The sequence below is a fragment of the Scyliorhinus canicula genome, chromosome 5 (genome assembly GCF_902713615.1).
Source record: "Scyliorhinus canicula chromosome 5, sScyCan1.1, whole genome shotgun sequence".
NCBI lineage: Eukaryota > Metazoa > Chordata > Chondrichthyes > Carcharhiniformes > Scyliorhinidae > Scyliorhinus > Scyliorhinus canicula.
Window position 1 is genome coordinate 87988538 of NC_052150.1, and position 144179 is coordinate 88132716.

Sequence of the window (144179 nt, forward strand, 5' to 3'; positions counted from 1 at the left end):
GGCAGTATATGAATTGCAGGACACCGGACGGCAGGCATTGAGGCACGTTGCCTGGTCCTTCTTTGGCACCGGTACGATGGTGGTCTTCTTGAAGCAGGTGGGAACCTCGGAACAGAGTAGGGAGAGGTTGAAGATGTCCGCGAACACACCAGCCATTTGGTCCACACAGGATCTGAGTGCATGACCAGAGACTCCATCAGGACCTATGCTTTCCGAAGGTTAATTTTCAAAAAGGCCGACTTCGGAGGCTGTGACAATAGGTAGTGTGTGTCCAAGGCTGCTGGGGCAGTTAACAGTGGTTTGGTGGTTTCCTGCTCGAAACGAGCAGAGATTACATTGATTTCATTGGGGAGGGATGTGCTGCTGCCAGAGATTCTACTCGGCTTTGCTTTGTAGCCCGTTTGTCATTTAAGTCTTGCCACAACCGACGAGAGTCTTTGCCATTAGTCTGTGACTCCAGCTTAGTCTGGCATTGTCTCTTGGCATCCATGATGGCTTGCAGAGGTTGTACCTGGATTTCATGTATAGATCAGGGTCTCCTGTCTTGAACGCCTCAGACCTGGCCTTCAGTAGGGAGTGAATCTCCCGATCGAATCATGGTTTCCAGTTGGGGAACGTACATACTACTTTCTTTGGCATCCAATCTTCTGCACACTTGCTGATGAAGTCTGTGATGGTGCTGGCATACTCGTGCAGGTTGGCCGCTGAGTTCTTGAATATGGACGTCCACTGACTCCAAGCAGTCGCATAGGAGCTCTTCTGCTGCCTTGGATCAGTATTACACAACCTTCTTAACAGGATTCTCCCGCTTAATTTTCTGATTGTATGCAGGGAGAAGGAGCACCGTCTTATGGTCCGATTTTCCAAAGTGCGGTCGGGGATGGATCGGTAGGCATCCTTGATGTTTGTGTAGCAGTGGTCAAAGTTGTTGGCGCCCCCAATTGTACAGGAGATGTGTTGGTGGAATTTTGAATTCCATGTGTCCTGGGCTGATCCTTGGTTTTCCTCTCCAGAAGAAGGTGTAATCATTGGCATCTTCCCTCAGCTGCCCTTCGCCTGCTCTGCAGGACACTTGCAGGATAGCAAAGTCGATGTTGAAGTGCCTGAGTTCACGGGCAAGAAGGGCAGTTCTCTGTTCCAGTCGATTGTTTTGCTCACTATCCATGAGCATGCATACAAAGTTCCAAAATTCAGGTTAATTTTGCTTTTTTGACTGCAGATAAATAGAATGCAGATGAAGGTCTGACTGGAATCTTCCCCCTATGCCTGATTCTCCGCGATGCCAGTGGGAAAACACACCAGTCCAGAACACATCTGGAACAAAGTGGTGTCCCGAAATTGGGACTTACCTGAACAATGGCTGGGGCATGCTTCCAGGCTTCAGGATGGAGGCCGCTAGCACCTCTGGACCCTGTAACACCACCGCAGTGGGTGGGGGAGCATCTACAGGAGGATCTTTCAGCTACAGTGTCATCGAGGAGGTCCACTTTCTGGCCTCAGTGTTCCCCGGAGGTCCATCTTCTTTCTCCAATGGTGGGTAAGAGATGTTGGATGCCTTTTAAATATGCCACCCAGACATGATGGCTATCATGCCCACCCCACCACGGAATGTGGCGCTGAACCCCTGGCTGCATACTGAATGGGTTTGGCACTGGGAGACATGGCATGGTTTCCCGCCAGCCTCCACAGTGGGAAACACTCCTCTTTCCCACTCCCATCAGAGGATTTAGTCCCAGATGGGAGAATTCCGCCCTATGTGTTCAGACCAAATATCTGTAACCACATGGTCTGTAACAATCATCGTGATTAACTGTCCCAATTGGCTTCAGTCTGGGTTAGCCATTGTGGGGTAAATTTTTCCAGGTCTGCAGATTGGATTAGAAGCTGCAACTGGGGCCAAAGCTGGAAGGCCATGCATTGGGTATGCTAGCTGACACATTCCCACCTTCGAGTGCTATTGCTGGAGGTGAAGTAAAAATGGGAGGGGCTACCAACTTGGTGGTGCCAGATAGCCAGTTCGGCCCATTTAGGGGCTACCAGGATCTTTGCGATGCCATATGAGCTCTCCTGCAGAGGGCAGAGCCCTGCTCCAGTTACATACCAGGGGGCTATCAATGTCTCCTCTCCATCCCCTCAGCACAGACTCAGTGGGATGCAATGGCCACAGCTGTGGCCACAAGCAGTCCTGTGGCAAGGACGGCCATGCAATGTTTTTAACATTTCACGATGTTGCAGAGAACACCTCCATTGTCAAGTGGCCTCGCACATTCCTCAGTAGTGCCCACTTCTCTCGGTTGGGCAAGGTGGCCACACATTGCTGCCCTGTTGAGCATCCTACTGCCCTGGCCTGCCTGACATCCTTAATTGGACCGGGGTCCTGTACATTAATTCTTAATTAGCAACCTCAGGTTGACAATTTGGAACTGAGGCCAACAACGGGGTCATAACCCAACCAGGAACATCCAGCCCTGTTATTTCTGCTTTCACTTTATGTAGCTGTATTCTCACATACATCTGAGGCCATCAAACTGATGAAGTCTACATATTATGACCCCTTTGATCCGTGCTAAAAAGCAGTCACAGAAAGGAAAGGCCATATTCCAGCTGCCTGTCTCTTCTGAGAAAATTCCACAAACACATGGTACTGTGTTACTGCAGGTGCTCACATATTGGTAGTGGGTTTGTTTGAAGAGGTCCCCAAGATGAGAATCAGACCCTCATTATGGGACTGAAGAGAAGGATTTCAACATGTACCGGTCAGTTCAGGTTCAACCATTCCCATCACTGTTTGTCCCTCCACAAGTCTGTCCAAACTCACAGCTACTATACCAGGCTTTATATGTAGTCAGTATCTGATCATGTGTGCAACTGCAAATCTCATGCAAAAGAATGCACACAGCCAACTCTCCAGGTAATCGTTAAGAAAAACTCTGGGCTTTTTCTGATGAAACTGAAAAGAAATGCAGCTGGATTCTCCTTTCCTGGGACTTCCATGGCAGCAAAACTGGTGAAGCACTGTGGTGATATGCATCACTGTAAATACACACGGGGTTAATGTAAATACACGTAGACTAGCTAGACACTAGAGGGAGCATCAGAGACATGACACACAGACAGTCGACCAATAGGTCAGTAAGATAGGACACGACCAATGGGCATTCAAGATACACACAGAGGTGACACCACCACAGGGGGGCATTCCCCAACCCATATAAAAGGACACAGCACACATGATCTTCCTCTTTCCAGTGGAGACACTCAGTGTGTACACAGGGTTGATTTGAAACACATCACACCCACCACGTGGATTGTAGCAGACTGGTTCGTCAGTCTGAGTAGCTATAGCAGGATTAACAGGAGAGTCGAATCCAAGTAGGAGAATCGTTAACAGTTTAATAAATGTGTCAAAGCTATCTCCAAGTCTGAACCTTCCTTTGTCAGAGCGCACATCAAGGTAGCAGCTTATGCTACTTCAAGAGCACAACAAAACATGGTAACAGTGAGTGACTGTTAAATCCATATAGTTACAACTCAGCAAACAGTGACAACCATCAACAGCAGCCAGGCAAGATGATGTTCAAGATTCCGGTTCCACAGCAGCTCAGGTACCAAGGCAATCTCAGTGAAAACTGGTGTTGGTTCAGGCAGAGATTCAAGATCTACCTGGTAACGTCCAACCTAGATGGCGTGGCGGATGCAGAGAAAATAAAGCTTCTACTTACCATCGCGGGTCCAGAAGCAGCTGAAATCTTCCAGACCTTCAAATACTCAAAGGGGCAAAACAAGAGCGACTTCCAGGCAGTCCTGGACAAATTCCAACAATTCTGCGAGGAACATACAAGAAGAAAAGGTAAAAGAAGCGCCAAAACTCATCATGAGGTGAAGGTAGGCTTTCCATAGAAAAAACGGCAGTTCTGATTTGCAGCCATCTTGAAAAAGGAGCTGCACATGCACAGTTGCACGAAGAGCGCACAGAAGGGGAAGGTCCGTTTTCTCACACATGCACAACTGCGAAAAAGGCCCCAAGTAAAGACACAGCGATATGCGCTTGCGCAATCGCTTCCTACGACCTACGTCACACGCATCATGACGTCAGAGGCCCCGGACCACACCCACTTAAAGGGGAAATGTGCCAAAACACGGAAAAAAAGTTTTAAAGCCATAAAACCCGATTCTTTCACCTGGAACGACAGCACAATGGCTGAAATTCGACCAGTAGCTGAAAGTAACCTCTGCAGAACCCTGCAACAAGCAGTTAGCACTACCCAAAGAGATGATACAGTCCTTGAAGACTATGACTCAGATCTTGAATTCTTCTTTGGGCATTGCGAGCCCAATGCCAGCTCTGACACAAAACGTGATGATATGGTCTTGGAAGACAACGACTCAGACGAAGATTGCACCTTGGGAGGTGGCTACCCCAGTACCAAATCCGAACCGCAACTAGGCGTGTTGTACATTGACGACCCCCACGACGCGTTCTTCGGATTGGGGAATCTTCAGCCCAGCATACATGACATCCCGACTCGTGAGTGCAGGATAATGCTGACGCCAAAAGACAGAGAACAGTACAAGCCCACAGAGAGCGGCCTGCTGCCACACAGAGAGTGGTCCATGTACCGCAGAGGGTCCCCGACTCCACACAGAGAGTGGTCCACGCACCACGAAGGGTCCCAGCCTCCACACAGAAAGCGATGAAAGACTCCACAGCGAGCTCATGGACAGACTCCACGATAGAAGCAATGCAAGACTCCAGAGCGCAGTCCTTTCATAAACAAGATGTGCCTCGAGTGACACAAGCCTCCATAACGAGCTCGTGGACAGCCTCCACGATAGAAGCAATGCAAGACTCCAGAGCGCAGTCCTTTCATAAACAAGAAGTGCCTCGAGTGACACAAGCCTCCATAACGAGCTCGTGGACAGCCTCCACGATAGAAGCAATGCAAGACTCCAAAGTGCAGTCCTTGCATGAACAAGGCCATGAGAGTCTAGCAACCTCCTCTGAGCAACCAGCGGCAGACGATGCAAGTCTGCCACGCTCAAGTGAACAACAAGAAGACTATGACAGTCTAGTCTACCACGCTCCAGTGAATAAGAAGAAGACTCTGACAGTCTACCCAGCTCAAGTGCAAAGTCAGAAGACACTGAGGCTCTACCCACTGTATGTGCGACAAGTGACGACAGCATCCCACTTGCCATACAAGATGTGCAATGTGACAGACCTCAGCTAGTGTGTACAGAGGTACTCAACGATCACAGTGAGACTACGTGTGACTCCGGTGACACCACGTTACTTCAAACCTCATCCGCTTGAGCCTCTCCACAAGCAAATGCATTCCTGGATGTTCTGACTCCGGACGTGGAGCATCAAGAAACCTCAGCTGACTCAAGTGAACCTGAAATGACTCAAGACGGGGAGCATCAAGAAATCTCAGCCGACTCCAGTGAACCTGCAATGACTTCAGACGGGGAGAATCGACAAACCAAAACTGACTCAAGTGACACCGACCAGACTCCAGACGGGGAGCATTGACAAACCAAAGCTGATTCAAGTAAGCCGGACATGACTCCAGACGGGGAGCGCCGCAAACTCAGTGACGACACGCTCACGAAAACAGCAGATGCCACAAAGCACGCTGACACCAGTAACTGTGTGACGGACTCGTATTATCCACAGAGTGTGATCCTTGAGCGCAGCGAACACAACAACAAAACCAACCAACACAACAACAACATCAAAGACAATAACAAGAAGCGTACCAGAGGCAACATCGTCGGCAGCAAGCACGACAAAAACAACACCAATGGAACAACGACTGGTACGACATGGTACAACTCTGCCCATGAGGGACACTGTTACTGCTCAGCTCAGTACAATGACATACCATGGCAGGACGATGCATCTTCCCAATTCACGTGTGCTGCACTACCAACAGGCAACCCAGCTTTCAGGACAGATGCCATCAAGAATTGCTACCGTAAGCATCGAAAAAAAAAGAAACAGACTCCAAATCAGTCAATGAAGTGATTTGAATGCTTGAACACCTCCTGATGATCAAACACCAGGACACTGATGGCGTTCACAAGGACATGCTACCATCAACATCATCACCTCACCAACCAAACAAGACACTCAACCATAATAATTAATGAATTTTGGACTCATGCATACGATTTGGACTTATTGTTTAATGATCACTGTTATTATAACTTGTACAGAGCATCATCTTATCTACCTGTTTTTGTTCAATTTTCTTTAACACTGTACAGGAAACACGATAAAGGGGGGATGTGGTGATATGCATCACTGTAAATACACAAGAGGTTAATGTAAATACACGTAGACTAGATAGACACTAGAGGGAGCACCAGAGACATGACACACAGACAGTCAACGAATAGGTCAATAAGATAGAACACGACCAATGGGCATTCAAGATACACACAGAGGTGACACTACCACAGCGGGGCATTACCCCAACCTATATAAAAGGGCACAGCACACATGATCTTCCTCTTTCCAGTGGAGACACTCAGTGTGTACACAGGGTTGATTTGAAATACATCATACCCACCAGCTGGATTGTAGCAGACTGGTTCGTCATTCTGAGTAGCTATAGCAGGATTAACAGGAGAGTCGAATCATAGTAGGAGAATTGTGAACAGTTTAATAAATGTGTTAAAGCTATCTCCAAGTCTGAACCTTCCTTTGTCAGAGTGCACATCAAGGAAGCAGCTAATGCTACGTCAAGAGCATAACAAAACAGGGCAATTGGACTGATTCAGCGCCTGTTGAGGGGCGAGCACCAGTGCCACATGGAACATAATCGATTCCAATGAGAAACGGTGCCGGATTCACGATTGACACTCAGGAGGCTGACAAGCTGCAGTCACATACACACACTTCACTCCCCACACACACAAATCCAGCCAACAAGATGGCAGCGAGGGGAGCAGGGAGCAGCCCCATGATTCACCGATGCTGAGCTGGAGACCCTCCTGGACGCCGTGGAGAAGAGGTGGGACACCCTGTACTCCGGCCCGGGAAGGAGGCTGCCAGCCGCCGCCGTTCGCCGTTCCTGGGCGCATGTGGCAGAGGCGGTCAGCACCACCAACAACACCATCAGGACAGGCCACCAGGGCCATAAAATCTACACTGCCTCCTCAGGGCGGCCAGGGTGAGTAGGAGGCACCGTGCCCCTGGCACCAACCCCCGTACCACACACCTGTAACCACACCTCCCACCCCCACCAGGAGGGTGGCGGAACCCCCACCCTACATCACTTTCCAGCACTCATACCGGCTGCAATGGACGGGTGCCCTGGCCACTGAAGCCATCAGCTACTGACACCCTGGGCGTGGTCGGCGGGCCTGGGAAAGGGCAGTCGCTGGGGTGGAGATCGGCCTCATGCAAGGAAGTGAAACCCCACTGAGTTGCTATTTGCGATTCCCTGTGCCACCTCACACCACCTTCATCCCCATACCACTCTTACGCCTCCACTTTCACCCCCACACCACCCTCACCCCACCATGATCCTCGCACCACACCCACAGCCCCACCACCCCCCTAATCTGCAGTCTAATCATGCATCTTGTCATGTGTCTTGCAGGACCTGCTGGTGATGGGACGTCTCTATCCCGTGTCCTCTGCTCTACGCCACAGTCAGACACCTGGGAGCAGAGCAGCGACAAATACACCGACAGAGGGGACCCATTATGCGAAACCCATGACATCTGGCTCCAGTCCAATGTTAACACCAATTTCCCATCACAGCTGTCTCCAACGCCCCCCACTATCCCAGACACTTTAGAGAAGAGGCTCCCGGGACATTCTCTGGTGCTCACCACACACATGCTATGGCACATTGGGTGGAAGACGGCACTCCCAAGCTGGCGGATGATCAGAGGGCAGGCCGACCCCAGGGACTGGTTGCCGTCCAGGCAGGTTTTGGAGTTTTGGAACATACCGTCCCATCGATTGTGGAGATGCAGTCTCAGAGCCTGGGACTACATAGGGGTTCTGGACGAGCACCCAGCACCTGCAGGAGGAGGAGTCCAACCGTGTGCAGGGGCAGGAGGTGGTGCCGGCCATGTGTCCCACCCAGGCCAATATCGCACAGGTGGCGCCCGTGATGGAAGCCCTGAGGGCGAGGGTTACGGCTATGGATCAGCGTGCCCAAAGTCTGGGGCACTCTGTGTAGGCGGTGGTTGAGGCCCAGGACAGGGCTGCCTTCTCACAGGCAGCCATGTGTCAGAGCCACATGACATTGCAGCAGTGCTCCTGAGCATGGCCCAATCACAGCGGCCTTGGCTGAGAGCCTCGGCGGCATTGCCTAGGCACTGGCCGATATGGCACAGAGGCAGAGGGAGGTGGCCCAGTCCCAGAGGGAGATGGTGCAATAATCACTGGCTGATGTGGCACAGAAGGTGGTGACACAGTCAATTGGTGATGTGGCGCATTGCCAGATGGTGGTAGTCCATTTCCTGTACTCCTTGACCACGGGCATGCAGACCCTGGCCAAGACGGCAGCGAGTTTCCAGGATTGGCAGCGCCAGGTGGCGGGGGGCCTCAGGGGATAGCTCCACTCACACCCCCATCCCATGGAGTCGCACCGGGCACACCGGGGAGGAGTTGGTTATGGGGCCCATGCCGGTGACTTCCACAGGGGAGGTGCCGGAACACCGCAGCACCTCGGCCCTTACTGTCCCAGCCGCATCTGGTGGGCAGAACAGGGTGACACCACACCACCTCGGACACCTGAGCAGCAGCCGGGCCCATCCAGGCCCGATCACCCCAGAAGACACCCGCCAACGGGGATCCAGGTTGCAGGCCGGGAATCACAGCAGTCCGCCTCCACTCCTGCTGTACTATTTGGGGATCTCCCTAGACGTAGCGTTCAGGCCCGCAAGGCCAGAAAGTTAGATACCAGTTAAGCTCGCATGGGAGTAGGGCTTAGTTTAGTAATAGGGGCGAGGGCAACAAATTTGTATATATGTTGTCAAATTAAACACCTGTGCACAATGTTACAACCTGTCGCGCTGCTCTGTCAGATGGGTGTGAGGGATGGGTTGGTCTGGGTTGGTCACAGAGTAGGCACGGGCGGGGAGGTGGGAGGTGAACTGGCGGATGTTGGGGATGGGCTTGGCTCAGGGACCGCTATTCAGCCAGCGCTCACCTCTCCGGTGTCCCACCCCCCACCGTCTCCACCTCCGCCACCCCAGAGATTCAATGGGACCGTGTGATGGAACAGCCAGCTCGCATGCAGGGATCACCCAGCCGGATGGTGAAAAGTGCTACCGTCGGTAGAAGCCAGACATTGTCAAACGATGCAGAGCACCAGAGCTCATCGCAGAGCGGGCTGTCATCATCCTCCATCTCATGGACCAGACCCGCTGTTACTGCCAACCCAGGGCCTGTATCCCCCTTCATGCGGCATATATATATCATGGAGGGGGTAGCAGGTGGGGGAAGAGGGGAGGGGATGGTCGGCTGGGTGGTGTGGGTGGGGTGTATGGGGGTGGGATGCAGTGTCCATGTTCCTGGCCAGTCTCTCTCCCCCCCTCCCCCCCCCCCCCCCCCCCCCCCACACCTGTCAGTGAACCTGGAGGAGATCAGAGGGTCCTGTGTGCGTTTGCCCTAGTGGCCTCCTGTGGCCTGCCTGGGCCCCATGTCCGCCCAGCCCCGTCACCCCCCGCCACCCCCGCATCCTCCTCGTCAGACGAGGACTGGTGTTCATCCTCCTCCCCAGCACATCGCCGTTCTGCGGGTCGGGTCCATTAAAGATATGCCAACGGCGTTTACTGTACGTACGGAGTGGAACGCATTGACGTTGCTGTCGAGGCACCGGAGAATTGCAATTTGGCATGAAACCAGTGCCTGCCACAATTTCAGTGTCAAAACCAATTCTCTGCCCAATCGCATTTCCTGATTCCGACGTCAGCCGATGGAGAATCCCGCCCATGATCTTTAATTAAAAAGAGTTCCACACACTTCCCCCAACAGATATATATTTTACTGGTTGTCCAATTGGAAAATGAAATGTACAATTAGCTGGAGATTTTTCAAGTGACTGAACTCCAAATGACCATCTTGGGACTGGTTTTCCATTTTCCGGTTGTGATTTGATAAAATGACCTTAGCTGACTGCTTTAAGCATTTGCCGGGCCAACTCTGCCTGAAGCACATTGTTGGAGATAATAGTTTTAGCAGAAGATTGCCCATCGACCACATTGAAGATCAATCCCGAGAAATTACTTCTGATGATATGAATTTACAAATACTTAATGCATTTTCATGACATACCCTTGCTATTTTAATGAACATGCAAACTATTTATTTTAATACATGAAGTTCTAGGCTGTAAATATCACCAATTACAATTTCCAGGCCACAGATTATCCAATATTAAGAGAACAATAAAGGTCATTCTGCAATTCAGTGCTTCCAGCAGGGAGCTCACCTCACAGTGACTAGAGTGAGGTAATGTTTACTTGATGCCAGTAATAGCTGAGGGTAGTTGAAGTGCCTTTTAATGCCTGAGGAGTACAGAGTGGTTGATAACTATTTACTGGAGCTGGGAAAGGTTCTGGGGCATTTGCTTTTTCTGCCTCTTTACCCAGGCAATGCTGGACACGCCTCTGAACCCTGTGGGGTTGCAAGATCGCTCGAGCAGTTTTGCACCCATCCACAATGAGCAGTGATGAAGAAGAGGTTGGGAATTCCCGATGGTCATTCCTTTCTTTGCCATTACAAGCGAGAGGAGTAATAGGAAATGATGGAAGAAATGAGAAGCCAGCAGCGTATGGGGAGGCTGTGACATTCAAGATATTACCGCTTCAATAGGAGAGCTGTGCACCCTACTGGATGCAGACCCATAGCCCGTGACTTGGAAATACAGCTGGATTAAGCACATTTAAGAAATTTGCAGAAAATATATCCAGTTGAATTAACATAGTAGGTCAAAAGCAACTATTTTACAGTAGGCTATATAGCATTATTGCATTTTATTTCATCGTTCTTTGGGGTGTGGGCCACACACAGCATTTATTGTCCATCTGCAGTTGTCGTTGAGAAGATGATGGTAGCGCTTTCTGACTGCAATCTATATGGTGAAGTTACTCCCACAACACCGCTGGAAGTTTCAGAGTCAGCGATATATTTACAACTGTCAGGGTTGGGTGAAATGGAGGGAATCTTGGATGTTATTGTCTTCCCATGTACTGGGGGCCATTGTCCTTCTAGGTGGTGGAGTTTGCGTGTTTGTGAGGAATTGCCTTGTCACATTGCTCCAGCGCATTCTGTAGATAACTCTGCAGCTATGTTATCCTGGTAGTGAATGGTGCAGATACTTAAAGTTCGTCAGATCAAGCAGACTGCTCTATTCCGGATGGCATCAAACTTCTTGGGTGTTACTGCAACTGCAGTTTTACAGGTAAGTGGAGAATATTCCCTCACACATCTGTCTTGTGCCTTGTAAGATGAGGCTTTGGGGAGTCAGAGGAGGAGCCAATCACTGCAGAATACCCAGGGCTGGATTCTCCGTCGGCGGGATGCTCCGTTTTGCCGGCAGTCCAGGGATTTCCCGGCGATGTGGGGCTGCCCCACAGCCGGCGTAATGGAGCATCCCGCCGGCGGGGTGAAACAGAAATGTGGCGGGGCGGAGAATCTAGCCCCAGTCTCTGACCTGCGCTCATTATCATGGCATTTATGTAGCTATTGCCACTATTGAAACCCCTTCTGCCTTTCCATCTATAAGACCATAAGAAATAGGAACAGGTGTGGCTATTCAGCCCTCAATTTAATAAGATGATGGCTGATTTAACACTCACTAAGCCCACTTTCCTGCCTTATCTCGGTAACCCTTAATTATGCTACTAATAAAAAAAACCTATCGATCTCAGCCTTGAAAATGTGCACGTACTCGGTCTCCGCCTCTCCTTCTTCTGTGCTCCTTTGGAATTCTATAAAATGCTGAATTTAAAAGTCTAATTATGACAATGAAACCATTGTCGTAGAAGCATTTCTGGTTCACTAATGTCCTTTAGGGAAGGAAATCTGCCATCCGTATCTGGTCTGGCCTACATGTGACTCCAGACACACAGCAATGTGGTTGACTCCTAAATGGCCGAGCAAGCCACTCATTGAAGAGTAATTGCTGCCCCAGCTAGCAATGGCCATATTCCATGAATTTAAAAGAAGTCAGATGTAGACTAAAGCTCCTTCTACCCTGGTCCAACCATCAGCTACAACCTGAGCCTGAGATGAAGAACAGTATACTGAACTGTACATTACAGTTGCTATCTCCAACTCTAGCTAAATTGGAGCCAAATTGGTGAGCAGTGTTCCGTGAGCCCATGCCTTATGGTAGAAACAATTGAACTATTCGCATAGAAGATTCAGAACCAGTTCATCAGATATGAAAGTCCACCCAGTTTGCCTCCTAAGGAGGTAATGAAATGCACTAGTAGAAATATTGATTGTCTGAGAAATAAATACGTTTAAATGGTGACTAATTAATTAAGTAGCAAAGATCAATATGTACCAGTGATTAGAAGGTAGTAATCCAATCAATGGGATCCAATGACATCATAAACTGCACGGACAAGAATTAGAACACTTTCTATTCATTACTTGAACCTTGATGTTAGATTACTGCCTGCAAATCGCTTTGGATTGTCTGTTATATTAATAACATAATGTGTTAATTTCCAGTGGGGTTTATTTATTTAGAGTTCAGTTTCTCAGGCTGCAGTAATTGTCAGTTCAGCTATCAACTGCAAGTGTTGAGTGTCAATGGTGCAAAATGGTAATTGTACTGTCGCAAGTTTATCAAGAAATGGTTCACAACTGACTTCAGAAATACTCTGTAGCTGGGCGATGTTATACAGAAGATAATAGATACCTAGGATTGATAAACAGGGTGGGGTTTTCCAAATTGGTTCTGACTGAGTTGACGCTGGACTTCTGCCTGATTTTCTGACCCTGCTATAATTTGGCCCCAATTTTCCTGGATTGGCACTCATTCCGTTTGCAGGGCAGGCTCCTCACAAGATCCGGCCTAGCAAGAGGTAGCTGTTCCTGACAAAATCCAGACAATATTTGTAGGGCATAAAAATGAGCTGAGGAATCCTGAAGATTTTGACAACATTTTACTCAGTCGAAGACAAGCGGCGAGATTCTCTGTTCCTGAGACTGAGTGTTAATGCCGAGGTGGAATTCGTGGACTTTCACGACAGCAAAACTGGCGCCAAGTCTGGATCGATTCAGCAACTGTGGAGTGGCTAGCACCAGCGCCACGTGCGGGATTCACCAGGTCCATGATTGACACTCAGGAGGCTGACAAGCTGCTGCCGCATATACTCATTGCAATCCCCACGCACACTATTCCAGCCAACAAGATGGCACTGGTTGTGCTGGAGCAGGCCAATACAGCTGGTGGGTCAGCAGGGGCCAGAGGGCATCTAGGGGGGGTGGCCTGGGGGGAAACCTATAAGACCCGTGGCCCTAGGTTCACAATGAGCTGTCAACGGAGTGCGCAGCTCCATGACTGCCTTTCTAGCTGAGGCAATGGTGTTCCATGTCCGTCCACCCTTACTGCATAGCCCACATCCGGTCACCCCCCGATACTCCCCCCAGCCCTGGCAGAAGCCCCCCTGGCCAGCGGCACAACTGTCAGCAAACTATGGTGATGTTGGACACTTTCCGTACCCTCTCTCTCTTCCTCAGCAGCCGGCCACGCCGGTTTCATGATTTTTAAAAGTACAAGTGAACCACGCCATCGGGAACTCGGCCCATCGGAGACGGAGAACTGGGGAGGCCCCGGAGGATACCGGGTCAGCCCCGCTAATGATATGCAAACGGTGTTCACTGTATGTGCATTCTGGACCACATTGACGCTGCTGCCAAGATGACGGAGAATAGCAATTTGGCGTCAAATCGGCACCCACCGTGATTTTGGTGTCGGAACCTATTCTCTACCCAATCGTGTTTCGCGATTGTCAGCCAACGGAGGATCCTACCCTACGTGTTGACACCGGCGCAGGACTCATGGAATTCCATGACTGCAAAGCTGGTGCCGCACCTGGACCGATTTAACTATTATTGAGGGGTTAGCACCAGCACCATGTGGAACACAATCTAATGAGAAACGGTGCCGGATTCACCGGACTCGCGGTTGACACTCAGGGGGCTGACAAACTGCAGCTGCATTTACACACTCCACTTCTCACACACACCACCGCAGTCAACAAGTTGGCAGCGAGAAGAGCGGCACCTCATTTTACAGCTGCCAAGCTGGAGATCCTCCTGGGCACAGTGGAGGAGAAGCAGGTGACCCTTTTCCCCAGCCCAGGAAGGAGGCTGCCAGCCTCCACCAGTCGCCATGCCTGGGCGCAGGTGGCAGAGGCAGTCAGCGCTGTGAGCAACAGTGTCCGGACCGGCTAGCAATGCCGAAAAAAACTACACAACCTCCTCAGGGCGGTCAGGGTCTGTAGGCAACACTACGCCCCAGCTCTGTCCCGTGTCCCACACACCCATAATGCGAGCTCCCACCCAACCAGAGGGTGGTGAACCCTCACACTGCACCACATGCCAGCACACTTGCCGGCCGTCATGGCCGGGTGCCCTAGCCACTGAAATCACCAGATATTCACCCCCTGGGTGGCATGCATCGGACTGTGATGGGCGGGTCCATCTGGTGCCCCCGTTCCCCAGCCAGTGCCACAGCCAGAGCCCCCATGAGCCGAGCAGTGACAAGGAGAGCAGCTTGGATGGCAGCCCTCAACCCGAGACCCAGGACACCCTGGAACTCGAGTCCGATGTTGACACGGATTTCCTGTCACATCTGTCTCCAACACCCTCCGCCATCCCAGAGACACTCATCTCGGTTGGACACTTCAGTGAAGAGACTCCTGGACACTATCTGGTGCGCCCCACAAAGCTGATCCAGTACAACATGTGGAGGTAGGAATTCCCGAGGTTGTGGATGGTCGGAGGGCGGGCTGATGCCAGGGCCCAGCTGCCGTCCAGACAGGTTTTGGGCTTCTGGAACGGACAGTCACATCGATCACGGAGATGCAGTCATAGAGTCAGGGACTATATGAGGGGTTGTAGGCGAGCATCCAGTACCTGCAGGTGCAGATGGAGGAGTCCAACTGCATGCAGGAACAGGAGGTGGTACCAACCATGCGTGCCACCCAAGCCAACACCGCATGGATAGCATCCGCGGTGGAGGCATTGAGGCCGACGGTTTTGGCTACGGATCAGCATGTCCAAGGCCTGAGGAATTCAGTGCAGGCACTGGCCGAGGCCCAGGACAGGGTTTCCACCTCACAGAGCCACCTGGGAATTGCAGCAGTGCTTCTGAGCATGGCCCAGTCACAGCGGGCCATGGCTGAGAACGTCGGTGGCATTGCCCAGGCACTAGCCAACATGGCACAGACACAGAGGGAGGTGGCCCAGTATCAGAGGGAGATGGCGCAGTCACTGGCTGATGTGACACAGACCCAGAAGGTGGTGACACAGTCGCAGTGTGATGTGGCGCAGTCCCAGACGGGGATGGTCCACTCTCTGTGCTCCATGGTCTCAAGCATGCAGGCCCTGGTTGTGACCAGAGCGGGCCTCCATGACTGGCAGCACCAGGTGACAGGGATGCCACAGGGGATAGCTCCGCTCACACCCCCATCCTATGGAGCAGCCCAGTGGCCACCAGCACCCCGGGGGAGGAGGAGGGGATCGGGCCAGTGCTGTTGAATCCTGCAGGGGGGTGCCGGAACACCAAAGCACCTCGGACTACCCCCCTTCTGTTCCTGGCGCATCTGGTGGGCAGCAAGCAGAACAGGGCAGCACCATGCCACTTGAGACACCTGAGCAGCAGCCAGGCCCATCCAGGCCCAGTCCGCCCAGATCAAGGACGCCAATGGAGACCTCGGTCGTAGGGCAGGAATCATAGCTGGCTGTCTCCACTCCTGCTGTACGGTCTGAGGACCACCAAGATATATTGTTAGGGCCCGTAAGGCCAGAAGGTTTGACACCAATAAAGTTGGCATGGGTGCAGGGCACAGCTTAGTGATAGGGGCTAGGTATGTTGTCACGTTAAACACCTGTTAATACTGTTACAACCTTCCTCGGTGCTCTGTCAGATGGATGTGCGGTGTGGGCTGGTCTGGGCTAGCCAGAGAGGGGATCTGGGGGGAGGAACAGGGAGGACATTGTGGGTGGGTTGGGCTCCCTCCTCTCCCAGACCATCCCCACCACCGCCACCGTCACCCCGGACGTCCGATGGGACCATGTGATGGATTGGGCATCTCGCATGCAGGGGCCACCCAGGTGGACAGTGGAAAGTGCTACCGTGGGCAGGAGTCAGACATTGTCAAATGATATGGAGCACCAGAGCTCATCACAGTGTGGGTTGTCATCATCCTCTATCCCATGGACCAGACCCGTTGTTAATGCTAACCCAGGGACCGTACCCTGTAGTGTAGGGTCCTCTGGCCCTGGCACATGTCGCTGCTGCCAGGAATACTGTTGGCTCACATTGCCCTTGCCAGCGGTAAGCTCCGCGGGCCCCATCCCCCGCCCACTGTCGGGGCTACAGTGGGCGTTACCCTTGAGTGGGCTGCGTGATGCCCTGCCGGCGGGTAGGGGTCACCCCGGCCACACGGCCCGTCCCCTCAGCAGCCACCACACCGGTTTCATGATTTTTAAAAGCACAAGTGAACTGCGCCATCGGGAACTCGGCCCATCGTAGGCGGAGAATCACGGAGGCCCCAGAGAATACCGGGTCGGGCCCGCTAATGATATGCAAATGGTATTTATTGTACGTGCGAACCGGACCGCATTGACGCCTCTGTCTAGGTGATGGGGAATTGCGATTTGGCGATAATCGGCATCCGCTGCGATTTTGGCGTCGGAACCGATTCTCCGCCCAATTACGTTTCCTAATTTTGGCGTCAGCTAACGGAGAATCCCGCCCAATTTGTTCAACAGTTGAAGGATCAGACAAAATTGGGGGTCATTGCTATAATCTATTCCTCCATGAAGGCGAGTCTTCCTGCCATAAGCACAGGCAATACTGTGACTAGGTTTCCCCTGGTGATCCCAGCTCAGTTGGCTGGACGACTGGTTCGTGATGCGGAGAAACACCAACAGTGAGGGTTCAATTACCGTAGCAGCTGAGGTTGTTTTTCTCAACCTTTCCCCTCCCCCAAGGTGTGATGACCCTCAGATTAAATCACCAGCGGTCAGCTCTCCCTCAAATAAGATGAGAGCAGCCTGTGGTCCTCAGGGACTATGGTAAATTAATTTCCCAAAAGAGTAGCTGATGGGAGGGGAATGATCTGGACATGCAAGGCTCGGACCGGCCTCATAACGAAAGTTCTGAACTCTACTTCCAGCCAGGACACCCTCAAAATTCCAAGGGACGGCATGTGGCGCAGTGGTTAGCACTGCAGCCTAAGGCGCTGAGGACATGGGTTTGAATCCCGGCCCAGGGTCACTGTCCGTGTGGAGTTTGCACATTCCCCCCCCCCCATGTCTGCGTGGGTTTTACCTCCACAACCTAAAGACGTGCAGGTTAGGTGGACTGCCATGCTAAAGTGTCCTCCCTAAACTTACCTTGCTGCTGGAGGCCTCCTTCGGGTAAAGATGGCTGGCATCCGTACTTCAGTTGGATTTTCATCCTCGCAGCAGGCCAGCCTCTACTATCCACCAGGAGCAACAGAATAGGCTGACCAATGGGATCCAAACTCACAATCCCCACCAAGGGTTTTATTTTCTTTATTCTTGATGGAACCATCAATTCAGCGAACACGTGTAGTTGGATCTGAACAGAGGCTTTAATACACTTACAACAGAGCCAGCCTATTCGTCGTTGAACTTCAGATGAACTGCAGGCTGGCTCTAAGGCACTGATCTTTATACATCGGTCCCAGGGGGAGGAGTCCTGGGCGGAGCCAAGGGAGGAGCCCAGTACAAATTCTCGCATACTCCCAGAGCGACTCCCCCTGGTGGTCGGATAGTGCAACTGCACTTACAATGGTGGATAGTGAACATATATACACGGAGTTATATTGGCAACTATATACAGCATTGATCTTACAACGGGTAGATAACGAACATATATACATGGAGTGATATTGGCAACTATATATAGTGTGAATCACATTCACCACAATTCTTTCCTGGGATGTGAGCATCGCTGGGCTGGACCATCATTTGTTGCCCATCCCTAATTGCCCTTGAACTGAAGGCTTGCTAACCATTTCAGAGGGTAGTTAAGAATCAACCACTATTAAAAATTGCTTCAGTGGAAGCCAAAGATGTAAGTATTTTCCCAATTTTTCTCTTTATTTTTGGTACATCAAAACACATGTGGACTACCCCTGCACCGGACTCCCCCACTCCCCCCACCCTCCCACCAATTATTTTGACCACAAGAACCTCTTGAGCCCTTTCCCAGATAGTTACTTGTGTCGGGGTTGGACTCGGTCAGTCTCTCGCAGTGTCTTGCCCGATGACAATCCGTTCCCACCTGTCACTTCCTGCTGGTTTCAGGTTTTATGCTGATTGTGCCAGGCGTTAATTCCTTCTGGACCTCCTGCTCGAAAGCTGGAATAAATACAAAACTACAACAAATATAAGTAGGTGACAGTCATATGGCCCCTTGACCCTACTCCACTGTTCGATACAATCATGACTGATCGGGGGCTTCAACTACACTTTCCCATCTTCTCCTCATACCCTTCGATTCCCTGAGGGAAAGTTCAACAATACAGCATCCACAACCTTTGAGGTACAAAATCCCAAAGATTTACAACCCTTTGAATGAAATAATTTCTCCTCCTCTCAGTCCTAAACGATACAGCCCTTATTCTGAGACTGTGGCCCGTGTTTAGATTCCTTAACTAGCGGAAACAATCTCTCAGCATCCACTCTATAAAGCCACTTCAGAGTTTTGCATGTGTCAATGAGATTGCCCCTCATTCTTCTGAATTCCAGAGAATATAGGCCCAATTTACTCAGCCTCTCTTCATGGGACAATCCTTCATCACCAAGCTAGTGAACCTTTGCTGTATCCCATCCAATATCTCACCCTAATTAAGGAGTCAAGAACTGCACACAGATGTCGTCTCACTAATAATTGTACAATTGTAGCAAGACTTCTTTATTCCAACCCCTTTGCAATAAAAGCCAACATGCCACTTGTCTTCCTAATTGCTTCTGAATCTGCATGCTGACTTTCTGTGTTCTTTTACCAGCACACCCAAGTATCACGGACGCGATTCTCCGCTCTCCATGCTGGGTGGGAGAATTGCAGGAGGGCCGGGCGACTCACAACAAGCCCCCCTGGCGCCCCCCGCGATTCCCCCCCCCCCCCCCCCCCCCCCCCCCCGCTAGGAAGAATCGCCGCTCGCCGTTTATCACGGCGACCGGCGATCCGAGCAGCCTGCCGTTCGCGACCGGTTCACAACGGCGGAAATCACACCTGGTCGCTGCCGTCGTGAACATGGCGCCAAACACTGGTTTGACGCTTGTGGGGGGCGGAGAGGGGAGTGAGCACCACGGCCGTGCTCGGGAGGGGACTGGCCCACGATCGGTGCCCACCGATCGTCGGGCCAGCGTCTCAAAGGGACGCACTCTTTCCCCTCCGCCGCCCCGCAAGATCAAGCCGCCACGTCTTGCGGGGCGGCAGAGGGGAAGACGGCAACTGCGCATGCGCGGGTTGGCGCCGGCCAACTTGCGCATGCGCGGCTGACGTTATTAGGTGCGCTGGCCGCGTCATTCTTGGCGTGCCGGACCTTGACGCCAGCGACAAGGCCCGGCGGCCGAGAATAACGGAGCGCCGGGCCTAGCCCCCCGGGTGGGGGTGAATAAGGTGAGAGGAGCGGCCTCCGAGGCCGTCGTGAAACTCGGCCGATTTCACAACAGCCTTCTCGATTTTCCACGGGAGCGGAGAATTCCGCCCCACACCTTTCAAAAAAAATGCTGCTTTTCTATTCTTAAAACCAAAGTGAATAACTTCACAGTTCCCCACATGACATTCCAAATACAGAAGTCTGAAGTCATGCACATCCCAACATAGGAATAATAATAGCTTATTGGCACAAGTAGGCTTCAATGAGGTTACTGTGAAAAGCCCCTAGTTGCCACATTCCAGCGCCTGTTCAGGGAGGCCGGTACAGGAATTGAACCCGCGCTGCTGGCCTTGTTCTGCATTACAAGCCAGCTGTTTAGCCCACTGTGCTAAACCAGCCCCTAAACAGCTTCTTCCCCACAGCTACTAGGCTCCTCAATGACTCTCCCTCGGACTGATCTGTTCCCTGTAAGGACACTATTCACGACGCCCTATGCTGCTCTTGCTCATGTATTTGCTTTGTTTGGCCCCTTGCTCCGCACTGTAACCAATCACTGTTTGTCGATGTACCATTTGTCAATGTACTGTCGATTATTCTTTTTTTGTCTACTATGTACGTACTGTGTGCGTTCCCTTGGCCGCAGAAAAATACATGTGACAATAAATCAAATCAAATTTATAATTTATAAATTTCACACTTCTCAAAAAAATATGCTGCCTTTCTATTTTTAAGTCCAAAATAAATAACTTCACAGTTCCCCACATGAGATTCCAAATGCCATCTTGTTGCCCACTTGCTTCATCTTTCTGCAGCCTCTCTGTGTCCTCCCCAATTTGCTGCCTGCCTCGGTTCCCTCCTACACACCTGCTGTTCCGGTTTAAAATAGGGGCTTCAGAGTAGAACCCATGCCTGGCATTTCATTGCAAGCTTCCAATCTAATATTATAAATGATCTTCCTACTATATAACATCTGCACTTACGTTTAAGCTAACAAAGAGTAGAACATAGAACATAGAACAGTACAGCACAGAACAGGCCCTTCGGCCCTCGATGTTGTGCCGAGCAATGATCACCCTACCCAAACCCACATATCCACCCTATACCCGTAACCCATCAAACCCCCCCCCCCCAAAACCTTACTTTTTAGGACACTACGGGCAATTTAGCATAGCCAATCCACCTAACCCGCACATCTTTGGACTGTGGGAGGAAACCGGAGCACCCGGAGGAAACCCACGCACACACGGGGAGGACGTGCAGACTCCGCACAGACAGTGACCCAGCCGGGAATCGAACCTGGGACCCTGGAGCTGTAAAGCATTTATGCTAACCACCATGCTACCGTGCTGCCCCAGATGGGCCAAGTTATCTGGATGAGCTAGCCATGTGGACAAACCCATCAGCTTTTGTGAACTGCCGAAAATATTTGTTGGCAAACAAGAGGCCATTGTCTAAAATTAAGGGATCTGGAATGCCATGTATGGTCAAAATTAGTATCCAGGGTGATACTATGTAGATATTTAACCTCAATCCATCTGGAGGAATAGTCAACAGTATGATGAATATATTTCCTTGGAGCTCTAAAAGATCCATTCCATTCAGAGATGTTCCCATGGTGCGGGCAAAATGAGGATAGCAACAGTAGTTTTCTTTGTTCCTGGCAGTAGATTGCAGATGATGCATTTTGAAATAATTTCTTCTGATGATTGAGCATTGCTTTAGGATGAGATTATTTGCAATGTATTCTGGTCAGCTTTTTATGTAGTATTTCCGAATTTGAGTATCTGCTTTCCGTACCCTTTTAATTTAATTTAGCCTGTGTTATTGATGGTAGAACAATTGTGGTCAATGAAGTATAGGACTCCACATCTTCGACAAAATTTATGTCCTCTTGTTCGGGCTCATCTCTCCTGTTCTCATGCTCAAGTCTGTCCATTATTTTCTTGCCTGATACAAGTTGTCCTTACTGGTAAATTTAGAGTACCCAATTATTTGTTTCCAATTAGGGGGCAATTTAGCAGGACCAATCCACCTAACCTGCATATCTGGGTTGTGGGGGTCAAACCCACACAGACACAGGGAGAATGTACAAACTCCAGACGGACAGTGACCCGGGGCTTCAGAGTAGAACCCATGCCTGGCATTTCATTGCAAGCTTCCAATCTAATATTATAAATGATCTTCCTACTATATAACATCTGCACTTACGTTTAAGCTAACAAAGAGTAAATAAACGAAACAGACTGCAGAATACAGGCTTGATAAGTAGTGTCATTTACCACATCAAAATAACACTTCAAGGATGTGTCTGATCCCCTGCAAGATCAATTAAGGATGTGCAGTAATTGCTGGCCTTGCCAGTGACACCCATGTCTTTTGAATGAATAACAAATAATACAAAAGCAAATAAATTATGCTAAACCTTTGTGAGACACTAAGCAGGCTGTAGTTGGGGTATTGTGTCCAATTCTGAACAACACACTTCAGCATGGATCACCTCTCCCATCCCAGGTCTTACTTGAGAGCAGCTAATGGGGAAGCAGCCACTGCAACTTCATCCTCTTGGAACTGGTGAGTTGCTTCTTGATTCCCAATCGGCATCTGCAGCTCACAACCAATAGGTTAAGGAGGCAGAAGACCCAATTTCAGGTGAGCCTTGGGTCTTCAGTTACTGTTCTGTGCTCGCAGAGTGCCAACTATTTTGGACCCAAAAATGAAAAAAATTTAACCCAGAGGATTTTAACGTAAGTAACAAAAGAATATTACTTCATAGTTCTGAAAGCAGCTGCCAGGGGAATAACACTCAGAACTAATTTATTTCAAACACAATGCTTTATTTAACTTCCTTTGTTTTCCTCTCAAAAATAATGATGGCAATGCAAAAAGAAAGGAAAAGAATCAGCCACATTCAATTCTCGAGCATGATACACTGAGCATGGACTTTGTAGAAAAATGGACACACAAGGTCAAAATATAGATACAGACAAGGAAGATTCTCTGGTCCCCCTCAGCTTACCTATTCAAAAAGTAAACAACCATATTCACCTCACAGCATCAAACTACTACATGGACAACTCTGAGTGTATTCAAGGTGTTGATCATTCCTAAATACACCTTTCACCAGCTTCAATCTACAATCTCTTTGCCCTATTCTCATAGCACAGCTTGAAACAATGCTCCAGAACTGCCTTTTCAGTTCTGATTAATATCTTTTACATAAAGTTCCTTCATCACACTTCAAATTACAAAGAGAAGCAACAGAACAAAGGACAAGAAGAGCTTGGGGTTTGCACAGGATTACCACGGAAACAGAGGAGACTGGGAAGGATCTGATGAAACAAAAATCAAATAAATAATACATTGCCTTCTATTAATTGTAAATTTCTAAATTGATTTTTTTCCAATGTTTTAGCCACGCTCTAAAGATTAATCAGTGCAATGTTTTCTTTCTGCACAAGGTCAGTGTAGATTACGATTTTTGGACGCAATTCAGTGGACATCAATCAACGTCGGCGTTCTGGCGCATTTGGCGGACTGTTTCTCAGCGGCTGCAGTGCCGAGATTCAACCCGTTTCTCACCGACATTTTGTCAATGTTTTGGGCCTCAGGGAGTTTCTCCCTGTCGAGGCCGCACTTTGGCAGTTTTCCTGCACTGTGGGATCGGCTACTTGCAGATCGGGGCACCATTGTGACCGGCTGCCCCGATCATTACACCTCCCCCCACCCCCTCCCCCCACCTTCATGCCCCCCCCCAAGCATTCTGGACCACCGTTTTCACCACCAATCTTTCATGACCCCTGGAACACCCCGTCACCGCTCCCCCCCTAATGAACAAGGCCTGAGCCTGACTCCTGGCAGTGCCAACCTGGGAACCTTGGCACTGCCAGCCAGGCACCCTGGCAGTGCTACCCTGACAGTGCCACGGTGGCATTGCCAGAGTGCCTGCCTGGCACTGCCTGGGTGCTAGGCTGGCAGTGCCAAGGTGCCTGGGTATTACCCTGCCCTGTCTCCGACCACTTAGAGTCTCTAATTGGCCTGCAAGACCTCCAAGGTGCCATCATGTCTGGTCCACGTTTTTGTGGAAAGCTGTGCGAAACAGCTCCTGATTGAGGTCTCTCAGGAGCACCCATTGACTCCCGGGCGCCGGGTGAAAGCGGCATCCGGGTATTTAACTGAGTCTAACGGCTCATTTTAAAATGCTGATCTGGATCACGCCCAGTCTGGGCAAGATCCAGATCATGCCAGGTGGAGCAAGGCGGTGACTCGCAACCGGCCCGGCACAAAGGCCGATTAGGGGCTCTTGAGAGACTCACCCATTGTGCCAGACCCCACGCCAGGAGCAACACGGTGGTTAAATCGCGCCCTTTATCTTTTTGATTTGAGTGCTTCATCCTTACTACAATAATGCTGGTTTTCCAACCGTGGTCATATTGATATGGTATTAATATTCAAAATATGATCTACATATTGTAGTTACCAGAGAAATAAAGAATCAGAAAGCATGAAGAAGGCCATTTGACCACATAAGGCTGATGATGTGACTCTCTCTACTCAATTACTGATCCCTCCCCTTCAAACCTTCCATTATCACCCCCTGCCTCAAACTAATATCCCATCTCCAAACCCCCTTTTACCTTCAAAGTCCTTAAATGTGTTGTCACTTCCCAAATCAGTGCCTATCTTTCCTGGAATTCCATATTTAAATCTCTCTCATCAGGTTTCTGCCCCTGCCACAGTATCAAAGCAGCTTTTATTAAAGTCACAAATGACATCTATGTGCCGGTAAGCATGGTAAACCATCCCTCATCATCCTTCTTAACTTGTCTACAGCCTTTCATACAGGGAACCACGCCTCTTTCCTCCATTGCCTCTTCCCTGTCACCCAGCTGGACAGCATTGCACTCACTTGGTTCCATTCTTATTTAGCCAATCGTAGTCAGAAATTCACTTGCGATGTCTTCTCTTCCCACTCCCAGCCGTCTGTTATTTTTGCTGTACCTTTTGTTCTCTCCTATTTCTCATCTAGGTACTGCACCTTGGTGATGCCATCCAAAAACACAATATCAGTTTCATATGGACGCTGACAATTCCCAACTCCACGTCACCACCATCTTTCTCAACACCTTCACTGACTCTAAATCATCAGACTGCATGTCAGACATCCAGAGCGGGTTTCACCGACCCCCGATGGGTCGGAGAATCCCCGGGGGGCGGCGTGAATTCTGCCCCACCGCTCCGACGCCGGCTGCCATATTCTCCGGCGCTGGTTTTCGGGCTGGGGCGGTGATCACACCATGCCAGTCAGGGGCCATTGGCAGCGCCCCCCCCCCCCCCTTCCCGGTAATTTTCCAGGCTCTGATGGGCCAAGCGGCCGTCCGTTTCTGGCCAGCCCCGCCGGCGTGGATTGGACATGGTCCCACTCCGTGGAACCTGGCAGGTAAATTGGTTGGTGCGGCCCTCGGGGGGGGGGGGGGGGGGGGGGGGGGGGGGGGGGCACAGGGGGGTTCCGACCTGGGGGGGGGGCTGGCCCACGATCGGGGCTCACCGATCTGCAGGTGGGTCTGTGCCATGGGGGCACTTCTTCCTTCCGCACCGGCCCCTGTAGGGCTCCGCCATGTCCGGCGCAGAGAAGACACCCCTTTACGCATGCGTCAGAATACGCTGGCCGGTCTGCGCATGCGCTGAACCACACCGGTGGTTCTGCGCATGCGCTAACTCGCGCAGTCCTTTCGGTGCCGGCTGGAGCACTGCCATCTCCTCTGCCGCCGGCCTAACCCCCGGACGTGCGGAGAATTCCGCAACTTCCGGTCAGCCCAATGCTGGAGTGGTTCATGCCATTTTTTACGCCGGCGTCGGGCCATCGCACCGATTTGGGAGAATCCCTCCTCCAATGCTGGATGAGCAGTAATTTCCTCTAATTAAATATTGTGAAGGCCAAAACCATTGCGTTCATCCAAGCCACAAAATTTTTCCCTTGCCACTGATGCCATCCCTTTTCATTGTAACTGCCAGAGACTGAACCAGAACTTTTGCGCCCTTGCTGTCATACTTGGACTCAAGATAAACTTCCAAACACATATCTCTGCCTTCGCTGAGAGATCTTATTTTCAGCCCCATAACATGGTCCATCTCTACCCAACCTCAGGTTACCTGCTGCCGAAACTCTAATCCTCTGATACCTCTCGGCTTAATTATTCTAACATCCTCCTAGTCACCTCCCATATTCTACCTTCTGTAAACTGAGGTCATTCAAAGCTCTGATTCCTATTTGCCCATCACCCTTGTGCCCACTAACCGTAACAACTCCTATCAGGTCATCACAGCCAGGCAGCTCAGTGCAATGGTACTTGCATTGATCTGCTGAAGCACCTCTGCCCAATGGTGCTTTTCAATCGTGTCACTGATGTCCTACTGTTGACTTGTCATGAACAGCATGAGTGGTTCTGCCAACTTGGCAATCATGTTCAAATCCAGATTTACATTTAGCAATTTCAGACGAGCAGTCGCTTATATCAGGCAAGTGCTCTGAACATTATGTCCGTGTTGCACTGATTAATGCCATTGCTCAGATTTCTTGGCCACTATCTTTACAGAAAAGTAATTGGCAAACTACGTTTGATTGCTTGCCAAAAACACAATCGTGTTAATCAAGAGAATAAATTATTTCCTGGCTTGTAAGTAACATTACCAAGGCCAAAATTATACATAGCTATTCTACTTTTTCAGATATCAGGGCGCTCTTTGGCCTAAATCTTCCAGGCCCACCTGCCATGGTAATCGTCGCAGGCAGGACAGTAATTATGACGAACAAGCCAAAGTCCGTTGACCTCGAGTGGAAATGTTCGGCCCCAGGGTGGGCAGGACCAGAAAAATCCACTCATATTGGTTATACAAGTGAATAAGGAGGAAATAATAGGAAATAACATAATTTGATTTTAAAAAGAACAATCGTATTCTAGATTTAGACATCCACAATCTATTGAACTTTCTGCCTTTTGCAATAGGTAATAACTTTAAGCTTTGCATTCCAAATAAATCCAAACATGTCCATGGCGTGGTCTTTAATGTGAACATAACCTTTTAAAACTTTTTTTTCCCCCACACACTGTAGTATCTAAGTGGTATAATCCATGTATCATGCCTCAATGCATCTCAATTGTTCGATGGCATAAACCGCAAAACAAAAGCTTACTTTTGGACAGAAAAGTCGTATAAATCCCATGACCAACAGTATGGATTTTCTATATGGAAATCCAGCTAAGTATGAATGAAATCTTGATTGTTCTTTGGAAATAAGCAAAGAACATTGGGCTAGATTCTCCTTTTGGGGGACCATGTCCCAACGCTGGTGTGAAAACTGTGGTGTTTTACACCAGGAAAACTGGTGCAAAACGGCCACTGATTCCATGCTCCGGGGATGCTAACAGCCTGGCAGTGTAGAGCTCCCAGATCTAGCTGCTGATACGGCCTGGAGCATTGTCAGGTCCTTGGCCGCGCATGGCGGCGCCTGCAGCGGCCGCGCCGTGATTCATGGCAGACGCAGCCCGCGGACCCAGATCGCAAAAATAGTCCCCCCATTCGGTTGCTCGTGGCCCTCATAGTGCCCCCAGCCCCGAATTAAGCCTCTCCTGCCCGTGGATCGGCCCTCCCCCGACTGTAGTGGCCCTGGACTGAGTCCGCAGCCGCCATGCTGAGTTCACGCGGGTGAGACCACAGGTGTCCCAAGCCGTCGGGAACTTGACCAGTCAAGGACCTAGCATTGCGGGGAAGGCCTCAGGCAATGGCTCAATTAGAACATAGAACATAGAACAGGCCCTTCGGCCCTCGATGTTGTGCCGAGCAATGATCACCCTACTCAAGTCAACGTATCCACCCTATACCCATAACCCAACAACCCCCCCCCCACAAACCTTCTTTTTTAGGACACTAAGGGCAATTTAGCATATCCAATCCACCTAACCCGCACATCTTTGGACTGTGGGAGGAAACCGGAGCACCCGGAGGAAACCCACGCACACACGGGGAGGACGTGCAGACTCCGCACAGACAGTGACCCAGCCGGGAATCGAACCTGGGACCCTGGAGCTGTGAAGCATTAATGCTAACCACCATGCTACCGTGCTGCCCGCTTCCGTGGATACAGCGTGCAGGGTACTCCTAGAGTACGCCTCTTTTCAGGGGGTGGAGCATCGCGAAAGTGGCGCTGCCCCCGATTGTGGCAGCATCTGGGATTCTCCGCCCCCAAACGTAATTTAGGCGTCGGGGATCGGAGAATACAGCCCATTGCCTTTAAATGACCATTCACGAGACTGGTCCCATCTGCAGGAAAATAGGAAAGCAAATGTTCAGGCCAAAACCAAGGAACACTGTGCGATAAAAGGTTTGGCATGAAGGGTTGTGCCGCTAGCACACAGAATCATGGCTTGAATTTGCAGGGAGAAAATGTTTCACTAGTCTGACCGCTTTTCTCTTTTCAGAAATACGCGACTTGACTTGCACGACGGGTACCAGATTTTGATGTAAAAATAATGATGGAGCTCTTGCCACTCTTGTTTTTATGGTACAGCAAGTTCATGTGATGGGTTAAATGCAAATATCCAAATGTTGCATTCCAAGTTGCACCCCAGCTTTGTGAAAACACGTTGAATGCTGTGAAGCTGCTGTATTTCCTTGGTAGTACAAACTGAACCCAGCACAGGTATTTAGTTAAAATCAAAACACTGTGTCTGCTGGAAATCTGAGATAAAAACCAAAATTCCGGAACAACTCAGCAGGTCTGTCAGCACCTATCAAGTGAGAAAAAGAGTTCACATTTCCAAACTATGAGATCTTTCTACAGAACCTCAGAATCACCAGGTTCCTACAGGTATTTAGGGCTTGTTATTAGGGAGACATCAGGACTATTTTAATGACATGGCAATTGCTAATCAATTGGTAATCAATCTTTCTGACACCAAAAATTAAATGGGCTGGATTTTCCGATTTTCAGGCTATGACGCTGGCGTGGAAAAGGTGCCATTTTATGACTGAAATATTGGCACAAAGCAGCCACCGATCCGCCATTTGGTGGGGGGGGGGGGGGGCTAGTAGGCAGGCAGCGTACAGCACCCGGCTCTAGCTGCCGATACGACACATGGCGCCTGCCGCGTGCGGACCCGGCTTGCAAAATAGTGCCCCGTTGTTCATCGGCTCGCGACCCCCAGCCCCCCCCCCCCACCCAATAGTGCCCCCAGCCCCTGCCAAAGTCCCCTGTGCCCGCGAATCGGCTCTCCCCTGACTGTGGTGATGCTGGACTGAGTCCACAGCCGCTATGCCGATTTCCCGACAAATGATAGCACACGCGACCGACGCTATCGGGAACTCAGCCGGTGGGAAGGTGCATCGGGGGAAGGGCCTCAAACAACGTCCTGAGGTCGTCGAAACGGCGTGCGGCACTTTGGAGGGGGCAGAGCATCGCAAAAGCGGTGCTGCTCCCAATTTCGTCGGAAACATTGATTCTCCAGCCAATCACCGAACACGATTTCGCCATCGGCGACAAGAGAATCCCATTTCTTGCTGTCCGGCAGCAGGAGTCTCTCTATGAAGCAGTCCTCCTCCTTAAACTCAGGAACCTGGAATGGAGGATGTGCCATGCAACCGTAGACTACATTTGTTCATGGACTTCCAAGATGCCTGCTTCTTTTGCGGCCTTGTTCAGCCCGTGGACCATAAATAGGTCTGGGCAGTGGGCGATAGACGGGGTGTGAGGACCCAACTATCTGCCCCTCTACCACAGCTACATTCGCAGCCTGGTGTTTCTGGAGAGGGAGCATGCGGTGTCCATGTGTACCATCGAGGCCTTCCAAGCCCGGTGGCCACCGCAGAGTCTGGGGTGCTTTATCGACCCTTTTGATCACATTTTAGTTTGATGTTCTAAGTTTAATTTGCTCTTTGGATGTGTTCAAGGCAGTATCACTTTAAGGAGCTTGCCCTTTTAAATTATCCATCAGCTTATTTAATTTAGTTTAATTGCTTGCCATCAAAATAGTTGGAGTCTCATTCTTCAGCTTGTGAACTAATTTCGGAGATTTAAAAAAATAAGAATGTAAATAAAAATAAATTCTTATTTTCCCTTGGTTCTTCTCTCTCTGTCTCTTTCTCTCCCTCACTCTACCCAACCTTATTTTTCCTTCTACATTGCTACATTACATTTTTCTTAGTGAAGCAAAGAGGAGACTTTCAACTCTAAAATTAAGAGGGTGGGATTCTGTGATCGTCGCGTTTCTCGACAGCGTCAACACGGCATCAGGATCAGCAATTCTGTCCCCTACAGGGGGCCAGCACGGCACTGGAGCGGACCTCAGCGCTCCAGCTGCTGATCCTGGGGTGAATTGGGCGCCGCGGAGTCCGTGCATGCGCAGTGGCACTGGCGCCAATGCGCGCATGCGCAGTGGTTCCCTTCTCCGCACCAACCGCCCCGACGCAACATGGCGCAGGAGAGAGACTGGCCCGCGGATCGGTGAGCCCCCGATCGCAGGCCAAACCACATCGAAGGCCCCCTCCCGGGTTCCGAATCCCGTCACCCCCCCCCCCCACACAGGCCGCCCCCAAATGCATCCACGCCGAGGACCCGCCGGCTGAGAGCAGGTGTGAACGGTGCCGGCGGGACTCGCGTTTTTTACGACGGCCCACCTTGGGCCGAGAATCAGCGGGGGGGAGCTGCGTAGAGAGGCCCCTGATCGGCACCACGCCAACCACGCTCTGCAGAGAATCAAATCCCGCTGTCGTGGTGGCGTGGCGCGATTAGCACCGGTCGCGGGAATCCCGCCCTGTATGTTTTAATTGGAAGGGATGTTAAAAGAAAATTTCAATTCAAACCCAAACTAAACCTGTCTCATACCCATCTACTTTCAACTTTAATGGAGGTGGGTGGGTTGGCGGGCAAACAACCTACTGTGAGAAATCTGGGGCAGGATTCTCTCACCCCGGGGCCGGCCCGGAGAATCCCCTTGACCGGCGCGAATCACGCCACACTGCCCCGACGCAGGCAGGCGATTCTCCACAGAGAATCAGTACCGGCGTGGTTAGCGCACTGCCAGTCAGGGGCCGTTCTACGCAGCCCCACCCCTGCCGATTCTCAGCCCGGGATGGACCAAGTGGCCGTCGTAAAATCGCCGAGTCCCACCGGCGTCGTCCACACCTGCTCTGAGCCGGCGGGAACTCGGCGTGGAAGGGTCGTGGGGGCGGCCTGTTGGGGGGAAAGGGGGGTCCGACCCGGGGGGGGGGGGGCCTCCGATATGGCCTGGCCCGCGATTGAGGGCCACCAATCTGCGGGCCGTCCTCTCTGGTTGGGGGCCTCCTTTCTTCCGCGCCGGCCCCTGTAGTCCTGCGCCATGTTGCGTCGGGGCCGGCGTGTTGAAGGAAGCCACTGAGCGTGCGCGCATTGGCGCTGGTGCCACTGCGCATTCACGGATCCCGCGGTGCCCAGTTCGCACCGGGATCTACATCTGGAGCGGCGTGGTAGCACTGTAGCACAAGTGAATAGCACTGTGGCTTCACAGCGTCAGGGTCCAGGTTCAATTCCCTGCTGGGTCACTGTCTGTGCAGAGGCTGCACGTTCTCTCCGTGTCTGCGTGGGTTTCCTCTGGGTGCTCCGGTTTCCTCCCACAGTCCAAAGACGTGCAGGTTAGGTGGATTGGTCATGATAAATTGGCCTTAGTGACCAAAAAGGTTAGGACGGGTTATTGAGTTACGGGGATAGGGTGGAAGTGAGGGCTTAAGTGGGTTGGTGCAGATGGGCCAAATGGCCTCCTTCTGCACTCTATGTTCTATGCTCTATGTTCAGTGCCATGCTGGCCCTTTGTAGGGGCCAGAATTGCTGATCCTGAGGCCGTGTTGACGCCGTTGCGTTTCCCGACAGCGTTTCCAAAGGCGTCAACACGGCCTCAGGATCACAGAATCCCCACCCCCCTCCCCCGTTGCTGATTCCAAAATTTTAATGAAGCCACATGCCTCATATTTCAGCACCATTTTAAATCTGATTCTTTCCTCAGGAAAACATGCAACTAAAGGGAGGCAAGGGCATCTTCATGGAGAGGTAAGGCTCTTTCCAGCACTATGTGTGGACCAAGAAGAACAGAGGTGCTCCTTCTCAGGCCACCTACCTCCATCTCTGTGGTTAGCACTGCTGCCTCATAGTGCAAGAGTCCCGGATTCGATCTTGACCTTGGGTGGCTGTCTGTTTGGAGTTTGTACATTCTCCCTGTGTGCTTGGGTTACCTCTGGGAGATCTGGTGTCCTCCCATAGTCCAAAGATGTCCAGGTCAGGTGGATTGGCCATGCTAAATTGCCCCTTAGCGTGTAAAAGATTAGGTGGGGTTACGGAGATAGGGCGGGTACATGGACCTAGGTAGGGTGCTCTTTCAGAGGTTTGGTGCAGACTCGATTGACTGAATGGACTCCTTCTGCGCTGTAGTGGTTCTATGATTCTATTTCATCAACATTCCGATTCGATCACCCACCACAATCATAAACCACCACCCTGTTATATCTTTGAGTCTGCGGCAAAGAGACGAGGTATGGAGGTGACTGAATTTGTACAAACACGAGGAGAGGTTGTATTATGGATGTTGCTGATACAATCTAAGATGGATGAACTGAAGGCACTTAAACACTCACTGCTGACATTAGTACAGATCACGTGACGCTTCACCAGCAGGGATGTATCCACTGATACATAAAGCCCCTCTCCTTTACTTCTTCAGTACAATGACAACTACTTAACATTTATCCAATGGTCTCCGCTTATACATAATGTCTATACACATAGATACAACACAATAAGACTCTCAGGTAAACCTTTATTCCTTTTAGGTTGAATTCGATGTTTTGGAACCTGGCTACTCAAGACCTTGGACGTGTCCTCTATTCGTTCAGTCGGGAATTTCCTGGGAAATTACTCCAGTGTCCATCTCTGCAGGTATTGGGAAGTCTTTAGAAACAAAATCTGGACTTGTCTCTGTGTTTGGTCTTTGTTCCAAAGTATCGCTGTCTGCATTTTGTAAGGGAAATACATCTTGAGATGTTTCTGCGATTTTCCTTCATGAAGCTAGTAGTTGGTCAGTGTGACATCACCAAATCTTTCATCATCTGTCTACATGGTCTACATATTGGGCTTGTCTTTGTCAGGATTACAGCCGGTGCCCATTTCCCTTCTGGTTGGCACTCACTCTCCTTCATTGAATACCCTTTTGAGAGTTTTGTTACCTCCCAGCAATCTGTGCTTGTTGTTGCTGTTTGACAATTTCTGAAGTATCAGGTGGGATCAACAAATCAAACTACGTTCGCAGTTTCCTCCTGAATTGCAACATTGCTGGTGAACTCTGTGTTGCTGCGTGTACAGTGTTCCACGAAGACATTAAGAATTTGTTTACTCTTCTTGCCAATGCACCTTGGTCCTTCGATGGCTTGTTGGCAAGTTTCAATGATGAAACAAAATGTTTGACCAGCCCATTTGATGCCGGTTGGTAGAGTTGACTGTATGTACTGTATGCTGTACCCTCTTCAATAGTCCTTGAACTCCTTCGAAGAGAACTGAGTATCATTGTCACTTAGACCTGCTTCGGGGTACCAAATTTTGCAAATATTGCGTTTAGCTTCTCAATGGTTTGTTCTGTTGTTGTAGATTTCATGATAACAACTTCTGGCCATTTAGAGTGTGCATCATTAGGAACACGTAACCCTCCACTGGGCCATCATAGTCTATGTGTATTCTCTGCCATGGCTGTGTTGGCCATTCCCGCAGATGTAATGGTTGCAGTGATAGAACATAGAACAAGAGTGTTTCTTAGTTTTGCACAGGACTGACATTGCCCCACTCTCTCTTTGATTTGAGCATCTGATCCTGGCCACCAAAAATAACTGCATGCCAGTTCCTTCATCACTACCATACCAGGATGTCCCTCATGCAGTTTGTCAAGGACATTACTACACAAGTACATTGGTATAATCACTCGGACTCCCCATAATAAAACTCCATTCTGAACTGTCAACTCAAGTCTTCATGTGATGTAGGGTTTGAAGTCTGGATTTTAACGATGAACATCTGACATCGTTCCTTTTTTAACCATGTTTATCACCTTCCCCATCACTGGATCGGTTCTTGTGTATCTCTGAATTTGAGATGAAGTCACAGGTACATTATCCACAAGTGAGAAATAGAGGGGCTGGATTCTCCGACTTTCATGTTATGTCCTGATTCCGACGTGGGACCGACAATTCGGCGCAAAACGGCCACCGATCCTCCATTTGGCTGGGGGCTAGCATGCTGGCAGCGTAGAGCACCCGGCTTGAGCTGCCGATACGGCCGGAGAATTGTCGGCTCCGTGGTCGCAATGCACACGGAGCGGCCTGCAACATGGCACCAGCCTTGCGCGGACCTGGCCTGCCAAATAGTGCCTCCCCTTTGGCCAGCTCGCGAGCCCCGGACAACCCCCCAACATTGCTCCCAGCCCCTGCCAAAGCCCCCCTGCTGGTGGATCAGCCCTCCTCCAACTGTGGCGGCGCTGGACTGAGTCCGCAACCGCCACGCTGAGTTCCTGCCAAATAATAGCATGGGAGGACCACGCCGTCGGGAACTCAGCTGGTCAGGGGCGGAGCATCGAGAGGATGGCCTCAGGCAATGCCTGAAGCCGTCGATACGGCGCGCGGCGTACTCCGAGAGTACATTCATTAGGGCCAATGGTCATTTAAATTCATAGCCCCTCAGTTGTGAAAAATTTATTCGCTCTCAGTTGCGTTGGTTTGGTGAGAAGGAAACATTTGCATTCTTTGTTTTCACGGTGGCTCGGAGAAGGAGCAAAAATATTGTTATGTTAAGTGATTTATTTTACCCCTTTTGTTGGCTATTCATCAAGTAAGATTGATGCCCATTACAGGGACATCTTCAATGAGGGTCAGCCTTTCGGCAGGCCTGAGTGTGAATACATGATGGTGAGAGGCACTGGGAAAGAAGATTAACCAATTCACTTTAAAGAGGAAGGCAAAGCTGGCTACTGTTCATGACAGAACAGTTGTTGCGGACTGTCAAGATCCTTCAGGGGGTGGAAACATCACATGAATTTTCCAAGCTACACTTCTCCTGCCTGAAGTGTTATTGCTACTGCCAGCTGCTCTGAATCTGAAGGCAGGTTTATGTGTCTGAAGATTTATGATCAGTAATAAAACTCTTGAAAAAAGTTAATCACTATTGTTAAGTGGTGGAAATCTTAATAGTGGCGGCAGTTTAGGACAGAAGCATGCGGTTATCTCAGAGTGATGATTTCCTGATGGCTGTAGAGATGAGAGAAAGCACTAATCAAATTATTGTACTGGGGTAGGCTTGATTCCGTAAGGAGGCCATGCCTTCTTACTGAACTGCATACACAGCGGCTGTAAGATCAAAATAACTATCACCACAGAAGATAATATTATCTGAGGCAAACTCATTCCTGTCTCCAAAGTTTCAGTGATCACCTCCAAGACTGAAGCTTTTGAAATAGCTCCTAATCTTTTGATTGGGAGTTATTTTACTTACTATTTAATCTTACAATCCCAGGTTCAATTCCCGGCTTGGGCCACTGTCTATGCGGAGTCTGCATGTTCTCTCCGTGTCTGCGTGGGTTTCCTCCGGGTGCTCTGGTTTCCTCCCACAAATCCCAAAAGATGTGCTGTTAGGTAATTTGGACATTCTGAATTCTCCCTCTGTGTACTCAAACAGGTGCTGGAATGTGGCAACTAGGGGCTTTTTGCAGTAACTTCATTGCAGTGTTAATGTAAGCCAACTTGTGACAATAAAGATTATTAAAATAAATCTAAAATGGACCTAAAGTTTCCCTCAACCCACCTGTCCCCTACCCCACATTTCCCATAGCAGTGCATAACTGATTGCTAAATGATCCAAGAGTTTCATATCTATTTATTCAATTGCAAGCTGATTTCAGTATCTGTTCACTTCTTGTGTGGAGAACCTTCAAATATTAGTTCTAAACCCGCTTCCTTGGTTTAATTTGACTATGTGTCAAAAAGACATGGTAGAAAAAGCCAACAATGAAGCTAGTGGGATACAAATCATTTTTCCCCACTCAGTTGACACTTAGTCAAAAAAAAAGAAAAAATTTGGCCCAGTGCATTTGCCTCAATCATTCCCTTGTGATAAAGTCGTCCATGCTCCAATAACCCTCTGTGCACAGAAATATCTTCTAACCTCTCCTCATTGACTTAGTGATGGTTTTAAAAATATGAGTGTCACTATATTTAGCTTCAGTATCTCCAGATTGGAGAAAAAAAACAACCAAACATCTCCTATGTGTGCATTGAAATGAAACGTGTTCAGTTGCAATGACCCCCTCAGGCAATAGCCCACTAACTTTCACCAGGCTTTCCCATCTTACTTAGCAGCCCGCAGCTAAAAAACATTCTAATTAGCAGGGGCAAATACCAAAATCAGAAGCAATTAACTTTGTTTCGCATAAGACAATGAATAATCAAATAATTCCATATTCCTACTTTGCACTGCTATTTCTGATCTGCACATTGTTATGATTTCCATAAATCAAAATACAGAATAAGAGAATTGGTATGCCCCGAATAATGTAAGTTTGAAATATACATCTGTTTTTTCTGACTCTTCATGGAAAGTTAACGGCAGTATTGACACACAGAGAAGTGCATTGATGCATTTCACATCATAAATGGAGGAGGTGGCATAATGGTATTGTCACTGGACTAGCAACCCAGAGTAATGCTCTGGGGACCCAGGTTCAAATCCTGCAGATGGTGGAATTTGAATTTGATAAAAATCTGGAATTAGAAGCCTAATGACAACCGTGAAACTATTGTTGATTGTCATAAAAGCCCATCCGCTTCGCTAATGTCCCTTTGAGGAAATGTACAATATAGGTTAATCCAAGTAGGGTGTTAAAAGTGCAGGGGCTTCCTTTTTGGTGGGTGAGGGATCGGGTGGGGTTGGTGAATGGAGGATATCCATTTCATTTTGCTGCATGTTAGACAAACTATGAAGGAGATGGCAAGGGTGCAGGGAGCAGATAGAACAGCTCTGCCTTCTTAGCCCCAGAAGTCACGTTGGAGAAGATTGTTCCATTGCTATTTTGGCACTGAGAGACCCCCCTCCCCAAAAGGTATTTTGTAATTAGTCCATGACAAGAGGCAGTGCAACAGGTCAACAGCGTGTTGACTGTCGGAATATAGTTCAATGCTCTGAAAATATTTGTCAGAAGTGTTTGCTGATATTTACAGTGTTCTGGTATGGCATAATCTACCCTTTCACCTCCAAACAGATGACATAGAATGTTTCCTTATCTTTAGAGGCCTGTCACATTACGACAAGGCAATACGCATGCCAAGGCTTTCATAGTCCCAGGAATTCTTTCACTGAAGGTCTGTAAAGATTCCACCATCACCTGCTTGCAGGCTACATTTTCTCACGTTCTTGTTTTCAGAGGTACATTGATAGAAACCTGAACAACAGTGAAGCTCATAATTTCAGGAAAAGGGGGTCCATGACAGGCTGGCATCTGGCATCTGGAACAGCCATATCTTGAAATGGAGGCATCATGCCAGCCGGGCCTTTGGAAAGAGACGTGCAGGTGGCCAACCTTTTCTCCCAGCACTGTTTCCCCTCAAATACAAAAAAATTGCTAGGTGTCAAGGTCCACCTTTACCATCCTGACAAGTTATTGGCATATTAAGGGTTATCATTTAGTTTACCACAGAAGCAAAAATGGCACACGGAAAGCCCACATTGGTGAAACATAGAGAATAGAAGTAGGAGGAGCCCATTTGGCCCTTTGAGCCTGCTCCGCCATTCAATTTGGTCGTGGCTGAACCCATCGAGTTCAATACCTTGATCCATCCTCCCCTCCTCCATATCTCTTGATCCCTTTAGTCCCAAGAGCTATATCTAAATCCATCTTGAAATTATACAATGTTTTGGCCTCAACTACTTTTTGTGGGAGTAAATTCCACAGATTCACACTCTGTGGGTGAAGAAATTACTCCTCACCTCAGTCCTAAAAGGTTTACCCCTTATCCTTAAACTATGACCAGTTCTTGTTAGAAGTTTGAAAGTTTCCATGAGATCCCCTCTCGCTCGTGAATATAACAATGAATATAATCCTAACCAATTTAATTTCTCCTCATATGACAGTCCCACTATCCCAAGAATCAGCCTGGTAAACCTTCGCTGCACTCTCTCCATATCTAGAACATCCTTCCTCAGCTAAGGACACCAAAGCTGCACACACTACTCCAGGTGTGGCCTCACCAATACCCTATATAATTGTAGTGAAACGTCTCTATTCCTGTACTCAAAACCACTCGCTATGAAAGCCAACATACCATTTGCCTTCTTTACTGCCTGCTTACTTTCAGAGACTGATGCACGAGGACACAAAGGTCTCGCTGAGTATCCATCTCTCTCAATTTACACCCATCAAAATAATAATCCGCCTATTTTTGCTACTGTAGCGGATAACCTCACATATATCCACATTATACTGCATCTGCCATGCAAGTGCCCACTCGTCCAGTCTGTTCAAATCCCGCTGAAGCATTTCTGCATCCTCCTCACAGCTCACCTTCTCACCCACATCTGTACCATATACGGAGATCATACATTTAGTTTCCGCGTCCAAATCATTAATATATAATGTGAACAGCTGGGGTCCTAGAGCCCTGTGGTACCTCACTAGTCACTGCCTGCCAATTCGAAAGGATCCATTTATTCCAACTTTTTACTTCCTGTTTGCTAACCAGCTTTTTATCCATCTCAAGATACTGCCTGTAATCCCATGTGCTTTAACTTTACATAGTAATCTGCTATGTCAGACCTTGTCAAAAGCCTTCTGAAAGTCTAAATAAACCACATCCACCGATTCTCCCTCTCACCTCTACTAGTTACTAGTTACATCTTCAAAGAGTTCTGGATGATTTATCAAGCATGATTTTCCTTTCGTAAATACATGCTTTCCAAACGCTGTGCTATGAAATCCTTCACAATGGACTCCGTACTACCGACATTAGGCTCACTGGTCTATAGTTCCCTGTTTTCTCTCTACCTCCCTTTTTGAGTAGCCGGGTTACATCCGCTACCCTCCAATCAGTAAAAACTATTCCAGAGTCCAAAGATTTTGGAAAATGGCCAACAATGGATCTACTATTTCCAGGGCCACTTCCTTAAGTACCCTGGGATGAAGATTATCAGGCCCTGGAGATTGAAAAGTGATTTTTTTTTGCCAGGCATTGGGCTCCAGAACAACTAGATAAGCTCAGCGTGGGAAGTAGGAGTGGAAGGCATGTAATAGATGGCCCCGCCTCCCCCATTCCTCCACCCTGCCCCCACCCCAACCCTTGGGGGCCGCAACTCCTGCCATTAGCCATTCCTTGGAGTTGTCCCTACATGGCATGGCCAGGCAATGGAGGTCATTTTAAATTACAAAAATACTGACCTCTTCTTCAGAGGCTGCTTCCATGTTGGAGGTGCCCTGACTCATCTTCCATTTTAAATCAACAGCAACAACCTCAGGCTGATTGAAAAGCAAGCCCGCTCCCTGTTATTGATTGGCCTGACCCTTAAAAAATCCCTGTGGGCCATGTGGGTTGGGACTCAGAACAGAATCAATAGCCGAGAATTTAAATCCATGGCCTTTTGTGACCAGGCCTAATCCCAATCCCAGAAACTACCAGAGTTCTGCCTGTGACCGGGTCAAATCCCAGTCTGATTTTTGTAAACCATACCTGAAATTAGTTGCACTCCTCAATTGCCTCTTGTTTTAGTCCTTGTACTCACTCTGTCAATAGATGCAATGCAAAGCATCACGCCGCTATCTTGAAAAACGATATTTATAAAAGGATCCTCAAGATCATTTGATTTTCCTATTTGAGGAGTTGAAATGGTAAAAATTCATTCATAGAATCTCTACTAAGCAGAAGAAGGCCATTCGGCCCATCGAGTTTACATCAACCCTGCGAAAGGCCACGCAAACTAAGCCCAAACCCCCTGTAACCCCACCTAACCTTTTGGACACTTAGGGGCAATTTAGCATGGCCAATCCACCACATTTTTGGGCTGTGGGAGGAAACCAGAGCACCCGGAGGAAACCTACAGACACGGGGAGAATGTGCAAACTTCACACAGACAGTCACCTGAGGTCGGAATCGAATACAGGTCCCTGGCGCTGTAAGGCAGCAGTGCTAACCACTGTGCCACAGAGCTGTCCAAATTCGCTAGAATCTCGTTTTTACTTTTTAACCGAAAAAGACTTTCCCTCCTCAACACCATTTAAATGGATACAATTTTATCTTGGAAATATAAAAATTCATGGAGAGGCAGAGTCATAAGTGTATATATGTTTTGTAACCCAGGTGACCAAAATGCATGAACTGGGACTGCTGAGATACAATGACAGTCTTTAACGAAATGGAAGAGTGAGTAATGCACAATAGCAAGTGATTTCACCACTGAGATTTGGTTTCCATTCAAAATAACCATAACATATACTAAAAGCTTCAAATAGTCTCTTTTATGTTCAAGACAGTAATGTTAAAACTTGGCCAAATGAATGATGAATTATATTTACTGTAGAAAGTCTTCTCCGACAAGTGGGATCAATTTTAACAGTTACTGCTGGACAGGAATTGGCGGCAGGGGAAGAGGGGACTGTGAATCAGCGGCACATATTTCCATTCCACCATGAAACAGGAGGGCGACCCATTGCGCACTCCACCTCTATGGGTTTCATCGCTGGCACAGTTAATATTGACCCCAGATTTTATGTATCATTTGAAAGGTCATTTGTCAAACTTAACTTAGCAAAATGGGAATAGAAATGACTGTCAGTGATTTTTATTGTGCAAATGTTTAAAGTGCTCACAGCAAATTGTACATTCCACTGTTTTAACAGAGACAACAGCATGATTATTTTAAATGGGTTGAAATGACCGAGAGAAATTAAATATGGATACATTAAGCAGTCAAACAATAACAATTTGCAAAATTTCCCCCGACAGTTACCATAGTCAAAGATTTGTTCATCAGAAACAGATTTATTCAAACAAAACATATCTGTGAATGGATTTTCCCAATTTTTTAAATTGCAAAGTGTACACGTACAACACTATTGCTGACTAAAGATGTGGGCACCCGCCACTGGAAAATCAATCCACCATCCTCTACAATATTTTCACATTGAAGATCAAAATGTTTGCTCCATTGTCACAAATGCTGCACCTATTTGCCGGCAAGGTATTTCATCATGTGTTATATTTTGAAACCATTTTATTTCCTGAAGATCATATGAACGTTAATAGGTCTGCAAAGCATCAAAAAGATTGTTGCTTAGAAGTTTCGCCAGGCAAACGAAAAACTCTGCAGGAGGTTTAAAAAGAGATTCTTGAATTGTATGTTTGATTATGTTGTAAAGCAAAATAAAAATATTTTGATCCTCTTTGCACACAATGACTCGTGGTTGAAAATGCAATATCCACAAATTTGGGCAGGTTAACTCTATGAACTTATGATATTAATCACTGTAGATTAACTACCGAGGGGCAATGTTTTGATTAATGAAAATGGGTAGACCTCAGGTCTTTCATCATTCCTGCAGTCATAGTTACAATACGTCAGGGATTTTTCACACCCACAGCTTCTATTTTCATTTATTGATTGAATTCCAGATCGTCAATCATTTTGCAAAAATAATACTGGCCCTGATTGACTGTGTTTATTTTCAATATTGAAGAAACCTCACGAATTACAGTTAATTCAACACATTTGATTAGATTACTGCTAATATTGAGAGCCAACTCAAGGTCTCCAGATAAATGGTTAAAGAATCTCTACAACCAGATTAACATTTTATTTTCTCAGTCTTTTTTTCCCCCAACCAATTCATCACCATCCATAACGCATTTGCAGGAAACAACAGTTTCAGTCAGATGAAAGACAAAGGGGTTTACTTAATTATTTTCACTAAATTTCTCTCAGTATTGTGGCACTCAGGCGTGTTCTGCAGGTCGGTCTCTCCTGAAGAATCTTCTCTTCTGCAGCTTTGCAGACAATGAATAAGTTATCATGACAGCATTAATATTGGTCATTAATTTCATCTAAGAGTTCAGCTTGAATATTTTAGTTTCTTTTTCGATGGAACAAAGGAAGATACCTAACACCAATAAAAGGTTATTCTACCTTCATTAAATGACTTGCAACTTACTTCCCTCAATTAGCATACACTTTGGGCTCAAAATACCTCTTTTATAGAATCATAGACTACCTACAGTGCAGAAGGAGACCATTCAGCCCATCAAGTTTACACCAACCTGCTGTCCACTCCCTCGCCCTAGCGCTATGACCCCACTGATGGATCGCTGTGTCTATTCGGAACCCTGGATATCCGTTATCCCTTCTCAGTTCCCAAATAACAGAGGTCAAGTCTGTGCTTTTTGGCAAAGTCCACTTGAACTTTATTTATCAGCTGTGCCACTGGTAAACTTATTTTCAATACAACATTTAGGAAGTTCTGACTAACCCTGCAGCAAGCTAGTCAGATTGATTGTCTTTAGCGATTACAGTGGTTGCGTTTTCATTTGATTGCAGATTGTGGTAATTCTTCAAATCATAATACACAGTATAAAATAACTAATTGATTTAAACAAAAGAAAGACGATGATTAGCGAAAGTAAGCAGCAAAGACATAGGTTTCAGAAAAATAGATAGAAAGATTCCGGAAGGAGTTTTTCCATCCCGGTAAGTGATTCTTAAGGAGATTATTATCTTAAGGTCTAGCCTTCTTTTTACTTCTGATTGGCTTTAACTAATTTATAATTCACTCAATTTGGCCAAACTGTCTGTCTATCAATTTTAAGAAATATATGCATTTGAATATCTTGGTTCCACTTTCCCATACCATTGCTTGCCAATTTTACAAATTATCCACACCTGCATCTACCATTAATTAGAAAAACACAGTTTTCACTAAGAAATTATATCTCTAGACTGGCTGTTTCCATAGAAACGGGACTACTTGGACTGGACAGCCACCCAGTTTTCTTACCATACAATGGGGCCTTTTAGCTAGTTGACGTCAATGACCTCGCAGTCTCAAGCGGCTTGCAAAATGTGAAACCTTAAGAAAGAAATTAGAGAGTATTATCTGGATTAACCCTCAGTGGATTCCCAGCTATTTGTTGCACTGAAGTAATGCTTAATATGATTATAGTTAATTATTCTTAATGCATTCTCAATTAAACCTCTATCATCTCCCCTTACTCTCATGGTTATAGCTGATTAGGAAAGTCAATTTCTATCACCCACATAACCTTTTGAACACCAAGGAACAATTTAGTCAATCCACCTAACTTTCTTTTTATTTGTTCATGGGATGTGGGTGTTGCTGACTGGACCAGCATTTATTGCCCATTCGGGGGGCATTTAAGAGTCAACCACATTGCTGTGGCCGGGAGTCACCTGTAGACCGGACCAGGTAATGATGGCAGATTTCCTTCCTTACAGGACATGAGTGAACCAGATGGGTTTTTATGGCAATCAACAAAGGTTTCATGGTCATCATTAGACCTTTAATTCCAGATTTTCATTGAATTCAAATTCCATCATCTGCCCTAGTGGGATTCAAATCCAGGTCCCCAGAGCATTGCCCTGGGTGTCAAGGTTACTAGTCCAGTGACAATGCCACTACGCCACTGCGTCCCCACTGCACATCTTTGGACTGTGAGAGGAAAACATGCAAACACGGGGAGAATGTGCAAACTCCACACAGTCACCCAAAGTTGGAATTGAATTCGGGTCCCTGACGCCGTGAGGCATTAGTGCTAATCACCATGCTGCCCAACAAAAATATAAGATGATCCTGTTCTTTTTTCACCAAAAAAGAGGTCTTTTAACAAAGTTGCAAAGAAAAGGAATAGTTCTGACAATGAGCGTTGTCAGCAGATGAGAAAGCCAAACAAGGACAAATTTAACACAGCCTCCATTTTCCAGTGTAACATCAGCACTGGACCACTGAATGAGGTTTTGCAATTGACCTCTGTTGAACTGTGCTGGAGGACATATTGGTTCAAACAACTGTTAGTTGTCCAAGTTGTCCAAGTGCTCACGTGATGCAGATTGGGTTCTACATTGTTTGTCGTACAAATGGGCAGTTCCTGCGCTGTGATGTTCCATCAAATTGCACCAGGCATTGAGTGGCTAGCCAACGGTCATTAAACAGACTGTGAAGGCCACAAAATATAAGGCACACGAATGTTCGTTTTTTTGAAATTTTGAGGCCCAGGAGAAATGGAAGTTTGACTTCCAGGCCCATAAAAATGTCCAGACCTATACCTGACCATTTGCAGCTCTCCCAAAGTTAAACTTCTATACTGCTTCTGCTACCCTCTCCACCCATCACCTCCTGCAACCAACCTGCTGGCCAGCTCAGTGTAAGAGCCAACTGATTTCCCATCCTCCCTAATGGCTGAGCTGCAGTAAATTGTTCCCATTCAGCACCCCCCAGCTCACTGGCAGCATTAATATTAGAACTGGAACCAAATTTGTTTCAAGCCTCAGGCTGTCCACAGCCTTCATGCAAATGAGAATGACTCCTCATCGGACCCTATCTCCTATGAGTGGGCACCATCACAGGACCTACAGCAATGAAACAATATAAATATGTGCATCTTGATGTGCCCACTGAAACAGTTAGCCATGAGTTCACCTGGTGATACACATCACAAATAAGCATGAGCCAAGACTGGTGGTATTGACAGGTGTGAGGATCTGGTTAGTGGCAGCACAATGTTCTGGAGGCTTTACACAGCTGGACAAAGATGCTGAACCTGTGGGGCATTCAGTGAGAATGGAAGGTGCATCAACAACCTTCCCAGGTACTGACATTCATGCCATGCACACTGTCTACAACAATGGAGAGGATGAAGGAGTTCAACTCAGTCAGAGGATTCGCGAGGCATATCGGCAAGGGTGACAAACTCCGCTGCCCAGGCATCCTGGTGGGCTCAGTCCACATTGAAATGGATGTATTGTGCCAACTGAGCATATATCTGTGATGGCTCTGATGCACCTGTGCACTGATCCCTGAGAGATCCCGGATGATGTGTTTGGCGGGTTGGTTTGACGTTGACTGCAACTGGATGCAGGGAAGTTAGAAACAAACGTCTAACACCGGAGATGATCCAACACGGTTATATTTAAACTATGAACGGGTGTACATGTTCAGCTGTGGGTTGACACTCTACTAATCCTACTGATGACCTCTTACTGGCTCGACCAGACTTAGTAGCTACCACATGGCAATAATGTCCACTGACTTGTGCACAGCCCATCCCCTGGACACCACCCACCTGCCTTCCACGAATGTCACCAGTTACAGACACCCTATAGACTCGCCTCCATGCGTCTCACCGTGTCCTTTATTCCTGGGACAAAGTGGCCCATAATCGCAGGGAGCACAGGAGAACTGGATAGAGCATCCCAGACTTCAGGTCACAGTCCCCTGTGGAGCAGTCTCCTGCTGGAGTTAGCCAGGGAGTTCCATGAGAGGCCTATCTGCGAGGTGGAAGTCGGCACATGGCAACCAAGTGAAGTCCCAATGCAAAATGATGTCCCTATAGCAAGTGAGGCATCCCTCTCCCACAGACCACTCTCTTCCCAAGATCTCACCAGGAGTCTTGTCCTTTATCTTGCAGGATCACCATCAGACCAGGCCGGACCCTCTGGGCTACCTCACCCCCAACCATATGCCCAGCACACCCCGGAGGACCAATCCGAGGAAGACACCGATATCTCATCACTGCTGTTACCTGCACCCTCCACCATCTCAACTCGGTGTCAACTTGGTGGGACATTTTAGTGAACAGGCTCCTGCTTCACCTTATGATACAAATAATACAAATGTTCAGCAGATACCGGAGTATGTCCACAGTCTTTCTCAGAACCAAATTCCATGTCTAGAGACCAAGGTGTGCCGGCATCCCAGGTTGCAATGTCAGCTGCTGGGTGCTCCATCCTCATCTTCCTCCTCCTGCTCCACCTCTTTGTATAGCCCAGCCAATGATTGAGTAATCAGCTGCTTCAGCCTCCTCTACTTCTAATGCCTTCTGCTCTACTGTACTCAACAGATCACTATTATTATCGACACCCAGATTTAACTAAGTTATCGGGAGAAGACAGGAATGTGGGATTTGAGGCTTATAATCAGATCAGCCATGATCTTATTGAATGTTGGAGCAGACCTACGGGGACGCGGGCCTACTCCTACTTCTAATTCGTATGTCCATAACTTAGCATCTAAAGCACATTTTTAACATACTGATGGCTTGTTCTTTGATACATCTGGTAGTTATATGGCTCTGGTTGGAGTAATCCTGCACCTCCTTGTCACACGTATAACAAGCCAAGGTTGAAGGGAATATCGCTATGGGCCAGCTGTTCAATCTGCTTCCTTGAATTAATGTTGGATTGCCGCAGTATGAATGCATCATGCCAGCTGCCAGGAAGTCTGTTACACACCTGCGTGAACCTCTTCTTGTGCTTGAAATGCTAGCCATACATTGATGGACGATAAACCTTGCAATTTGTACAAGTTCCTGCTTGATGTGGTGGTGCTCAGATTGTCATTTAGATAGTTGATGGCACCCTTCACCCTTGGGAATCCAGCTGGACAGGTCAATCTGAATGCATGTTCGTTTTGGCTGTTGTCATCAATGGACAACACAGTAGCACAAGTGGATAGCACTGTGGCTTCACAGTGCCAGGGTCCCAGGTTCAATTCCCCACTGGGTCACTGTCTGTGTGGAGTTTGCACGTTCACCCCGTGTCTGTGTGGGTTTCCTCCGGGTGCTCCGGTTTCCTCCCACAGTCCAAAGACATGCAGGTTAGGTGGATTGGCCATGATAAATTGCCCTTAGTGACCAAAAAGGTTAGGCGGGGTTATTGGGTTACGGGGATAGGCTGGAAGTGAGGGCTTAAGTGGGTCGGTGCAGACTCGATGGGCCGAATGGCCTCCTTCTGCACTGTATGTTCTATGTTCAATGGGGAACCTTGCATAGCTCCCAGTTCTGACAAACAATTAAGCATTTAAGAGCATTGGGTTAAAGGCTTCTTGAGAGGTCTCCAGTAGGAAACAGGAAGGAATCAAAGAAATTGAGGGCTGCGATGCACTGGTAATATGCATCCACCAGGACAACACAAGTCTTCCAAGAGGCTGCAGATGTCTGCCACTGTCTTTAGTGTCAACCTCAACTTGTTGAAGCACGGCTGTGCTTCTGCCTGTAAACCTTAGGTTGCTACTGCTGCAAATGCAGCCCCTCCTCTACACCTCCCTCCCGTGTACATCCCTCCTGTGCAAATGCTGATCCCAGCACAGTAAGTCATCACTTCTGGGATTAGTGAATGGTTTTGTCTTCCTCTCTTTTGTTTGCTGTCAAATACATGCAATGCAGTCGGCCCATCCTGATTTTGTCAATTTGAAAGGCTCAGAGGTTGAAAACAAGAATTCTGCGCCAAATGGTTTGCCAGAGGGAACTAAGACAGCAGTTGTAACAAGGTAGTATTTAATTACAAGGGCAACCACCAGTTGAAATACTCACCTGAACTTGACTTCATCTCACCTCAATTCCCGAGTTTCCCGAGGCCCAGAAAATCATTGCTGGAAATGTTAAATTTAGAGAAAAGTTCAGCTCAATTTGTATAAACCTCATAAACATCTCCTAAGGATGTTAATTTCATCAATGATTAGTTGACCATCTGCCATAATTAAATCCCCAACTTGAGAGAGCAGGGACGGAATTCTCCGACCTCCCGCCGGATCGGAGAATTGCCGCTACGCCGTGCGAATCGCGCGACGCCACTCCGACGCCGGGATGCCATTCTCCGATGCGTGGCAAAACGGGTGCCCACGCATGGCGCCTGGTCGCAAGGAGAATCGCCGAAAATGATTCTCCGGGCCAGATGGGCCAAAGTCCCGTTCTAACATGGTATAAAGCAGCGTCAGCCAGTCATGCTGGCTGACACTGCGGGAGGAGGTGGGTGACGGCGTGGAGCGGGCCCCGGGGGAGGTGGGGGGGGGGGGGGGGGTGGTTGACGCCGTTGGGGGTGGGGAGCCCGGGAGGGGGAGTGGCACGGCCCTGTCTGTGGGCGGTGTGAGGGATGCTTCCGGGGGTGGCCCGCACATCCGGGGTGGGGGCTCACATCTGGGGGTGTTGGGGAAGGGGCCCACACATCCGGGGTTGGGGGTGGGGAGTGGCCCACATATCCGGGGGGGGTTGGGGGGGCACACATCTGTGGATGTTGGGGGAGGGGGCCCTCACATCTGGGGTGGGGGTGGGGGTGGAGGGTAGCCCAGGCATCCTGGGGTGGGTGTGGGGGGGGGGGGGGGGGGGGGGGCACACATCCGGTGGTGTTGAGGGGGGGGGCCACACATCCGGGGGTGGGGGTGAGGGTGGTGAAGGAGCGGTGGGGGCGACAAGGCTGCGGGCGGTCACGGCCAGACCCCATGATGCGGACACGCGGCTGTCCACCCAACCCGTTCGCTTCATGGTGCAGGTGGCCCGGCCGTCCTGACGTGTGCCAGACACCCGCGCCCCCCCCACCAAACTGGCAACACCCACCAGCGGGTATGTCCAGGGCGGCACACACGGGAGCACCCCGGTGCGGGCACTGCCACCAGACGGTGGCCCTGGCAGTGGCAGAGGAGACAGCCAACAGGTCTTTGGGCACCGAGGGGGCAGGGGTGAGGCTCGTGCTGGCAACCGGGCCGGCCATGTAGCCCATGGCACCTGGTTGTGGAGGGGTGTATACCAATGATGAAACCCTGTCTACTCCCACCCCCTACAGATTGTACAATGTTTTGCCATCTTCCAGCGTTGTTGGCCGCTATGGCGGGGGCTGCTGCCCTGCATGAGGCCCAGTGGCAGCTGGAGCACAGGCGTGACAGAGAGGTGGCAGAGCCTGTTGTAAAGCAGTGGGCTGCAGTGGGGCACGTGCAAGCCGCCCAGGCCGCAGGGCCACACGCCCGAGAGGAGCAGGAGGAGCCGTGCGGGAGCCACAGCAGGAGGATGACGAAGAGGAGGAGGAGGGTGTGCCACGGCCACAGAGGCATCCGATGCGCCAGTGTGTACCGGCCCCGCATGTCCTTCGAGGACCTCCCGGACAGGGCGTGCAGGAGGAGACTTTGGCTGAACCGGGAGGCCGCCGCCCACATCTGCCACCTGATGGCACACCTGGCACCACGTGGGACTGGGGATGGACATGCCCACCTGGTGGCCGTCAAGGTGACGGTCACCCTCAACTTCTTCGCAACGGGGTCGTTCCAGGCACTGAGTGGGGACCTGTCCGGCATCTCCCAGACATCACTGCACAGGTGCATCCGGGCCATCACCGACACGCAGTATGACATCGCCCTGTGCACTGTCCCCACCCAGATGCCCACGCAGCGGGTTTCGCCGCTGTTGTCCGGATACCCATGGCGCAGGGAGCGATCGATGGAGTGCACATCGCCATGTGGCCCACGTCGGAGGAAAGGGTCATGTGCATAAACAGGAAGGGTACATATTCAATAAAGGTGCAGGTGGTCTGTGACCACAGGATGACGATCCTGCACGAATGCGCCAGGTACCCTGGCAGTGTGCATGACTCCGTCATACTCTCCCAATCGTTCATCCCCGCCATGTTTGAGGGACAAACCTCTCCCCCCCCACCCTCACCCCGCCTGCGGGGCTGCATGTCCTGTATGTTCGTCCCCTCCGTGGTGGTGTCGTGTTGTGTTCTTTCATGTCTGTCTGTCCCCTGTGTGCTGGTCTCCTGTGTTGTCGTGCCGTGCCTGTCCGTACCCTGTGTTCTGTGTCATTGTGTCGTGCCTGTCCGTACCCTGTGTTCTGTGTCATTGTGTCGTGCCTGTCCGTACCCTGTGTTCTGTGTCATTGTGTCGTGCCTGTCCGTACCCTGTGTTCTGTGTCATTGTGTCGTGCCTGTCCGTACCCTGTGTTCTGTGTCATTGTGTCGTGCCTGTCCGTACCCTGTGTCATTGTGTCGTGCCTGTCCGTACCCTGTGTCCAGTGGTGTCGTGTCGTGTCTGTCTGTCCCCTGTATGCTGGTGTCCTGGGTCGTGGTGTCGTCACTGGACTGGGCCGGGGGGCTCTTGTTGGAGCTGCCTGCCCGTCGCAGTTAGAGTCCCTGTGGGCTGACCGCCCAGGCGCTGTCCGGGGACGGTGTCTGCCAGATACCCCCGGTTGGTCTGCGTCGGCTGGCCGTCCAGGTGCTGGATGTGGGCGGTGTCTGCCAGGTGCTCCGGGTCGGACGCCGCGTGGCCCTGCCACACACAATACACCATCATGGTTAGGCGGGTGGAGGGGGGTGTGGGTGGCAGTACGAGGTGAGGGAGAGTGCTGAGGGGAAACGGCTGGGGGTAGCGTGCTGAGGGAGAAGGGCTGAGGGAGACTGCTGAGGGGAGAGGGCTGAGGGGAAAGGGCTGAGGGGAGAGTGCTGGGGGGAGAGGGCTAAGGGGAGAGTGCTGGGGGAGAGGGCTGAGGGGAGAGGGGTGTGGGGAGAGGGCTGAGGGGAAAGGGCTGAGGGGGAGAGGGCTGAGGGGAAAGGGCTGGGTGGAGAGGGCTGAGGGGAGAGTGCTGGGGGAGAGTGCTGAGGGGAGAGGGCTGAGGGGGGAGAGGGCTGAGGGGAGAGGGCTGAGGGGAAAGGGCTGAGGGGAAAGGGCTGAGGGGAGCGTGCTGGGGAGAGAGTGCTGGGGGGAGAGGGCTGAGGGGAGAGTGCTGGGGGAGAGTGCTGGGGGGAAAGGGCTGAGGGGAGAGTGCTGAGGGCAGAGGGCTGAGGGGAAAGGGCTGAGGGGAGAGGGCTGGGGGAAAGGGCTGAGGAGAGAGGGCTGCGGGGAGAGTGCTGAGGGGAGAGTGCTGGGGGGAGAGTGCTGAGGGGAGAGGGGTGTGGGGAGAGGGCTGGGGGAAAGGGCTGAGGGGAGAGTGCTGGGGGGAGAGGGCTGGGGGGAAAGGGCTGGGGGAGAGGGCTGGGGGAGAGGGCTGGGGGGAGAGGGCTGGGGGAGAGTGCTGGGGAGAGTGCTGGGGGGAGAGGCCTGGGGGGAGAGGGCTGAGGGGAGAGTGCTGGGGGAGAGGGCTGGGGGGAGAGGGCTGGGGGGAGAGGGCTGGGGGAAAGGGCTGAGGGGAGAGGGCTGAGGGGAGAGGGCTGGGGAGAGAGGGCTGAGGGAAGAGGGCTGAGGGGAGAGGGCTGAGGGGGAGAGGGCTGAGGGGAGAGGGCTGAGGGGAGAGGGCTCAGGGGAGAGGGCTGAGGGGAGAGTGCTGGGGTGAGAGTGCTGGGGGGAGAGGTTTGAGGGGAAAGGGGCCAGGCAGGGGGGATTTCACTTGGTGGAATACCCCCGATCTCGACATGAGCAATCTCCCGGTGTTCGGGTGCACCGGCTATGGCCAGTGCCCTCTGCACGTGCATGGTGAAGGGCCGCAAGTCAGGTTCACCCCCTCCGGTTCGGGCACGCTCTTGTTGGCTATGGCCGCTCTTCTCCTGGGGGGGCGGGGGGGGGGGGGGGGGGGGGGGGGGGGAATGACAGCATTGTTAGGCAGTCCACTGCATGCAGTTGGATCTATGTTGGCATGGGTGCACAGGGCATTCGGCCAACACGGCTTGCATGGGTGGCTGCAGCTATGCGGGTCACGGCTGTGGTTGCACCGTTCCCCTGGGGAGGAGGTGGGTGTTACACATGTGGGGGGTAGGGGGGTTAGTGCCACGGGCACCTTGCTGGGTACTCACCCTGGCTGCCCTCAGTAGGTTGTAGCGCTTTTTGCAGCACTGCTCGCCAGTCCTGGGTGTCAATGCGATGGCACTCACGGCCGCACCCACCTTTCTCCCCAGATGCCAGGCCACATTGGGTGGGACCCTCTGGCCTGGTCGAGGGTACAGATGCCCTCTCGTTGCCTCGACGGCGTCCAGAAGCGTCTCTAGGTCATGGGCTGTGAACCGAGGCGCTGCTCAGTGTGGCGCCATGTTGCTCCATCGGCAGCCTGTGCGCTCGCGTCGATTGTGTGGCGCTGCGTCTCCGACACTGCTTCGAGGCCGCAATCCCGTGCTTCCCGCCGCGCCCCTGCTGGCCCACTTGTACGGCGCAGAATGTGGTCCTGGAACGGGCGCCGACCACGGAGTGAAACACTCCCGTTTTGGCGCCGGCGCCGACACTCTGCCGTCGGAGTGGAGAATCGCGCCGGTTTCTTGCTGAAATCGAAACACACGACTGTTAAACCTGCAAGTGGACATGTTGAAGCTAGGCTGTGGTCCTGATTGACAATTTATTACGTCTATCTCCAAATCAGCCTTACCTAGGGGTTATCATTTCTCCTCAACACACACATGGAAAGGTGGTCTGTTCTCGGATTAACGCAAGGCACTTCTTTAGCCGATACATAGCAATCCTGAGAAGAGTCCTAGTTTTATTTTCATGAATGAAGCTGGACCGGGGAGAAGCTGTGTACACGAGAGAGCATTTTGTTGGCAGTGATCATGATTTCATTCGATTTAGCCTAGTTAGAGAAAGGGACAAAAATAGATCAAGTGTAAAAGTTCTCAATTGGGAAAAGGCCAACTTTACTAAGCTGAGATGTGGGGCTGGATTCTCCGCCCCGCTGCGCCACATTTCAGTTTCACCCCGCCGGCAGGATGCTCCGTTACGCCGGCTGATCAATGGGGTTTCCCATTGTGGGGCAGCCCCACGCCGTCAGTGCCCCCAGGGCTGCCGGCAAAATGGAGCATCCCACCGGCGGAGAATCCAGCCATGGTTTGTCAAAACTGGACTTAAAACAGCTCCTTGGAGGTGAAAGCAGTGGGAATTATCACTGAATCACAGTTTGTTACAGTGCAGAAGGAAGCCATTCAGCCTATCATGTTTGCACCGGCTCTCCAAATGAGCATTATCACTTAGTGCCATTTGTGGTGATGTGCATCACCATATATACACAAGGGGTTAATGTAAATACAGTACAACTAAGTAAACACTAGAGGGAGCTCCGGAGATGTCAAGATATGCAAACATGCAGCTAATGAACACTTAGAATAGGACACAACCAATGGGCAGTCAAGACACCCAGAGTGACACTACCACAAGGGGGCATTACACAACCCATATATAAGGACAGGGCACACATGCTCTGTCTCTTTCCACAGGCAACACTTAGAGAGTAGGACAGGGGCAGATCGGAAGCATCACACCCACCACGTGGCTTAGAGCAGACTGGTTTCGATAGACTGAGTTACTACAGTTAGATTAGCAGGAGAGTCAAACTCATTTAAGAACTGTGTTAATAGTTCAATAAACATATTGAACTCATTACGAGGTCTGGACCTTCCTTTGTCAAAGCATACATCAAGGAAGCAGCTTACGCTACACGAAGAAGCATAACACAACACCATTCTCCTCCCTTTACCCTGACTCCTGCATATTGTTTCTATTCATATAATCATCTAATGCCCTCTTGAATGCCCAAGTTGAACCTGCCTCCATCACACTTCCAGGCAGTGCATTCCAGACCCAAACATCTTGTTGTATAAAAACGTTTTTTCTCACATTGTATTTTCTTTGTTTGCAAATCACTTTAAATCTGTGCCCTCTCATTTTTGATCCTTTAATGAGCAGGACGTTTCTCCCTATCAAATCTGTTTTGAACATCTCTCAGGATTTTGAACATCACAATTAAATATTCTTTTCGCCTTCTCCTCTCCAAGGAAAATAGTCCCAATTTCTCCAATGTATCTTCCTAACTGAAGTTTCTCATCCCTGGAACAATTATTGTAATCCTCTTCTGCACTCTCTTTAATGCACTCACGTCCTTCCTAAAGTGCGTCATCCAGAACTCCTCTCTCCACCTGTCTTTCCACCTTTAATGATCTATGCACATATATACAAAGGTCCTTTTGATCCTGTACAACTTTCAGAGTTGTACCCCTTATTTGACATTGTCTCTCCATGTTCTTCCTAACAAAATGAATCACCTCATCCTTCTCTGCATTGAACTTGATCTGCCACCTATTTACCCATTCCACCAACTTGTCTCTATTCCTTTTCAACAAAGGATAGAGGAGATTGAGAACTATTGGGCGGGCGTGATCCATCAGCTCCCTGCGCATGGAAACCAGCTCACCGCGGTGCAGCGTGACCAATGAAAGCCAGGAGACCCCGCTCCTGCGATCTACTCAGCTCAAAATGCTTTGTGAGATCCAACGGGACCAGCAAAACTTCGCACTGTGATTCCTGCCCACAATGGGTAGGATCACCTTTTGGCAAATCTGCATATTAGAGCGAGGCAGTAAGCTGTACTCTACTGTTCAGATTCCCGAGGTACCTGAGGTTTTGGAAGTCACCCCCTTTGCCTCAGAGACATCGGCCATCTGGGTACCCTGGCAGTACAAGATTGGCACCCTGGCAGTGCCGCCTGAGTGCCAGCCTGGCACTGCCAAGGTACCCGGTGGCATTGCCAGCTGGCATAGGCTCTCCCACGGTGCCAGGTTGGCACCGCCAAGGTGCTAAGCTGGCACTTTTTTGCGCATGCGCGAATGGGCTGAGGATGTGTTCGGGATGGGAGTGGAGGTTGGGGATTGTTTTGGGGGCCTTGGAGATCAGGATGTCATTGAAAAATGGCTTCCTGATCTCCCACTACAATGGAGAATACTGGCAATTGGAGCGAGTTGCGTTGAATGGCCATGTGTTTCTCATCACTGCCAGTGCAGGAAAACACGCGGCTAAACGCACTTGCTTGGGGACTTTGTTCCCTTTTGGGAGAATCGTGTCCATTGCATAAATATAAAAGGTGGGTCTCCCAATTCTAGATACCCATGGATGTTAAAGACAATGCAGAATAGAATGAGGCAAAAAAAGGGAATGTAATGTCAGATAGTGAAAACTTTATGCAGAAAGCATAAAGTATAGAAAATGCAGAGTGAAATTAAAAAGGAAATTAGAATAGCAAAGAGAGATCATGAAAAAATATTGACAAGTAAATTCAAGGAAAACCCAAAGATGTTTATAAATACTTAAAGGGTAAGAGGATAAAGGGAAAGAGGATCTTAAGAAGAAAGTGGGGCCAATTATAGATTAAAATAGGTACTGGGGCAATTTTCCAGATCCGTTGAACCTGGCACAAAACTTGCTATGTTGGGAAAATACCAGGAGAGCCATGAAATGGGATTTACACCGGGACCACCAGTGCGCGATGTTCCCGGGCCCTTCCGGCAGAGGTGATCTGCTTCATACCCTCACGGTGCATGAACCAGATTAGCATATTTTTTAAATGGGCAGAATCGGCTTGAAGCCGGATTCTCCCAATTCTTGCAATTCTCCCAGCCATCGGTGCAACACGAAGAAGGCAGCAATCGCTGCTGGTTTCAACAAATGGAGAACATTTGTGATGAATATGCCAAGGGGCTCGGAGGTCATTGTAGTCTGGGTGGTTGGGTCATGGCAGGGCAGTGCCCAGGGTGCAATGCCAAAATGCGGAGCATGAAGGAAACAAGGCATGTGCAACCCCATAGCAGAGTGCCTGTCACTTAAAAGGGGGTGGTGGTGGCAGAAGTTAACAAGGATGGGGGGAGGCGATGGGTGGATGGGTCACCCTCATGTCGGCTGGGTGGGGGAGGGGGGGGGGTGACCTGAAAATTTACTGATGTGGGTGGGGGTTAACGTTGCTACTCTGTGCTCACGGGTCAGGGATGTTACCCTTGTCTGCGGGATTCGCAATGTCCATGGAGGCTATGTAGAGGGCCTGTCATTTTACTTTTAGAGCAGGGAATCCCTGGTCCTGCAGGCAGCGGACCCCGCCCGCAGGTTTACCAGCAAAGTGGGGTGGCTTCAATTCTATTGACAGCGGTGCGAGCAGAAAACCTGTCACCAGGGAATGGTGCGTCGCCTCTCGCCGCTGAGCAACATGTGGCTGGGAAGCTAGAGAATCCAGCCCTATAATGTTGTTTAAGAAGTGAGAAAGGGATAGACTTAATAATTCCAGACTGGTCAGTGGTGTACAAATTGAGAAAACATTTTGAGAGCGAGTATAAACAAGTACTTAGAAGGCACGGATTAATCAAGGACAATCAGTATAGATTTGTTAAGGGATAGGTTGCATCTGACTAACTGGGTTGAATTTAGTCATAGAGGTCAACAGCACAGAAAGGCCCTTCAGCCCATCGTGTCTGTGCTGATCAAAAACAACCAACTAACTATTCTAATCTAATTTTTCAGCACATCTAGATACTGCTTAAATGTTAAATGGTGCCTCCACCACCCTTTCAAGTAGCGAGTTCTAAACTCCCACCTCTGACTGAAAAGATTTTTCCTCACATCCCCTCTAAACCTCCTGTCCCTTACCTTAAATCTATGCCCCTTGATCCCTCCATCAAGGGGAAATGTTTTTCCTGTCTACTCTATCTGTGCCCCTCATCATTTTATACATCTCAATTATTTCCCCCCTCAGTCTCCTCTGCTCCAAAGAAAATCTCTCCACTCTATCCATTCCCTTCATAACTAAAGCTCTCCAGCCCAGGCAACATCCTGGTAAATCCCACCTGCACCCTTATTAGTGCTATCACATCCCTCCTATAACGTGGATTCCAGAACTGCATATCTCTCATGTAATCTACAGAGATTTTAGTGACTCTTTTGAAAGGGTTCCACGTGGTAGACTGGTTGGAAAGCTAAGAGTCCGTACGATGCAAGGGGAAGGAGCAAGTTTGATCCAAAATAGGATGAATGGCAGGAAACAGAGTAATGATCAATGTGAGTTTTTGTGACTGGAAGGCCGTTTCTAAGTCTCTTGATTTTCTTATATGTCAGTCATTTAGACTGGCATGATTGTAGGAGTTTGCAAATGATATTTTAAAAATGCCTCTGTGACTGAGGGCGATGAAGCCAACAGTGTGCTGCAGGAAGATATCAATGGATGAGCCAGGTGGGCGCAAAATTGCCAAATAGAATTCAATCCAGAGTCGTGTGAGGCAATGCATTTGGGGAGGCAAACAAGGCAAGGGGATGCACAATAAATAATAGGAGAAGTGGAGAGGAGGAGATGAATCTTGGAGTGCATCGCCAGAGCTCCTGAAGGTAGCAAGGCAGGAGTTACTGTAGTTAAGTAGGCATATAGGATACTTCCCTTTTTTGGCTAAAGCATAGAATACTAGAGCCGGGAGGCACGAGGGTATAATGCACAAGTTAGGCCACAGCTAGAGTACTGCTTACTATTGAGTCACAGCATTACAATAAGGATGCGATCTTAGTAGAGAAAAGACAGAGGAGATTCATGAGGATGCTGCCAGGAATGGAGAATTTTAGCTCTGAGATGACATTGGGTAGATTGTGTTGGTATTCTTTGTAACAGAGGAAGTGGGGGGGGGGGGGGAGTGGGGGAGTGTAATTGAAGTATAAAATTGCAAGCAGCTTAAGTGGAGTGGATGAGATTCATCTATTTCATTTTGCACAGAGGTCAATAACCAAGGTACAAGGAGTTAAAGGTAATTGGTAGAAGAATTAGAAGTGAGTTGAGAATTCTTTTCAGCCAGAAGGGTGCTGGGCTGTAGATCTCATTGCTTGAAAGGAATGAGGAGGCAGAAATCCGTACAACATTTAAAAAATACTTTTATATGCATTTGAAATACCATAATTACCAAGGCTATAGGCCAAGTGCTGGAAAGAGGGGTTAGGCTGAATAGCTCTTTTCTGGCAAGTACAGATGGGCTGAATGTCCTCCTTCTGAGCCATACATTTTCTATGACCAGAATTTTACGTTTCTCAGGCGGGTTCGTGCCTGATCCTGAAGCACTTGAAATAGTGCTGGAAGACATTTGGCACACATCCTAACGCCATCGTGCACTCACGCAATACTTCGGTCGGTGAGTTTGTGTTAGAGTCGGAAGCGTTCCCGCCAACAATCAAGCAGGACGTTTAGTCCATTAAGGGGCCAGTTAAATCCAGTTTTCGTGACCCATGTGCTTTTACAGTTGGCGGGCGAACCGATTGGCCAGACGGCCTTTACGTTTCAGCTTCAACCTCGATCCAGGGTGGGATGAGACTTCAGGGCTGAAATCAAATTTAAGAAGGTATCTGGGGGACTGAGATTTGTGCTTTACTCAGTTGCCTGTACACTCTTTGCAGCATTTCTCTATTGCAGTTTAACTGTGACAGGTCTGCAGCTCTCTGAGACAGCTCCACAGCAGCTGTCCCCCCTGAGGGAGCCCATTAGAAACACCAATCAGCATCCTCCCTTTCTCTCTCTCCCCCCCCCCCCCCCCCCCCCCCCCCCCCCCCATTAATTGGCCAACCAGTGTTTCACATCTGCTTCTGGGACAGCAGAGTGCGTGTGCCCAAGGGGTGAAAATGATGTTGCTGGTGGTTGTGAGACTGTACAACACAACAGTAAGAGGTAATAACCTCAGGAAAGGAGGGATAAAACGGACAGAAAAAGACTCATTTCTTGAAATCATAGATAGAGTCATAGTGGTCTACAGCACAGAAAAGGCCCTTTGGCTCACCGCATCAGAGCCAATCCAAAACAACCACCTAACTATTTTCATCCCATTTTCCAACACTAGGCCCATAGCCTTTTATGTCTTGGCATCGCAAGGACACATCTAAAAACTTGTTAAACGTTATGAGGGTCTCCGTCTCCACCAGCCTTTCAGGCAGAAAATTCCAGACTCCCACCAGCTCATGAGATACTTGAAGATGAACAGTTAAAGTAGGTGTATTAGATCAATCGTAGATTAATATTTTTGTTAAAATAGCAGAAAATGAATTTCATATAAATGCAATCTGCATTTGTGCACTAATATCTTTCAGGGAAACTTCCTAAGAGCTTCCTGAGCCTGGAGCATGTTTTTTTAAATAACAGTATTTTACTTGGGAAAGATCTTGGGGGGGGATTCTCTGATCCTGAGGCTAAGTGTTGACGCCGTTGTAAACGCCATCGCGTTTCTCGACGGCGTCAACATGGCCTCAGGAGCAGCAATTCCGATCCCTACAGGAGGCCAGCACGGCACTGGAGTGACCTACGCCGCTCCAGCTGCCAATACCCGGCATCCAACGGGTGCCACGGGTCTGCGCATGCGCAGTGAGACCGGCGCCAATGCGCACATGCACGGTAGCTTCCTTCTCCGTGCCTGCCCCAACGTAACATAGCGTGGGGCTACAGGGGCTGGCGCGGAATAAAAGAGGCCCCCAGCCCAAGAGGACGGCCCAACGCTTGGTGGGCTCTGATCGCGGGACAGGCCACAATGAAGCCGCCCTGGGGTCGGACCCCCCCCACCCCCAACCAGGCCGCCCTAGATGCATCCACACTGAGGTCCCGCTGAGTGGGAGCAGGTATGGACAGCGGCGGCGGGACCTGGCTTTTTTAGCGTGGCCCATCCTGGGCGGAGAATCGCTGGGGGGGGGGGGCGTAGAGCGGTCCCCGACCAGCGGTCGCCGACCATGCCAGCGCCAATGGTGGCGATTCTCCGCAGAGCGTCGGGGAGGCGTGGTGCGATTTGCGCCGGTCCCGGCGATTCTCCGATGGGCCTCCGGGGTGAGAGAATCCCGCCCCACATTTACACTGATGAATTACAGATCAATTTGTCTGTCACAGTTTTATTTATATTTCCAGTGGTCACAACTCAGGCTATTCAACCACCCCAATTGTGAGGCAAGGGAGCACATTCCATTTGGACTTATTTGTTTTATTGGTTCACGGGACGTGGGCATCGCTGGCTGGGCCAACATTGATTGCCCATCCCTAATTGCCCCTTGCGGGGGGTGGGGGTTGCAGCTAAGAGTCAGCCACTTTGCTGTGGATCTGTAGTCACATGTGGGCCAGGGCAGGTAAGGATGGCAGATTTCCTTCTCTAAAGGATAATTGTGAACCAGGCGGGCTTTTACAACAACCTACAATGGCTTCATGGTCATCATTCCAAATTTTTATCCAATTCAAATTTGAACCCGGGTCCCCAGAGCATATTCCAGCCTATGATAGATATGTTTTCATACTAGTAATTCAGCTTCACCTGAAAAATCAGATAAAATGTAAACAACAAAAAAATTCTATTGCATTCATTTCACAAGTCATAACGACTCATATGACACCTTGCCTTGCCACGGTGTGAATGAAGCTTCTCCAAAAATACAATATCTGTACAATTAAAATTTGTGGTCTGGCATATTCATTACACTTCAAAGATTCACACATGTAAAATTACACTCTCTTCCAGTTGGCTCACATTTGATATTCACAAAATGGTGACAAATTACTGCTAATTGGATGATGATGATTGTCTCTAATATTACTCAGCAGGTAGACAACTTACCAATGAACAAATAGCAAACAGATATAAAAGGTACCAGTAATCTTCCAGCGAAAGGATACCAATTTAAAAAAGAGAGTGAAGCAGGGGAAGAAGAGAAAATGCTTTGACAGCCATTTTATTTTGTTAATAACCTGAGGGCACAGTATAGGGTTTCTAACATAGCAAATATAAAATCATGACAAAACCATTAAACTTAACAATACCATTTTATGTTCTGTGTTTGACTCTCTCCAGTAGAATTTTGCCTTTCCCAACACTTAGGAGCAAGGGACTTGAGATCACCTTTCCCGTGGTTGTAACATCTACTGAGCTTTTTAGTCCAGTTTTTGACTTTAAACTACATGTTCTCATGTGTGTCTGGCTTACAAATGCAATGGTGTATTTCTGAAGACATCATTTATCCTCATGGTTATCCATGAATGAATAAACTCCATTTCCTGCTGGCCTGGACACTAATTGAGGTCCTTAAGTGGGAAATTAGTCCCCACAAGGGCCTCATCCCACCCCCACTGGTGTTCAACCAACAGTGGATGGGGAAGTGGCCATGCAATGAACTGAGCTTCTGGAGGGAGATTTCTCATTCAAAAATACTCAGTACCTGATTGAGAGACCTGACATCAGGGAGGGAGGGGGGCACTGAGAGTCTCCACCCCTGAACTTTCTTCCGACTCCTCTTCTCCCCTAGCCAGCGGCCCACTCCTCGATCTTAGGCCTCTGGTGGATGCATTACTGGCAGCTGCCACTGCTCCTGGTGCAGCTGATGGGTAGTGGAGAATGGATGGCCTCCCTGAATGGACTGGATTTTCACTCTCTGATCTAGTGTCCTAATTCCCAGGGAAGGTTGAAGCTGTCCACTTCAGTGCTTGAAGGGCATTTAATTCCGACGGGCCTTCCCCAGTGGTGTTTCTGCCAGTCACAAAACATTGGCTAGGAATTTTAGGATGGCAAGTTGTCCCTTCACATCCCCACTGATACTGCCTGCCCCGCAATCATTTAACGCTTCAATAAGTGTCAATTGGCTAGAGGTAGGAATTCCCTCCCTCACTCGGGAAATGTCCAGCCTCAAAGAGCTGCCGGCCACTCTGATTGGCTAGTAGCTGTCTACTGCGACTTTAAACAGTCTCCACAGTCCTGAGAGTTCAGGGTCAGGCAAGTGTAGGGATCATCGGACAGAATGGCGAGGCCAGGCCCACAGGGATGGACATAGGGGAGTTGGGTTGTTGGTGGAGAGGCAGGAAATGGCCCTTAAGTGGTCAATAATTGACGACTTAAGGCCTCAAGTGGGGAAAAGGTGGGAGAGCTGGCCTAGACCTTGTCCATCCCACCAAGGTCAGGGTAGGCAGGAGCCCGGTGGGAAGGCTACCAAAGAATTTTATGGCCAACCCTCAGCTAACCAACCAGTGAGGGAACATAAAATTCTGCCCTTTAAATTCCAGCCTATTGTCTATTTGTTTCCATGTGGTTTGTATTCACTGCTTCCATTTACAGTGCTATCTTTTTCTTCCTCTATATTTGAGGCTGTCTTTTTCCCCTTTCTCAAGACTCTCAGTTTAGTAGCATTTATTTCCCATTCTTAATTGCTTTTGAGAAGGTGTTGCTGATTCCACTCCAACCCATTGCAATCAACCAAGTGAAGATACCCTCACAATGATATTGAGAGGGGAGTTTGAGATCTTTGGCCTAATGACAATGAAGGCATGGCAATATATGACCATGTTGCAATGGTATTTGACTTGGGGCTATGGGGATATAGATATAGGTTAAAAGAGTGCGGAAAACCTGGCAAATGGTGTATAATATGGGAAAGTGTGAAATTGTCCACTTTGGCAGGAAACATCAAAAATATAATTTAAATGGTGGGATTGCAGAACTCTGAAATGCAGAGTGGACTGTCCAAGTGCTTGAGTCTCAAAAGGCTAATATGCAGGTGCAGCAAGTAATTAACAGAATGTTATCATTTATTGTGAGGGGAATTGAATACAAAAGTAGGGAGATTATCCTTCAGTTATACAGGGCGTTGATCAGACCACATCTGGCGTACTGTGTGTGGTGTTGGCCTCCTTATTTAAGGAAAGATGTAAATGTGTTAGAAGCAGTTCTAAGAAGGTTTACTTGACCAACGTCAGGAATGAGTGCGTTGCCGAGGAAAGGTTGGACAGGCAAGGCTTATGTCAGCTGGAGTTTAGAAGAGTAAGAGGCAACTTGATTGAAATATATAAAATCCTGAGGTGTTTTGACACGGTCGATGTGGAGAGGGTATTTCTTTTTGTGGAGAAATCTAGTAATAGGGGCCGCAGTTTAAAAATAAGGGGTTACTCATTTATGGTGGAGGTGAGGCAATTTTTTTTCTCTGAGAGCGATGAGTCTTTGGAATTTTCTTTTTCAAAAGGTGGTGGAAGTAGCATCTTTGAATATTTTTATGGCTGAGGTAGATAGATTCTTGATAAGCAAGACAATGAAAGGCTGTTGGGGGTTGGCATAAATTAGGATTGAGGTTACAATCAGATCAGCTATTATCTTATTGAATGGTGGAGCAAGCTCGAGGGGCCAAGTGGCCTACTCCTAATTTGTATATTTGTATGTTCACGTGTAACACAAACTTAGAATTGGTGGCGTTCCTGTGCTTCTGGTTATGTAAGCTTGAAGACCTATGAGTTGAGCTAAAGTTAGCCACTCCCTGCCCAGCTATGTATATAACCATTATGGGAACAGGGATATTTGGGTGGAATCTTCCATTTTGGCAGGTGCCTTGAGCGCTGCCTGAAAAAAAAAATGACACAATACCCATCTGACTCTTAGGATGAAGGCCTACCATATCTTCTCCCATCTGGCATTAGAAAGGACTACAGTGGACCCTCCTCCTGACTGAGGACCTTGGAATATGATGTCCTGTCCTCCTAGAGCTGCTGGCCAATGAGAGGAGGCCATGGCTGCTACCAGAACAACAACCCCTACAGTCAGGGCCGGCTCAAGATACCGGCAACTCGGGCAGTCGCCCGGGGCGCCATGTGCTAGGGGGCGCCATCATGAGACAAAAACCTAACTTGTTTGAAGAGAAAAGGAACCAGAAGAAGGAAAGAGAGAGAGAGAGAGACTAAACAAATTGTCAGTTAAACCCTCACAATCTTAGTTTGGGCTACAATAAGCTGAACAGCCACAAGTGGGCTGAAAGCAAACTTTAGGAGAATAATGCCTCACACTCAGACTGGCTCGGAATTTTTCCTCCTCGGAGCACTGCAGTTTCTGAGCTGCTATTTAGCCCCCTTGCAATGCGCAGCTTAGGTCAGCGAGAGTCAGGTATTTTAGATTAACTGGGTCTAATTGCAAGCTTCCCGAAATTTCATTATACTTCTGGTGCTCTCGAAGTGTTAAGTTTTAAAAAACACACACACACAAGGAAGGCAGATTTTGCCGCCGTAATTAGCATTGGAGGGAGTTTCTGGGCACTCCTTGCCGAGTTAACCTTGATTAAAAAAGATGTGGGTTGTCTGCTGCCAAACCCTTTGCACTTCTCACTAAGTGGCAATGAAGAAGCAGACAATTGGCGTCTGAGGTCCTGAATCTAAAAAGAGGTAGGTCAAGGTTCTTGGCTATTTGTTCTCTTTAATTTTTCTCTTATGAACCAATATCTGGTGTCATGTTTTGCAAGTAAATTCTCACAAGTATTCACTGTTGAAAATTACTGCTGGAGAGGTAATATTGTACCTGGCCAGCTCCTGCTGCGATGTCAGGGGCCAAATTATATTTAAAAATTATACTTGTAAGGGCGCCGAAGTTCAGCTTGCCCGGGGCGCCAGCAACCCTAGGGCCGTTTCTGCCTACAGTCCCAGGATTACTGAGGGACCTAGGAAAAAAAATAAGTTCTGTTGCGGATGAGTATCAAAGGGTTAGAGTCGTGGGGAGAGTGGAATCATGCAGGTCAGCAGCAGGGCAGGGGGGTGGGGGTGGGTGGGAGGGGGTGGTGGCACATAGCGGCCATCTCCTACCTCACTTTCCTGCTCTCAATCATGTACAGGTTAGTGCGGGGGATCAAGGGAACCTCCACCTCTAACTGACATGCAGCCGGTACAGTGGAACTGGTCATGTAAGCCTCATGTTGCCAGCCCCACCTGGAGCTGGGATGATGGCAGGAGAGGTGGGAAGAGGCCATTAATTGGCCACTTAGGGGTTTGAAATGGAAACGGTGCAGGAAGGTCAACTGTGGACCGCTCCACCCATAATTTACTACCAGTAGAGGTGGGAAGGCGTTGGGTATCTGCTTCAACTTCAATCTGCCTAATTTTCAGGTCCTCTCACCTCTTTCCTCGTCTCCTGCAGGGACAAAAGATTTATTCCACTCTTTTTACTTCCGGCGTTCTGTGCTAAACATGTTAATTTGAGCAATAAGGTTACTTGCAGCCACGCAAATTGGGTGGTAGGAGTAGCACAGTGGTTATCACTGTGGCTTCACAGCATCAGGGTCCCAGGTTCGATTTCCGTTTGATTCCCTTGGGTCACTGTCTATGCGGAGTCTGAACATTCTCCCTGTGTCTGCGTGGGTTTCCTCTGGGTGCTCCGGTTTCCTCCCACAAGTCCCGAAAGACGTGCTGTTAGGTCATTTGGACATTCTGAATTCTCCCTCGGTGTACCTGAACAGATGCCAGAGTCTGGCAACTAGGGGCTTTTCACAGCAACTTCATTGCAGTGTTAATGCAAGCGTACTTGTGACAATAATGATTATTATTAGGATGAATACTTGAGCGTAAATCTTGATGCACATCGAATTTCCAACATTTCAGTCGAGTTTACTGCTGGTAGGAGAAGATGTTACAATTCTGATGTGGTCAGGTATCTTTTTTCAATTCAGGTGAAAAATGTTGCTTGCATAAAGAAGTCCTCACTTCCTTTAACCATATTATGAGTGAATTCTCTGGCTTATCCAGTTGTGAAAAAAAAGTTAAGTTATAATAATAATTATAAAATAATGAAATACTGAGATATACCTGTGATTTCTGCTCTGTTGTGATACCTTGCTGGCTGCCTGATAGGAAAATTAAGGAATTTGCACATGAGTTAATCAGGTGGAAAAAAAAGGCATATCAGGTGCAAGAGAACTGCCTCAAAGAAGTTAACTCGCAGATAATTAGCCTGTGCCAAGTATAGCACTGACATGGTAGCACGTGTACACAGATGTATCCCCTCTTATATTACCACAGGATTTCCTGCACGTTGCTCACTGTAAGTATTGGAAGTTATATTATATGTTGTAAAATATATCATTAGAGCGAGTTTGCAGTGACTAAATAACATCCCACAGACTGTGGTCATGGTGGATTAATCCTGTTGACTTCTCTTTATCTTTCTCCAAGGTCGACCACACCATCCTACTCCATCTTCCCATTGTCCAACTCTATGGTACTTCCCTGGTTTGGTTCCATCCAATGAAATGCAAATATCTCAAGCAGAGTCTGCTCTTGCGGGTTCTACACAATTGCCTTCTAAATGCTGCCCCCCCCCCCCCCCCCCCCCCCCCCCCCTCCCGCCACAGGATCCTTCCTTGTCAACCATCTCATCCTTCCCTATATGCTGTCCCTTTGTCATATTATCTGCATCATCTGCAGATATGGGTTAAGCCTACACATCGTTATTGATGACATCCAGCTCTATCTCTCAACTAAGGTTCTTCATCTATCCACTCATTGAGTCTGTCTACTTGTCTGTTAACTTATCTTGAATAAGCAGTAACCACCTCCAACAATGGCTAAAACCATCGCACCGCAAACTCTCCATGTAATCTTGCCACTGACCCCATCGACCTCCTGGCTCATGTCTCATGCCAAACAGACAACTTGCTACCTTGATGTACTGTGGAACCTCAAACAGAACCTCAGAGCCCATTGCCTTTCATTCATAAAGACCAGTGCTTGCACCTGAAGAAACATTGCTCATCGCTGCCCATCAACTACTGAAACCCCGGTACGGATTTCAGACTTTCCTTAAATAATCTCTGAGTACAACTTTAGTAAATGATCCTCTAACATCACAGAGAATGCTCATTCTGGCTGATAACAAATCTAGGAGTGTAACAGTGGGCCCTCTGGACGCTTGGGATCAGATATCATGGGCTATATTTTTACTCCAAAGAAGGGAGGGAATGGGGAGGCCGGATTGAGTTTTGAAATCTTGAAGGATGGTGTTACACCCCTCACGGGGGTCACGGGGTATGGACTATCAGGTTCCTCATAATCTCAGCTGAGTACAAACTTCCCTGACAACAGGGCGGGGCTTAACAAGGAGAGCCTGCGTAGTATAAAAACCCCGACCTAAATGAAGGTCAGGGTGGGAGAACCGTTCGGGGAGTTGAATAGAGAAATTGTGTATGTCATTAAACCCTGTTTTGTATCCTACCTACCGTTTCCTCAAGGTCACTCTGTGTGGATTCCACAGATGGATTTTCCTCAGGCCCTGGCAGAACATGATTGACAAGGTTTTTTTCTCCATTCCTCAGCTGCAGGTGTGAAACCAACATTGTTGATGCAATATTATGCTGGGTGGCGAATTGAGGTTCACCCAGCAATCAACGTGGCTTCTGGTTGGATCTCTGTACAGGCGGGGATAGGTATGCATTGGGTGTCGGGTCCAATGCGGACCTGGCACAAGGGTTTAAAATGAGAAGACGCAGCTCCCTGTTAGCTGCCAGGAGTTTTGGGGGAAGGCTGAGGGCGCTGTGGGTAACATAACTATTTAGAGGAATATCGTGAGCATGAGAAGGTCACGGAAGGTGGAAGGGCAAGTCAAATGGGCTAATTGCCCTTTGTTTTTTAAAATTTTATTGGAGGCATTTTCAAATATAAAATATACAAAGAGGAAGAAACCCAAAAACCAACCGCGGCAGTAGCAAACAGTCAAAACGTCCTTACACCCCCCCCCCCCCCCCCCCAAACCCCCAGTGCCTGCATCCCCCTTTTTAATTTTTAACCCAACCTGAACGGGAAAAGAACCCCCCCTTGTTGACAACTAAATTCTCCTTAAAGAAGTTGATGAAAAGATTCCGCTTCGAGGTGAACACTTCCTCAGCACCCCTAATGGCGAACTTTTGAGTTTGGGTGCCAAATCACTCACCCACACCCCTGCACCCGGCGACTCAGAGTCCCATCCAGCTCCTCCTCCCACTTACGCCTAACCTCCTCCACCGGGGCGCAATCTCTCTCTTCATGTATCTCTGAGACCTTGCCTTCTCTTATTTCTTTCTCAGACAGGGGTTGGTCCTGCAGCACCAGGAGTGGCAATGCCGGAAACAAAGCCTCCTCCTTCCTCATGATGTCAAAGTGAAGTGAAAGTAAAAATCGCTTATTGTCACAAGTAGGCTTCAAATGAAGTTACTGTGAAAAGCCCCTAGTCGCCACATTCCGGCGCCTGTTTGGGGTGGCTGGTACGGGAATTGAACCCGCACCACTGGCCTTGTTCTGCATTACAAGCCAGCTGTTTAGCCCACTGTGCTAAACCAGCCCCTGATGTCCCTAACCTGCAGATACCTGAACCCATTCCTTGTCAGCAACTGATATGTCCCCTCCAGCTCCCCAAATGTCCCCTTAACAAATTAGTCCATGAAGTATTTTATCCCCATCTGCCGCCACCCCTGGAACCTCCCATCCAATCTCACCAGGGCAAACCTATGATTGTCGCAAACCAGCCTTCCATTCTAAAATGCTGCTGACACTGGTTCCACACCCTATATGCTGACATTGCCAACGAGCTCGTGGAATACCCGGCTAGCAAGAACAGAGAGGATTCCAGCAATAGTGCCCTCAAACTGGTACCTTTACACGAGTCCACCTCCACCTGCGTTGTCCACCACTCATTTCCTAACCATTGCAATGTTTGCTACCCAATAATAGTTTTGCAGGTTTGGCAATGCTAACCACCCACATCGATCCCTCTCCAAGAACACCCTCCTAGCCCACTCAAACAAAGCTCAAAATCATCCCATTAACCTACCTAAAAAAGGACTTGGGCACAAAGATCAGGAGTTCTGAAACACAAACAAAACCTTCGTCAACACCATCATCTTTACCATATGTATCCGACCCACCAGTTGTGATAGTCACCACTGACAGTATTATATGTATTACGGTAAGACACATATACTAGAGGTACATGGGTAAATCCCTGCCTGCTGGCTCTGCCCAGTAGGCGGCGTATAAATGTGTGTGCTCGCCGTGCTGTAGCCATTCTGGTAGCAGCTACAGGAGGCACAACATCTTTGCTTAATAAAGCCTCGATTATTCCACTACTTCGTCTTTGTGGTAATTGATAGTGCATCACCAGTGACAATGGCAGCACATCACAACTCTTAAAATCCGACTTCCTTCCCTCCACCACCCGCGCCAAATTCAATTTACGCAGTTGGGACCAACTCAGTGCCACCTGTATCCTAAGGTAACGAAAACTCACCCCCTGCTAACTGAAGTGTCAGCCTCCCCAAACTCCTCCCCTGTCCCCGGGCATTAATTGATAATACCTTGCTTTTCCCCATGTTGAGCTTATACCCTGAAAAGAGACCAAACTCCCCTAAAATCCCCATGGTCCTGTCAAAGCTGCCAACCGGGTCCGAAATATACAGGAGATCATCTTTGTACAAAGAAACTCAGTGCTCCACCCTCCCCTGCGCTCAATGCCCCTCCATCGCCTCAAGACCCTGAGCACGTTGTCAAGGGCTCAATCACCAGGACAAAGAGCAGCGGGGAGAGCAGACAGCCCTGCCTCATCCCCCGGTGCAACCCAAAGTACTCCGAGCTCACCCTGTTTGTCTGAAAATCCAGCTCAGGTGCTTTACGCAACAGCCAAACCCAGTCCACAAATCCCTGCCCAAGCTCAAACCACCCCAGCACCTTGAATAAGTACGCGCATCCACCTGATCGAAAGTTTTCACCGCGTCTATCGCCACAACCACGTCCACTTCTCGGCATTGCTAGGGCATCATAATGACATTCAGTAACCTCTGAATATTCGTTGACAGGGGTGACACAGTAGCACAGTGGTTAGCACAGATTGGGCGGACATAACACACAGCTCCGGGGTCTCAGGTTAAATTCTGACCTCGGGTGACTGCGTGGAGTTTGCAGTTTCTCCCCGTGTCTGCTTGGGTTTCCTCCGGGTGCTCTGGTTTCCTCTCACAGTCCAAAGATATGCCAGTTTGGTGGATTGGCCATGATAAAATGCCCCTTAGGGTGAAATTGCAGGAATAGGGCAAGGGATTGGATCTAGGCGGGATGGTCTTTGAAGGGTCGGTGCAGATTCAATGGGCCGAATGACCTTCTTCTGCCCTGTAAGCATTCTATGATAGCTGTCACCTCTTCACAAATCGCATCTGGTCCTCACCTATCACCCCGACAGACAATCCTCTATCCATGTCGCAGTATCGTCACCAACAGCTTTGCCCCTATATTCAACAGCGAAATCGAGCAGTACGACCCACACTGCTCTGGATCCTTGTCTTTCTTTTCAATGAGCAATATTGAAGCTTGAGGCAACATGAGGGGAGCTTTCCCCTCACCATTGACTCATTATACATCTCAACTAACAGGGGCTCCAACTCCGACCCAAACTTCTTGCAGAATTCGGCTGGAAACGCATCCGGGCCTGTGGCCTTCCCGTTCTGCATCGACTCTGTGCAATCCTGTACCTCCTTCAGCCTGATCGGGGCCTCCCGTCCTTGCACCTTTGCCTCCATCACCCTCGGGAACTCCAGCCGCCTCATATCCTCAACCCCCACCAAAGGCTCCAAGCTTTACAATTTCTGGTAAAAAGACTCAAATTCAAATTCACCTCCTCCGAGTCCATTACTATGGTACCCCCACTATCTCTCATCCTCCCAATTTCCTTTGCCACCATCTACCTCCTCAACTGATGTGCAAGTGTCCTGCGGGCTTTCTCCCCATATTCATATATTGCCCCCCAGGCTGTTCACATTTGTCTTTCCCCACCACCTTTCCCGTGGACATAAGTCCAAACTCCATCTGGAGCTTCTGCCTCTTCCCCAGCTGTGCCTCCTCAGGGGCTGCCAAGTACCTCTGGTCCACCTTCAGAATGGCCTCCACCAATGCCAACCTCTCAGATGGTTCCATGTTCTCCTTGTCCGCCTGGATCGTGACCAACACCGCCCATCACCATCTTCAGCGCCTCCCACAATGTGGAGGCTGAAACCTTCCCCACCTTATTCGGATAGCCAATCGTATCTTTTCACAAACCTCCTTATCCGCCAATAACCCCAGATCCAACCTCCATTACAGACACTGGGGAATCCTCTTTGCCACCTGCCAATCCACCCAATGCGGCACGTGGCCAGGCCACAATCGCTGGATACTCTGATCCAACCACTCCTGCCAAGAGCGCCTTGTCCAGGATAAAGAAGTCAATCTCGGAGTACAGCCAGTGGACGTGCGAAAAATACGAATATTCCTTCGCACTCGGTCTCTTGGCCCTCCCAAGAGCTCCATAAACCCCAACAGCTCCTTTGTCATGGATGACACCTTCAGGGACCTGGGATAGGTCTGGTCCAGCCTTGGATCAGCACTGCATTAAAATTTCCCCCTATAATCAGCTGGTGCGTGTCCAGGTCCAAAACCTTTGCCAAATCCCGCCTCAAAAACTCCACGTCGTCCCAATTTAGGGCATACACATTCACCAGCACCACGAGTCTCCAACCTCCCACTTACCATCACAAATCTACCTACCTACCTGCCCACAGGCCTCTCACCATGCTCCCCACCTCAAAGCTACCCTCTTATTGGTCAACACTGCCTCCCCCCTCGTCTTCATATCCAACCGAGAATGGAATGCTTGCCCCACCCAGCCCTTCCTCAACCACGTCTGGTCTCCCGCCTTCAATTGCATCTGCTGGAGAATCACCACGTCCGCCTTCAAACCCCTTAAATGTGTGAAAATGCGAGACCTCTTTAATCGGCTTGGTCAACCCCCGAACGTTCCACGTAATCAACTGGGTCGGGGAGCTCCGCGCCATCCCCCCCACCCCAATCAGCCATGCCCCTCTTTAACCAGCTCCCCCAGTTCCTCACCATCTGGGAGGCCTGGATAGAGTGGACGTGGAGAGGATGTTTCCACTTGTAAGATAAACTAGAACCAGAGGACACTATCTCAGACTAAAGGGGCGATCCTTTAAAACAGAGATTTTTTTTTTTTAATTTAGAATATCCAATTCATTTTTTCCAATTAAGGGGCAATTTAACGTGGCCAATCCACCTAACCTGCACATCTTTGGGTTGTGGGGGTGAAACCCACGCAGACACAGGGAGAACGTGCAAACTCCTCACAGACAGTGACCCAGGGCCGGGATTCGAACCCGGGTCCTCAGCGCCGTAGGCAGCAATGCTAATCACTGTGCCACCGTGCCGCCCCTTTAAAACAGAGATGAGGAGGAATTTCTTCAGTCAGAGGGTGGTGAATCTGTGGAACTCTTTGCTGCAGAAGGCTCTGGCGGGAAAATCACTGAGTGTCTTTAAGACAGAGATAGATAGGTTCTTGATTAATGAGGGGATCTGGGGTTATGGGGAGAAGGCAGGAGAATGGGGGTGAGAAAATATCAGCCATGATTGAATGGCAGAGGCTGACATCTTGGGGAGGCCATATGACCAAACGACATAGGAGCAGAATTAGGCCACTCGGCCCATTGAGTCTGCTCTGCCATTCAATCATGGCTGATATTTTCTCATCCTCATTCTCCTGCCTTCTCCCCATAACCCCTGATCCCCTTATAAACCAAGAACCTATCTATCTCTGTCTTCAAGGCACTCAGTGATTTGGCCTCCGCAGCCTTCTGCCCTTCACCAATTGCGCCACACCAACTCAATCCATGTCACCATTCCTCTTCCCCCATAAACAAAGAAACAAAAACGGAATCCACTCCATCCCCTCCCCAATACCCACCAAGGATCATCCCCCCCATTGCACTCCTGTTAAATAGCCTACCTGCTGGCAAGGTGATCCCCACTCGAGGCAACTGCCTATCCTCCCCCTTCCCCTCTACCACCCCTCATCTGCAATTCCCCAAAAACAGTTGAACACATTTGTCCAATCCGCACCTAAATACAGTAAATACAACAATCCGCCCGGTATACACACCCATATTCCCCGTACTGGCATCTCCAAAGTTCAGTGTCCTCACTAACCTCCCATCCAATGGTCTCTAATAAAATTACTCGGCATATCAAAATAAAATTCCTGATTCTGTTGCATGACCCACAGACAAGCAGAATACAGCAGCCCAAACTTCACACCTTTCTGGTAGAGGGCCGCCTTGACCCTGTTGAACCCAGCCCGCCGCTTCGTCAACTCCACACCCAAGTCCTGGTAGATACGCACCAGGTACATTCTCGCGTCTCCTACGCCCACCACAAAATCAGTCTGGAATCATAGAATTCATTTACAGTGCAGAAGGAGGCCATTCAGCCCATCGAGTCTGCCCTGGCCCTTGGCAAGAGCACCATAGTTAAGCCCACACCTCCACCCTATCCCTGTAACCCAGTAACCCCACCTAACGTTTTTGGACGTTTTTGGGTAATTTACCATGATCAATCCACCTAACCTGCACATCCTTGGACTCTGGGAGGAAACCGGAGCACCGGGAGGAAACCCACGCAGACAAGGGGAGAACGTGCAGACTCCGCACAGACAGTGACCCAAGCTGGGAATCAAATCTGGGACCCTGGAGCCGTGAAGCAACAGTGCTAACCACTGTGCTACCGTGCCACCCACTTACCAGAAAATGATGCAACTGCACCACCATCGCCCTCGGTTGCTTAAACGTCTTTGGCCTCCTCCTCAATAACCTGAGCGACCGATCTACCTGGGGAGGATGGTCAAAGACCCCCTCCTCCCTCCAATACTTTATAGCCTGTGTTGCCCAATCCCTTTCGGCAACTCCACAATCCGAAGATTCTGCTTCCTGGAAAGATTCTCCAAGATCTTCTACCCTCTCCCTCAGCCGCTTCTGGCCATCCACCACGGGCACCATCTCTACCTCCAACGAGGCCAGCTGGTCCTCATGATCAACCATTGATTTTTCCAACTTCTGGAGCTCCGTACTCTGCACCTCCAGCTTTTATTCCACTCTCAAAAGCCGTTCTGATCAGCTCCTTTACCTTAGCCAGATCCTCCAAGGCCCCATGTCTCTGCTGCTGGAGCTTGGCATTCAAAAGATACACCAATTGCTCGGTAGACCACTGGGCAGTCAACATCACACCAGAGCTTTCTGCCATTTTCCCTCTGTCACACTTGAAAATCCTCCCGGCCAGACTGCAGCCCCTTGCTTGTTACACTCCATGTTTGACAAGCCACAAACCAGCCCCACAGCAAACATCCCCTATATCGGTTATAAGGGACCAAACAATTCCACCGAGCAACTGAATGTGCGACAATTCACTCCTGGACGCCACAGGAAGTCCTAATTGCCTTCAGTTTTATAGATGAGTACCTGTCTGTCCTGCTACAGGAGGTCAGTACCAGGTGCACATCCTGATGCTGTAGCCACCTGGATTGGCTACTTCCCGATTCCAAAATGGATGCCTGCTATGAATGCAGGGAAAACTGGTCAGGCACAGGGAAACAAGCAGATGCAAAGTTTCCTGTGTATTAAGACTTGCAAAAACCCAGACAGAACCGAAATCAGCGACCATCTGCATATTAATGAGCGATCCCCAGGAACAATTGGAAACATTAAAGCAATCGGGACCAAACCAGACTCCCCGGCGCCAGCGAGAGCCAGGACAAAGGAAGGCCAACGGACACATAGGAACCGCCCAGCGATCAGGGAACAGCTCCAGTATTGGAGAAATCGATTAAAATGATTGGGACTTAGTCCAATCAATCGGAACCAGGTACGGGGTCCGCCCAAAAGGGCGCGAAACCCCTGGGGGCTATAAAACAGAGCCCCCAAGTTCAATTCGTCCTTCTTGGCAGGATCTCTCAGCAGCTCGAAACAACTCTTGACCGTGACCCTCAACAACGAGAGACCTGCCTAGCAGCTGCACCAACCAAGTAAGTCTCCAGTCAACGCACGCTATAGATAGGCGCTCCTAGCTACTAGTCCATACCAGCTTGAAGCCTGCAGACTCAGAATCGAATGAAAGGCCATTGTTCCCCTGACCTGGTGGGCCATTTCCAAAGCTAAGTATAGGCCTTTTAGTGTTAGAGATAGTCTAGTAAGTAGAGTTTTATGCATGAGTAGTGGTTGACTGTGTATATAATAAATGTGTTTTAATTTGAAACTTACTAACTGGTGTATTGAGTTATTGATCAGCACTTGGCTTTGAACCTCGTGGTGGTATCATAAAGATACCTGGCGACTCTAGAGCAAGGTTATTAAACAGAGCAAATTAAGGGAAAGCACAATTAGCAACAATGCCCAGGTACGGGAAGAGAGGCCACTTCACATGACTAAGAAGGCCTGGACAAAGGTGACTGCCGGTGTCAGTGGGCAAGACGTTTTCCGCTGAAATTACCTCCAGTGCCGCAAAAGGTTCAAAGATCTTCTGCGGTCGGCATGGGTAAGTGCAGAGATGGCATGGAGCTGTGTGGAGAGGTATAGTCAGGTGTCCATTCCCCCCTGTGCTCTGGGGTCTGAGTGTGTGTGCCAACTGGCACTGAAGCCTGCCCTGCCAAGGCTGGACTGTCAGCCCATTAGGCTGATGTGATTGGAGGAGGGGGAGAGTGGGTTGGGGGGGGGGGTTGTGAGCCAATGAAATGGTCTCCTAAATGCTCATGTTAAGACAGGGGGAGTCCTTTCCTGATGCTAAGTGCCGGCGCCAAGGGAGAGTCTGTGGGTAATTCACGACGGGAAAATCGGCGCAAACCCCTCAACAATACTGTGATAGTGAGGTGCTAGCACTGGCGCCGCTGGAACACCTATGGATCACACGGAAAACGGCTGCAGAATTGGCAGGTCCTGGGCCGCATATGCACAGGCCTGATGGGCAGCACCGTTCGCACCGGAAAACGTGGCGTCAGCTGTGCTGGAACTCCTAACCCACCCCACCCACCCTGACCCCACAGCCAACACTCTGGCCACCCCCCCACACCACTGCCTCCAGCCCTAGCAGCAGCCCCCTGGCCAGCGCCGTCGGAACCTGGCCCATCGGGGGCGGAGCATAACGGGTGGGCCGGCTGATGACATGCCAATGGCCTTGCGACTGCGCGCGGCGCGCGTCCCAATGACACCGAATTGGAGAGGCCATAGCATCGCCAACCGCTGTCAAACTGTCGCCTGCCTGCCCCGAATCCGTCGTCGGAGGCCATTCTCGGCTCAATTGCCGATCCCAATTTCGGCGTCGGGCTACAGAGAATCCCGCCCCATGTTCTTTGTTTGTGCCTTCACTTATACTCCTCTAATCTTCGAAACAATTTAGTGAAAAGACACCACATACAAATTGTTGAGCTTTCATATTGTACAAACTGCAAATGAATGTTTAACACGCCCCCCCCCCCCCCCCCCCCCCCCACCACCACCACCCTCCCGGCCCTTCACCACAGAACCCTCCTCAAAAAAAAATGCCACACTCCTTTGAAATGGACAGCCTCCCAACTGTCTCTGGGCTTTCAATGAATAGGTTTCCTCTTGTAATTCAAGTTGTCCCATTCTCCCCGCCACACACCGAACAGACTAAGATAGATGACCAACTGCCCATGAGTCTTGTCCTTGTCCCTGTCTCCCGAGATAGTTGACTGCCTGACTCCTTCCCAAACAATAGTTCAGCAATAGGCCTGTTAAGAAAACTAGCAACCTCTCTACCCACACTCCTCTCAACCCCATCTTTTGGCCAAAGTTTCAAGAAATTATGTCCTCCTATTTCCAAAATGAACAAGGGCTATCCTGGCTTAATTGAAAGAATTAACCCTCACAAAATAGTTTGAAATCAGTTTGAGCTGCAACATGCAACTAACTGGCTTACCCTAGCTTTGAGAACAGGTTGTCAATTTGTTAGGCTGTGGATTTGTTTCTTCAATGTTAGATTTAAAATACGTATGAGCATTAACCAGGCTGGGGTTCGATTATCTAGCCTATTACTGCCTCCAGTGAGATTCATTGAGAATCACAAAGTGTCTTCATTGTAAAATTGCACCTTATAGGAATGAAATGTGTCTCGGGTGGAGAAAATAATTCGACAGGTGATAAATCAGGCTGCTACTTTGGTATTGCCCGCTTTGTGCTGCCATCTCATATGAATTTCACTCCTTGTCTGCCAAACCCATCATCTCCAGAAAATCAATAGCTTCAAAATATCCTGGAGGGGCAGAGGCTTTCCAACAAAAAAAACACTTGCCAAATCTTTAGCCTTGCTCTTGTGTTCTCCACAGCCCTTCTACTCTAGAGGGAGCTGGGAGCTAGACCTTACCTTCAGGTGGTACTATGCTGGGGATCAACAACAAAATAAGGCAGGAGGGGCATATCTACCCCACCTCAAGTCAAGTATGTGCCCATTAATGGAACAGGTCACTTGTGTAAGACATGGAAGTTCCAGGGCACCACATAGTTGGGTCAGACACTTGACATTATAGATTTCCACTCCATTCAGCCCGTTCTCCTCTTCACCATGCCTAGAAAAATCTAGTCTGATAATTCAGATTGATCGGGGCCCTTAGTAAATTGCCTCGATTTTATCCAAGAAAAAGAGAGAAATAGGTGCAACAGCTAATACTGTTCTTGCATCAGGCGCCCTCTTGTGGTCTGAAAAATAAAGGAGTGTCTTAGAAAATAAACTAATATTAACACAGCTTCATAATATTCTGCTTGTATTAATAAAATGCCAGCACTGCAAACCTATTTCAGCAAAAAAACAGATGAAGATTAGCAACTCAGCAAAGTACTTTCTGTAATAATATCTTCAGAATCCTGCAGAGAATAATTCATGTGTATAATTTTATTTTAGAAGTTATATTGTTACAAAAATCCTTCATTTATGAGGTAGGGTCATGAATTATCTACTCTAGCAATGTATTTAATTTCAGAGCCGCATGTGTATGTGTTACAACCAGTATAAGGTGAAATCACTTTGATGTGAAACGGAACAACTTCCGATCTGTTTTGCATTCCTACAATCCTAACTTCTGTACGAGCAAATAAGATTACAAATAAGGCTATTCTTAATTCCCTCATTTCTGTTATAACGTAGATCTGACTGCTAGCCAGATAAAGCAATTGTTAAGCCAGCCCAATTTTTTAAATTTTGAAGGGGCAGCAGGGTAGCATGGTGGTTAGCATAAATGCTTCACAGCTCCAGGGTCCCAGGTTCGATTCCCAGCTGGGTCACTGTCTGTGTGGAGTCTGCACGTCCTCCCCCTGTGTGCGTGGGTTTCCTCCGGGTGCTCCGGTTTCCTCCCACAGTCCAAAGATGTGCGGGTTAGGTGGATTGGCCATGCTAAATTGCCCGTAGTGTCCTAATAAAAGTAAGGTTAAGGGGGGGGTTGTTGGGTTACGGGTATAGGGTGGATACGTGGGTTTGAGTAGGGTGATCATGGCTCTGCACAACATTGGGGGCCGAAGGGCCTGTTCTGTGCTGTACTGTTCTATGTTCTATGTTCTATGTTCTATGTAAATCAACCCTAAGTGCTTCTGGGAGAATAAAATGTTCCTGGTTTACATCCAAAGTAGGAAAGCCTCAAGCAGAGGACCCACTGGCACTTCTTAAAAGTCAAATAGTCCTGTTTCTAAACCAGCAAACGTCAGTGATAAATCTGAATCTTGCAAATTGGGTTTTCTGTAGAGTCTACAGCGCAGAAGGAGGCCATTTGGCCCATCATGTCTGCATTGGCCCCTTGGAAAGAGCACCCTACATACGCCCACGCCTCCACCCTATCCCCATAACACTGTACCCCAACCTAACCTTTTGGACGCTAAGGGGCAATTTATCATGGCCAATCCACCTAACTTGTTTATTTTTGGACTGAGGGAGGAAACCGGAGCACCCGGAGGAAACCCACGCAGCCACAGGGAGTAAGTGCAAACTCCACACAGAGTCACCCGAGGCTGCAATTGAACCCATGTCCCTGGAGCTGTGAGGCAGCAATTCTAACCACTATGCCACCATGCCAGCCCTGTTGTATAGAGGTGCGTTGCCTTGGTTCTCCAATAGCGCTCGAGCTCAATCCCTCATTCCTGTGGTACAATTATGTGGAAATACAACAGCAAGCAACTTGCTTATGGCTAAAAAGAAATTTTGGTATGTTTTTTGTAAGTCATGCTTTAGTCCTGGTAAAATTGTCATTGACATTATTGTGTTACATGTAGTACCATCGGTTCCTTTCACTATGTTTTCCCTTTTATATTCCTGTTTCTCTACATTGTCAATGCTGTTTCTCTCAGTCATAGCATTTTATGTCAAGTTCAGCTCTTAACCATAAACAATTTGTTGATGAACCGAAAAACCCAACTTTTACCCTGCTAAGTAATCAAAAAGCTTACGAGGAGGACGTTTCAAAATGTGACCCATCAGACACTGAGTAATGACCAACTGTAGAGAGCCTGAGTGTTGAAAAGTACACTGAGTAACAATGATCTAAGAAAACTAATTGTAGTTGTCTTGTACAGTAAAGTACAAGACTACATTTTGTAGACTGACAATCATGGGAGACATTTGTATGCAATGGACACGTATCAGGAACTCAACTAAAATTCAGTGGGCCCCTCATTCTATTAAAATGATTCATCCCACCATCCTCTCTATTGTATAATATATTTAGCAATTCTCTATCTACATGCAGTTCTTACATGTACCATTTGCCTTCATGCTATTGTTTTTTTAAATAATATTTATTTTACATTAACTTTTTCCAATATGAATTCCTCCAACCATAGTCAGTTTGGAATTTGGCAATGTGAATGTATCATTTGATAATTTCACTCTTCAGGTAGGTGGACCCGCATTTTCGCTCTAAACTCAAATTCCAGAGTCTGACCTGAACCTGTTCAGGTGGGGTAAAATTGTCAATGCTCACAGCTCAGTATAATTCAGTTTTCCTTTTACAGCTTATTGCACCAGGGATGACATGCAAGCATCAGTATTTATATAAGTTCTTTCGTGGGATTGAGCATTGCTGACAACGACAGCACTTGTTGCCCATCCCTAATTGCCCTTCCCGAATGGTGAGTCACCTTCTTGCACCACTGAAAATCACCTGGTGTAGGTACACCTACAATTGTTCTAGGAAGGGAATCCAGGATGTTGAAGGAGTGACAGTGAAGAAGCAGTGATAGTTCCAAGTTTGGATGGTTTGTGGCTTGGAGAGGAACCTGTGGATTCTGATGTTCCCATGCATCTGCTGCCCTATTCCTCTAGATGGTAGAAGTCATGGCTTTGAAAGGTGCTGCATTAGAAAAACAAAGGTAGCTTTAAGGGATTTATATTTGTATCAGCAAACATTAGAAATATGGTGGAATTTTAAATGTGCTTCATTTAATGTGTCTGGTTGGAAGGGAAAAGCTAATGTTAGATTCATGCTGGACAAAGGTGTTTGTATGTACCCGGGTTGGTTTCAATCCCAACAGTGATTCTATTGTGCTACGGCATGAAGATTAAACAAGCCAGTAGTGGTTGCTTAGCAACTGGGCCTTGTAAAGTAGAGAAACTTTTAAGTTTAACCAATTTGATTGCAGTTGGAGATAGGTAGTGAGAGAGAAGGCGGCTCTCACAGCTCTGATAGAAACAGTTGGTTTTAGAAGGCAAAAAGTTAACATCTCACTCAGCATTGCTATAAGAAAAGCCATACTATGGAGTAATGATCAATAAAACAAACACCAGAAACCTGAAGCCCAGCTGGTTAAGGAAATTATATAAACAAAGGAAAGAAACAGAGGAAACTGGGAAAAATAATAAATTACTGTTCAGTAGAGTTAAAAAGACATTGGAACATGAGAGTCCAGAAAGATATCTGCAGTGGTGCTAAGGTTTTTGAGAAATTGCTTCAGTTTGGAGAGATTATTTGATATAATTGTGGAAATCGGTGCCATAACCTCAGAGTTTGTGCAAAAGCCTTTAAGACAAAAGGAATTTGAAGGGAGGGGTTTAAAACCTAAAATCAAATCTTGGTGGAAGCAGCAGAGGGAAAGCATAATTTAAAAGAAGATTTGAAAGTCTGACTTTGAAAGCAAAATTCTAATTCACTTGTGTGGAAGCTGGAGCTTAGTGAGACAAGGTGGTTCACAGTATAAGAATTATCTGGGGAAATTATGGGGAGAAATCCACAGACATCTACTTTCATATAATTTATAGTGCAGAAGGAGGCCATTCAGCGCATCGAGTCTGCACTGGCCCTTGGAAAGAGCACCCTATTTAAGCCCCACACCTCCACCCTATCCACGTAACCCATTCACCCCACCTAATCTTTTTGGGCGCTAAGGGCTGTTTAGAGTGGCCAATCGACCTAACCTGCACATCTTTGGACTGTGGGAGGAAACCGGAGCACCCGCAGGAAAACCCACGCAGACACGGGGAGAACGTGCAGACTCCACACAGATAGTGACCCAAGCCGGTAATCCTGGGACCCTGGAGCTGTGAAGCAACTGTGATAACCACTATGCTATTGTGCTGCCCACTTTGGGTCAGTCATCTTGTTTGCTCATAATAATGTCCAAATTGTCCATTTGTGAAACTATGTTCTCCTGCCGGAGATGAATCACCAGTGATTTGTGCTTGCGCTGAGAGTACAAATCCAGAGGTGATTCCATGTCCCTTGGCGTGCAAATTTCTGCAGGGCGGGATTGTGAGGAAATTACTCGCAAATTTCACTCTCGAGTCACTATTTGAATGGGCGGCCCGATAGCGAGGTCCGGCAGCTGGGCCCCCTCCCCCTGCAATGCAATTCTGCACCCCTAACCATGGGATGTTTTGGGTCATCACTCCCCCCCCCCCCCACACAGTATGAGGGTGATTTGACCCTCCGCACCAATCTCCCACCAGAGACCCCCCATTTCGGAGACCTCCAGCACAGACCCCCAAAAGAGAACACCCCACCAAAACACCTCATTACAGAGATCCCCACCAGGTAGGCTTCATAAGAAACCCTACAAGGAATCCACACATAAGAGAGCCCCCACCAGAGACTCCCAACAAAAACCCTTCAATTACTGAGATCCCAACCAGTGACTCCCCATTAGAGAGGCCCCATTACAGACACACCCACCAGAAACTCCCATAAGAGAAACCCCCATCAGAACCCGCCCCCCCATTACAGATTTTGGACCACATCAAAGATAATTAAGTGCTCTCACTTCTTCTTTTTCTCTGAAGAAAGCACTTAAATGACCTTGATGTTTTCCAAGAGCTGTGAATCATAGATAGATGTTCATACATATTCTGGTTAGTTTCTCGGCTGACTACTTGAAATCCACTCAAACATGAAGGGAAATGAGATTAAACAATCCAGATGCTGGAGAAGGCAGCGGCAGCAGCATCGGCAGAGATTCGAGGCGGCAGCCCATGTTCAGGGTCCCACCCCACACCCTGAGGACCCGGGAGGGATTAGGCCAAGGAAGGATACAGAAGGGGAGGCCTGCGATAGCCCAAGGTGTACAGGCATTGCTGGTCTTTTGAACAGACGACGGAAAGCATGTGCCACAGGAGGTCCTGCCTCAACAAGGAGCTGGTGCAGCACCTATGCCATGTTCTCGCGGACTTACCACCATAAAGAGGAGGAGAGTAGCTGCTTCCGGTAGCCGTCAAGGTCACCGCAACCCTAAACTTCTACGTCACAGAATCATTCCCCACAAACCCCAACCTCTGCAAGGACTGTGTAACATCACTCCAGGGTGATGGGACTGTGTCGGCACTGTCAGTGGGTCACTGTCGAGGGCAAGGGGGTGATGATAACCTGCTGAGAGCGAAGCACCAGTGCTCCTCATTCCATGCCATAATCGGACCTCTGCCTGTCTGCTGATTGGGACTCTGCCAATCGTCTGTGGTCCTGCTGGAGGATAGCTGACTCTAAATGTCACAGCCACACCTTAGCATCTGAATCAGCTCCAGGAAAACCTTGTCCAGAAGCTCAGAATCTGACTAGGACCCAGCTGCCACCTCGCCTGGATGTTCCTGCCTCTACCTAATGTACATCAGCAACTGTGTGGTGGTCAGCAGATTGTGCCTCAGTAGCCTGTCCTCTACTGATGTGTGTGTCTCTGCGCTGGTGGAGGGTGAGGATGACAGTGGTGATGCTTCGATGGTGGCATCCTCAGAGCTCTCTGAAATGTTCTCATGGGAGGCAAGGGGGGGGTAAACCACCCCGATGGGCCGTCGCCGTCAGATGGAGATCCTGCAGGAGAATGGACATGTGGCCACTGGGATGTATGGGTCAGTCTGTCTGGCAATAACAACTCACATCTGACAGATCATCTGGGTGGGGACTGGTGGATCCTCACCTCTGCGTCGTACGCCAACCTCTGCATTGGTTACAGATCTATCCTCAGCCAGGACCTCCAGGGCCTATTCCTCGTAGGGGATGAGGACTCTGATATCTGGCACCCCGCTGCCTGCCTGGGCCTTGCCCATCTGTTGTGGGCCAACCTCTACTGCGCGGACACAGAGGGGGCATTGTTATCTGCACGCATTGCTCATCGCGTAGGTGAGGATGGGGACAGGTGGGGAGAGGGGGGGAGGTAGTCAACAGGGGAGTTGGGGAGACGACCCATGTGGACGGGGAAATGACACCGGGCCGGGGGGTGGGGTGGGGGGGGGGGGGGGGGCAGGGGCAGCACTGTTGGATATGGATGGGCCAGGGAACAGAATAGTGCTGGGCAGGGTGGTGTCAGCAGGGTAGTGCCAGGTGCATACACGTGGGGGGGGGGGGGGGGGGCGGTCTGGTACTAACTCACCCGTGCAGCCCGGTGGGGGGGTCATTGATTTTATGGCACTGGGTGCCGGTCCTCCTGGTCACATTCCCAAACTGACGTCCGCTGCCACTTCCTCCCAGGCGGCGTTGGCTGTCCTGAAACTGACCATCTGAGACCCTTGAGGGGACAGGGCATCCCGTCTGGCCTCGACCGTGTCCGGTAAGCTGCCAAGGTGGCATCTCCAAATCGTGGGGCTGGTCTTCTGAGCCGCATGGCAGCGAGCTGTGTGGGGTTGACTGTGCAGGAGCAGTTTAAGTGTTGCTCCCTTCTTAGCAGAGGGCTGCCGAGCTCAGTCCCGGCAAATCAGCCAGTGGTGCCATCATTTGCTGCGTGAAGTCCGTGGGCCATCGCTAAGTGGACCGATTAACATTTTATAGCGATGGCAGGGTATCACACCGAGCGTCGGAAAGCTCACGACCGTACCCGCTCGCTACCACGTTTAGAACCTTTTCCATTAAATTGTGCCCTTTGCCTTTGTGTTCTGTGTCTTCACAAACACAAATTCTATTTACCATTTGATGTTTTGTGTTAACTTGCACTACTACCTTAAACCACCTGCACCTCCAGAGGCCTGAGCTCGTGCACTCGATTTCTCTCTTGGTGTCTCTCTCTATATGTCACTGACACACTAAGGGTTTGATCTAATGGCCTTGTCGCGCCAGACTCAGGATGTAACGAGGCCGGGAAATCTCACGGTAGGCCTGTCACAAGATTTACGACGCTCGTTACGCCTCGCGAGATTTAACGCGATCTCATGAGGCATTGCAATCTGGATCTTGCGTTCAAGAGACGGTATTCAGATTTGCATCATTAAGTTTGCAGTAAATCAGCTAAATATGTTTGTGGCCAGAGTTACCCAAAGCGCGGAACCTAACAGCCTCACCTCTGAGTCCCTCACCGGGCACCACTTAGCACCCGTTCCCACAAACATGGACCAGATGATACCGAACTTGGAGTCTCCCAGACAATCAGGGGGTCCCAGGTGGCAGGGCTCTGGGCAGGGTGGTACCCTGGAACTCCCGATGCCACCCAGACACTATGACACTGCCAACCTGAAATCCTGGCAATGCCAGCCAGGCATCTAGGCAGTGTGACCCTGGAAATGCCAGGGTGCAGGTGGTACTGCCATGGGCATTGCCATGGTGCCAGGTTGGCAGTGCCAAGGTGTCCAGGTGGCATCTTGCCTGTGCAGGGGATCAGGCCCGGGAGTGCTCTGCCCTTACGAGGTACAGTGCGGGGGGGGCTTGAGCACCTCCCAATGGTGTGTTGGGATGGTCCGGAGGCAGTGGTGAGGGTTCCAGAGATTGAGGCGAGCTGAGGGTGTTAGTGCACAAAATAGGCCTAACTGCCACAGTGTTTGAGGTGAGGGACACCTTGGGGGGTTATGCTTGGTTGGGGGGCTGAAGCATTGCAGATCGGTGGTCGCCCCTGAGCCGGAGGTAGTGGTGCGCGAGGGGCATTGCATCTCAAAGGTCCTCAAGACATCTTTCAATATTGTGGAGACCATTAACAAGGGCAACCACAGCTGCAGTCTGTCTGTCGATCCAAACTCTCCCACGACAGTGCCTTGCTGAGGCTTCTCTCATGAAAGTCAATTTCACTCTCTTTGACTGTGAGCAGCCTCTTGCTTCACAATTCAGATGAGGACTAGCCTTGTTAATTGTTAGAGCACTTCACACTGTTGAACTTTCAAGTGCCTCCTTGAAGGCACAGGCGCCATGACTCAGAGCATTATTAATGCACTACATGCCCAGCACTCTTTGATGCCTGAACAGTGTGCCTGAACTCGAGGAACATCAGCACCATAGAGGCAGCTGCAAATAATCAGTCAAGAGTAGGGCTTCAGCATTGGGATCCTCTTGCGACCAAAGGGTAAATGGCTGGAAGAGCAGAGGGCAGCATTCTTAATTTTCCTGGCTGAGGTCTGGGCATGGACAAGGCCAACCAAAATACCTGGGCTGCAGGATTTGTGCCGTCGCCGGGATGCTGCAGGTCCAGTGGGCAATCAATGGCAGAAATGTCATCCTGTGTGCGTTGAAACATCAGGGATTGCCCCATAATAACAGAAAGGGATTCCAATCCCTGAATGTTTAAATCGTGTGCAACCACCACCTCAGGATCATGCATGTGTCTGCCCGCTACCCTGGCAGGGTGCATGACAGCTACATCCCGGGCCAATCAGAGATACCTTGTGCCTTTGAGGACCACCCCAGGATGACGGATTGGCTCCTGGGGGATGAGGGATACCCACTGAGGACATGACTGATGATACCTCTGTGTAGGCCTGAGACCAAGACGGAGACCCGATATAATGGGTCCACGCTGCCCCGTGCTATTGCTGAGCGGTGCATTGAGCTGATAAAATGCAGTTCTGATTCTTTGACCGCTCTGACAACATTCTGCAGTACACATAGAACATAGAACATAGAACAGTACAGCACAGAACAGGCCCTTCGGCCCTCGATGTTGTGCCGAGCAATGATCACCCTACTCAAACCCACGTATCCACCCTATACCCGTAACCCAACAACCCCCCCCCCCCTCCCCCCAACCTTACTTTTTAGGACACTACGGGCAATTTAGCATGGCCAATCCACCTAACCCGCACATCTTTGGACTGTGGGAGGAAACCGGAGCACCCGGAGAAAACCCACGCACACAGGGGGAGGACGTGCAGACTCCACACAGACAGTGACCCAGCCGGGAATCGAACCTGGGACCCTGGAGCTGTGAAGCATTTATGCTAACCACCATGCTACATCTCACACTTTGTGATGGCCTTCTGCACCCCCCCACAATCTGGCACAACAGTGGGGCAATAAGGTGCAGGAAGAGGGGGCAGAGGCTCATGCGACTTTGTCTGAGGAGGAGGAGATGAGCCAGGAGGACGAGCCTGTGGAGGAGCTTGAGGCAGTGTGGGGTAAGTATAGGGAAACAGGCAGGCACGCTGTGAAGATTAACATGATAGAGGCTTCACACTTATGAGGTGTGACATATTTTAATAGTGAACAGTTTACTGTGACAGACTTTCATTCCCCCTAGCTACAGGTAGTAGACCATAAGACCATAAGACATAGGAGCAGAATTAGACCACTCGGCCCATCGAGTCTGCTCCGCCATTCAATCATGGCTGATATTTTCTCATCCCCATGCTCCTGCCTTCTCCCCATAACCACTGATCCCCTTATTAATCAAGGACCTATCTATCTCTGTCTTAAAGACACTCAGCGATTTGGCCTCTGGGGCAAAGAGTTCCACAGATTCACCACCCTCTGGCTGATGAAATTCCTCCTCATTTCTGTTTTAAAGGATTGTCCCTTTCATCTGAGATGGTGTCCTCTGGTTCTAGTTTCTCCTACAAGTGGAAACATCATCTCCACGTCCACTCTATCCAGGCCTCGCCGTATCCTGTAAGTTTCAATAAGATCCCCCCTCATCCTTCTAAACTCCAACGAGTACAGACCCAGAGTCCTCAACCGTTCCTCATATGACAAGTTCTTCATTCCAGGGATCATTCTTGTGAACCTCCTCTGGACCCTTTCCAAGGCCAGCACGTCCTTCCTGAGATACGGGGCCCAAAACTGCTCACAATACTCCAAATGCGATCTGACCAGAGCCTTATTGAGCCTCAGAAGTACCTCCCTGGTCTTGTATTCTAACCCTCTTGACATGAATGCTAACATTGCATTTGTCTTCTTAACTGCTGACTGAACCTCGACGTTGACCGTAAGAGAATCATGAACAAGGAGTCCCAAGTGCTTCTAATTTCCCGAGCATTTCCCCATTTAGAAAATAGTCTATGCCTAAATTCCTCCTTCCAAAGTGCATAACCTCACACTTTTGCACATTGTATTTAATTTGTCACTTCATTGCCCATTCTCCTAGCTTGTCCAAATCCTTCTGCAGCCTTCTTGCTTCCTCAATACTACCTGTCCCTTTACAGATCTTTGTATCATCTGCAAACTTGGCAACAGTGCCTTCAGTTCCTTCTTCCAGATTATTGATGTCAATTGTGAAAAGTTGTGGTCCCAGCACAGGCCCCTGAGGCACACCACTAGGCAACGGCTGCCTTCCTTAAAACAACACCTTTATCCCCACTCTCTGCTGCCTGCCAGTCAGCCAATCCTCTATACATGCCAGGATCTTACCCTTAATACCAGGGTTTTTCAAAGTGGGGGGCGCGACCCGCGGGTGGATCCTGAGCTGGTGTCAGATGGGTCGCGGAGTGCAGGGTCACAAAAAATGTGAACGGCAAGCACCAGAATGAAATAGGGCAGAAAAAGAACAGAGAATGTAATTTGAAGTTTAGGCAAGAAATGAGAGAATAGACCAGGAGTGAGGTTCATGCCGCTATTTATTGTACAGGAGAGCTGAAGGTGGGAATGCAGGTTACAGAGGGAAGCAGATGTTGCTTATGATAATCCTTAGCAAAGTCGCGTTGCCAATCATCCCAATTACAGAAATGGCACATGAGAGCGCGGCAATAAAGTATTTGAATGTGCGATTGCCGCTGGTTGGAAAGGAGCAGCTGGGAGAGTTGCTACCATTGCTAAAATTGTTAGTGTTTGGGTTAAAGTCATCTGTTCGTGTCGGCCAATGCCCCTTGAGATAATGCATCGGCTTGGACCGGGCTTATGATGCGTTGGAATAAAACCAGGTGGTTGGAAGGTGAATGAACCTCCCTTCCAGTCTCATTTCCAGGTGGCAGATATTCTTTGGTGGTCATCTGTGATACTCCAAAGCCAAGACATAAAGAGATCCAACAGAGAGTCATGCAACCATGCACCAGCTCCATTCTTTAAAAAACACTGTTCAGAGCACAGCAAGTATAATGATCCCAGCACTGATGTATTTTATTCAAATGGCTATTTTGTACAATTTCTGTGCGGTGTGGGATTGGATGTTTTTCTGATTCACCAACTTATTACACAAGATATTGCAACAACAACTGGAAGCGACACTTGCAATCATCTGAGTGGTAAGGGACCAGACTCTGAATCTCCTGCACCCTGAGAGCAGTCATGTGTTTACATGTATTTTATCATTTTTTTAATTGGAATGTTTTATTTGGCAAAGTCTCATTTTTCAATGGAAGCTGCTTTGTCCGTTCCTGTTGGTCAGTTTGTGTCGAGCTGGGCATGTACGCAAGACATGCATTGCCTTGTCAATTTACTGTTTCTATAAAACCAACATATGCTCCTAATACTTTTGACTATGAAATTGAGAGTTGGAGAGTCAGGATTTTCAACATTTTACTCCTGATTGGGTAGGGATGGTCTTTTCACAGGGAGAAAAAATGTTTATGCAGAATACTATTTCAGATTTTTAAAATTGTAAAAATAAAAACACAATCTTGTGTAGTTGTTTATTTTTTTTTAAGTTGGCACACAGTGACTAATTCGGAATTAATGCATTAAAGGTTCACTGATGTCATGCGCAGGTTGGCCGGCGTGGGTCATGAAGGTCGGCCGGTTGACAAAAGTGGGTCCTGGGAGAAAACGTTTCAAAAACACTGCTCTAGACTATCGAATATAAGCCCAGGCTCACCTCTCACATTAAAATTAAGAGAAAATGGTGGGTCGCAAAGGTCAGCTGGCGTGGGTCCTGAAGGATGGCTGGCTGGTAAAAATGGGTCCCGGGCAAAATAGTTTGAAAAACACTGCTTAATACCATGGGCTCTTAACTTATTTAACTGTCTCCTATGCGGCATCTTGTCAAAGGCCTTCTGGAAATCTAAATATATTACGTCCACTGGTTCTCCTTTGTCTAACTTCCTTGTTACTTCCTCAAAGAACTCTAACAGATTTGTCAGACATGGCCTTCCCTTGACAAAGCCATGCTGGCTCAGTCATATTTTATCATGCACTTCCAAGTACTCTGCGATCAAATCTTACCAATGACCGAAGTCAGGCTAGCCGGCTTATAATTTCCCAAATCTGCCTCCCTCCCTTCTTAAACAGGGGTGTTGCATTAGTAACTTTCCAGTCCTCTGGGACCCTTCCTGCCTCCAGTGATTCCTGAAAGATGGTCACCAATGCCTCAACAATCTCCTCAGCTATCTCTTTTAGAACCCTGGGGTGTAGTCCATCCGGTCCAGGTGACTTATCCACCTTCAGACTTTTCAGTTTCCCCAGAGTCTTCTCCTTAGTTATGGCCACTGCACTCACCTCTGACCCCTGGTTCTCCTGGAACTCTGACATTCCACTGGTGTCTTCCACTGTGAAGACTGATGCAAAGTACTATTCAGTTCGTCTGCCATTGCTTTGTTTCCTATTATTACTTCTACAGCCACATTTCCCAGTGGCCCAATGTCTATTTGTGACTACCTCTTACCTTTTATATATTGAAAAAAACTCTTCCTATCTTCACTTATATTACCAGTTAGCTTGCACTCATACGTCATCGTCTCCCCCCTTTATTGCTTTTTTAGTTGTCCTCTGTTCGCCTTTAAAGGCTTCCCACTCCTCTGGCTTCCCAATAATCCTCACCACTTTGTATGTTTTTTCTTTAGCTTTTATGCTGTCCTTGACATCCCTCGTCAGCCATGAATGCCTTGTTCTCCCCTTAGCACGTTTCCTCCTCCTTGGGATGAATTTCTGTTGTGCCTCCCTAATAACCCCCCAAAACTCCTGCCATTGCTGTTCCACTGTCTTCCCTGCTGGGCTCCTTTTCCAGTCAACTCTGGCCAGCTCCTCCCTCACGTCTTTGTAGTTACCCTTATTTAATTGTAATACCGTTACATCTGATAGCAGCTTCTCCCTCTCAAACTGCAGGGTAAATTCTATCATATTGTGGTCACTGCTCCCTAAGGGTTCCTTCACCTTAAGATCTCTAATCAAGTCTGCCTCATTACACATCACCAAATCCAGAATTGCCTGTTCCCTAGTTGGCTGTACTCCAAAATACCATCTCTTAGACTTTGCACAAATTCCTTTTCTTGGGATCCACTACCAACCTGATTTTCCCAGTCCACCTACATATTGAAGTCCCCCGTGATTGTTGTAATGTTGCCTTTTTTACATGCCTTTTCTATCTCCTGATTTATTTTCTGCCCCACATCCTGACTACTACTAGGGGGGCTGTACATAACTCCCATCAGGATCTTTTTACCTTTGCGATTCCTCAACTCTGCCCACAGATTCTATGCCTTCTGATCCTATATCACTCCTTGCTCTCGATTTAACTTAACTCATTGCTAACAATGCAACCCCGCCCCCTTTGCCCAGCTGCCTGTCTTTTCAATAGGACACATATTGGATATTTAAATCCCAGCCCTGATCCCCTTGCAGCCACATCTCTGTGATGCCAACACATCATACTGGCCAATTTCAATGTGCGCAACAAGCTAATTTACCTTGTTCCTTATACTGCGCGCATTTAGGTACAACATCTTCAATCCTGCATTGACAACTCCCATTTCACACTCTCCTCCATCACTGTACTCTGTACTGTTGCCCTTTTGAGTTTTGACTATTGCTTCTCAGCATACACTGTCCCCCTTACTGCTTACTGTTTCTGGCCCTGTTTTACTTACCTCTGACGTCCTGCATCACTTCCCATCTCCCTGCCTCATTAGTTTAAACCCTCCCCAACAGCACTAGCAAACATCGGTTCCAGTCCTGACCAGGTGCAGACCGGCCGGTTTGTACTAGTCCCACCTCCCCAAGAACCGGTTCCAATGCCCCAGGAATTTGAATCCCTCCCTCTTGCACCATCTCTCAAGCCACGCATTCATCCTATCTATCCTGACATTCTTATTCTGATTAGCTCGTGGCACTGGTCGCAATCCTGAGATTACTATCTTTGAGGTCCTACTTTTTAATTTAACTCCTAACTTCCTGAATTCAGCTTGTAGGACCTCATCCCGTTTTTCACCTATATCATTGGTGCCTATGTGCACCATGACAGCTGGCTGTTCACCCCCCCACCCCCAGATGTCCTGCAGCTGCTCCGAGACATCCTTGACCCTTGCACCAGGGAGGCAACATACCATGCTGGAGACTTTATTGTGTCCGCAGAACCACCTGTCTATTCCCCTTACGATTGAGTTCCCTATCACTATAGCCCTGTCATTCTTATTCCTGCCCTCCTGTGCAGTGAACACTGCGCAGTGCACAGTGAGCCCGATTAGTGAACACTCTTCTCGATTTCCGTGGTCTAGTTTTTTCCCCAGGATGCACATCAGAAGTGGTGATAGCCTGGCTGTCTTTCACGCCCTGTGGCATTTGATGCCCTTGGCGGACATCCCCTGGAGGACCTGGACCCAGCCAACTTATCAGTGTCACTGACGACGTCATGCCACCTTGTTCTGCTCATTGCCCTTGTGATGCACCGGTGTTGGGGGGGGAGGGGATTCAGAAGAACTGGAGACTGCCAAAGGCTCCTTGGTGGCAGGTCCCAGGTTGGGCCCCAGCACCTCCTCCCTACTGAGGGTACCTGCAGGGCACTGGGGGACTCCATGGGATGGAGAGGCAACTTGAGTGAATTCTAGAGGCCTCTGAGTCATCTGGCGCTGTTGGTCCTGTAGGCTTCCCCTTGTCTGCACCATGGTGTCAATTATGGTCCACAGACTGGGCGATATCTGCCTGCAACTGGGACATGTCCCTCAGCGACTGGGACATGTTGTCAAGGCCCTCAGACAGGGCCATGCCTTTGATGCCACCAGTCAAGACAAAGATGCTGTGCTCCAGATTTTCCACTGCGGTCGCCACCCTAGAAATGTTGGCATGGGTGCCACACATTGTCAACACTATCTCCTGCACCTAAAGCCTTTGGGCATCCTCCAAACAGCTATGCACTCACTGGAATGTTGCTGATATCCCCTCCTGAATCTCACAGCTGTGTCCTATCATCTGAAATGAAATGAAAATCGCTTATTGTCACAAGTAGGCTTCAAATGAAGTTACTGTGAAAAGCCACTAGTCGCCATATTCCGGTGCCTGTTCGGGGAGGCTGGTATGGGAATTGAACCGTGCTGCTGGCCTGCCTTGGTCTGCTTTCAAAGCCAGCGATTTAGCCCTGTGCTAAACCAGCCCCATCTGCATCAGCTCTGCCACCGACAGCATGGTGTGCCTCTATGCTGGCAGAAGGTGGGGCTGATAGATGCAATGCCTTGCTGGGGATGGCGGGGGGGGGGGCGGGGGTAGAAGGAGAGTATGACTCCAGATGGCCTGGCCGCAGCAGATGGAAATCCTGCGAGAGAATGGATATGCGGTCAGCGAGAGGGAAGGATCATTTTGTCTGACATGAACAATTCACTTGGGACAGGTTTTCTGGATGACCTCTCTGGCACAGACCAACCTTGATGTCAGTGACTGCTCTCTCCTCGGACAACCCAGCAATCTCCAGAGCCCGTTTCTCATAGGGGATGAGAACTCGAATCCCTGGGATTCCTCCCTCTGTCTAGGCCCTTTCCCATTTATTATGGACTATTTTCTGCTGCCGGGATAAAGAGAGGGTATTGTGAGCAGCATGCTTGATTGGATCAGGAGACCCTGTAGCAGGTGGCATGTGTGGCCACCGCACCGTGACATGAAGGGGCGGTGCTGGTGGGTGCCAGAGGTTCTAAAGAACATGCTTGAAGATCAGGGGCGAAATTCACCGAAGACGTACGTGACACCCATTACCGGCGGGCAAAAGCGGCGCTGGTGACTCCGGCGTCGGGTCCTGCTTTTAAGGCCTAAATCTGCCGTCCCGAAAGGGCCAGCAGCGGAGTGACGCTGTACGCGTCAGTTTCAGCCGCTGCGGAAGTGGCGTGTTGGAGGGGGGAAGGGAAGGGAAGGGAAGGGAAGGGGGGTAGCGGCGCTGGAGGAGGGGGGTAGCGGCACTGGAGGGGGGGGTAGAAGTGCTGGAGGGGGGGGTAGCGGCGCTGGAGGGGGGGAAGGGGGTAGCAGAGCTGGAGGGGGGAAGGGGGGTAGCGGCGTTGGATGGGGGAAGAGGGGGAAGGGGGTAGCGGCGCTGGAGGGTGGTAGCGGCGTTGGGGGGGTAGCGGCGTTGGAGGGGGTAGCGGCGTTGGAGGGGGGTAGCGGCGTTGGAGGGGGGTAGCGGTGTTGGAGGGGGGGGTAGCGGCGTTGGAGGGGGGGTAGCGGCGTTGGAGGGGGTAGCAGCGTTGGAGGGGGGTAGCGGCGTTGGAGGGGGGGTAGCGGCGTTGGAGGGGGTAGCGGCACTGGAGGGGAGGTAGCGGCGTTGGAGAGGGAGTAGCGGCGTTGGGGGTGGGGGGTTTGGGGGGTGGGTTGCGGCGTTGGGGGGGGAAGGGTGGGGAGCATCATCCTTTCCCCCCTCATCGCCACACCCACAGCAGGGTTCCGAGAGGCCCTGCCCATGAGCCTCCCTTGCACCACCAACCTGACCCCACCTCTTGCACATCAAACCTGATACTGCTCCAGCACTGCCCTTTGATTGGCACTGCCAGGGTGCCATGGGGCTGTGCCAGGGCATTGCCGGGCCATGTCCCTTAAAGCCCGGATGTTACCCTCACCTCCGAGTCCCTGACGCTGACAGGTGAAACTGCCTTCGACCCCAGAAACAACAGCGTTAAGCTATTTAAATTTAATCAATATGGTTATCAGATTCACGCCCTTGAGCTTCCCATGGCATTAAACCCCTCACTTAATATTCTTACCTCACTGACGTGACATGCATGAATCAGTCGAGGGGATCCCCCCCAGGGGGGCAATGGTAAATATGAGAACCCAGCCCGGGAGTGGGGCGGGGGGGCAACATGACCGGGCTGTGCCATGGACTACCCACTGTGCCATGGGTTGGCTTGCCCCGGCCATGCCAAACTGGCAGTATCAACCTGTGCCGGGGGAAGTGCAGGTGCGGATCATCTATGGGAGTCCCGTTTAGGGTGGGTGGTGGGGGGGGGGTTCCCATTATGTTTCTGGTGGTGGGGAGCCCCTGATGATTGTGACGTGGTGAGGCGGGGGTGGGGGGGGGGGGCTGTGAAGAGAGGGAATTGAGTCTCTCTGATGCTTGTGCGGTGGGAGTGGAGGGGTGAGGGGGCAGAGACCCTGATACTTGTCCTCTATATCCATTGGAGGGTGAGGGTGGGCAGTTACTTCTAGTTCAGATCGCTGTGCCCATTAAAGGTGGCACCCTGTGGAGCCAACCTTTCCGGCTCTGTCACACTGCATGCCCCACCACGCCGCAACCCACCCCCCCCAACACGCCGCAACCCACCCCCCCCAACGCCGCAACCCACCTCCCAACCCCCCCACCCCCCCCCAACGCCGCTACCCCCCCTTCCTCCTTCCCCCCTCCAACGCCACTACCCCCCCTCCCCACCCCTCTCCACCCCTCTCCAATGCCGCGACCCCCCCTCCCCACCCCTCTCCAACGCCGCGACCCCCCTCCCCACCCCTCTCCAACGCCGCTACCCCCCTCCCCACCCCCTCCACCCCCTCCCCACCCCTCTCCAACGCCGCTACCCCCCCCTCCCCACCCCTCCCAACCCCTCTCCAACACCGCTACCCCCCTCCCCACCCCTCCCCACCGCTCTCCACCCCTCGCCAATGCCGCGACCCCCCCTCCCCACCCCTCTCCAACGCCGCGACCCCCCTACCCACCCCTCTCCAACGCCGCTACCCCCTTCCCCACCCCTCTCCACCCCCTCCCCACCCCTCTCCAACGCCGCTACTCCCCTCCCCACCCCTCCCAACCCCTCTCCAACACCGCTACCCCCCCTCCCCACCCCTCCCCACCGCTCTCCAACCCTCTCCAACGCCGCTACCCACCCCCCCCCCGCGCACTCGATGTAGGTTACTGAACGGCGTCAACCATCATCAATGGTTGACGCCATTATAAACCTACTTTGATTTTCGCCGACGTGACCCGTGGCCACGTCGGTGGGACTTCGGCCCATCCGGGCCGGAGAATTATTCACCCTAAAAATAACATGACATCCCGCCGGCGCCAGCTGTTCTCCTTGGCGGCCGGCGGGATTTGAACAACGCCGTTTTATGGCGGGTCGGATAATTCCTTACATGGCGGGAGCGGGAATAACGCCGCCGCCGGCCGATTCTCGAACCCTGCGTGGGGTCGGAGAATTTCGCCCCTGGTGTGGGGAGGGTGTGGAGTGTCAGCCAGTGTATTGGGGAGGGGGGTTTGATTTGGGAACTTAAGGGGTGGCAGGTGGAACTGAGGCCAGGAGAGGGGTGGCAACTTACCCTTGCAGCTCTTTGGAAGTCATTGGTCATCTCACTTTGGACGATGGTCTATCTGGTCATGCTGTCTGCACTGACAGCCTCTGCCTCTCAGCCGGCGTTGCTGACCCTGCTGCTGGTTCTCTGACCACTCAGGGGAACACGGTGCTCCGCCTCTCACAGCCTCGAGAAGCCTAGCCAGGTCATTGTCCCCAAGGCGAGGAGCAGGTCTCTGTGCTGCCATGCTTGTGTGTTGACTGGGAGTGAGTGGTGAGGGAGCGTTTAAAAGCCGCTCCTTCTTGTTCGTGGTGAGCTGATGAGGTTTGTCTCAGGCGAATCAGATGGCAGGAAGCCAATGATGTTGAGATTCTCATGGGGGTTCATTTCTGGCACTCAGAAAACTTCCCGCCAAAATCACCCAAAACCGGACTTTAACTTTGGTCTGCTGAATTGCGCCCATTAAATTTTACTTGTGTTGACTGCAGTATTTACTATAATTGTCTTCTGTGAGCAATATAATGAGCCTCCCTTGTTTCCAAGGGAGAAGGAACAGATGGATGCAAATGATAACTTTAATCTCTCAAATGCTGGCATTTGAATGTTGAATGTAATTTAACTTGCTGCCTCATCAACTGACCTCATAACTAGCCATGGTGAATTGAAGAAGAAAGCTACGTTAGGAATGGAAACACTGCAAAACTTGGATTTTTCATAGCATTGCTCCACAGGAATTGAGAAACATATTAAGCTTAAGATCACACTGTGCAGAAGCAGAATTCAGATCTCCAGAAACCAAGAGCTCCCCTTTTGGCTCCACACGTAAAGCAACCGTCGGGCGGATGGAATGCTTCATTTGGCAAATATGGGCTGTAACACTACATATTTACTCTACCACACCTGACATGAAAGTTTTAGACAAAAGCATTTAATAATAAAGTAATCAAGAGAGTGGAGTTATTTGCGAAGGCACCACACATAATTGTCAGAAGTCTATATTTGGACACAGTCTTCCATATGCAATTGGAGAAAGGATACATTCGGAAGGAAAGAATGGAGGAAAGAAGGAAGGGCACGAAGGAAACTAGGGAAGGAGAGAAGGATAAAACAGGAAGTCAATGGCCTAACTTGTATATTATAATCCTTCTTCACCATAATAAAAATCCCATGGCGCTTTATATGGAAGGAAGGATTTTAAAAATACCTCCATTGTTCACATCCACAAATGCAAAGGCAACAGCCAGTCCTGTGATAATCACAGAGGAATATCTCTCCTGTCTATTCCTGGAAAGATTCTTTCCAGAACCGGCTCATATTATGTATCGTAAAAGATAGGGGGACCATTGATATGGTGTCTGCTGCTCAGCAACTGCAAGAAACATGCCAGAATAAAATGTTGACCTTTGCACCACCTTTATCGATCTAACCAAAGCCTTCGGCACTGTTAACCATGAAGGGCTCTAGAAGATTATGAACAAGTTTAGATGTCCAGGCAAATCCATTCATGGTTAGACAGGACCACGATGGCATGCAGGCCCGCATTCTTGCTGACATTGAGGCTTCTGCCTCTTCCCTGTTACCAATGATATGACGCAGGGCTGTGTATTGGCACCGACCCTCTTCAGCATCATGTTCTCAACCATGCTCACTGACACATTCCAGGGTGAGGACCCAGAAATAGACATCCACTAAGAATGGACAGCAAGCTTTACAACCTGCATTGTCCAGGCCAAGACCAAGGTCCCCCTTAATAAACTGCGTGATTTTTTAATTATGCTGCTGAAATGTCTATCAAACGCTGGAAGTGAGGTTAGAAATAGAACACATTATGGACCTGTTTTCCACATCCTATGATAACTTTGGTCTCACCATCAGCACACAGAAGACCGAAGTCTTGTTCCAACCTTCCCCAGGAAAGATCTATCAAGAACTGACAGTGAGAGTTAGCTGAGCGCAGGGGAAAGGTTCATCTACCTAAGCAGCATTCCTTCACACTGTGTTCATATTGATGGTGAGACCAATGCCAGAATTTCCAAGGTTAGTGTGTCCTTCAGAAAACTTTATCATTCAGTATGGGAATGTAGAGTGTGAGCATGAAAACCAAGCTCAATGTCTCACGAGCAGTCAGCCTCTTCACTCTTTCCTACAAGAGTGAGTCTTGGACTGTCGAAAGAAAATCAATTGCTTCCACCTTTGCTGCCTCTGCAAGCTCCTTAACATTAATCGGAAAGGCAAAATCTCAGACACGGAGGTCCTCAGGAGAAACGGCAAGATCAGCATCTTCTCAATGTTACCACAAAAACTGCTCCGATGGGCAGGACACGTCACCAGAATGCCTGACAACCGACTTCCTCAGCGAATCTTCCACGGTGAACTGTGAAACAGAGCATACTCCCGCAGTGGCCTGAAGAAACACTTCAAGGATACCTGAAAGCTTCCCTCAAGCACTTCAAAATTGATATTGCATCATGGGAGACCCTTGTCCAGGACCGCTCAGACTGGAGAAGTGCAATTGCCAACAGCGCATCAGCACACGAAGAACAACAGGTGGTATCAGCTTAAAACAAGCGCAAGGTACATAAAAATCATGGAGCCGTGCCCACCAACTACCAACCAGCCTCATTGTCCTGTCCCCATCGCACTAGAACATTTCATGTATCAGCCACCTTCGCACCCACACAGCTCAACGCCTGGATGGCAAATGAAGAAGGTCTTCATTACTGAAGGACAAACAATGATGACAGGAGTGATTCATAGAATCCGTACAGTGCAGGAAGAGGCCATTAGGTCCATCGAGTCTGCACAGACCCTTCGACTGAGCACTCTACTCTAACACACTCTCCCCTCCTACGTAACCCCATAACCTAGCCTGCACATCCCGAGACTACAGAGTTAGGGAGGGGTAAGGCCAAGGAGGGATTTGAAAACAATAATGGGAATTGTATAATCAAGGCATTGCTTAAGCAGCAATCAAGGTAGTACAGTGAACACAGAAGTGATGAGTGGGATCTTTTGGTCTCCCTCCCAAGGTTAATGGTCGTTTTGCTGGTCCATCAAATTGTGCGTGTCACCTGCGCCAATTCCCTTGGCGGGGAGGGCCCGTAAGATCCCAGGCAATGAGTGAGTGAGGCTTGCCACAAATAAAACACACAGGCAGCTCAGTTTTGGCTGACCTCAAGCTTACAGAGAATACAGTAGGAATGCTGGCCCAGTGTGCATTTGACTAGTCAAGACTTGAGGTAACAAAGGCATGTGGATGGAGCACAGCAGGTGAACTGATTCAGCAGCTAAATCAGGGCAATGTTACAGAGGTGAAAAACCAACTCAAAAGAATGTAGCCAGTCTGGCACAATGAGGTTAATGTGTCCAAGGACATGGAAACCTGTGGTCTAGAGTTTGACAAGAGTTGACCAGGAATAACTTAGAAACTGTTTGCATTGCTATCGCTTCATTCGAAATTCGGTGGAAACTCTTGCTCCACATGGGAAGGGGATCATTTTGATTTTGGGTGGTTGCGAGAAGGAAAATAAGGAGAGATAATAATGGACAGCTGAATCAATATCCTTAGTTTTACCTTATCAGAAGTCAAAGTTATCCCCACAGTGGAAGCAGCTTTAAGAATATGGCTGGCCATGGTCATTGGTTGAATGATTCACTGACCTCTTCATCTGAATTTCCTGGTGGGCCTAACTCCAGGCCAAGTTTGTGAATTTTTCAACTTTATTCTTTATCCCCAAACACTCAGAACATCTGCATCCTGCATAAATATTTTACATGTGTTTTTGTTGTATAGTCAGCAAAATTAATTTGAGAGACGATAAACTGATATATAGTTGAGGCAGCCATTGTAGATGGTTTGTGAATTATCCGAGGTCCAACCTTAATGTTCTATTTTAGTTTAAAATGCTGCATATTTTGATCCTGTATTGAAACACAATTTGGAATTGTAATGATATGCATGGTTGGCATATGAATTAAATATAATTTTACCTTGATAATCAACTGTGTAATGGGTTTCCTTGGATTTTATACTGTATTCAATTAACTAAAGGATCATAAGGGGGCAAGTGAAAGCATCAAATGAGATTTATATTCCTGTTTTAAATTGATCAATTACTTTGTTTAAGTAACAGACAGAAAAAAAACATCCAATCTTGTTCCTGATGCTGCACAATGCAGTTTCAACCTACAGCTTTAATGTGGAGAATAATGTGGTATAGAAGCAGAACATCAACCATTTCCTCTTTACAGATGCAGATTGTCCTGCAGGAAAGCATTCTTTTCTACATTAAACTCCCTTGAGTGATTTAATGAACATATGAGCAAGAATTCTCTTCGGGTGTTTATGTGGGAAGAATATATTTTTATGTACAACATGAAAACATGGCAGAAAATGAATTGCTCCACTTATTTTTATTTACCAGTCAGACTCCCGTCAAATTTCACATGGAATTTCAAAACTGAGTGCATGTTTCCAGTCAAGCAAGATTGTAATTTTGGGAAATATTTGGACTAACAGTGGGAGACAACCCAGACAGGACAGGAGTCATTTAGGATGTTGGTCAGCTGTGTACCATCTACTGAGTCTCCTTCGACAGCACTGTAATGTTCTTGTCAGATGGTCAGATTTATATTACAAGAACACTTGTAGCTGAATCTGGAAATGATTTATTAACATTAACTGTGGGTCAAACATATACAAAATAACAGATGGTGAGTCTGAGGTCACCTGACTCTAACATTCACTTATATACTAATGAGATTCCTTGTGGTCAGTCGGTGAATTACAACACAACTATGAAATCACTACATCCCCTTTCCTTTGAAGGAATAAATTAATACAATATCATTAGTATATTTACATGTGATATCATTAGCCTGTAAGTCTAACAGTATTAATTTTTTTCTTTCAAATGTTTAAAACTGGTTAAACAAATATATATATATAATATATATATACGTACAAGAACAACAAGCATTATATGTACAAATAGTCCAAGTCTACAAATTGAGTCGGTCAGGTTTTCTTCTGACTCTGGTTGATCATCTCAAAGTTTAACCTTGCTGCTCAGAACTTGTAGATTCCATGTTCTCCATGACATTCTCATGCTCAGGAATTGCTGAACTATCTGACACCGCAGCTGACATTGATTCTGACATAGATTCGTCACCCATCACGTTGTTTTGAAAGTCTTCTCTGGTTTTCAAGAGTGTGCGATGATTTTTTCTTAAAACCAACTCCTCCTCTGTCTGTACATTGTAGGAATGAGGTGCTACTTCTTCAAGTACAATGGCTTTCCTCGACCAATTGTCTGAATCTTCTATTCCCACAATGTCATCATTACTCAGAGGTGGTAAAGTTCGAGACTATCATAGAACTTTTATTTTGCTTGAATGTTTTGCATTTCCTGCAGAACCACTGCATTTCCTCCTTCTTTTCCAAGTATGGAAGTGTGGTACGCAACCATCTATTCATGAGTAACTCTGCTGGCGATCTATCATGTGACAATAGTAATGTTTTGTAACGTGATTTCATGAGATATGGATCAGATTGGCTGTCCATTGCTTTCTGTATTGATTGTTTTACAATATGTCCATTTTGGGATCCATACCTATCTGAGAATCACCACTTTTTTATTTTCCACATACCATGGAATTTACCCCATTGGTAGGTTATTTTATTTTCTTGATAACGTGTGGTTTTGTATCTGATACGGGCGGTAGGGTAGAAAATAGATTTTCATGCTGATCTACATCTTCAGCAATTTCACTACTAATCATTTGTATTGATGCTTTAGATAATGCATCTTCTTTAAATTGTATCGCATTGGCGAATGGTAGTGCACTAAAATCAGTGAACACTGAATTTTCTGATAATGTTCTCAGAATCATTGGAGTGTTGATCCAATACTTTGTGGATGCTATATACCAGCTGCACTGGACCTAATTCTTCACAGGACTGATTACCTAATAATGAATCCAAGCTCTTGGATACAATACAGAATGGAACAGAATAAACTGTGTTCTTCATCGCCACACTCAGGTCACAAGCACCATAGTATTTAATGCTTGAATGATTATAATTGCTCAGAGATATTTTGTGATTTCTTTCAATCGGCTGAATATTTAGATTTTGTAAATCCGTCATGTTCATTAAATTGGCTTTGGCATCAGTATCTAACTTCAATTCAAAGTATCGTCTTGCATCTTTGACTTTGCCTATATATATATATATATATATATGTTTCTGGAACCTACCTCTTCATTCACCTGAGGAAGGAGCAGTGGTCCGAAAGCTAGTGATTCAAAACAAACCTACTGGCCTTTAACCAGTTGTTGTAAGACTTCTTACTGTGCTCACCCCAGTCTAATGCCAGAATCTCCACATCACAACTTCAATTGGACCACTGTACCATTCGCTTCAACTGGTAGCAGCCATTTATCCTCATCAGCCGCATTTGTTTTTAAAAATGGAGCATCAGTTTGCATTTTAAGTGCTAGAGAATTTTTTGATGTCTCCAAAAATTATTATTCTCTGTTATTCCTCCAACAAACAATGATGTTTCATCACTGGAGACTGTGTCTTCCATTGTGTTGACTGATCTGGGGTTGAGCTTCAAGTAACAATTCTGAGCAAAGTGATTTTTTTTCCTTTGCATCTGGAACAAAACTTGCCAAACGCTGGACACTGCCTTAATTTGTGCCTTTGTGAATATCCAAATTACCTAACAACACGTCTTTCGGGGCTAGTGGGAGTAAACCCTTGCAGACAAGGGGAGAATGTGCAGACTCCGTACAGACAATGACCCAAGCCGGGAATCGAACCTGGACCCTGGCGCTGTGAGCAACAGTGTGAACCACTGTGCTACCGCGCCGCCCATCACATGAAAGAATAACTAAAAGGCAGTTGTGTCCTCTGGAGGAGACAATGCTTCATTTTAAGGAGAGCTCATTGCATCTAGCATCTCTAAAACTTCGGGAAAACACTGGGCGGGATTCTCTGATCCAGCAGCTCAGTGTTGACGCCGTCGTAAAGCCTGGAGAGTTTTATGACAGCGTGAATGCGCTGCTGTCAGTAATGATTCTGGCCCGTAAAAGGGTCTAGGCTGCGTGCTGCAAGAAGTGGGGTGGGAGCAGCCCCAGACCTGCGTCGGATAGGCGCGACGCGTCAATGGCACTGGACCGCATCACTAAAGGTGCATGAGCGGCGCTCAGTCCCAAGACCTGCAAGATGGCCGCCGCACGCCATGCCGCCCGTGGTTCAGGGACCATGACCTGGACATGCTGCTGGACACGGTGGAGGAGAGGAGGGTGGTCCTGTGCCTCAGACATGGACACCACCACCCGCGCAGCACCGTCCGGCATTTGCGGAGGGAGGTGGGCAATGCCGTCAGCGCCATGGGGCATACCCCACGTACCGCCGAACTGTGCCTGAAGAAAATGCACGACCTTACGAGGGCAGGCATGGTGAGTACACAGTGACGTGCCCCTGGCACCACTCCCGCATACCACCCACACTTGTGAAAGCGCTCCCCCCCCCCCCCCCCGGGGGACGGCGCAACTCCCTACCTGACACATATGGTCTGCATCCACTCATGCCAGGCACTTTGGCCAGGTGCCCCGTGCTGCCATGCCATCATATACACAACATCTGCGCTGCCTGCGTCGGACCACCTAGCACTGATATTTGTTTCCGTCCCAGGATAAGACTGGCCACAACCACAGGGAGTGGGAGAGAACTGGAGGGGGCCCCGTACTGCACCCGCTCACCGTCCATGAGCTGAGGGCATTGGACCTTGTAGGCGGAGCCGAGGACCGGGAGGTTGCCGGCTGTCAGGTCGGAGGCAAACCAACAAGTGAGACTCCCCTGCCTGACCGACCTCCCCCCCCCCCCTCCCCCCATCCCCACATTCCCCGCTGCACCCCCCCACAGTCCATGCCCCACTGCACCCCCCCCCCCCCTCACCGTTGGCCGCCTGTCCAATGATACATGCTGTCTTGTGTCTTACAGGACCAGCCGCCGGTGGTCCCGGCCCATCTGCCATTGCAGGCCAATGACCAGTGCCAGGCCCAGTCGCCCCCAGGGACGCAGGCCACGGCAGGGAGGCCAGACACCATGGAAGCCCCACCACTGACCTGGAGACCCAGGATACAGAGACACAGAGGACGGACACCCAGGACACCGAAAGCCAGGGCACAAACACCCAGGACCCAGATGCACACAACACCGAGGACCGACACACAGAGCACACCAACCCAGAGAACCGACACACAGAGCACGCCAACCCAGAGAACCGACACACAGAGCACGCCAACCCAGAGAACCGACACATAGAGCACGCCAACCCAGAGAACTGACACACAGAGCACGTCAACCCAGAGAACCGACACACGGAGCACATCAACCCAGAGAACCGACACACAAAGCACGCCAACCCAGAGAACCGACACATAGAGCACGCCAACCCAGAGAACCGACACATAGAGCACGCCAACCCAGAGAACAGACACATAGAGCACGTCAACCCAGAGAACCGACACACCGAGCACGTCAACCCAGAGAACCGACACACAGAGCACGCCAACCCAGAGAACCGACACATAGAGCACACCAACCCAGAGAACCGACACACAGAGCACGCCAACCCAGAGAACCGACACACAGAGCACGCCAACCCAGAGAACCGACACACAGAGCACGCCAACCCAGAGAACCGACACACAGAGCACGCCAACCCAGAGAACCGACACACAGAGCACGCCAACCCAGAGAACCGACACACAGAGCACGCCAACCCAGAGAACCGACACACAGAGCACGCTAACCCAGAGAACCGACACACAGAGCACGCCAACCCAGAGAACCGATACACAGAGCACGCCAACCCAGAGAACCGACACACAGAGCACGCCAACCCAGAGAACCGACACACAGAGCACGCCAACCCAGAGAACCGACACACAGAGCACGCCAACCCAGAGAACCGACACACGGAGCACATCAACCCAGAGAACCGACACATAGAGCACGCCAACCCAGAGAACCGACACACGGAGCACACCAACCCAGAGAACCGACACATAGAGCACATCAACCCAGAGAACCGACACACAGAGCACGCCAACCCAGAGAACCGACACATAGAGCACACCAACCCAGAGAACCGACACACAGAGCACGCCAACCCAGAGAACCGACACATAGAGCACACCAACCCAGAGAACCGATACACAGAGCACGCCAACCCAGAGAACCGATACATAGAGCACGCCAACCCAGAGAACCGATACATAGAGCACGCCAACCCAGAGAACCGACACACAGAGCACGTCAACCCAGAGAACCGACACACAGAGCACGTCAACCCAGAGAACCGACACACAGAGGATGCCAACCCAGAGGACTGACAGACCGGACAGTGAAACGCAGACGGGGGCGAATCAGGGCCCGTCGTGCCAAGGACCGACGTAGGACACCCCGGACTTTGGCTCGGACGACGACCTTGACATCTCAGCACTGCTGTCACCCACACCCTCAACCATCGCAGAGACTATCACCTCGGTTGGGCACTTTAGTGAAGAGGCTTCTGGGACACTGACTGGTGCGCACCACGCAGCCGTACCGGTACAGCAGGTGGAGGTAGGAGCAGCCGAGCAGCCAGATGGTCGGAGGGCTGCCCAGCTCCAGCAACCAGCTGCTGCCCAGACGGTTCCCAGGTTCCTGGACCTACCAGACTGTTCTTGAAAATACAGAAAAATGTGTCATTTGAAACATGGAAGTCTGGCAATATCTGGTCTGAGAGGATACAGGGAAAGATCCCACAAAAAGGTTAATAGCAGCTGCAAAGAGCAGGATTATAAAATGCAGATTCTTTCTCACAAGCAGGCTTATCAAACACACAGGTTTCATGTGGTAAGCTAAAACAATGGCTCACACCTTCATTGAAAGTAACTATCTCAGGAAGTATCTGGAAAGGCATGGATGAGAGTTTCAATTGACGAATGTTTAAAACAGGCAAGTCTTTCAAGTCATAACCAAGTTAAATTTTAGCATACAGCTAAAAGCAAAGTCTCACACCTTAATTGAAATAAACTCTCTTAGTAGACAATTGGAAAATTAAACGATTCGAAATCACAGAATTAAAAGTAACACCTATTGAAACCAAAGTAACTTTGAACATCACAAAGGATAATGTAATCAGATCTGAGGTGATGTTATGCCCAAAATGAATAATTAGTTGTATTCAAATGTTTACATCAAAGATACTTTTTAACAATCAAAGGGAAATAAGTTAATTTACAATAAGGCTCTAAAAACTTAATGATTGCTAGAAAGAGAATATAAACCCAGGGAGCAGCAGCAACAATAACAGAAAAAAACAGCAACAGGAGAGAAGGGGAGGAGAACTCAGAGAGAGAGAGAGAGAGCTCGGTCATGGGAAAGACAAGGCAAGCAGCCGAGTTTAAACAGTTATACATCTAAGGAAGACTAGAATTTAAACAGGAGTCAGAGTCAGCTTAGAGATAGCTAGCAGAGTTAGCTCTTATAGCTCAGTACATGGATCGACAAGACACAGCAACAGAGCTAACCAGCGAATACATCCCAAGAAGACCAGAATTTAAAGAAGATTGAGTGTCAAGGTGGGCCTGAAGGTCCCTACAACCAACCAGCAGCATCCAGAAGCAAGATCTTTTTACCTTTCTGTAAAGAAAGTGTTTGCAGCTTTTAAAAGAAAAAATATAATAATAAAATAACTTAACTTAACCTGAAAAAGTGGTTTATTCCTGAAAGTCTACGTTAGTTACTTAGCAATGCAGGACCCAGGACATCGATGCTACTAAGTGGTAAGTAGATAAAATCGTCGGTGAAGGTATGGGTTATACTGGGGGATAACTTGAAAATATAGTTTGACCTGAATAGCACCCACCGAAGCCTGCATCGGAGTCAGGGAGTGAGAATCCCTGTTCACCATTTAGAATATTGACCCTTTTTTGGTATAGGGGGAATTCTAAGAATAGTGGTGTGTTTTCAAAAACAAGACCCACCCATACACCCGATGCAGGGATTAGACAACGGGATGACAGCCGGATTCCAGCAGCTGCAGATGCAGGTGGAGGTGTCCATCAGCGTCCAGGAGCAGGGAGTGGTCCCGGTCATGGCTGCCACCCAAGCCGACACCGCACGGGTGGTGTCCGCGGTGGAGGTAATGGGGGCAACGATGTCAGCCATGTGTCAGGTTATGCAAGGCGTGGGGCTTCATGTGCATGCGTCATCCATGGCCCAGGACAGGGCTGCCCTCTCACAGGCCAGCTGGACATTGCAGCCGTGCTATGCAGTCTGTCCGACTCTCAGCAGGGCATCGCTGAGAGCATCGGCGGCATTGCCCAGATGCTGGGTGGCGTCGCACAAGTCCAGATGGATGGCCCACTCCCTGAGCTCCATCGTTGCTAACGTTCAGCCCCACGGGAGGAGGAGGGGCTGGAGCCTCTTCCAGTGACTCCTGCAGGGGAGGACCTGGAACACCGTGGCACCTCATCTGGTGAGCAGGAGCAGCACAGGGTGGCACCACACCATCCAGGACGCCCGAGGAGCAGCCTGGCCCATCCAAGCTGGGGCGCCACAGCAAACGAGCGCCAACAGGGAGCCAAGTCGCAGGGCAGGAGTCTCAGCAGTCCGCCTCCACTCCTGCTTTACAACCTGGAGCAGCACAGTGAGGTAATAGTAGGGCCTGTAAGGCCAGGAAGTTAGACACCAAGTAAGTTGGTATGGCTGATGGCCGCATGGCGACGTGTATCCCATTGATTGTCCCCTGGACCATGGGTACCTTGGCCACGGCTGCGAATCCCGCTGCCCGGGCATTCAGGTGGGCCCAGTCCACAGGAACTGGATGTAGCGGGCCGCGATGTTGCACAGGCGTCACTGCACGGATGCACCGCTGCACCGATGCCTAGGAGACGCCAGACAGGTCCCCACTCGGCGACTGGAACGACCCCGCGGCCAGTTCAAGTTCAGAATAAAAGTTCAAGGCCACCGTAACCTTGACAGCCACCGGGATAGCATGTCCTCCCTCTGTTCCACGCAGTGCCAGGTGTGCCATCAGGTGGCAGATATGGGCGGTGGTCTCCCGGCTCATCTGGAGTTTCTTCCTGAATGCCCTGTCCGGCAGATCCTCGAAGGACATGCCGCGCTGGTAGACACAAGGCCTCCTCGGGCGCCTCCGGTGCCGTGGCACATCCTCCTCCACCTCCTCCTCCACCTCCACCCCTTCCTCCTCCTCCCCCCATCCTCATCGGTATCCTCATCCTGTGCCTCGCTCCCGTCGTTGTCCTCCTCCTCCTCCTGAGCCTGTCAGGCGGGCGGCCCTGCAGCCTGAGCGGGTGCCACCTGGCCCTCTGCAGCCCGTCCCTCTGCTGCACACGCCGCCTCTCTGAGCCGCCTGCACCGATGCTGCCACAGGGCTGCATGCAGGGCAGTGGCCCCCGCCATGGCGGCCAACATCGCTGGGTGGTGTCCAAACATTATGATCTGCAGGGGGTGGGGGGGTAGACTACAGGTTTAACCATGGCCCCCCTCCATAACCATATGCCATGGGCTTCATGGCTGCCCTGGTTGGCCGGTTGCGCCAAGCTTGTGCCACACACACGCATGCACACCCACCCGTGGCCGCACTCTCTGTGCCCCGACTCCTGTTGCCCGTCCCACATGATAGCAACACCGATGGATGGCAGTTCCCTCACTGGGGGATGCCACTGGTGCGGCCCTCCACCTACCCGACGGTGGGTGCCACCGGCTGGGTGGCCCGCCCCCCGATGGGGTTCCGGGACCCATCCACACAGCCGGGGGCTCACGCTCAGTCAGCGCCCAGGTTCGGTGCCCATCAGCCTGGCCGCTGTAATGGCAGCCGTGGATTCAGCACAGCCATGCCATGGCGGGCCGTTACCGGCCGGTGGGGCTGTCCACCCCACGCTACCCCCCGAACCTGGAGGGCCTCCTCCCATCACCCCCTCGCCCCAGCCATGCTCATGCCCGTCCCGCCACCCGGAGGTCCCCCCATGCCGACGTCCTCACCTCCTGCCTTCGGATTGTGAGCCAGCGCGACTGGCTCCCGATTTTTAAAAGCAGGTTAGAACGCCGCCGGCGTGACCTGGGGTCATGCCGTCAGGACTTTGGCCCATCCGAGCTGCAGAATCGCCGGGGCCCCGGAGAATCGCTTAATGGACCCCCTCCGGTGATTCTCCGGGTCGTTCGCCGCCGATCACGACCGCGCCATTTTGGCTGGTTGGGAGAATCGTGAAACGGCGACGGACCGGCACCACGCCGAAAACGGCGGGAACGGTGATTGGCCCAACCGGCGCGGGCTGACCGAATCCCGCCCACTGTGTTCATATGCACTGTTAAATCCCACCTCACCATGCTCGCTGTCATAAAGTGTAAGCTACAGATGGCGTGACCACGGACCTCACACTTTCCACCTCACCCCCCTCCACCCCACCCCACCCCCTCCTCCCCCCACCCCCGCACCCACACTCCTTCTCTCATCACCTAACCTTCCTCTTCAGTACTTACTCTTTTACATACCCAAGAACTGCCACTTGGCCAGACACTGCAGTGTCTGGAGGAAGCACAAGAGCTGCCCCTGATGTCTGATTAAGAAACACTGTCCCTCAATCTGGCACCAGTCACCAGCTCAGATACTGGCACAGACAGAACATTACAGGGTAGTATGGAGTCAGGGGCAACACATTGGGAGTCACTGGGTAAAAATAGTCTGGAAATATGGTTTCCACGGAACCACACACAGAAGTCACCCAACACCTCAGTACTGCAGCGGGAGCTCAGACTGAAATCATGAGATTCATGCTCACTGCCATACAGGCTCACTCAGGGAATGGGACGTTTTGTCGAACCAGCTGCCAACAAAGGATGTGACTCATAAAATCACAAAATAAGGAAACAGAGCTAAAACAGTGGGAAGCGGCAGCAGAATTGGGATGGAATTTTGAAGCTTCGATAATATTCCCCTCTCCTTGCAACCGATGGGTTTTGAATCTTATGCAAAACACCACTCGATAGTTAAGCACACAAGAAGTAGGATCCCTTTCAGCCAACCAAGCACATCCTCCCATAGAAATGTACAATACCCCTCATCATTGCCTTCAACATATAACAATGCCGAGCCTACTTAGATAATCTGGATTCTCGCACATTCAAAAATGTCAGCCGAACAGTTCGAGCAAAGTAAAGAGTAGCTGACATTTTATAATTTTGTCTTTGCAGTTCCTCTGTACATCCAAATCCTTTGTCCATGCACTTTGCCCATCTTTGAGGGCCTTTATTTCTAAGCTTGCCTATTGACATGTACGAATTAAAAAACTGCTCCTTGTTGATTTTTAAAATTACAATTGAAAATGAATTATCATCACTGTGCAAATGAATATCCAACTGAGTGAATGAGTAATGGTGAGTGTTAGCCAGCTCATTTTAAATGTCATTTGATATTCAAATACTATTTAAATAAGCTGGTTTGCACTAACCAGTATGGTGTTGATCTCTCCCCCTTGACCCAGTTGCCTTTAATCAATCAAATTACCAAATTCCTGAACATTAAAAATCTGCACACATAGAATCACAAAAAGTCTTTATGAATCCATACTGGACGAATGTATCATCTGGATGAAATCATATAATATTATTACCATGGAAACAAACTATTAAAAGCAGTCTGCTTCTTGGAATAAAACACCCCATTTTACACTTGACTAAGCTGTACACTATAAACAATAGCAGCCTAGCAATTCCGCAACTTTTTAAAAGAATTTAAAGTGCCTACTTATTTTATTTTCCAATTAAGGGGCACTTTAGCATGGCCAATCCACCTACCTGCACATCTTTGGGTTGTGGGGGTGAGACCCACGCAGACACGGGGAGAATGTGCAAACTCCACACGGACAGTGATCGAGCCCGGGTCCTCAGACAATTTTCTCAACTTGCTATATTTCTGCCTGTAAACAAGCATACATTAAACTTACCCGACCAAATACAGGACAGTACTTTTCTTTCCAATTGAAGCCGGAAGCCAAGTTGATCGCTCTGCTGTGAATTTGGCCTGCTGTTCAACCGGCACTACCCATCAGCAACAACAGACATTGGAAAGCTACATTTCTCTGAGATATATCACTTGACTGAATTGAAACTCTTTGGTTTTCACACCATGAGTAGTGAGCACAGCACAGTACCTATTCACTTGCAGCCACCAACGTATACAGCACAGCTGAAGTCCACAATAAAATCCTGCTAAGTTACAATGAAGTCAATGATTCAAACAATACCCTTCAGTCATGTAATAATTTAACAGGCCAATTTTAATGCCACAACGGCGTAGAACTGTGGACTCGAGACAAAATCCTTGGGAGGTCCTCTTTCAAAAGTTAACCTTCAGGAGACACAAAAACTCTCAGCCTTTACAACTGTGAAAGCATAACACAGTTACAGCCCAGAAACCAAGCGTCATGAGAATTTTTAATATTCACAATAATACAGTTCAAATCTCTTAAAATATTTGCCTGGAATTTGCTCAGGGAATCACCTGACCAGCTGCCAGATCTTCAGTAGAAAACTCCATTTCCACATCTATCCAGTATTTCACTGATCATCTGCTGAATTTATGGTGGCAGATCGAAGGAATCCCAGCAGAAATTCTCCCCAACTTTTCCTGGGAAACATCATTGGTCACCACCCTGCCAATCAATAAAATGTTACCTCTTCTCTGTATACTCAGTCTCTCCTATCTCCCAAGTAATTTTCAATCCGTGCCACAAGGTTAGCTTCAAGTTTGTATGCTTTCTTTTTGATAGTAATGTCTTGTGAGGAACCCAATCAAATGGCTTCTTCAAGTCCATGGCCGGGATTCTCCCCTACCCGGCGGGGCGGGGGGTCCCAGCGTGTTGGAGTGGCGTGAACCCCTCCGGCATCGGGCCGCCATAAAGGTGCGGACCTTTAGTGGCCAAGCCCTCACATTGAGGGGCTAGGCCCGTGCCGAAGTGGTTTCCGCTCCGCCGGCTGGCGAGAATGGCCTTTGGCGCCACGCCAGCCGGGGCCTAAAGGACTTCGCCGGCCGGCGTAAGTCCGCTCATGCGCCGGAGCGTCAGCGGCTGCTGACATCATACCAGCGCATGCGCAGGGGAGGGGGTCTCTTCCGCCTCCGCCATGGTGAAGACCATAGCGAAGGCGGAAGAAAAAGAGTTCCCCCACGGCACAGGCCTGCCCACCAACCGGTGGGCCCCGATCACGGGTCAGGCCACCGTGGGGGCACCCCCCAGGGTCAGATCGGCCTGCGCGCCCCCCCCCCCCCCCCCCCCCAGGACCCCAGAGCCCACCCGCGCCGCCAATCCCGCCGGTAAAGTAGGTGGTTTAATACACACTGGCGGAAGAGGCTTGTCAGCGGCGGAACTTCGGCCCATTGTGGGCCGGAGAATCACCGCGGGGGGCCCGCCGACTGGCGCAGCGTGCTTCCCGCCCCCGCCGAATCTCGGGTGGCGGAGAATTCGGGACACGGCGGGGGCGGGATTGACGCCGGCCCCTGGCGATTCTCCGACTCGGCAGGGGGTCGGAGAATCCCGCCCCATATAGACAACACTGATAGGTCGCCCCCACCCACCATGCTAGTATCGCATCAGAAATTTCTAGTCTCAGGACATGAAGCATTCTCCAAACTTTCTTGATGAACACTGTCACTGATAACCTCCTGATTAGCTATCCTGACTTGGGGTGAAGATCGGAATCCTCATTTTGCACAATTTTGTGGTTTCCACCAATCTTCATCTGAGGTTACGACAGCCAATCAGAAGAAACCATGAGACAGTTCCTGGTGAATGTGAGGGTAAGTCTATTTTGACCAATAGATCCCCAGTTAAAACACAGTTTGCACTGACTTGATGATCTCAGCCAGGATAACATTTCAGGAACCAGGGAATGTCAATCAGAGTTCTCACACCTGCTAAGTATGCAATGATCCTTTTTAGAAAGTGTGGGGACGATTCTCCGGCCACATTACGTCCAGTTCACATCCCGCTATGCCGAGAGAATCATGGGAGAGCGCCTAAACAGGGTTCGCACTGGGCTTCAACAGAGCGCGATGCCCCCAGCATGCTGCAGGTGATATCATCTCGCTAGGCATACCATGCCCCTGTGTCCCCTGCTCGGGCCGTGAGACCAGCGGGAATCACTACTATTCTCCACAAACGTGATAACCATGCCAGGGGCCTTGGAGGACATTGGAGCCCCCTTGTGTGCAGGGACATGGCAGAGGGGGTGCCAGTTGGCACTGCCAAGGGTACAGGGGTCAATGTCAGTTTGACTCTGCAGGGCCTGAAAGAGCCTGGCATGAAACGAGCGGAACATTTGCCAACACATAGCAGGGTTTCTCTCACCTGGTGGGGGTGGGGGCGGATGCTGGTACTAGTAATTGGGGAGGTGGGCCTGATGCTGGTGATAAGGAGGGTGGGCTGAAGTTAGACTAATTGTGGGGGCCCCGATGCCCGCAATCCTTGGCGTCTGGGGGAGGGATAATAAGGGGGTTGATGCCAGAGAGGATGGTGGGGGGTCAGAGGGCGAAGGGCACTAAAGCCCCGAGCCGGCAATGCTGTTGGGTAGAGGGTGCCTTGACTGTTACTTAGAAATTGAGACGCCCTTTAAAAATGGCGCCTGACGTCTGTGAAGCCAGGCTTGCCGGTGTGTTTAGGCCCGGCCCCTCTCAGTGCCAGTGTAAAACATGCCTCCCTACAAAAAAATTCTAAGTGTGTGTGGATTGCGATTATGCATTGTGCCTCCCCACAGGAATCACATCTAGATTCCCACTGGAGACCAAACTTAAAAGTTTTTGGGGACAATTCTGCCCTGTATATGTGTTAATTACAGGAGACAGGATTGAGGTTAGATGTAAAATACCTTTACAATACACATGGCCGGACTTGTACAGAAAGAATAGTTGCTTAGGCAAAGCATATGGAAGGTGTCCAGCACCAGTGGAGTCACATCCCAGCAAGAATAAAAACCTTTAGGATAGAGAGGAGAAAACAATGGTATTCATCTCAACATTCATTTTGCATTAGTGAGCAATGTGGTAAAAGTGAACATGTGAAAAAGTTTTGCCTGAAATTAGCAGATCAAATGAGACTCGAGTACACTCTGTGCATAGACACTCCCTTTCCAACATCAAAGTGCAACTCCATGACAGCACTTGCAGATCCAGCTCTGGTGCAATAGCTAGTGGTTAATATCTCAGCTTCTATTGTAGCACATGCAGAAGCCTCACAATGTCCTGTTGTGTTATGCTTCTTCATGTAGCATAAGCTGCTTCCTTGATGTATGGTCTGACAAAAGAAGGTTCAGACTTGGAGATACGTTTAACACATTTATTGAACAGTTAACAATTCTCCTACTTGAGTTCGACTCTCCTGCTAATCTTGCTATAGTAACTCAGTCTAACTAACCAGTCTGCTCTAAGCCATGTGGTGGGTGTGATGCTTCTGATCTGCCCCTGTCTCTCTGAGTGTCGCCTGTGGAAAGAGAAAGAGCATGTGTGCCCTGTCCTTTTATATGGGTCGCTCCCTTGTGGTAGTGTCACCTCTGGGTGTCTTGACTGCCCATTGGTTGTGTCCTATTCTGTGTGTTCATTAGCTGTATGTCTGCATGTCATAACATCTCCAGTGTTCCCTCTAGTATTACTTAGTCTTAGTGTATTTACAGTGATGCATATCACCACATGTCCGAGTCCTGCAGTGGAAGATCAACTAATCTCATGATGGTTCCCTGTATCAGAGGGATGTCTGCTATCCTGGAAAAACCATGTGCCTTCTCTCATGTTTCCCTCTGCTCTCCTGGTATGTTTTGATGATGTCCAGGACACAGCGATGGGCTAAGATGTGTTGGCTATATTCCCTGCTCCAGCTTGGAAGGATCCAATGGATTAGAAATTGAGAGTCACAGTTGTCTTGGTGGCCGTTGGAAGCACTGCATTTGTCCTACTCTGGGGCTGCAGGTCTGCTTCAGGAAAGTGGTGCAATGCTGTGACCAGTCCTACCACTAACCCTGCAGCAGCAAAGGGAATGTCAAAACCACCTCGACTAAAGGAATGGCCATCCAGTAAAGTATCGCTGGTGGGTGGGGTTGCGGTGAGTGGCCCCTCATGCAACTGAATGCATGTTTGGCCGTATATGTCCACGTGAGGGTGTTAATATGACCAGCAAAATCCAAACTGGCAATTGATGTCAAACATTGACAGACATCACAACCTACACATTCTGCAGGCTTCCAACGTAGCTTTGGATGCCTGAACCAACACCCTTCAAAACACAGCAATCAGAAGGAGTTTTACAAGTCATCAGTAGTCTGCCAATTTTTATCATCTTTTGGCTCCTGCAGCACCAAATTCAGCAGCATTTTGCAGCCAGATTTTGTGGCCCTTGTAAAAGACAATTGTTACAAATAAACAATCTATCTAATGCCTCCTTTAGATCCAGAAAAAGAATGCAGAGATGTAACGATTGGATTGGATTGGATTCTGTAGTTGTCGATACAAAGTGATGCTGAGGGCTATTTTGAACTCATTCAGTTCAAAGGCTACCAGACCAGTAGGAATACTAGTTATCACAATGAGGTCCTGGGTAAAGTAGGTTTACATTTTGCGATACAGATTTTCTCTTGTACCATTATTTAAAATAATACTTAGATTGATTTGATCTCAAAGTACATGCAAGTAAAATTTATTGAAAAATAGCTTACTTCAACAAATCAGCTTACAAAGTTCAAAGAAGCTTTACCTGGTAGAGTTCAGTTCAAACAGCTGAATAGTGTTTATCCCTGAAAGAGTCATATTGGACTTGAAACGTTAATGCTTCTCTCCCCACAGATGCTGCTGGACCTGTTGAGTTTTTCCAGCATTTTCTGTGGTTTTTCAGCATCCTCAGTACTTTGCTTTTAATATAGCTGAACAGTCTTGTTTTATTTAATGGCATAAGGTGGCCTTTGAAGCAAAATCCTTTCATTTGAAAGAAAAATGGATGTTGCTGCATCGATATCGCATCAACCTTGTGAATAAAGTACAAAAGACTCTTTAGATTTTGCCTTGACTTTTTATAGATCAGATTGCAATGAACTGTCATGCATTTTGTATGAAAATAAATGGTTTTAAAAGGTAAAAGTTGCCTTCCATTTTTGTAGAGTTCATACTGGATATATTGCAGTTAAGCCATGCACAAATACAATCTCCCACTGAACCTTTTTTTTTCGAAGCAAGGTACAAATATTGATGTCTCTGATGCTTTTTTCACATTTTTATATTTCTTCCTGCCAAAAGTTGCACATTAGGATCTGAGCAGCCCTTGCACAATACTGGAATTGTTTCATCAATTCCAATCACTGCTGGCTACCTTGATAAAGAATAGTTGATTCTATATAATTGGTGTCTCGCAGTTTTTTGTCAAAATCTTAGCTGACATTAATTTTGAAAGTGCAAGCGCTTAGGCAAAGGTGCATGGGGGAAATAATAGAATCAATTAAAAGACAGAAGCAGCTGAATAAAGTCTTTCTTCAGAGAACAGAAAATCCTTTACAAACTGCGAGAATGTCATCTTTTAAAGTGACAGCCACTTTTGTAATGCAACTTCTTTTTCTGCCAGATGCCCAATATTCTGTGTTTTTGATGAAACATTTAGTATAGAATGAATTGATGGATTGGAAGTATGACGGACCAACCAGCTAACTGACCTTCAGAACAGATCTATTAATGCTACTGATCATTTTTCATCTTAAGAAGATAGCATTTCAAATGCTGCTGATATAGTGGAATGGCAAGTCCCATTTACTGAATGGAATAGATGATATAGTGAATATCAGTCAGTTTACAAGAGCTGTTTTAACAACAACAAAAAATGTCGTACAGCAAATATCCAAGTTTCTTTGTCAAGGACATTAAAATGTGGTGGATAAAAAAGAAAACTCAGTCTGATTTGTGGATTACCCTAAAACATCATACACATCCAGAATTATATGGCCACCCGACCATGACTATAGCTGCAGAAGAGGGACAGGCAGTCTAGTCGGCCGATCCCCTTGACTGCCCTCTGTCTGGACCTGTTAATGGCCAACTTGGCCAGGCCCAGGAGCAGGCTTACAAGAAGGTCTTCCTCCCTCCCCAACCCCCCTCCACACTGAGTTACCAAAGATCAAACGCGTGGAGCTGAATTACAACCATCGATTCAGGAGCAGGCCACTCAAATTATGAAAAGGGAGCTGTAACCTCTTGCAATCTACATACATGTGGAACACGGACTCCCCTTAGCCCATTGTGGTGATATAACCACTGTAGTGATGTGTACTTGCAGTAGGGGGATGTATGCCTGTACCTGTAATACAGGCTCCTCCGGTAAGCCCCTGCCGGCTAGCTCCGCCCACAGGGAGCTTGTGTATAAATATGCGTGTGAGTCACTCAGACCCTAGTCTACAGTTGCAGATGGAGGAATAGCATCGCACAGCAATAAAGCCTCGATTGTACATGTCTCTCGTCTTTGAGTATAATTGTTAGCGCTACACCCATAGAAAACGCATGCGTCCTGGGAGCCCATAAACAACCTTAACCTATGGTTGCTAGGCATTGTTGCATGCCAATTCCCCGATGAAAAAAGGGAGGACCCCCATGTAGACAGTCCTCCACTGAGAACCTCCTCCACTGCCAGACAGCAGGAGTGAACATTATGGCCCATCCTGAGCGTGGAGGAAGGCAAGGGAATGAAGTGTGAGCTGCAGCAAGCAATACAGGAACCTCTTCAAATCTTTATTTATAATTTTACATCCTCCTAAGTAGCAGGCTGACTCAACTTAACAGGACAGCTGAACGACGGCATCTTCAATTGTGCTGCACTCCTGATCTGCACTGGAGTGTCAAGTTTAAACATCTGCTCAAGTCTCCAGAATGATACTTGAACCCACAATCCTCTGATTCAGAGGAGCTTGCTGCCCACTGAGCCACAGGCGATGCAGTCTTTTTTTATACATGCTCTCGGTACTTAATTAAACAATGCCCATCACCCGTGTATCGTTAAACCTGATAACACCTTTAAAATCTGTGACTCGCACACATATCTGCCAGTTCCACTTTTGAAAAGGGGACAGCATTAACATATACAACGTCTGTCAGCAGAATATGGAGCAAGCAGATCATGATGCTGATCTGACACCAGCACTAATATTCTGAAGCTCCATATTCCAGCCCTTGGCCTGTCTTAACCCTGCAGAGATGAGCACAACATCAAGCAACAAATAGGACCCCGGCCAGGATTCTCCCCTACAGGCACCTTTAGGGGCCAAGCCCTCACATTGAGGGGCTAGGCCTGTGCCAGAGTGGTTCCCGCTCCGCCGGCTGGCGTGGACGGCCTTTGGCGCCACGCCAGCCGGGGTCGAAAGGACTTCCCCGGCCGGCGTAAGTCCGCGCATGCACCGGGGAGGGGGTCTCTTCCGCCTCCACCATGGTGAAGACCTTGGCGAAGGCGGAAGAAAAAGAGTGCCCCCACGGCACAGGCCAGCCCGCTGATCGGTGGACCCCGATCGCGGGCCAGGCCACTGTGGGGGCACCCCCCGGGGTCAGATCACCCCGTGCCCCTCCGCAGGACCCCGGCGCCCGCCCGCGCCACCTGCTCCCGACGCTGGGATGCGATTCTCTGCCGACTGTAGAATCGCCGCCAGCCGCGCGCGAGTGATCGACGAGGCGCTAGTGGGGAGCCATTGAGAGAGGCCCCCGCGGCGATTCTCCACGGTTGACCGGCCAAGTTCCCGCCGGCGTTGTTCTAACATGGTTCCACCTGGCGGGAGCTCGGACCCGCGGCCGAGGTGACCGTCCTGGTGAAGGCGCAGGGGGATCAGACTCCGAGGGGTCCTCCACGACGGCCAGGCCTGCGATCAGCGGGCACGCGCGATCTGTGGGGGAGGGCCTACCTTCTTCTAGAACATAGAACATAGAACAGTACAGCACAGAACAGGCCCTTCGGCCCTCGATGTTGTGCCGAGCAATGATCACCCTACTCAAACCCACGTATCCACCCTATACCCGTAACCCAACAATCCCCCCCCCCCCCCTTAACCTTACTTTTAAGGACACTACGGGCAATTTAGCATGGCCAATCCACCTAACCCGCACATCTTTGGACTGTGGGAGGAAACCGGAGCGCCCGAAGGAAACCCACGCACACACGGGGAGGACGTGCAGACTCCGCACAGACAGTGACCCAGCCGGGAACCGAACCTGGGACCCTGGAGCTGTGAAGCATTTATGCTAACCACCATGCTACCGTGCTACCGTTCTGCGCCGGCCCGCTGTGCCGCTCCGCGGGCCTGGTGCAGAAGTGGCCGCAGCACGCAAGTGCAGACCCACGGGCAGTAGTGCAGGGCCGCAGATCGGCGTTGCGCTGCGTGCAGCACTCTGGCGCCATGCTGGCCCCCCGTCGGCCACAGAATCGCTGGGCCAAGAGGCCCGTTGACGCCAGCATGAAACTCTCCAGTGTTTACGTCGGCGTCGACACTTAGCTGCGATTTTAGAGAATCCTGGCTGGAGTCTCCAGCCAATCACCGAACGCAATGTTGGCATCAGCATTTGGAGAATCCCGCTCTTAGTTTCAGAAACAGAGAATCCTACCGCCAGTGTTTGAATGATTTTCTTTTGTTTGTCAGGTTTACTTATCAACATAAATTATTGAAACGTTAAAGTTATCAGAGCGATTGTTTCACAAGCTGGCTTTAACATTCAATTATTTTCACAATGATTTTCATAAATAGTGAACTCACTCAGCTGTAGGGTCGAGTTTTCGCTTTGTGTACAATTAGAGAATTTTCAGAAAAATGCACTTGAATTTACACTGGTTAATCATTTTCATAACCATAAACATAAAATCTTCCATGAACTAGTATAATCATGCAGCGTAATAAAATGAAATCATTTATTACTTTTTCTTATTGTTAGAACGTATTCATTGATGTATTTGACAGTAGCGACCTGGGGCAGTTTTATGGATATCTCTGGAAATGGGTTTATCAGCAAAATTGAACATTTTTATCAGGGGCGTCCAGTCTGCCATCTGTGAGCAACCAGATTTAAAATCACTGAAAATGGCTTTATAAAGCGACACAATCATTAAAAGTATCATTGGTGTACACTCGAGAGTTTCTGATGAATTAAACATCTTTTGATATGACAAGTCTTTTAAAATCTGCCTCTGAACCTAAGAACATGAATCTGTTTCGGACAGCATCTCCTAACCAACACAATTAGCTGAATCGTGCAATTCCTATCTGGATATCTGGAGGGTTTTGTACGCAGGGCCTGATCCAGGTGAATTAATTTGGATTGGAAATAAAAGCTTGGAAAGCACAAACATGTTTTTTTAGGGTAACTAATTTACATTCAGTGTAAAGCATTGATGCTGGTTCATTTCATTCAGACTGGATCGTGCTTGATATAACTAACGGAAACAAGCAAAAACGTGACCTTCGGAGGCCTTAACAATTTACAGATAGGAGAATCTCTCAAAATATAATAAATGTGAATCCGAGCCAACAAAATCACAATTAAAAGGTAATTACATTTTGAAAATTTCACTCACAATAATGAGATTCCGAAGAGAAATTTGCCGCGCCACACGCTGGTTTCCACTTTTGAACTAATAAGCATCGTCCGATTTAAATGCAGTTTCCATCCACAGAATTAGAGTCACAGAACCACAGGCTTGCCATAGCACTGGAAGTAACCATTTAGCCTATCAAGTCAGTGTTACATTTTTGTTTTAGAGAAGCCTAGTCTAAATTTCTCTCCTGTTAATGCACATCCACACTAGCAGTGCAATTGTACTTGAGGGATTGTTAGAGGTGCCGTATTTTGAGATGCTAAGTTGAGGCCCTATCCAAATAACAAAAATTTCCATGGTACTTTTTTTGAAGAAGAACCAAGAATTCTTCAATATTCATCCTTCAACCAATACAACAAATGCAGACTAACCAGTCATTCGTCTCATTGATGTTTATGGGATCTTCCAGTTTGCTAATAGGCTGTCACATCAACCTGAAAAGCACCAGTGATGCTCTTCAAAAAATAATTGGCCTTATGACCTTCTGAGGATGTGAGAGAAACTATATAAAGGTAAATTATTTCTTTCTTTCGTACCTTTAACATTCCTCTCTTTCATTCAATGATCTAATTCCCTTTCAAAAAAATTATCTACACTGATTTGTGACAGAGAATTCTATACTTCAATAATCTCCTAAATTATTTTTGTGATTATATTAAATATGTGAATTTTCTTTACCTTTGAACAATTAAAATCCAAAGACAAAGAAGTTGCTGTTGAACCCTGATTGGGAAGGTGACATGTACATATCGGGACTAACGTGCGCTCTTTTATTTATGAATGCAGGGCAATTTGTTTGCGCCTTTAAAGACTTTTGGCTGGTTAAAAGGGTCAAACTTGTGTGTGGACTACGTAGAGGGAGGATTATTCTTCCTAGTTTCTGTGTGAATAAAAAAGATAGCAATCAGTTCTTGTCAGCCTGAAGCATTTCTGTAACTATTTAGTGCTTCTTTCATGTTGCTCAAATATGTTGGGACAGTTACGATGATGTTGATCTTGCTTTTTACTGTTGTTGTTTGGGAGCGTTTGGGTTTCTGCCCATCGATCAAAGATAGTTGAGGTTTCTGTTTCCCTTTGCATGTGGTCAAAGCTGAGCTGCAAATTTCTCTGGGATTTAAATAGAATGGACCACCATTGTTATTTAGACCACTTATCACAAATCCCTAGAAACTGTAAATTGCTGCTTCAATAGCACCAGTCTGTGAGGTAGGTTGTAACTTTATGTGACTTTAGTGTAAAACAAGTGATAGCAATGTGGAAGTGTTATACCATCAATTCACTGTGAGACCGTGAGAATGAGTGAACATTAGGCTTTATTATCCATGAACTTTTCTTTACTCAGAGAGTAGTAGGGGTGTGGAACGCCCTGCCTGCAACAGTAGTAGACTCGCCAACTTTAAGGGCATTTAAGTGGTCACTGGATAGACATATGGATGAAAATGGAATAGTGTAGGTCAGATAGGCTTCAGATGGTTTCACAGGTCGGCGCAACATTGAGGGCCGAAGGGCCCGTACTGCGCTGTAGTGTTCTATGTTCTATGTTCTATGAACTCGCCTGCCAGAGTCGGCTGTACAAATGAGTGCCACCCACAGGTGGCCAGACTATATATGGCCCCGGTGAGGGTGGAGCCAGAGGCGGAGCCCACCGGGGTTCCAGTACAGTACCTGGAAGTAGACTGTATCATCCCTTCCAGGTCATAGGTCACATCATTATACAGACAGCTCATGCATTAGGTGAATACATTCACCACAGGGAGAGATGCAAAACTGGCTGCCTATTTTCTATCCCAATTTTACACTATCACACAAGGTCACAATCTACCCATGTCCTTCTGAAAATATATTAATGATTTCAAAAGGGCACATGAAATGAATGCTCTTCAACAATTTCTGTAGTCTGTCATGTGGGCAAAATAGTAAAAACAAGGGCCGGGATTCTCTGAGCCTCCACACCGTAATCACGCTCGGCGTGGGGGGCAGAGAATGGGGCTACAGGCCCGCGATCAGGCACTGGAGAATCGCCACCAATCGCGCGCGCGCAATCGACGCGGCGCCAGTCGGGGGCCATTGAAAGTGGCACCCGCGGCAATTCTCCGTCGACAACTGGCCGAGTTCCCGCCGGTTTCACTCGTCTCTAAGATGGCCAGGCTCGCGATCGGGGGCCACTGATCGGCCAGCACACGTGATCGGGGGGGGGCTTTATTGTCGGGACCGGTCCGCTATGTGGGTTCGCCATGTTGCGTGGGCCCGTCGCCGCATGCGGCCACCACGCAGACCCGCAGCTGGAAGTGCAGGGCCCCGTATCGGCAGCCGGAGCTGCATGGACTACTCCGAGGCCTTTCAAGCCCCCTTCAAAATGGAGAATCACTGTGGAATTTCTCCAAGAAAGTCCAGAGTGATTTGCGCCCGTTTTCTCGCAGGCGTGAGGACATAACCCCATTATCAGAGAATTCCACCCACGGAATTCCACAGTAACACAGTAACTACTGATGGCGCTTCTCCAGAGCTTGTCATGTAGCACCTCAAGTGCCATTTTTAACCATGAGCAGGATAGAGGAGGCTCTATTCCAGGAGGAACAGGAATTGGCCACTATTATTTCTATAAACACACCGGTGGAGCGTGGGCTTACTTTAAGTGAAGGTAAGAGAGATTGTGTCCAAAAGTGACTTTTCCATTGAAATCATAGCGGTCCAATACATGTTCTAACCTGGAGTTCAGAGCTTAGTTTTCATTCAGCTCTCCCTCCTATATTTATTTTGCAAGATATTCCCAATATGGACCTTGAAGAAGATACTTGCTAATCTTTCTGAGGAAGACCCTGAGAAATAGTGACAATATACAAACAAGTTTTTCACTGTTCATCTACCTACTCCCTTCTAATTCTTAGTTTGAATCAACATCAGAGAAAAAAAATTTTTCCACGATCACTGTAAAAAATGTTATGGTTGACCAGTGTTTTGCAAAGGCATTCTCCTGTTATATTCTGACAAGAGACATAAGTATTTTACAGAAGCAGTTTGACTGCAAGTAAACGGCTGAGCAAAGGATATCAATGTAGATTCATTTGGCACGAATTCAACAATCTCAATCACAGAGGTCAAAGGAATACCATTGGAAATGGAAAGGTCACCCTAATGCTACAAGGATGGATTAGGTTTAAGCACATTGTCAGGACAGCACAGGAGGAGTCTGAATTGTATCTGAACTTTCGTACTGCACTTGACCTGCTCATGCTATATTCACTCACAACAATGGTGAAAAGTGGAAAAAAACAATTTTGCAACTGTGTTCTCTAGGGATGAGTTATAAATAAAATGTAAAACTCAAATCAGTCCAAATCTAGACACCTCTGATTAATTTGGAAAACAAAGTCGTAATTTTTCTATGGCTTGTTAATTATCCGTTCCTTTAAGTTCAATATAGCTGCTGATGGATTGTCTCTTCCGTTTTGTATATTTGTCCAAAGAGATTTCTGATCAGCTACCAACTTTATACAACATGCTTTCATGTTTTGGATTCAATAACTGTCTCTCAGCAAGTTTCTGTACCTTACTGTAAACCGAGTTGAGAAATTTAATCTCCCAGGAAATCATGAGGGCCACGAGAGACAAATTGCTTATATAAAGTAGTATCGAAATGGTGAGCTGAAATATGTACCTGACTGTAATTATATTCTGTTACTGACTGTAATATAAAGGCATAATGGGGTAATTTAATTCTTAGTTCAAAGTTTTCAACAAAGAATCTTGCAAACCACTGGCTTTGATTTTCCTTCCCTCCTCATCTAATTTGGCAAATACACTTTGATCAGCACTCAGGAGTTGGTCACTCCTATTTATGAATCATTTCCAGATTCAGATCACTTAAATAGCATGTTCAAATGCTGATAGAGAATACTGCCTGGGAATCAGCATATGGTGCAATTTGGGGAGGAAACCTGAAACACTGAGCGAGTCCCAAGCAGTGGAAATCCTTGTTGATGTTTGGCCATGTCAGAAGGCCAGATCTCGGCAATGCAGCATTGAAAAAATTAATTTTGAAATTCCTCACTTGACATACATGGACGTTACACACTGTTCCCATCCTTGTTGTAGCCCTGGACACAAGTACCAAGTGAAAAGGAGGCAAAACATCATTAGGACAGTAGTATAAGGGTCTGGCTCATAAAGGGTTAATGTGGGACTGACTGCAGTACCACCAACACAGTGATGACCCACACTGAGGGGTTAATGTAATGTTGGACAGAGCTGTGTGTAGAGGCAAGCATGGAGACAGCTCCCAACTTGGACCTTTACTGTACCTATGTATATAGTTTCTAGTAGTTAACAAATATTAACTGTTGAAATAGAACATACAGTGCAGAAGGAGACAATTCAGCCCATAGTGTCTGCACCGACCCACTTAAGCCCTCACTTCCACCCTATCCCCGTAACCCAATAACCCCTCCTAACCTTTTTGGACACGAAGGGCAATTTAGCATGGTCAATCCACCTAACCTGCCTGTCTTTGGACTGTGGGAGGAAACCGGAGCACCCGGAGGAAACCCTCGCAGACACGGGGAGAATGTGTAGACTCCGCACAGACAGTGACCCAACAGGGAATCGAACCTGGGACCCTGCTGCTGTGAAGCCACAGCGCTAGCCACTTGTGCTACCGGGCTACTCAAATACTGAAGAGTATGAATATCTTAAGACTACTGAACTACATCTAACACTTGATAATATGGTGGCAGTGAAAGGAACAACTCAAAACCTCGCAGAGACTGCAAAATAAATTTTAAATCCTGGAAAACTGAAAGAAAAATCTAAAAAGCATTCTGACCTGTAGAAAATTTCAAGAAGCAAAGGCACAGAAGGAAAAGGCCAGAGAAAAGCTCCAAAGAAAGGGTTAGAAGCTGAAGGCAGAAACTAAATTCCTCACTGCAGCAGAAGACTCCATTAAATCCAACTTCAATACCCAGAGTGTGCAGAGTTGGCACACCTAGCAGGGGTGAGCTAAAAATGTAAAATTGTTACACACCAACTGCACATTCAGCGAGTGGAAGGCCCTTCCGATTGATGAAGGGCATTACCTAATGATCCAGTGCTCGTAGGGGGACATGTGCCCATCAATCAGTCCCTGGACCTGGGGTATGCTAGCGATGGTGGCAAATCCTGCTGCCCAGGCATCCTGGTGAGTTTGGTCTAGATTGTATCGTTTGCTGCCCGAGTACATTGGGCACCCGTCACAGCATAGATGCACTTGTGTGCGGATGCCTGAGGGAACCCAGACAGATCCCTGTTCGGCCTCTGGAAAGACCCAGAGGGTTAAGAGTTCAGGACAACCGTCACCTTAACGTCCACTGGGAGTGGGTATCCCCCTCCAAACCCCTGCGGTGCCAGGTATGCCATCATCTGGCACAGATGATACTTGGTTTTCCTCATTAGCTGGCGGCACATGCAGTCCGGCATGTGCTTGAAGGACAAGCAGCGATGGTATAAACATAGCATGATACGGTGCCTCCTATGCACATTCATCTCAGCCTTTTGGGCAGTCGGCTCTCCAGAACCACCGGCTAGTCCCTACTCTTCTGGGGCAGGATCCTTTTGTGCAGGGTCCTCCACGAGCTGGTCCTGTGTCTCCAGCCTCCTTGCGCCTGCAATGGCAGCTGTGGTCAGGTAAATAGCGAGCATTCCTGGCTGTGTTCCAAAACCCATCCTCTGCAGGGGGGGAAAGAGAAGACATGTTAGCAAGATAACTATTCCCTTGCCCATCTAGATCCAACAGGCTACATGGTGACCCTGAATTGCACTTCAGCTCCACCCTCCACAGGTCCCCTGGAATCCCACCACCACCTTTCAGCTGTTCTCCCCGAGATGTTGCCTTACACACTGCATGCCTGTCCCCAGCAGGAAATATCAGGGTGACTATTTCCTCACCACCCGTCCCTGTCAACAGGGCTACCAGTGGCTGCCACAATCCATGTCAGTGACAGGCTCTGCCTGCTGTTCCTGTTTCCCCAGTGGGACCTCTGTGGGTGTCCTCACTGGGTTTGCCATGAATTATCTTGCCAGCTGGATGACATCTGGTTGTGCGGTGGAGAGGGTCACCGAGTGCCACCAATCGCCACCATGCTTAGAGGCTTGTGCGTGGGCAGGTCCTACAGAGGGCAGTGAGCGAGGGAAGTGCACGTCCGCTGGGAGCTTAACTACAGTGTGATGTGGGCCCTGGGTTTAACACTCTTAAAAAGCAAAGAAATGTGACATTCAATTTGTGCACGACAAGGCCCAAAGGCAGCAATCTGACAATGACTAAACAATTTGTTTTATGTTGCTGTGAATTTGGCAGCAGTAGTTTGATCTGTTTTAGGTGTTGATTCAGGAATAAATGTTAACCCAAACATGGAGAACTCTCGGTCTCAGTTATGACAAAGGTAGATGGTTAAAGTTGAAATGATCACCACATACTCTGGCTGTTTATAAACAAAAGAAAGCAATACTTGGCAATTAGATGAACAAAAAATGATTTTTTTTCACAACACATGGATTTTCTAATTAAATTATGGATCCAATGCATTCTTGATTGAAAAAACATGCCAATTAACCAAGCTAAATCCTTCCTATAAATCAGCAATGTTTCCATTAGACTTTTTAAAATTTGGCTTTATGTTTTATTGGACATTTTAGAAGGTGTAAGCATTACTTCGGTGCACCAGTCCAAGGTCAAAGGCATCACAGTGAATCAAGCAGGACAAAATCCAGATAAACAGAATGATCTGTCTCCGAATGTCCATTGGTTATATTATCTGTAAAAGAATTATGTTACTGGCAATTTGGTCGTAATAGTTTTATTGCAATGTACTCAATTGGTATGGATAGTTTATAGAGATGGCCAGGCAGACTCTAGCTATCACCTAGACACATAGTTTAGTATCATCAGCAGTTCTGTGTATTTATGAAATCATCTTATTTTTCCAAGAAACATCACTTTCAGTTTCTTAATACCAGGGCAGTTTTCAATTCAGCGAGCTAATTTGTAATTAATACCACGATTGTTAAACCCATCAGGTGAATCCTCGTCCAATATCTTCTCATGAAATGCTGTTAGGTTACTCTGGCATAACTGTAAATCAATGCTGACGATTTCTTAATGGAGTTGCACAATTATTTTCCCAGAGTGGATCCTGACTGTCTGCATACAGTTTCTGTTCAACAGTATCCTGAATTGTTATAGTGTTGCCAAAGAAGATAGATACTCAATTGAATTTATATTTTCCCACTGTTTTTTAGCAGAATGAAAAGGGTTTCTAGGACTGAATGCTCATAATTAACTGGAAGCAGGAGGGAACTAGATAGACTAAATTCACTGATCCTGCCAGAGTGCATGGGTGAGAGACTGGAGCGCGGCATATAATGCGTTTTTTGACCCACATTCCCACCGGCAAAAGTTGCCGCAATGTGGGTGTAAGATTGTTGAGGAAACGCTCATAAGTAAGTTCAACTAAAAAAAAATGTTTATATACATATTACTGATTCATGTTTCTGATCTTAATTTTTTTTGACAGTGTTAAGTGTTAACACTGTGTTAAGGGATGGCTAAAGCAAATATTCACCTGTGACAGTGGGCAAAAAGGTTATTCACAATCAATTCCTGTACACAGGCCAAAGTTCTCCAGTGAAACCTCTGCAGCAGAAATCATTGGTGACCTTTCCATCAGGGGAGCGGACATACTTGTTCTCCTCTCACCTCGCCTGTTTGCAGCCCATTCACCACTGATCGTGTTTCTTTGCTATCCCTGAGGATATGCCCAGTGACAGTATCTGAGCTGGTAGTTGTGAGTATCCGGTCAAGTGACAGTGTTTCTTCCTCAAAGCTCTGCTCTTCCTCTGGACTTTATCCTCAAGCATCACTGGCTGGTCAGACAGAAGTTCTTGGTTATATGAAAGCATAACTGAACAAGGGAGGGTTGGTGTAAAGGGTGAGGGGTTCGAGGAAAGCAAGCATGAATGGTTACATCACCCTCAGCTTTTACATCCTAGCAGTTTGCAGGTTGAGGGTGAAGTGAGATTTGACACAATGGATAAGGCAGAAACAACCATTACCCTGGATAGTTTCAGCAACATTGCTTTCCATGGCTACAGTGATGGCCGCACCAATAATGCTAAGTGTATTTGCCTTAAAGGGTTGATTCCGTGACCCCTGCTGTTCCTCTGCTGCTTCCTCCAATCATGGGCGACCTTGTCATGCAAGAGAGTGGAAAGTCTGTTAATGAGCGTGCTGCAATGTGTTTTGGTGATGTCTGTCATAGCTGAATAATAAAGTGTATGGAAGCTGTGAATATGAAGCTTGCAGCAATGATAATTGTGTGATGATCAGGTGGAGTATGTGAATATTAAGTAGGAGTCTTGAATGCTGGAGATTGTTGATGGATGAGTGGTGGGGTGTGGTGCATTGAGCAGTGTATGAGGTTGATGCTGTAGTTGGCAGGATATGAAATTTCATAGTTTTACAACACGGAAAGAGGCCCTTCAGCCCATCGTGCCCACGCCAATCATCACGCACCTATCTCCTCTAATCCTATTTTCCAGCACTTGGCCGTAGCCTTGTACGCTGTGGCATTTCAAGTGCTCATCTAAATACTTCTTACATGTTGTGAGGGTTCCTGCCTCCACCACCCCTTCAGGCAGTGAGTTCCAGATTTCAACCACCCTCTGAATGGAAAGGATTTCCCTCACGTCCCTTATAAACCTCTTGCCCCTTACCTTCAATTTATGGTTACTGACTCTCCTGCTATGGGAAAAAGTTCCTTCCTATCCACCCACGCTATGCCCCTCAGTTCATATACATCAATCTGGTCCTACCTCAGCCTTCTCTGCTCTGAGAAAGATATCCTCAGACTATCCAGTCTCTCTTCATAGCTGAAATACTCCAGCCTAGGCAGCATCCTGGTGAATCTCCTCTGCACCCTCTCAAGTGCAATCACTTCCTTCCTAGCGTGTGGTGACCAGAACTGCACTAAGTACTCCAGCTGTGGCCTAGCGTTTTACACAGCTCCATCATAACTTCCCTGTTTATTGGCGCAATTTGGCGCCCGACTTGGTGACGAGGCCGTTGAATATCGCGAGATTCGCAGCGCTTGAGGCATCACTGAAGGTTTAGCTGAACGTCGCGAGAAGGCACGATCTGGATCTCGCCCTCATTGGGTCCCAGCCACTCCCTGAACAGATTGCCCATGGGCTTGGACATGCTGATCCATGGCCGAGACCCTCGCCCCTCGCCCCCAATGCCTCCACCGCAGACGCCACTCATGCGGTGTTGGCCTGGGTGGCATGCATGGTCGGCACCACCTCCTGCTCCTGCACGCAGTTGGACTCCTCCAACTGCACCTGCAGCTGCTGGATGCTCGCCAATAACGCCTCATGTATTCCCTCGCTCTGTGACTACATCTCCACAATCGATGGGATTGAAACGGAGCTAGTCCTGAGGGTTGGCCCGCGCTTCAACCGTCCTCCCCCTCGGGAGCCGAGGCGAGTGTCTCTGGGATGGTGGAGGATGTTGAAGACAGCTGTAACGGGAAACACTGTCATCCTCAGACTCAAGTTCCGGAGTGTCCTCAGATTCAGGTCGATGGCTCCCGTCAGTGGTGGTATCGTCCTCGTCACTGGTTCTGACTGTGGCTGGGGTTGGGGGAAGGAGTCACCAGAAGGGCCTGGCCTGCCCCATAACCAGCAGCTTCTGCAAGATGCAAGACAAGACAAGACAAGGCAGCACGGTAGCATTGTGGATAGCACAATCGCTTCACAGCTCCAGGGTCCCAGGTTCGATTCCGGCTTGGGTCACTGTCTGTGTAGAGTCTGCACATCCTCCTCGTGTGTGCGTGGGTTTCCTCCGGGTGCTCCGGTTTCCTCCCACAGTCCAAGGATGTGCGGGTTAGGTGGATTGGCCATGATAAATTGCCCTTAGTGTCCAAAATTGCCCTTAGTGTTGGGTGGGGTTACTGAGTTATGGGGATAGGGTGGAGGTGTTGACCTTGGGTAGGGTGCTCTTTCCAAGAGCCGGTGCAGGCTTGATGGGCCGAATGGCCTCCTTCTACACTGTACATTCTATGTCTAAGGCAAGTAGGGTCCTCTTTCCAAGGCCCGTGCAGACTCGAAGGGCCGAATGGCCTCCTTCAGCACTGTCAATTTTATGATTCTATGATTAGCCCGTGGGCCGGGTGGAGTGGTGGTAATGGAGGGATGTTGGGGAGGGGGGAGGTGAGTGTCTTTGGGAGGGGGTTCGAGGGGTGGTGGTGGAGCAGGGGTGTGGGGGATGTCGTGGGCCGATGTCGTGTGAGGGTGGTGTGGGGCTGGTTGTGAGTTTGTGGGTGATGTGGGGGTGATGGTTGGGGGGGGGGGGTGTCACATGTGTTAGGGGGAACGGCAACTCAGCAGGGTCCCACTTCCTCGCCCGATGCCGACCAACCCAGCGACTGCCCTTTTTTCGGGTCCGCCGACTACATCCAGGGCCCGCTGCTCTGCTGCAGTGAGGGCCGCAGGTCCGTAGATTCCCCCTCCAGTCTTCTCCTACTCCTGCTGGTTATGCACAACCTTCACTTGTGGGGGAGGGGAGGGGGGGGGGGGGGGGGGGGCAGTGAAACAGAAAACGCAGTGCTAGACAGTCCGACGATGCATGCAGCCCAGGGGGTGGGTAGCTGGAGACTTCAGTGGCCAGGGCACCCGGCCATAGCAGACGGTCTGGGCGCTGGCATGTGGTGTAGGATCGGGTGTTCGGCAGCCCTCCGGGTTGGGTGGGGTGGGGTTACGGGTGTGTGGGATGGGGTTGGTGCCAGGGCACAGTGCTTCTTACTCACCCTGACCGTCCTGAGGAGGTTGTGCAGTTTTTCCAACACTGCTAGCCTGTCCGGATGATGTTGCTCACTGTGCTGACAACCCCTCCTATCTGCTGTGGTATTATCATAACTATCAGCATTACAAAAGTTAATGTAGTACCATGAATAGCCACGAGAGGGAGTTGCAGATACAACTATATAAAGTAGTGGTGCTGGACCTCAGGGGAGGAGTGTATGCAGGAGACAGCGAGTGAAGGTCATAAGAGCAGTTAGTGTGTGAAGGTTAGATTATAGTACATACCAATAGTGAGATTAGCAGTAGATGAGTGTTGGATGTTTATTGATCAATTCTGTATTCTAAAGGACTAAGTGTTGAAACCCTGTTTAGTAGTGTAATCATAGCTTTGTATAGTAAAAGCTATACTGAGGTCTTTGCAGAACACTACGCCAACCATCCTAAATAAGTAACACAAAGAACACCACACTTGCATCCAGGCACAGTGAACGGCGGCAGCTGGCAGCCTCCTTCCCGGCCTGGGGTACATTGTCACCCGCCTCTCCTCAACGGCCTCCAGCAGGATCACGAGCTCGGCGACCGTAAAAGGGGTGCCGCACTCCTCGCTGCTATCTTGGCTGGATTGGTGTGTGTGGGGAGTGAAGTGTGTAGATGCGGCTGCAGCTTGTCAGCCTCCTGTGCGTCAATCGAATGCAGAGAATCCTGCACCGTTTCTCTTTGGAATCAATTGTGTTCCACGTGGCACCGGTGGCTCGCTTCTTACCGGTCATTGAGTCCAGGAGCGGCTGTTGTGGAAGTCGACGACTCCTCCCCCAGCTTCAACACTTAGTCTCAGGAACGGAGAATCCAGCCAATGGATTGCAAGAAGAATCTTAAAGGAAGAGAGAAAGACAAAGAGGTGTGAGGGATTTAGAAAGAGAATTCTGAAATGTGGAACATATTAAGCAGCTAAAGTACAACATCATATATATTTTTTTAAATTGTTTATTGAGATACTGAAGAATGACTGGTATTTGCATTTTTTTATGGGTGGCATGGTGGCACAGTGGTTAGCACTGCTGCCTCCCGGCTCCAGGAAGTCTGTACGTTCTCCCAGTGTCCGTGTGGGTTTCCTGCTGGTGCTCCAGCTTCCTCCCTCAGTCCAAAGATGTGCACATTAGGTGAATTGACCTTGCTAAATTGCCCCTTCGTGTCCAAAAGGTTAGCTGGAGTTACAGAGATAGGGAAGGGGAGTGGGCCTAGGTAAGATGATCTTTCGGAGGGATGGTGCTGCCCACAATGGGCGGGATCCAAATCTGCATTTTGAAGTGTGCAGTAAGACTCAGGGGTTACCCAAGTTGCAGGAGCTAACCTTGCGCCTTGGAGACTGCGTGTGAGCACTGCTTAGCACAGGTCTCCACAAACAGGGACCATGTGTACCAGCACTCGGCGGAGGGGAGGGAGGGATCTCCTAGACGCAGACGAGGACCCCGGGTGGTCAGGCTCTGGGCAGTGTGGTACCCTGGCACCCCAAATGCCACCACCAGCTGACAGTGCCCTGGTAGTGCCTCTGCCAGCCTGCTGGTGGCCCAGGTGGCATTTTGCCTGTGCCGGAGATCAGGCTTGGAGGTGCCCTGACCTTATGAGGTAGGGTGTGGTGGGGTGGGGTGGGGGGGGGGGGGGGTGTAGAGGGCGGGTGGTGTTGGTGGTGGTATGATAACCCCTGTATAGGTGCGTTGGGGCATTATGGGTGTCTGGAGGCTGTTGTGGGGGTCTTGAAATGGCACCCCAATCTCTTTGTGCACTGGTGAGTAGAACCCGTTAGTGCAGGAAGTGGGGCTGAGTGCGGCCCCGGGGGGGCGTTCCTCGCTGAGGTCCCGAAATGAAGCAGAGTCCCGTTAAATATTGGGGTTGAACTCGGTGCTGCCGGCACCAGGAAGCACCCGGCTCAACGCACTCGACACGGGACTTTTCATTTGTTAAATAGCGCCCATTTAATCCTAAATTGCATTATTTCAATTGCTCTAAACATCTGCAAAATATCTTTCAAAAATTTATGATCCTCATAATAAAATGCTTCTGTCACAACAAAGTACATTTTTTAAAAAACTCTTTTTAATAGTGTCTGGTGATCTCACTGACATGAATCTTGTCATGAGGGAGATTATATTGCCAAAGGTGGAGTGTAATTAAGATATCTCATGAACTGTCCAAAGCAGCCAGTTACACTTGTATGTTTCTTTAAGTTAAATTGACCCTTGACGGTTGCATAAGAACCACCACTTAACATAAGAAATCACTTCATTTAACAATTATTTCATGTAGTGTCAGTCTGACTGAGGTAATGTTGCATGAAAGTGCAAGTAATTGAATTATTGAATTTATTTGCATGCTTCGCTGAAATACATAACAAGAGCACAGATTGTTCACATTGACTAACCACTGTAGAACTCATTAAGCTTATACATGTTGCTTTTTACATTAATTTTATAAATGTGCAAATGGATCCTTTTGCTTTATGTTTTCTAAACTGCACAAAATACCATCTTTCATTGATTTAGAAAACTGCAAACGACCAATATTAGTTATGTACGCCACTGATAGATTATATACGTAATATAGCCAAGTCATTCAAATTTGTGCTCTCTTTCAATCTTCTTACCTTATTTTCCACAGTGAAATGGTCAATTAGATAAGCACACCATGGGCAGAATCTCTTGGAGGTGATAGCCAAGGGTCTTGGTCACCAGATGGAGAGAAGGCAAGATTCCCACCTCGTCTCTTTTCGGGAAGACCAATGCTTCATCTGCCAATCAAACGCTAGACAGGTCAGTGGCAAGCTTTCACTCAGCGCCAAGGACCCTGGGGGTAGAAGTCCTACCTACCAAGAGCTGCTCGCCAATCAGAGGCTTGCAGCTCTATTGAATGTCAGTGCCACAGGGAGGCAGTGGAGGAGTGATATGGGTGGGGTTATTGAGTGTTGGAGTTAGCGGAGAGGATGGGGAGGGGGATTAGAAACAAGAGGATGCGGGTGGCTCCCTGTAGGTCCCTGAGTGCCTTTGAGTGAGAAACCACCCCCAGAAGACCACAAGGAAACATGCCAGGGTTTGTTTGTCATACTCCCTGCCTGGCGGATCCTTTCCCACCACTAGGTTAAGACCAGCGGCAATGGGATGAGATCATTAAGTGGACATTAATTGGCAACTTCTCGGCCTTTTGGCTACGATGAGGTCAGGTGTGATGCCTAGATCTGGTATGTCTCTCTTGTGGGGACCATGAATTGGATTCAATTTGAATTTGTTCTTGGACCAGGCAAGGAGCTGGATTAGGGGTTTGTCTCTGTCACACTCTCAGCTCTGGCTTTGTAACTCCGATAAAGTAATTAAAATTTGTTTTTCTTAACTGGCAACTTAAGGGCCTCAATTGGCAGTAAGATGAGAAAGCCATACAGGGAACTTCCTGCCATGCCCTTAATCGGGGTGAAGGCAGAAGGTCGTCATGCTCCCAGATGATTAAATGCACCCCACCACCAAGTCGCCATTGACAAGATTCTGCCCCAGGGCCACAATAAACCAAACCCTCCACTCATAAGCATGCCATCAGCATGTTAGTGTCCTTTGGGACCAGAAATTACCCCTTACCTATGGCCTGTCACTCAATTTTGGATACTGACCACATTCTTCTTGTCACTCCAAATGGCAAAGAACATTTATATTTAAACTAACGCTAACCAGCAGATTTATGTGAAATTATTGCTCAAAATTGGAAAGTCTCAACAAAGGACAAATAATCAGAAATTAATTTATTTTTTCCACAGTTTGATGTTGATTGAAGGACGGATATAGGCAAGAATGAAGGGTTAACTCCCTTGCACTCCTTTGAAAACTGCCCTGGGATTTTTTGCATCGACTTGAAGAACTGAAAGAGTTCCAGTTTAATGTTGTATCTAAAAGCAACACTTCCAACAGTGTAGCACTTTGTCGGCACTGCACTGAAATGTCAGCATAGGCTATGTGCTCAAGTGTCTGTAGTAGTGCTTGAACCCACAACCTTCTGGAGTGGAGGTGACAGCGATGCCATGGAGCCCAGATGGACACTTTTCTCGGCGGAATGCCACACTTGTATGTTTCAGGCAGACTGAGCTGCCAAAAGAGATCATTGATCTGTAAGGAACAACATTGCCACCTTGTTTCTCCATGGCCCACATTTTCAGGAGCATTCCCCCTGTGGGTGCAAAGTTCCTGTCCAAAGCTGGCAGAGCATTCAAATTATATCTACATGGTCCTGGAGTGCCATCCCAACATTTTCTGCACTATTTTTCCAGGGCTGCTGTTTGGCGGATGGGAGGGAAAAAAACATTTTCCAACAGGCTTCTGCCAACTCCTGCAAAAGCAAATGTATTAGTAGTTTACAGCAGCAATGGGGACCTTCTGACTGATGGTTTTAACTGCAATCACCAGGAATAAAAGCTGCTACCACATAATCTCCCTCCTCTGAGACAATGTCAATGCAAATTGCCAAGTGGTAGTCCAATCCATCGCTCACCCAACGCATGATAAATAACTGAGCTGGGAACACTGGCGAGAGCATGTTCGGTGGGTCCGTAAAGATCATGCCCATTTAGTGCTAATTGAGGGGAGGAAATGAATATCGGCTCCAAGGTCTCAGGAAGGTCACCTGCCTGTTGTCCTGGGGGAAAACAATTTCATAAAGGAAAATAATAAACAAAGAATAATGATCCAAAATGGGAGTAAATATAATATTAAATGGTGGAAGAAAATAAATAGAGACCGGCCCTATTAATTAAAACAGAAGTATGGAGATTTCAGTGACTGTATGGTTCTCTTTTCCCCTGTCAACTCAAACGGAAGACAAAAATATTGATGATGTTTTTAGAATGCGTAATACTTAAACTTCAGATAGAATGCGAAATGAAGGTGGATTGGGTTTCAGCATAGCACACAAAATACACAAAACTATTGATTTACACTCTTACTTCTTCAGAGCTTGGAGTGTTTTAGGAAGCTGAATGTCAGCTTATACTGATTTTTCTTTTCCAATGTTCTGAACTAGTCCAGTCAGTTCAAAAATCAATGCTTGCTTCATCATTCCTCTGGAACTTTTCATTATTCATAATTGATCACACAGGGATGAGAGCTTGAGAACTAATGAGCTAGATGTTAATTCACTGAAGGAGGGAATTATTGAATGTCAAAAGATGCGTTCAAAGTTCAATAACATTATTCAATACTTTTAAACCATGTCACTTTTCATCAGTGGGTATAAATAATATAAAAATAGCTGATGCAGAATATTGTTAGCTAACTGTTGGGAGATGAACCTCTTCTTAAAGAGTAAATTTGGGTTTGAATTTTCAATCTTTGTAATACAACGCAATGTGAAATTTAAAATCTGTGAGGCTTAACCCACCAGGTAGTTACGGTGCACCATCCTTGCCATAGGAGATCTTTGGCGCAATGGGTAACATCCCTGCCTCTGAGTCAGAAGCCCTGGATTCAAGTCCCAGCCCTGGACTTGATGACCAAGAAAAATGCGTTCACAGCGCAGTCAAGCAGGATAAAGATGTCGACCTGCAAATCCTTCCAAACACACCAATGGCTAGCGGTAAGAATAGAAGAGACTCCTGGTCAGCCACGCTTGATGTGGAGTGGCAGCCCTCAAATTAAAAGCCCCGAGCGGCAGACTAGCGACCTATTGTGGGAATTATTAGCTTGGAAAATGTGCCTTAGTGCACCACTAGATGTGCAAAGAGAAATGGAATGGCATGGAACCCTTGACACTAAAATTCACATGGCACTAGCGCTAGCTCATTCACCATGGCACAGGACCTGCTATATGACATTCGGGTGAACAGAAGGGATACATTTGTTCTACTGTTTCATTTTGGAATCCAAAAGGGGAATGATCAGAACTGTCGGACATTTCAATTTCACATTGGAATTTTACACTGAAGGACACAAAAGCTAATTCAGAACTTGCTGGGAGGGGTCTTTGTGTTTATTACATTCATCGGGGGCTTCACGCAAGAGACCGTAATCTGCTTCTGTACTACAGCATAAAGAACAAGAAATATAAACTGCTGCAACATTATACATTTCTCTACCTACAAAAACCCTCATGGACCTATAATCAACCAAAAATTCAAGATCTTACAGTTTGCATTATCCCAGGCTCAAAGACAACATTGCTATCTCTTGCTAGCTAATTTCAATCTGGCTACACATCAAAATAAAATTCCAGGTCACACCCAAGCCAACTTGCCAGCGATGCTGTGAGTTGAAAAAACGTATCTGGCATATAACGAATAAAAGCAGCCGGAATGGCTGTGACTGATCATTGCCCTGTATACATGTTCAGACACCAAGTAAAGATTGGACTAGGTGGAGAGATAGACTTCTATAGTCAAATAACCTTTTTAAATTAATTATGTGTTTACTCATAATAAAAATGATCATGTAGTTGAGGAAGTGGCAGTGTCTTGTGAAACTCTAACCCAGCATCTCTTAATGCCTTTCAAGGGAGAAAATTATAAAACACTCAAAAATATTAATGGATAGAATATCATGCATATTAATGGATGGAATATCATACGTGGGGGAAGTCAATAGGTTGTCAATCTCACCCCTGTAGATAAGAAATGTCACTTTCAGTTCAAGCAATAAAACACAAAAGGGTCACTGATTATTTTTGAAACAATATCACCAACTAAAAATGTAGGATCATTGTTTTCTGCTGGTTTTACATTGCATGCATCATTGCATAATTGTTATAACTGCATTTCATCTCCTCATTCAAAAGTAGTCTATTATTTATAAATCTCTCACACTAATTCCCGTAACAGCCTCCACGAACAGGCGCCGGAATGTGGCGACTAGGGGCTTTTCACGGTATCTTCATTTGAAGCCTACTCGTGACAATAAGCGATTTTCATTTCATTTCTAATCATGTGGTTTAATAATTTTCTGATTATTCTTTGACAAGATTATACATTTATTTATGTTTGTGAGGTAGCCTCACAATCTGCTTCTTCCAGAGTTTGAAATGTAGGGCGAGATTTTAATGCCGTGTTACGTGTGCCGCAAGAGGCTCCACCTCAACAAGGGGATGGTGCGGCACCTGTGCCATATCCTCGCGAATGTAGCACCACGTGAAAGAGGAGGATGATGCTCATTCCCGGTGGTCAACGAGGTCACTGCAGCACTGAACATTTACGCCTCAGGATAAATCTAGGGGTTGAGCAGGGACTTGTGTGGCCTTGTGAGATCAATGATGCCTTGTTTGCAAGGGCACCAAACTATATAAACGTTGACATGGATCAGACCCAACAAGATGCCCGAGCAGCAGGATTCTAGAGCATCGCCAGGCTTGCCCAGGTCCAGGGGGTAATAGATGGCAAGTGTATTATCTTGTGCTCACCTACATAAACAACAGGAAGGGGTTCCATTCCCAGAACGTTCAGCTTGTGTACGACCACCACATGAAGATCATGCACTTGTGTGCGCGCTTCCCAGACAGCTACACCTCGGGGCAGTCGGACATCCCCGGCCTCTTTGAAGACCACCTCAGGATGGTTGATTGGCTCTTAATTCTTGGGGGATAAGGAGTACCACTGGGGACCTGGCTAATGATGCCAGTATGGAGGCTGGTGACCGGTGTGGAGATCCAATACAACGAGGCCCACGTGGCCACCGGGCTGTCATTGAGCGGTGCATTGACTCCTCAAAATGCAGGTCCAATGCCTCGACCATTCTGGTGGTCCATTGCATCACACTCGCCAGAGGATTGTTCACTTCGTGGTGGTCTGCTGTGCCCTCCAGAACCTGGCACAGCAGCAGGGCGACATGCTGGAGGTGGAGAAGGGAGGAGCATGCGGCCACTGAGGAGAAGGAGGTCGAGGAGGTGCCAGACCGGGGGGGCTGGAGGATGAGCCCGGGAAGGACCCACAGGACAGCCAGAGGATGGTGGACAGGCAGCAGTGACAAGGGTACAGCAAACCCGGAGGGCCATGAAGGCCCTCATCCTCACCCGCTTCAAATAGGACGTGTCTTAGTCCGTCATCCCCCCCCCTCACTCTCCCCCCCTTTCCCCCACCTATTCCCCCTCCCCACCACCACCCTGTTTCACCCTCCCACGGTCAATGTGACATCACCCAGGTGACGGTCCTTTGTTGGCACTGACAACAGGTCACTGTCGATAGCAGAGGGGTGATGATAACCCACTGACAGCTGAGCGTTGGTGCTCCTCAATCTATGCCATTGCCTGACTCCTGCCTGTCTGCTGAGTGCTAGCTCATACCCATCACCTAGATGTGGTGTGCTTGGGAGGGGAAGGGCTGAAATCCTGGACCACCATGCCCAGTGGTGCTGGGGCTGGGGATTGGTGGATGGCCCACGTTGCAGAAGGAAGTGCCAGAGGCATCATAATTCTCTTTTTTTTTTAAATAATTTTTATTGAAAGAGTTTTTCCATACAAACATTTACCCCTACTAATTTTTTTAATTATTTACAACACAATCCCTCTAGGCAAATATCCCTCCCTCGCCCGCCCTCTCGCGCGCACCAGTCCTCCCCCCCCCCCCCAAGCAACAACTTAACAAACAAGGCAGCCTACAGTTTCAGACATGAGCAGCGAGCAGACTTGCCCGCGTTACAGTCGTGCATGTCCCCCCACGACCCTTGCTGCCCCCCCCTCCCCCCCCCTCCCCCCCCCTCCCCTCCCCCCCTCCCCCCCCCCTCCCCCCCCCTCCCCTCCCCCCCTCCCTCCCCCCCCTCCCCTCCCCTCCCTCCCCTCCCCTCCCCCCCCCTCCCTCCCCTCCCCCCCCTCCCCTCCCCCTCCCCTCCCCCCCCCTCCCCTCCCCCCCTCCCTCCCCTCCCCCCCCTCCCTCCCCTCCCCCCCCCTCCCCCCCCCTCCCCCCCCCTCCCCCCCTCCCTCCCCTCCCCCCTCTCCCCCCCTCCCTCCCCTCCCCCCCTCCCCCCCCCCCCCGGGTTGCTGCTGCCACGACCCCGAACGTCTATCTCTGATCCAAAAAGTCAAGGAAAGGTTGCCACCGCCTGGAGAATCCCTGTACCGACCCTCTCAGGGCAAATTTGATCCTTTCTAGCTGAATATAGCTAGCCATATCGTTAATCCAAGTTTCAACGCTTGGAGGCCTCGCGTCCTTCCATTGAATTAATATCCTTCGTCGAGCCACTAGGGACGCAAAGGCCAGTATTCCGGCCTCCCTAGCCTCCTGTACCCCCGGTTCTACCCCGACCCCAAAGATCGCAAGCCCCCATCCTGGTTTGACCCTGGACCCCACCACCTTCGACACCGTCCTTGCCACCCCCTTCCAGAACCCTTCCAGCACCGGGCATGCCCAAAACATATGCACATGGTTCGCTGGGCTTCCCAGACATCTGACACACCTGTCCTCACCCCCAAAGAACCGGCTCATCCTTGTCCCCGTCATGTGAGCTCTATGCAGCACCTTAAATTGAATGAGGCTCAGCCTCGCACACGAGGAGGAGGAGTTGACCTTCTCCAGTGCATCCGCCCACGTCCCGTCTTCTATCTGCTCTCCCAGCTCCCCTTCCCACTTGGCTTTCAGCTCCTCCCCTGATGCTTCTTCCGCCTCCTGCATTATCTTGTAGATGTCTGATATCTTCCCCCCTCCGACCCAGACCCCCGAGAGCACCCTATCACTCGCCCCCTTACTGGGGAGCAGGGGGAACCCCTCCACCTGCCGCCTAGCAAACGCCTTCACTTGTAAATATCTGAACATGTTTCCCGGGGGGAGCTCGAACTTCTCCTCCAGCCCTCCCAGGCTCGCAAACCTCCCCTCTATAAACAGGTCCTTCAGCTGCCGTATGCCCACCCTGTACCAGCTCTGAAATCCCCCGTCGATGTTCCCCGGGATGAATCTATGGTTCCCTCTTATTGGCGCCGCCAACAGACCTCCCCTTTCCCCCCTGTGTCGCCTCCACTGCCCCCATATCTTGAGGGTGGCCGCCACCACCGGGCTCGTGGTGTACCTCGTGGGGGGGAGCGGCCATGGTGCCGTTACTAGGGCCCCCAGGCTTGTGTTGCCACAGGACGCCCTCTCCATTCGTTTCCAAGCTGCCCCCTCCCCTTCCATCATCCACTTGCGCACCATTGACACATTTGCCGCCCAGTAATACCCCGAGAGATTGGGTAGTGCCAGCCCTCCACTGTCCCTACTCCGCTCCAAAAAGACCCTCCTCACCCTTGGGGTGCCGTGCGCCCACACGTAGCTCATAATGCTACTCGTCACCTTTTTGAAGAAGTCCTAGGGAGGAAGATGGGCAAGCACTGAAATAAAAACAGGAACCTTGGGAGGACCGTCATTTTGATTGACTGCACCCTCCCCGCCAGCGACAGCGGTACCATGTCCCACCTCTTAAATTCCTCCTCCATCTGTTCCACCAGCCTGGAAAAGTTCAACTTGTGGAGGGTCCCCCAGTTCCTTGCCACCTGCACCCCTAAGTACCTAAAGCTCTTTCCTGCTCGCTTGAAGGGGAGTCTCCCAATACCCTCTCCCTGGTCCCCCGGGTGTATCACAAAAACCTCGCTTTTGCCCAAATTTAGTTTGTACCCCGAAAAGTCCCCAAACTCTGCTAATAGTTCCATTATCTCCGGCATTCCCCCTTCTGGGTCTGCCACGTACAGCAGTAGATCATCCGCATACAGCGATACTCGATGTTCCTCCCCTCCCCTAGTCAGTCCTCTCCACCCCCCTGAACCCCTCAGTGCCATCGCCAACGGTTCAATCGCCAGTGCGAAAAGTAGGGGGGATAGGGGACATCCCTGCCTGGTCCCTCGGTGGAGCCCGAAATACTCCGACCTCCTCCCGTTTGTCACTACACTCGCCGTCGGGGCCGAGTAGAGCAACTTCACCCACTTAATAAACCCTTCCCCAAACCCAAACCGTTCCAACGTCTCCCACAGGTACTCCCACTCCACCCTATCGAATGCCTTCTCCGCGTCCAGCGCTACCACTATCTCAGCCTCCCCCTCCACTGCCGGCATCATAATTACATTCAGCAATCTCCGCACGTTCGTGTTGAGCTGCCGCCCCTTCACGAACCCCGTCTGGTCCTCATGGATTACCCCTGGCACACAATCCTCTATTCTAGTTGCCAGGATCTTTGCCAGCAACTTGGCATCCACGTTCAGAAGCGAGATAGGCCTGTAGGACCCGCACTGCACGGGGTCTTTATCCCGCTTCAATATCAGGGAGATCAGAGCCTGCGACATTGTCGGGGGCAGAACCCCCCCCTCTCGCGCCTCATTAAAGGCTCGTACCAGTACCGGTCCCACCAAGTCCACATTTTTCTTGTAGAATTCCACCGGGAACCCATCTGGCCCCGGCGCCTTCCCCGCTTGCATCTGACCTATTCCCTTGACTAGCTCCTCTAGCCCTATTGGCGCCCCCAGCCCTTCTACCAGCCCCTCCTGGACCCTTGGGAACCTCAATTTGTTTAGGAAGTCCTCCATTCCCCCTCTCCTCGTCGGCGGCTCAGACCGATACAACTCCTTGTAAAAATCCCTGAAGACCCCATTCACTTCTTGCCCCTTCTGCACTACCTTCCCGCCCCTCTCCTTCACTCCCCCAATCTCCCTAGCCGCATCTCGTTTGCGAAGCTGGTGTGCCAGCATCCTGCTCGCCTTTTCCCCATACTCATAGGCCGCGCCCTGTGCCCTTCTCCACTGCGTCTCTGCCTTCCTGGTGGTCAGCAGGTCGAACTTGACCTGCAGGCTGCGCCGTTCTCCCAGCAGCCCCTCCTCTGGTGCCTCCGCATATCTCCTATCCACTTCCAAAAGCTCCCCCACCAGCCTCTCCCTCTCCTGCCTCTCCTTTCTTTCTCTGTGTGCCCTTATGGAGATCAGCTCTCCCCTGATCACTGCCTTCAGGGCCTCCCAGACCATCCCCACCTGCACCTCACCCGTGTCATTCAAGTCCAGATAGCTCTCAATGCTCTTCCGGACACTTTTACACACCTCGTCGTCCGCTAACAGCCCCACATCCAGCCGCCACAGCGGGCGCTGGTCCCGCGCCTCCCCCATTTCCACATCCACCCAATGTGGTGCATGATCAGAGATCGCAATGGCCGAGTACTCAGCTTCCCGTACCCTCGGGATCAGCCCCCTGCTCAACACGAAAAAATCGATTCTGGAGTACACTCTATGGACGTGGGAGAAAAAGGAATACTCCCTCGCCCTCGGCCTACCAAACCTCCATGGGTCTACTCCTCCCATCTGCTCCATGTACCCCCTCAGCACTTCTGCCGCTGCCGGCCTCCTATTGGTCCTTGAGCTCGATCTGTCTAGCCCGGGGTCCAGCACTGTGTTAAAGTCCCCCCCCATGATCAAGCCCCCTGCCTCCAGTCCCGGAATGAGGCCCAATAGACGCCTCATAAAACCCGCGTCATCCCAGTTCGGGGCATATACGTTGACCATCACCACTTTCTCCCCCTGCAGCTTACCCTTCACCATCACATACCTACCCTCCTTGTCCGCCACCACCTCCTCCGCCACGAATGACACCCTCTTTCCCACCAAAATCGACACCCCCCCGGTTCTTTGCGTCCAATCCAGAGTGGAACACCTGTCCCACCCACCCCCTTCTCAGGCGAACCTGGTCCACTACCTTCAAATGGGTCTCCTGTAACATTGCTACATCAGCCTTCAGTCCCTTCAGGTGTGAGAATACCCTTGATCTCTTGACCGGCCCATTCAGCCCCCTCACGTTCCAAGTGATCAGCCGGGTCGCGGGACGACCCGCCCCCTTCCCCTGCCGACTAGCCATGTCCTGTTCCCTGCTCGCCCCGGGTCGACCCTCCCCTTCTGACCCGCTCCCCATGGCGATGGCCCCCTCCCCCCACCTCTCCAGTCCTCCACTTCCCGTTTCTGGTCTTTCCAGCAGCAACCCGGTGTTCCTCCCTAACCCCCCTCCCCGCTCCCCCCCCCCCCCCCCCCCCCCCCCCCCCCCCCCAGGCTAGGACCCCTCCTAGCCGCGATGTACCCTCCATCGTACTCCCGTAAGTCAGCTGGTTTACGCTGACCCGGCTGCTCCTGCCACACTCCGACTCCCCCCGGCTCGGGGGGGGGGGCCTCCCCCCCCTTGCCACTCCTCCCTGGCCCCGCTCCAACGCGGGAAAGGTCGCCATTGCTAGCCACGCCCCGCACTCCTCCCCTCCCCCCTCCTCTGCCCCGCGCGCGGGAAAACAGAGGAAAGCCCGCGCTTTCGCCCTGCCACACCCCACCCCGCCATCTTCAGTTCCACCCCCGTCCCCGTCCATGCCTGTAAAGAACCCCCCCTAGGAGCCCATATCCCCGATCTGCTCTCCCCCCCGTCCCGCCTCCCCAACTTAACATTATAAATAACAGATAGATAACAAATAACAATGTACTTAACAGTCGCCCTCTACCAAACAGTATAAATAAC